This window comes from Mauremys mutica, chromosome 10, assembly GCF_020497125.1.
Source record: "Mauremys mutica isolate MM-2020 ecotype Southern chromosome 10, ASM2049712v1, whole genome shotgun sequence".
Classification (NCBI taxonomy): domain Eukaryota; kingdom Metazoa; phylum Chordata; order Testudines; family Geoemydidae; genus Mauremys; species Mauremys mutica.
The window spans coordinates 87,763,501-87,903,615 of NC_059081.1; the positions used below are offsets into that span (position 1 = coordinate 87,763,501).

General features: G+C 53.5%; 3 protein-coding genes, 2 long non-coding RNA genes and 1 pseudogene across 9 annotated transcripts in view; 3 read left to right on the top strand and 3 right to left on the bottom strand.

The window, feature by feature from the left end:
* The first annotated feature begins 20,695 nt into the window (after positions 1 to 20,695).
* Positions 20,696 to 23,940, top strand: LOC123378425. The gene is made up of 3 exons (XR_006582608.1): positions 20,696 to 20,745; positions 22,492 to 22,670; positions 22,756 to 23,940. It is a non-coding gene; the product is annotated as an uncharacterized LOC123378425 (long non-coding RNA).
* Positions 23,941 to 25,031: 1,091 nt separating this feature from the next.
* On the bottom strand, positions 25,032 to 74,108 carry LOC123378418 (maestro heat-like repeat-containing protein family member 7). 2 transcript variants are annotated; one of them, XM_045032150.1, is made up of 13 exons: positions 73,492 to 74,108; positions 38,675 to 39,183; positions 38,111 to 38,208; positions 37,631 to 37,753; positions 37,070 to 37,149; positions 36,513 to 36,618; positions 35,939 to 36,034; positions 31,354 to 31,458; positions 30,028 to 30,163; positions 29,714 to 29,808; positions 28,105 to 28,257; positions 27,095 to 27,235; positions 25,032 to 25,401 (listed from the first exon to the last, which is right to left on the bottom strand). In XM_045032150.1, exons 1-12 carry the CDS (start codon positions 73,593 to 73,595, stop codon positions 27,140 to 27,142), a joined length of 1,701 nt encoding a protein of 566 aa, XP_044888085.1. In that variant the 5' UTR covers positions 73,596 to 74,108; the 3' UTR covers positions 25,032 to 25,401; positions 27,095 to 27,139. The 2 variants fall into 2 exon arrangements, with proteins under 2 accessions (XP_044888085.1, XP_044888086.1); XM_045032151.1 differs by lacking the exon at positions 73,492 to 74,108 and adding an exon at positions 40,961 to 41,178.
* LOC123378693 lies at positions 50,232 to 71,052 on the top strand (annotated as a pseudogene).
* A 1,808-nt stretch (positions 74,109 to 75,916) lies between the features above and the next one.
* On the bottom strand, positions 75,917 to 90,176 carry LOC123378423 (prolactin-releasing peptide-like). Of its 3 annotated transcripts, none has more exons than XM_045032158.1 (3): positions 90,141 to 90,176; positions 78,603 to 78,763; positions 75,917 to 76,512 (listed from the first exon to the last, which is right to left on the bottom strand). In XM_045032158.1, exons 1-3 carry the CDS (start codon positions 90,146 to 90,148, stop codon positions 76,349 to 76,351), a joined length of 333 nt encoding a protein of 110 aa, XP_044888093.1. In that variant the 5' UTR covers positions 90,149 to 90,176; the 3' UTR covers positions 75,917 to 76,348. The 3 variants fall into 3 exon arrangements, with proteins under 3 accessions (XP_044888093.1, XP_044888092.1, XP_044888091.1); XM_045032157.1 differs by lacking the exon at positions 90,141 to 90,176 and adding an exon at positions 80,683 to 81,699; XM_045032156.1 differs by lacking the exon at positions 90,141 to 90,176 and adding an exon at positions 85,604 to 86,198 and having other exon boundaries at positions 75,920 to 76,512.
* Positions 90,177 to 107,676: 17,500 nt separating this feature from the next.
* Positions 107,677 to 140,115, bottom strand: part of LOC123378421 (maestro heat-like repeat-containing protein family member 7) — a 41,596-nt gene continuing 9,157 nt past the window's right edge. Inside the window, exons 2-13 of the mRNA XM_045032153.1 lie at positions 117,651 to 118,159; positions 117,087 to 117,184; positions 116,605 to 116,727; positions 116,043 to 116,122; positions 115,481 to 115,586; positions 114,916 to 115,011; positions 114,081 to 114,185; positions 112,748 to 112,883; positions 112,431 to 112,525; positions 110,820 to 110,972; positions 109,814 to 109,954; positions 107,677 to 108,038 (exon numbers count right to left, since the gene is read on the bottom strand). Coding sequence (XP_044888088.1) covers positions 109,859 to 109,954; positions 110,820 to 110,972; positions 112,431 to 112,525; positions 112,748 to 112,883; positions 114,081 to 114,185; positions 114,916 to 115,011; positions 115,481 to 115,586; positions 116,043 to 116,122; positions 116,605 to 116,727; positions 117,087 to 117,184; positions 117,651 to 118,158 — 1,596 coding nt within the window. The 5' untranslated portion in view covers position 118,159 and the 3' untranslated portion in view covers positions 107,677 to 108,038; positions 109,814 to 109,858. The remainder of the gene's footprint in view (positions 108,039 to 109,813; positions 109,955 to 110,819; positions 110,973 to 112,430; positions 112,526 to 112,747; positions 112,884 to 114,080; positions 114,186 to 114,915; positions 115,012 to 115,480; positions 115,587 to 116,042; positions 116,123 to 116,604; positions 116,728 to 117,086; positions 117,185 to 117,650; positions 118,160 to 140,115) is intronic.
* The window catches only part of LOC123378426, a 7,838-nt gene continuing 6,487 nt past the window's right edge, over positions 138,765 to 140,115 (top strand). For both annotated transcript variants that reach the window (XR_006582610.1, XR_006582609.1), the window contains exon 1: positions 138,765 to 138,901. This is a non-coding gene — a long non-coding RNA (uncharacterized LOC123378426). The remainder of the gene's footprint in view (positions 138,902 to 140,115) is intronic.

The window sequence follows — 140,115 nt, forward strand, 5'->3', positions numbered from 1 at the left end:
TGCAGCATGTGCGCTGCTGGGTCCCTGCAGCAGGTCCGGGCTCAGGGGGTTCATGGGCGCCAGAGCCGCAGCCGCCAAGCTTGGCCAGCGGCCGTTTCCTTCCCCCGTGGCAGTGGGTTCTGCAGCAGTGGCTGCTCCTGAGTCCTGCTGCCCAGGTGGGGAGAACAGCTGCTGCCTGGCCCCGCAGGCCACCCCGTACTCTCCCTCCAGATACCGCGCCCGAGTCCTGCCAGCTCGGGGCCAGGCCGGACTCTCACTCACCCTGACCCCACGCTCCCCTGAGTCTCCTGGGCATGGGGTGCTTGGCAAGAGGGGGGGATTTGGGGAGGGAGCCAATGGGGCAGTGAGGGGGCAGGGATGGGGGCGGGGATTTGGGGAGGGATCCCATGGGGGAAGGAGGGGGCGGAGTTGGGGCGGAGGAGGGCGCGAGCCCTTCTGGGCTCCGGAGCCTTTGCTTGTTTGTCCCGTGTCCCGACCTAACATTGGTCTGGACGCGGGACAAACAAGCAAATATCGGGACAGTGCCGATAAAATCAGGACGTCTGGTCACCCTATAAGGAGCTGAGAGTGAGAGGATGTGCTGCTGGAAGACTGAGGAGTACAAGCATTATCAGACAGCAGGAGGAAGGTCCGGTGGTGAGGATAAAGAAGGTGTTTGGAGGCAGGGCCGCCCAGAGGATTCCGGGGGCCCGGGGTCTTCGGCGGCCGGGGGCCCTTTCGTTCCGGGACCCGCCACCAAAGTGCCCTGAAGACCCACGGCGGGGCCCCCCCCCGCCGCCGAATTACCGCCGAAGCCGGACCCGCTGCCGAAGTGCAGCCGGGTCTTCGGCGGTAATTCGGCGGAGGGGGGCCCCCGCCGCGGGTCTTCGGGGCACTTCGGCGGCGGGTCCCGGAAGGGAAGGGCCCCTCGCCGCCGAATTACCGCCGAAGACCAAGCTGAACTTCGGCGGCAGGTCCCGCTCCGTCTTCGGCGGTAATTCGCCAGCGGGGGGTCCTTCCGCCCCGGAGCAGAAGGACCCCCCGGCGGCGAAGACCGGGAGCAGAAGAAGCTCCTGCGCCCGTCCCCACAAGAGTTTTCCGGGCCCCCCGGAGCAAGTGAGGGACCCCGCTCCAGGGGCCCTGAAAAACTCTGGTGGGGGCCCCTGTGGGGCTCAGGGCCTGGGGCAAATTGCCCCTCTTGCCCCCCCCTCTGGGCGGCCCTGTTTGGAGGAGGTCATGGGGAAGTGGCCCAGGGAGTTGTAGCTGTTGCACAACTGAACCAGGAGACACTCTAGACAGCTGCAGTCCACAGGGTCCTGGGCTGGAACCCGGAGGTGAGGATGGACCCGGGTTCCCCCCAAACCTCCCAACTCCTGATCAGACACAGGAGGGGTTGACCCAGACTGTGGGGAAGATCACTGAGGTGAGCAAATCTGCCAATAAGCACAGGACCCACCAAGGTAGAGGAGGATCTTTGTCACAGTAGCTAAAAAGTTAAAAATCACATGAATTAATGCTGACAGGTATAGTGCAGGAGGTGGGTGTATGTGCCCTGCCTTGCAGAGAGAACCAGTCAAGACAATAAAGAGAAGGGGAAGCAAGAGAGAGAGCAGCTGCACATATGTGTAGTTGTGATGTTTATGACACATGTACAGTGTAACTGAACAACCCAGTCTGACAATTTAATAGTTTATTTTGTTAAGATAAATATTTTGGATTTCTTGAAATTCCACAGCATTCCAATAACATTATTTAGAGAAGTTAAACTTCAATATAGATTTGAGAGAAGAATAAAAAAAACATATAAATAATTCCATTTCTAAAAATATGTTTAGATGCTTGTATTTGAAATACTGTTGAAATGTAAATTAAAATATTCTTGTAGTGACACCTTGTTACAATAATATTTTCTAAATTAGAATCTTTTTTCTTTCATATTTTACATTGAGATTTCAGAGGGGTAGAAAATTCTGACAGGAGTGAATGACCCCATCCACCCCCATCTGCTACTGGCCCAGAGAGTCTTTGAGGTTTCTTCTTTCTTCAGAGGACAGACACATCCAGCCCCCTCCCAAGAACCAGCTATGCCCAGAGACAATCCCGAGTGGTCAGTCCTCCCTTCACACGAATGCCGACTACTGCCAAGCCACCAACGACACTGGGTTCATGGGAGGTTAACCAGAACCAGCAGTTTGTAGACTCTTCTGGCAAGACGTTTCTTCCCCACATGCAGGCCTGGAACCCTGGGGCTCTGTCCCACCCATCCCACTTCGCCTCCTGGGCCTCTGATACGTAGCTTACCCCACAGACGTTAGCCAGCTGACCCTGTATTGCCATATGGGGATTCAAACGTGGGGTATGCCTCCCCCTTGACCCTGCACTAGTGCACAAATGGCAAACCGCTGCCATTACCTTGGCAGTCCGTGAGATGGCACTAGAGTCTTCTCATGTTTGTTCCTATTAATGAAACCGTTAGGAGAAAGCTCTAGCACAGGGGTCGGCAACCTTTCAGAAGTGCTGTGCCAAGTCTTCATTTATTCACTCAGATTTAAGGTTTCGCGAGCCCATAATACATTTTAACGTTTTTAGAAAGTCTCGTTCTATAAGTCTATAATATAGACCTAAACTATTGTTGTATGTAAAGTAAATAAGGTTTTAAAATGTTTAAGAAGTTTTATTTAAAATTAAATTACAATGCAGAGCCCCCCGGACCGGTGGCCAGGACCCGGGCAGTGTGGGTGCCACTGCAAATCAGCTCGCGTGCCACCTTCGGCATGTGTGCCAGAGGTTGCCTACCTCTGGTTTAAAATTTGCTTTAAAAATATTTCATTAGTGAGTTGGTGATGATTATAAAATCACATCTCTAAAAAATCTTTGCATAGGTTTTTAGATGCACAATCATCTTTAGCCTTTAATGCTTGGATCTTCAGACACATGTTTTTTTAAATAAATTCTTCAAAAGACCACCCTTACCTAAAATACAGTTTTTAATTACTATAGTAAAAAAAATTACTTCCAAAATCCTCCTGTCCTTTCTGTCGATCCATTTCTCCCTTCACTGCCCCCCCCCCCCACTCCCAAAGAGAGCCCTTAGTTAGCTGGACAAAGAGTTTCCCTTTCTTTACCTCTATCTAATAAACTAGTTTTAAGCAAAATCAGTACCTTAGTAAGATATAAAATCATTTGTTAGGCCTAAAATCTTTGGAAACATATTTTTTAAAGTTGGTAGAATTTCATAAACGTGTATTGTTATGGGGATCACACACAGTAAATTAGTGTACCCTTTTTCTAAAAGCAATGAACATTGTTATGAACACACTAAACCTCTGTGACTGATTAATTTAAAATAATGTCTGTTTCAGTGAGTTAAACATGTAGTAATCTGGAATGATTGCTTTATGAAGGCTTAAGAGTACATTTAAAATATAAAATCAGCTTAGAATTACTGATTAAGAAAATGTAAAATAGAGAAGAGCTGCATCATGTAATATTTAATGTTGTACTCAGCAAGAGAGCTGACTCACCCTTACTACAAAGTTTTTGCAAATAAATGTCGGACAAACTTCAGGGCATATCAAAAAACCCGTGACTGACATTTTTTATTCTCAAGTGTAGTGCTTTTAATTAGGTACCTTCTGCACATCCATTCTGCGTGAGGGAGAGGTACAGGGGTCTCTGCGGGGAACTGTGACTCTCTGCCACCGTGAGGTGGGCCGGGCGTCTTATTCTTTCTGCCTTGTCCCTCCACCCCCCAGCCTCCCACCAGGCTGTAAACTCAGGCTGCCGTGGGGCATAGGGGCACTAGTTTAATAATACCGCATAGGGCCCCATAAATCCTAAGGATGGCCCTGGGGGTGCCAAAAAGCAGTGCCCTGGCTTGTCAGGGAGGAGCCGCCTTCCAAAGGCACCGGAGAGCCGGAGCGTCGGCTTGTGGGGGCGGTGAGCTCCAGCCATGGAGGAGCCGGCGCAGAGCAGGGGTGCAGGAGCCCTGCAAAGCCGGCAGCACCCCCGCCCCTCCTGCCCAGGCTGCAGCCTGGCGTCCCCCTGGGGGCTCCTGCAGTCTGCAGCAGATGCACATGGGCGCCGGCCCCCATGTGCCCTCCAGCTCCCCACTTGCTGCACTTGGGCTCTGCGGCTCCCAGGCATGTGAGCCACCACCAGGGTGCGGTGCCCTGAGCCGTGCACACTCCCAGGCGCAGCAGAGCCTGAGTGTGTCGAGGCGGGAGCTGGGGGGGTACACGGGGGCCTCTGCCCGCATGCATCTGCTGCAGGAGCCCCCAGGAGGGAGGGTGCCGGGCCGCAGCCTGGGCAGGAGGGGCTCGATGGGATTTGCCCCTCAATGAACCGATGTTATGAGGAGGGCGGGTGGCAAGGTGGAAGTTTTGCCTAGGGCGCAAAATATCCTTGCACCGGCCCTGCTGCTTGGGCTGCTCCATCCCCAGCGGCAGAGACACAGCAATGAAGGGGCCAGAAGCTTTTGGTGAGGAGGGATCAGAAGAGGCAGGTACCAGCTTTAAACCCCAGAGGGAAGCTCCCTCCCCTAATGCAGCCTCAACGCCCAGGCCAGGAAACAGAGACTTACTGGTACTGTTTGAAGACAGGATCCTGGACTATGTGGACCTTTGATCTGACCACTCGGGCCATTCTGATGTTCTTATAACTAACCGAGGTGTATCTGCCCCCCACTGTAACCCACTAGACCCCAGTCCCCTCCTAGAGCTGGGATCGAACCCAGGACTCCTGGCAGGGTCTCTCCCGACAGAGTTAGTAACAAAGGAAGAATATACAGTCACATTTTAACCAGTGTCCCTACAGTGATTTTCCACAAGATGTCAGACCTCGTTAGTATTAGAGCTCAGTGGGTCTAATATTGATTTAATTTTCTTTCTTTTATAAAGGAATTAGATACAGGGCTCCTGCCAGCTCATTGCTAACTTCCCTGCCAAAACACTGGAGTTTTCAGGTGCCAAAGTAGCCCCTGGAATCATGGTTAAATTACCCTCCCCCCACCACCACCATTTGAAATGAGGCTCCTGTGTGCACAGTCCCCTACCGTGCTCCCCCAGAAGAGCTGCATTAACAGGCAACTCTGCAAGTGACCCCCAGGCTTCTCTACTTCCTTGGCCACATGGATCCTGTCCCTATTCTGGCGGCTACTCCGGAAAAAGAGCTCGCCCCTGCTCCCACCTGAGGGACGTGTTGGGTTGAGATCAGCTGGTCGAAGCAGGCAGTAGGGACAGAATCTGAGACTTGAAGCTCCTAGAGTGACCTCTTACCTTTATAGACCTGCCCTTCAGCCATCCCCAGCTATTTTCAAGTGTGACGTGATCGTAACTAGACCCATTTGAAACCCTTCACCACACAAGACAAAGCCCGTAGGATTCCTCATTAACTATTTATTTCTCCTCCCCTGGCTCCCTACAGCCACCAGCCACCTTCGAGCTTTCCCTCATCTCTCCCAGGCTCTGCTCACTTGATTGCAGCAGCTCAGCGGATGGTCCAGCTTTGCTCTTTCACTTCCATTCTTCACTTCTTTGGGTGGCTGCATTTGCAACTGAGCAGCCTGATGGAAATCCCTGAGTCCTCTGTCTGGGCAGGCAGGCCGAGCAGCCGGGGGAGGTTAGCCTGGACTGTCAGGAGTGAAGGCTTGGCCCATAGGGTAGGGTTACCATATTGGAACTGTCAAAAAAGAGGACACTCCGTGGGCGGGGGAGTGGTTTAAATGCTCCAGACAGGCGCCTTGCAGGTAGGGTTGGGGGCGTGTAAGAGTCCGGGGTCGGGGCTCGGCCCTCTCGGGTGTGGCCGGGAGCCAGGCCGCGTCACTACACAGCCTAAATCAGCAGTTCAGTCTCCGAAGGTCCAAGGGCTCAGACCCTCAGGCAGGGCTGAGCAGAAATAAACAGTCAACGAAGCCCAAGCCCTCAGTCAGGGTGGGGCAGCAAACAGCAGTTCTAGGCTCAGACCCTCAGGCAGGGGCTGAGTACCCAGAGTCAGTAAAGCCCTAGCCCTAGTCAGGGCGGGGCCATAAGCAGTAGTTCAAGGGGCTCAGGTCCTTAAGCAGGAGCTGAGCAAACAACAATAGTTCAGGGCTCAGGTCCTCGAAGCAGGAGCTGAGCAGCAACAATAGTTCAGGGCTCAGGTCCTCGAAGCAGGAGCTGAGCAGCAACAATAGGTGAGTCCAGACTTCTGGGTCTGAGCTCTGATGTGAGGGGGAGACTGCCACCCGTGAGGCGGTGGCAGGGGGGGACACAGGCCCACCCACTCCACTGTGTCCCAGCCCGGGGCCCTAACAGCAGCAGTTAGTCTGCTGCTGTGTCGGTGGGGTCCTGACCGCAACACACCGACATCGGCTCGAAATCTGCAGTAGCCAGACTGGGGTCAGCTACCCCCGGGCTACTTCCCATCTCCCCCTCCATAGGTACCTGCTCATCGCGGTTGTCCGCAGCGGGGTCCCATACCATGGGCTCCTCGTCGTGCTGAGGGCTGGCTAGGTCGGGCTGCTCCTCAGGACACGGGTCGGGGGGACGCTCGGGCAGCTCCTCGGGGTAACGGGCTCGGGGCAGGCTCAGCCAGTTCTCCTCAGGGTACCGGGCTCGGGGCAGGCTCGGTCAGTCCTCCTCAGGGTACCGGGCTCGGGGAAGGCTCGGCCAGTCTTCTTCAGGGTACCGGGCTTGGGGCAGGCTCGGTCCAGCAGGAGCTCGGTCAGGAGCGTCTGTCCTCTCCAGCCGCCGGGCTGCAACTGAGCGCTGGGCCGGGGCTTTTATACTTCCTGTCCCGCCCCTTGACTTCTGGGGGGCGGGGACAGGTGGCAGTGGTTCCACCCACTGTGGCAGCTGTTCCGGCTCCTCCGTCTCGGGTGCGGCCGGGAGCCAGGCCGCCTCACTACACGGCCCCCACCTCAAGGCTGGCTCCCGTGCAGCGGGGCCAGCCCCTTCCATACCCCCCAGCCGGGAGAGGAAGTCCGCGTTAGCAAGGTCCTTCCCGGCCCGATGACGCACAGTGAAGGCATAGGGCTGCAGGGCCAAGTACCACCGCTGCAGCCGCATATTATGGTCCTTCATGCGAGCCAACCACTGGAGGGCGGAATGGTCGGTGACCAAGGTGAAGGGGGCTCCCAGGATGTAATACCTCAGGGCTTCACAGGCCCACTTCACAGCGAGGGCTTCCTTTTCGACCACCACGTAGTTTTTCTCTCGGGGGAACAGCTTCCGGCTGATGTAAAGAACCGGATGCTCTTCCCCCTCTACTTCTTGGGAAAGGACGGCACCAAGTCCCACTTCCGAGGCGTCTGTCTGTAAAACAAATGTCTGGTGGAAATCAGGACTATACAAGACCAGATCACTGCAGAGGCTCGTCTTGAGTGTCTGAAAGGCCTCGTCGCACTCGCGGTTCCATTTCACCTGCCGCGGGCTGTCCTTCGTCAGGAGCCCCGGTAAGGGGGCGGCAATTGCCGCGAACTGAGGAATAAACCGTCTGTAATACCCGGCCAGCCCCAGAAACTGGCGCACCTGGCGCTTTGTGGCTGGCGGGGGGCAGGTTGCGATGGCCTGGACCTTGCCGACAAGAGGTTTTACCTGTCCATGCCCGATAGTATACCCCAGGTACATGGTCTCTTGCCAGCCAATGCGACATTTCTTAGGGTTGGCTGTTAACCCGGCCTTCCGCAGGGACCTCAGGACGGCTGCGACCCTTTCTAGGTGGTTCTCCCACCGAGGACTGTAAATGACCACGTCATCTAGATAGGCGGCCGCGTAGTCCTGATGTGGCTGGAGGAGGCGGTCCATTAGGCGCTGAAAGGTGGCCGGAGCCCCATGGAGGCCGAAGGGCATCCGGGTAAACTGGTATAGGCCTGTGGGTGTGGTGAACGCAGTCTTCTCCCTGGAGGCTGGTTCCAAGGGGATCTGCCAGTACCCTTTGCTTAGATCAAGGGTGGTGATATAGCGGGCCTCCCCTAAGCGGGCCAACAGCTCATCTATCCGAGGCATGGGATAGGCATCGAACTTGGAGATAGCATTAACGCGCCTAAAGTCGATACAGAATCTCTGTGAGCCGTCGGGCTTCGGTACCAGCACTACAGGGCTGCGCCACTCACTTTGCGATGGTTCAATCACCCCTAGATCCAGCATAGCTCGTACCTCCTCCTCAACCACCTGCCTCCTGTGATACGGCAAGGGCCTGGTCGCGCCCCGGATCACCACCCCAGGCTCCGTCTGGATCCTATGGTATACCAGGGTGGTGTATTCCGGTTGGCCCGTAAAGGTGCGGGAAAAGGCTTGCAGGAGGCACCGGGTCTGCTTGAGTTGGTCGACTGTTAGGGTCTCCACGAGCTGGGGTTCCCTGGGGTCCTCGGTATGGGCTACCTGGGGTCCTAGCTCAGGTTCTGGCGGGTAGGGGTTGATCAGGAGACCTTCGCGTTTCCGCCAGGGCTTGAGGAGGTTGACATGGTACCGTTGGGTCTTCTTTTTCCGGTCCGGCTGATTGATTTCATAATTAACCGGGCCCACCTTCCGAACCGCCTCATATGGCCCTTGCCACCGGGCCAGGATCTTCGATTCACTGGAGGGAAGGAGGAGTAATACCCGGTCTCCGGGTTGAAAGTCCCGAGTCTGGGCGTCCCGGTTATAAGTCTGGGCCTGCGTGTCCTGGGCGGCTTTCAAGTTCTCCTGCGCCAGGGCCCCCGCCTGCTTAAGGCACTCCTGAAGCTGGAGTACGTATTTTAAGAGGCCCTGGGCCGGCGATGGGGCTTGCTCCCAGGTTTCCCTCATGAGATCCAGCAGGCCCCGAGGTCGCCGACCGTACAGCAACTCAAAGGGTGAGAACTTGGTTGAAGACTGGGGGACTTCCCGCACCGCCAGGAGCAGGGGTGGAAGGAGCTGGTCCCATCGGCGAAGGTCCTCCTGGGGGAACCTACGCAACATCTCTTTCAGCGTCCGATTGAATCTTTCAACCAGCCCATCTGTCTGGGGATGGTAAACGGACGTCCGGAGTTGCTTTATCCCCAAGAGTTCGCACACCTGCTGGAGCAGCCGTGACGTAAAGTTGGTCCCCTGATCCGTGAGGATCTCCCGGGGCAGGCCGACACGGGCGAAGACCTTCATCAGCTCAGCTGCGATGGTGCGGGCTGTGATGGTCCGGAGAGGGATTGCTTCGGGGAACCTGGTAGCATAGTCCATTATCACCAAAATGTATTGGAACCCTGCGCTGCTCTTAGGGAGAGGCCCCACCAGGTCCATGGCCACACGTTCAAAGGGGTCTCAATCAGAGGCATCGGGACCAGCGGTGCCTTGGGAGTTCGTGCTGGGGCAGCCAACTGGCGTTCCGGGCAAGAGTGGCAATAATTCTTTACCTCCTGGTGTACCCCTGGCCAGAAGAAGCGCCCCAGGATCCGAGCCAGGGTCTTCTCGTGACCGAGGTGCCCGGCTGCAGGGATGTCGTGGGCCAGTTTCATGACCGCCCGGCGGTGACACCGAGGCACGAGGAGTTGTGTCCGGGTATCCCCTGTGCGGGGGTCCCTCTCGACGCGATACAGGCGCTCCTGCCGCAACTCAAAGTGCGGCCACTGCGCCGCTCGATGGGGGTCGAGGACCGTCCCATCCACGGAGGCCAGCTGGTCGTATGTCCGCGTGAGTGTAGGGTCGGCCCGTTGATCCCGGCAAAAGTCCGTGGGCGCCGAGGGATCCTCCCCCACTCCGGGGGGAGGATCTTCACGTCCTTCCGTCAGGTTGGTGTGGTCGGGGGCTTCCACCTCGTCTTTCTCAGTCTCTGGGGCCTCCCCTTCCAAGGCTGGCGTGACCTGCAGGCTGCTCTCGGCGTGGCAGCGTAGTACGGCGGGGAACTCGGGCCAGTCCCAACCCAGGATCACCGGGTACGCCAGCCGTGGAGCGAGTCCCACTGTCATCAGCCGGGTGACCCCATCAATAATCAGTTGGGCCTTGGTACTTGGGTAGGGCCGTATATCCTCGTGGATACACTGCAGCTGAATCTTCCCCAGGCGGTTGTCAGCCTGCGGGCCCATGGTTTGGCAGACCAGTGTCTGGCCGCAGCCTGAATCGAGGAGGGCCACAGTCGGGCGCCCCTCAACGACCATGGGCACGGTGATCTTGGCCGCTTGCCAACGCCGGGCACGGCCTTCCCCTGAGTAAACCTGGCCAAAGGTACACTCCAGTCCTGGGCAGTCCCGCTGTAAATGGCCATACTCTCCACAGGAGAAACAGGGCCCCAGGTCTGCTCGTCCCGTCCGTGACCGGGTCCCGGGGTTACCTCCAGGCGGGTTCCGGTAGTCCCCTCTCGCCGCGGGAGTACATGGGCGAACTGCTCCAATACTACCTGCTCCATCAGCTCCTCTGATGTCCGGCGTTCGGGCTGTAGCCACTTTTTGCAGGTCTCTCGAAGCTCCTGGGCCACTATCCGAGGTCGGGCCCCTGGAGGATATGCCAGGCTTCTAAACCGCTGTCGGTAGGTCTCTGGACTCACATCCAGGGCGTCTAGGATAGCGGCTTTCACCTGGCTGTAGTCCTGGGCTGCCTCCACAGACAAGCCTCGATAGACCGTCTGAGCAGTCCCCGTTAAGTATGGGGCCAGGATGGTGGCCCATTGGTCCTGGGCCCAGCCCGCGACGACAGCCACCCGCTCGAATGTGACGAGAAAGGCTTCAGGGTCGTCGCCGGGCCCCATCTTCGTCAGCCGAATTGGGGGGCTGGGCCGCGGGGCCCCTGCAGCATCTCCTGGCTGGGGTTCCCCCGGTCGAGTCAGCACCGCTGCGAGCTGCTGGACACATTGCCGCTGGAAATCCTGGTGCTGGGTAACCAGGTCTTGAATGAGCTGCCGTTGTTGCGAACTTAGCTGCTCGACGAGCTGCTGCTGCTGTTGTGACTGGGCCGCCTGTTGTCGCTCCTGGCTCTCCGTCATGAGGGCAGGAGCTGGGACAGATCCATCTCTCTGGCGGGAGGCCTCTCTCCCGCGGCCCCCTTTTCACCGTCGTCAAGAGCTCGCGCCCACATCCTGGGCGAGAGGTCCTCAGAGAAGGCACCACGTGTAAGAGTCCGGTGTGGGGGCTCGGCCCTCTCGGGTGTGGCCGGGAGCCAGGCCGCATCACTACACGGCCTAAATCAGCAGTTCAGTCTCCGAAGGTCCAAGGGCTCAGACCCTCAGGCAGGGCTGAGCAGAAATAAACAGTCAACGAAGCCCAAGCCCTCAGTCAGGGTGGGGCAGCAAACAGCAGTTCTAGGCTCAGACCCTCAGGCAGGGGCTGAGCACCCAGAGTCAGTAAAGCCCTAGCCCTAGTCAGGGCGGGGCAATAAGCAGTAGTTCAAGGGGCTCAGGTCCTTAAGCAGGAGCTGAGCAAACAACAATAGTTCAGGGCTCAGGTCCTTAAGCAGGAGCTGAGCAGCAATAATAGTTCAGGGCTCAGGTCCTTAAGCAGGAGCTGAGCAAACAACAATAGTTCAGGGCTCAGGTCCTTAAGCAGGAGCTGAGCAGCAACAATAGTTCAGGGCTCAGGTCCTTAAGCAGGAGCTGAGCAAACAACAATAGTTCAGGGCTCAGGTCCTTAAAGCAGGAGCTGAGCAAACAACAATAGTTCAGGGCTCAGGTCCTTAAGCAGGAGCTGAGCAGCAACAATAGTCCAGGGCTCAGGTCCTCGAAGCAGGAGCTGAGCAGCAACAATAGTCCAGGGCTCAGGTCCTCGAAGCAGGAACTGAGCAGCAACAATAGGTGAGTCCAGACTTCTGGGTCTGAGCTCTGGTGTGAGGGGGAGACTGCCACCCGTGAGGCGGTGGCAGGGGGGGACACAGGCCCACCCACTCCACTGTGTCCCAGCCCGGGGCCCTAACAATAGCAGTTAGTCTGCTGCTGTGTCGGTGGGGTCCTGACCGCAACACACCGACATCGGCTCGAAATCTGCAGTAGCCAGACTGGGGTCAGCTACCCCCGGGCTATTTCCCATCTCCCCCTCCATGGGTACCTGCTCATCGCGGTTGTCCGCAGCGGGGTCCCATACCATGGGCTCCTCGTCGTGCTGAGGGCTGGCTAGGTCGGGCTGCTCCTCAGGACACGGGTCGGGGGGACGCTCGGGCAGCTCCTCGGGGTAACAGGCTCGGGGCAGGCTCGGCCAGTTCTCCTCTGGATACCGGGCTCGGGGAAGGCTCGGCCAGTCTTCTTCAGGGTACAGGGCTTGGGGCAGGCTCGGTTCAGCAGGAACTCGGTCAGGAGCGTCTGTCCTCTCCGGCCGCCGGGCTGCAACTGAGCGCTGGGCCGGGGCTTTTATACTTCCTGTCCCGCCCCTTGACTTCCGGGGGGCGGGGACAGGTGGCAGTGGCTCCGCCCACTGTGGCAGCTGTTCTGGCTCCTCCCTCTCGGGTGCGGCCGGGAGCCAGGCTGCCTCACTACAGGGCCGTACTGTCGCAAGAGATGGGGGGAGAAGAACACCCCATTTTGGACCTGAGCCACAAGCTGTTCCCCAGAGAGACCCGGTATTCCAGCACAGAGCGGGAGGCCCTGGGAGTGAAATGGGCATTCGAGGCGCTGAGGTACTGTGATGTTCGTCCATCGTTGTCGATGAAGACCTCAACAACTCATTCGTTCGATGACCGGACTCTGTGCGTCCGAAGATGACTGATCAGTCCGATTCGGGCGTGGAACGTCCTGTCACACGTCAGACAGACATGTGATGGCACTGTCGATGATGTGCGGGCAGCTCTGGACTTGCGCAGCTCACGCTTTCTTTCAGCCTCAGCGGCACGCCTCGCTTCAGAGGTATTACTGCCTGTGTGAATGAGGCTGCGCCATGCTGGATGGTTCAGTGCGAGGGTTTCCCATGTGGCGGTGTTGATCTCGAGGGACTTCAGAGAGGTCTTCAGCGTGTCCTTGAACCGCTTCTTTTGTCCTCCATGGGAGCGCTTTCCCTGGTGAGTTCTCCGTAGAAGAGCTGTTTAGGAATGCGCTCGTCTGACATTCTCACGACATGTCCAGCCCATCTGGTCTGGGCTCTCATCAGCAGTGTATGAACTGACGGCAGACTGGCTCTGATAAGGACTTCAGTATCGGGCACATTGTCCTGCCATCTGATTTTCAGAAGCTTTCGCAGACAGGAAATGTGGAAGTGATTGAGCCTTCGTGCATGACTCTGATAGACAGTCCACGTCTCGCAGGCCTACAGCAGAGTTGGAAGCACCACTGCTCGGTAGACCATCAGCTTAGTTGGTAGGCTGATCCCTCGATGTTCCCAGACGTTGGAGCACAATCGGCCAAATGCAGAGCTGGCTTTAGCAATTCTGCAGTTTACTTCATCATCGACTGACACTGCTTGGGAAAGGGTACTGCCCAGGTATGTGAAAGGGTACTGCCCAGGCCTACTCCTTCAGTGCAGTGTTGAAAGGCATCAATCAGAGTGGCAGAGAATATCATGCTGAACAAAGTGGGTGCTAAAACACACTCTTGCTTGACGCCGTTGGTGACTGGGAAGGCCTCAGATGTTTCACCGTCATCCTGGACACGAGCCATCATACCGTGATGGAATTGACGTACCATTGGTATGAATCGGTCTAGACAGCCGAATTTCGACATGATCCTCTACAGGCCCTGGCGACTGACAGAGTCAAACGCTTTCGTGAGGTCCACAAAAGTTGTGTAGAGTTCACGATTCTGTTCTTGACATTTCTCCTGTAGCTGACGCACAGCGAAGATCATGTCAATAGTCCCACATCCCTTGCGGAAGCCGCACTGTGATTCTGGAAGTAAGCCCTGCTCCAGGTGAGTGATCAATCGTTCAACAGAACCCATGCAAGAATTTTCCCCACTGTAGAGAGCAGCGAGATTCCACGGTGATTGTCGCATACCTGGCGATTGCCCTTCCTCTTATAGAGGTGCACGATGGACACATCTCTAAATTCCTGTGGAATGGATCCCTGCTTCCAGAAGGACTGAAACAGCTCAGTGAGTTTCCGTAGCAGCACGGGTCCACCGACTTTGTACACCTCTGCTGGGATGGCATCTGACCCTGGGGCTTTGCCACTTGACAGCTGGTTGATGGCTTTCTTCACTTCGTCCTCTTCTGGTGAAGCATCCATGGAGTCATGGACTGCAACCTGGGGCATCTTGTCAATGGCCTCATCATTGATGACTGAGGGGCAGTTGAGAATAGCTTCAAAATGTTCAGCGCATCTCTGGAGAATCTGCGTCTTCTCTGTAAGGAGCACAGTGCCATCAGAGTTCAGGAGGGGAAAGCTCCCAGAAGACTGTGGACCATAGACTCTCCCTCACTTTAATCCAATTCACGCGCAAGTCTTGACATCATATCATATCAAGTCCTGTGGCGATGGGCAAGCGATGAAGTAGCAGGTGTGGATACACTGGGAGCTGTAGCCGCGGACCTGCACACAGGTAGCTCAGGTATAATGGTCATTCCTCACTGACCGAAGCAGCAGTGGAGCTCGGCGTCTTCTTGAGCGACTGAGCAGCCCTATTCAGGATTGCACTGCTCACCTCCGTAGCATGAGGAGAGGGCTAGAAAAGGTGCCCTAAACATTGCCTGCTTCACCTTAGCCTGGCCAGCATACTGCGGCTGGCGGGGATCCCATAAAAGCGGTCAAACAAAAACAAAACTTAGAGTGACACCGATCACCATTGGCACATGGAATGTGCGCACGCTACTGGACAACATCACGGCAGACAGACCGGAGAGAAGAACAGCACTTGTCACCAGAGAGTTCGCACACTACAACATTGACATTGCAGCCCTTAGGGAAACTCGCCTTGCTAATGAAGGACAGCTGTCCGAGTCAGGCGGAGGCTATACATTCTTCTGGAGTGGACGCAGCAGTGATGAGCATCGTGCATCTCGAGTTGGCTTCGCCATCAAGAATCATCTTGTTCGGAAACTTGCCAGTTCCCCCAAGGGTGTGAATGACCAACTCATGACAATGCAGCTTCCACTTCAAAAAGGAAAACAAGCTACTTTGATCAGCGCATACGCTCCCACAATGACCAACCCAGAGGATGCGAGGGATAAATAATACGAAGAACTAGATGCTCTGTTATCATCAGTGCACCGCACGGACAAGCTGATCCTGCTTGGCGATTTTAACGCAAGAGTCGGATGCGATGCCGCAGCCTGGGAAGGAGTCATCGGGAAAAATGGAGTGGGAAAGTGTAACAGCAATGGCTTGTTACTGCTGAAAACTTGTGCAGCCCATGACCTTCTGATCACCAATACGGTCTTCCGCCTCCCTATCCGTAACAGGATTTCATGGATGCATCCCCGTTCCAAGCACTGGCATCTGATCGACTATGTCATCATCAGGAGAAGGGACAGACAAGATGTCAGGGTTACAAAAGCTATGTGCGGCGCTGACTGTTGGACGGATCACAGGCTCATAATATCCAAAATGAAGGTCCATATCATGCCGAAGAGACGACCACAAGGCTGTAAGGCTCTCAAAAGGATCAACGTGTTGAAGCTGAAGAATAGCCGCATCACTGAAAATCTAGCGGAAGACCAAGAGAATGAGCTTGCTGATCTTCGTATTGAGGATGACGCTCAGAAAGACTGGGAGCGATTCCGCAGCACTGTCCATACAGCTGCATCGAAGGTATTGGGGCCCTCCACACGCAGGTGTTACACCGGCCGGGAAAGGCTCATGCGGATGCAGATTTCTTTTCCCGAGATGCGGGGGGGGTCGGGGGGATAGGGGGAAGGGGAGGAGACGACCAAGGGTCAGGCTGCCCAGGGGACTGTCTTAAGGGGGAGAGTGTGTGATGGGGCAGAGCGGCCCCGCACTGGCATAGCAGGGGTTAACCCTTCCTCCCTGGCAGAGGAAGCCCCGCCCCGGAAGCTCTGCTGGGCATGCTCCAACTGGAGCTCAGATATAAAAGCCTGCACATCAGCTCAGTCTGGGCTGACCGCCGGAGGGGAAGAACGCACGCTGCTAGCTCCTGCAGAGAGAGGGACTGTGAGCCAGGATCCAGGCATCAGCCCTGCCGAGGCACCACCGGAGACCCTGACAGAGGACGACCCAGGGGAGGAACAGACCAGAGGACCCCTCGCTGCAGAAGCACTGCCATTCCCAAGGGAAAGTAGAGATAAATGGCATTAAAGCTGTATTACCACTCGGCGTGTTGCGGGCGGATCCCCGCCGAGCGAGCAGCAAGTAGAGCTTGCCGCTACCAGGGCCTTGACTTGGGGCTCAGTGGAGAGGGTGGGCCCGAGTCCCCCTGCCCCCCCACCCTGAACCGTGAAGGATTATGTGGACTCTGGCCGCGCTACCCCGCCTGCAATGGGGGATTCTTCTTCGAGTGATTGCTCCTATGCATTCCAGTTAGGTGTGCGCGCCGCACATGCACGGCTCTTCGGAAGATTTTTACCCTAGCAACTCCAGCGGGCCGGCTGGGCGCCCCCTGGAGTGGCGCCGCTAGAGCGCTAGATATATACCCCAGCCGGCCCGTCCGCTTCTCAGTTCCTTCTTACCGCCCGTGACGGCCGTTGGAACAGTGGAGTGCTCCGTTCACCTCCACAACCCTAGTGTTTCTCCTTGTATAAGTGTATATAGTTAGTTAAGTTAGTTAATTAGTTTAGTTAGTTAGCGTAGTAAGGGGAATTAGGGGGGCTAGCCCCTCTTTTTCCACAACCGGTGCAGGCCCATGCCCAAGGCACCGGGGTTTAAGCCCTGTTCGGCTTGCCAGCAGCACATGCCGATCGGTGACCCCCACGACTCCTGCCTGCGCTGCCTCGGTGAGTCCCATCGGCCAGATAAGTGCCCAATTTGCATGGCATTCAAGCCAAGGACAAGGAAGGAGAGAGACTCTCGCTTGAAGCAGCTCCTCATGGAGTCGGCACTTAGCCCTGCCGGGCCGACCCAAGCGGCTCCGAAGTCCTCCTCGGCACGCAGCGCACCAGCGGTCCCGAGCCGGTCCAGTACCGAGACTGTTAAAACTCTTCAGCCGGCACCGGCGTCCCGGCACCGTTCTCTCTCTCCGGCGAGGAAACGGAAGACGGCGCAGAAAGCCTCCCGGTCCTCCCTCCAGGCTGCTCTGGACTCGGCGGACTCCGGAGCCAGATCTCTGGCCTCAGGGGTGACCATGAGATGCATCTCCTGGTTGCAGTCCTCCACCTTGCCGCCCGAGGTGCAGTACACCCTGCAAGACCTCCCCTTTGACACTAAGGGTCTCTTTTCTGAGAAAACGGACTCAAGAATTCAGACCCTCAAAGATGGTCGAATCGTCATCCGCACCCTGGGTATGCACACACTGGCTACCCAACGAAGGTCCTTCCGGCAGCAGCCGTACCGGCCATTTAATCAGGCCAGACTACGGCCTGGTAGTGGGCGCGGAGGCAGGGTGAACCGCTGTAGACCGTTGGGCAACCGGCGTAACCAGTCCCAGGCGCCCTCCAAAGCCCCTCAAGGGCCTAAGCAGGTGTTTTGATGGGATCCTTCCCCGTTATTTTGCAATCGTCTTTCCCACTTCCTCCCAGTGTGGTCCCAAATAACAATGGACAACTGGGTACTTCGTACGGTCCAGTATGGTTACCGCCTTCAGTTTGTTTCGCCCCCTCCCCGTCCCTCTTCAGGGACCCGTCTCACGAGCAATTCCTCTCACAAGAGGTCGATACTCTGCTGAGTTTGGGTGCCATAGAGGAGGTGCCGAGCGACATGCGTGGCCGGGGATTCTATTCCCGATATTTCCTAATCCCCAAGGCGAAGGGAGGTCTACGACCGATACTAGACCTCCGAGAGCTCAACAGATATCTACTCAAGCTCAAGTTTCGCATGGTAACCCTGGGGACCATTATTCCTTCCCTGGATCCGGGAGACTGGTTTGCCGCTCTCAACATGAAGGACGCGTATTTCCATATTGCGATCTACCCTCCTCATCGACGCTACCTGCGTTTCGTCATCAACAACATGCACTACCAGTTTGCGGTGCTACCCTTCGGCCTCTCCACTGCGCCGAGAGTCTTCACCAAGTGCATGGCTGTCGTGGCCGCAGCCCTCCGCCATCGTCGTATACATGTGTACCCGTATCTCGACGACTGGCTGGTCCGCGGACCATCCCGCCAACTGGTAGCCCCGAGAGCTCTCCTTACATATCAATGTCAGGGAGCTGCGGGCGATCTGCCTTGCGTGTCAAGCTTTCCACGCCCATCTCCAAGGGCGCTGTGTGGCGGTGTTTACGGACAACACGACGGCGATGTTTTATGTCAACAAGCAGGGCGGGGCCCGCTCCTCCCTGCTTTGCACGGAAGCGATGCTCCTGTGGGACTTCTGCATAACCCACTCGATTCACCTGGTAGAGTCCTTTCTTCCAGGAGTGCAGAACACGCTGGCCGACCGTCTCAGCAGGTCGTTCCTCTCCCACGAGTGGTCCCTTCGTCCAGATGTGGTGCACACAATTTTCCGATGGTGGGGGTTTCCCCAGATAGACCTGTGTGCCTCCAAAGAGAACAGGAAGTGCCACCAGTTCTGTTCTTACCAGGGTCGCTCCCGAGGCTCCCTGTCGGACGCATTCCTCTGCTCCTGGACGGATCACCTCCTATATGCCTTCCCTCCGTTCGCACTCGTACATCGGGTGCTACTCAAGCTTCAGAGGGACAGGGCCCGCCTTATACACGTCGCTCCGGCCTGGCCGAGACAGCACTGGTACACTCTGCTGCTCGAGCTCTCCGTACGGGATCCCATTCCCCTCCCGTTATGGCCGGACCTGATAAAGCAGGACTTTGGCAGGCTCCGCCACCCGGACCTACAGTCCCTCCATCTTACAGCTTGGTACCTGCGTAGTTGACCCACGCGGAGCATGACTGTTCGGCGGCGGTGCAGCAAGTCCTGATGGAAAGCAGGAAGCCTTCCACTCACTCAACCTACCTCGCGAAATGGAAGCGTTTCGCACTCTGGTGCGATCAGAGAGGCCTTAATCCTTTCCTGGTCCCTGTCCCGACGATCCTGGACTACCTCTGGTCCCTTAAGGAGCAAGGTCTCGCCGTCTCCTCTTTGAAGGTACACCTCGTGACCATTTCCGCCTTTCGGCCAGCCGTAGGAGAACGGTCCATCTCTTCCAACCAGATGGTTTCCCGCTTCCTTAAGGGTCTAGATCGCTTGTTCCCGCCAGTACGACGCCCGGCACCGTCCTGGGATTTGAACATAGTTCTAGCCAGGCTCATGGGAGCCCCCTTCGAGCCCTTGGCCACGTGCTCCCTGCTCTACCTGTCATGGAAGACGGCTTTCCTCGTCGCTATAACTTCAGCGAGACGAGTTTCCGAGCTTCGTGCCCTAACGGCTGGTCCGCCGTATACCATCTTCCATGGAGACAAGGTGCAGCTTCGGCCACACCCGGCCTTCCTCCCTAAGGTGGTGTCGGCCTTCCATTTGAACCAGGACATTTTCCTCCTGGTCTTTTTCCCGAAGCCGCACGCCTCAAGTCGTGAGCAACAGCTTCACACCCTGGACGTCCGCAGGGCCCTCGCATTTTACATAGAGCGGACGAAGCCCTTCCGGCGTTCGCCCCAGCTATTCGTAGCGGTTGCTGATCGCATGAAAGGCGAGCCGGTCTCCTCTCAGAGGATTTCCTCCTGGGTAACATCTTGTAACCGGACATGTTACGAGCTTGCTCGAGTGCCAGCTAGCCGCCTCACCGCTCACTCTACAAGAGCGCAAGCCTCGTCTGCCGCCTTCCTGGCCCATGTCCCTATCCAGGACATCTGTAGAGCGGCCACCTGGTCTTCCGTCCACACCTTTGCTTCCCACTATGCGTTGGTGCAACAATCCAGAGACGATGCAGCCTTCGGCTCAGCAGTCTTACACTCTGCCATGTCTCACTCCGACCCCACCGCCTAGGTAAGGCTTGGGAATCACCTGACTGGAATGCATAGGAGCAATCACTAGAAGAAGAAAAGACGGTTACTCACCGTTGTAACTGTTGTTCTTCGAAATGTGTTGCTCCTATCCATTCCAGACCCGCCCTCCTTCCCCACTGTTGGAGTAGCCGGCAAGAAGGAACTGAGGAGCAGACGGGCCGGCTGGGGTATATATCTAGCGCTATAGCGGCGCCACTCCAGGGGGCGCCCAGCCGGCCCGCCGGAGTTGCTAGGGTAAAAATCTTCCGAAGAGCCGTGCACGCGCGGCGCGCACACCTAACTGGAATGGATAGGAGCAACACATCTCGAAGAACAACAGTTACAACGGTGAGTAACCGTCTTTTATATGAACATTGGCCGCTAGGCCGTGCTACCCTGCTGCAAAATGGGGATTATATGGACTTTGGCCGCTAGACCGTGGTACCCCACCCTTAAGAGGGGTTATATAGACGCCGCCCACGAGGTCGCACTACTGCACCTACTGGGGAGGAGAAGAACGTAAGACCGAGTGACAGTAACAGACGGCCCGTAGAGAGGCAAACACCGAGACTAGAGAGACGCGAGGCCCCAGCACCGTTCCGGCACCTGCCACAAAGGGGCGCTGCGGTGCCAGGTCCACTACAGACTCCTAGACTTTAAGGTCAGAGGGGACCATTTATGATCATCTAGTCTGACGTCCTGCACAATACAGGCCACAGAAACTCACCCACCCACTCTTGTAATAAACCCCTGACCTATGTCTGAACTACTCAAGTCCTCAAATAATGGTTTCAAGACTTTAAGGTGCAGAGACTCCTCCAGCAAGTGAACCGGGCCCTATACTGCAGAGGAAGGTGAAAAGCCCAACTATGGCGATCAGCTAAACCCTGAGCATGTGGGCAAGACTCACCTCGACCCAAGAAGAGCAGGCCTGGGCAGAGCAGGTCTGTACCAGGGAAAGGAGAGTGCTTTCCCCTGGGCGGCAGAGCCTGGGGCTTAGCCAAACTGATTACAGAATGAGTCCTACCTCCGAGGAACCATGTATTGGCCCCGAAAGAACCAGACTGCAGCGGCGATAAAGCCTAGCTGGGCTATGCACTGGAATGAGAACTAGGTAGGAAGTTGAAAGCAGCAAGGAAAGCCTAGAAGGGAACTTGAGAAGAGAGGTAGGAACCATGTATTGGCCCCGAAAGAACCAGACTGCAGCGGCGATAAAGCCTAGCTGGGCTATGCACTGGAATGAGAACTAGGTAGGAAGTTGAAAGCAGCAAGGAAAGCCTAGAAGGGAACTTGAGAAGAGAGGTAGGATGTGCCCAGGGAAACCTGCAGCAAAGAGAAAAGAGCAGACCTAGCTGTTGAGCACAGAGCCCTGGGCTGCTACCAGGTTCACGATGGGACCGGGTTCCTCTACTGACCCCAAAGAAGGGGGCATAAATGCACCCAGAGAGGTTACCAAGACCAGCAAGGGGGCTGCAGGCTGAGCCAGAGCCCCAGTGAGAGGAGAAGAACTTTTCTCTCTGGGAAGACCTTTTTGGACTTTTAGTGTGTGACAAACTGAGCCCCAGAAGCGGTGACTAAAAGTAGTGAGCCGGCCAGAGGGCCGAATTACCAGGCAGAGAGACTGCCATGGTGCTGGAGTGACAGTCGATGAAGGACCAGAGGGCACCTAACAATGAGTAGATTCATTGATTATTGGCATCGTCAGCAGAAGTGAATTCCTCCCGTCATCGGCGATGGCTCATGGAAGTCTTGGATACTGAAGGAAGGTCCGTCCCCCCAAGTGGGATTTCCCATTTGAGTTCCAGGGACTGGTTAAGCAGGCAAAGCGGGGCTCGGGGTTTCTCCAGCAGCTCCTAGAAACTCCCCAGAAGCAGAAGGAAGTGCAGCCAGAGCTGCAGATGCAGCTGGTAATCTTGAGGGAGCAGCAGCAAGACCTGTCAGAGATCCTGCAAAGGGAAATCAACCTGCTACGCCCATGGACAAACAGAGCAGCCTCGGATCTAGGGGCCAGTGAACTCTGGTACAAAGCTGCTTCCATTATGGAAACAGCCTGGTACTGGCGAGTGGGTGGGGAGACCAGGGAGATGGGAGGGGTTACTGAGGCTGGGGTGGGGGAGAAGCTGTGGGGCTGGGAGGGGAAGGACATGGCCCAGCTTGTGGGAGGGATCCTGCTGGCTGTGTCTGGAGCACTGTGCAGCCTCTTCTGTGGGAAGTTCCCATGGGTCAGTGGGGCCTGAATTTCTCCTGCTCCTTTGTTCTCTTTGGGCTTCACAGGAGATGTCTGGTGAACGGCTTGTGGACTCTGTGCCCCGCACCGCTCCGAAATTATTCGCTCCCTTCAAAGAAACAGGGCACAGCTCAGCCTGGTAGGTAGGCTGGAGCCTCACACTTCACTCACACACACACCACTGAGGGGCTTTGGGAAGCACAGTAACAAAGAAGAGATTTAAGTGACACTAAGCAAGAGAAAGAGACAAATTTCAAACAGACAAACAAAACAAAACACACTTTGTAGTGACTCAAACTGAATCTGAAGAGTCACAATCATGGCCTTAGCAGTTTCCAGACTAACGTCTCCGCTTTCCTAACAGACCTTATTTGATGTCCCTGTATGGTACAAAACTTCTCTGTCGAATCTGCTGATTTGATTGCTTAGCCTTTCGGTTTCAGACCCTCTGTTCTCCTTCTAGGGTGCCTGGACCCTGATTGTAACATCTCTCTTCCAGTCTCTGGCCCAGCCTCTTCCACAGACGTATGCTGCAGCCAGCCCAGCTCAGAGAGCAGTGGGGACACATGATCTCATCCTGTCAAGCCAAGCAACATGGCTCCCATTGAGGCTTAGATGGAAGATCCCAGGTATCTCGTGGAGGTAAAAACCATTCACTCTTGTGGCCACTTTGGGCTTCCTGTTCCATAGCCTAGTTGTCATCATGACTTTGTTTTTTTATTCTCAGAGGACGTGTCTGGGATCCTGGAGACTGTTTCCTGCTGGAGGTTTGAGCGGGGAGAGATCACTCAGAAGATCACTCGGGTCTGCAGGGTTCATGGGAGCAGCCACACTCCAGCAGGCCATCTGGAAGCCTACTAAAAACTGCTTACCTACGACTTACAAAGTCCAGACCCAGTTTGAGGCTCCATCCCTGAGGCCTATTGGCAGAGTCCCAGAGCAGCTAATCGGCCCCCGGGACCTCCTTAAACCAACAGCAGGAACAAGAAGCTGTCTGCTCACCGGGGCTCCCCTGTCTTCTGGACCATGTGACTCGCTGTGGCTCATCTGATTTGAGGGTCTGAACACAATTTGGTCTTTTGCTTCTGCTCTTCCAGTATCCTGACCCAGCTGACTCTCGACTCCTGTCTTCTGAGTGTAGACTCTGCCTCTGAGCACTAGGTCTAGCTGCTCATGACCCGGCCATGACACTGACTTTTCTACAATTCCTCCAATGCCCTTTTCTGCTCTCCAGCTCTGCTCTCCCAGCAAGACACACCAATCCCCTGGCTCCCAAAGTCCTAGTTGCTGCTATTCAAGGGCTCAGGGGTAGTGCGTGTATTGCCCCCTCCCGCACCACAGCTGCTTTTCCTATGAGAATCTCCCTGTGCAGAGGAGAAATCCGCTCTTCTCTTACAATCAGTCCTGGCAGCAATTCAGGAAGTCATAGAAGGGACGGTCTGCTAAGCTCCCTCTGCAATGCCACTGTCAGAGACCAATCCTGGTGGGTGCCAAGTGAGTGTGCAGGCAGCTCCTTGAGAGACTCCTAGGGGCAGGGTAGTCGTGTTTCACGGTGACCTCTGAAAGCCATGCAAAGAGTGCAGCATTGAAGAGACTCTCCTGCTGTAACAAAGGGTTTCTGTTCTCCTACATAATCAGCCAGTGAGGCCAGTTTGCAGCATGGGGAAGAGCTGTTTGGTGCCTTGTTGGAGGATTCACCATATAGCTGGCAGCAGCTTCAGATCCTGGAGTCCCTATGATATGGTTACCATGCATCCGGATTTTCCCAGACATGTCCAGCTTTTTGGTTTTTAAATAGCCGTCGGGAAGGAATTTGTAAAAATCTAAAGGTCCATGATTTCCCTCCCAATGCCCGGGCCACCCGGGGGGGGAAAGTGGGGCAATTTGCCCCAGGCCCTGGGCCCCGCAGGGGCCCTCACGAGAGTTTTTGGGGGTCTCTGGAGAAGGGTCCATCACTCGCGCCGGGGGCCCCAGAAAACTCTCGCGGGGCCCGGGCCCCCGGAGCTTCTCCTGCTCTGGCTCTTCAGCGGCAATTCAGCGGTGGGGGGGTCCTTCCGCTCCGGGTCCCGCCGCCAAAGACCCCGGGACCCCTGAATCCTCTGGGCGGCCCCACCCAATGCAGAGTGTGACTCAGCTGAAACGGCGGCCAGGCCCGATTGAGCCACTCACATCCGGGCCTCCAGTAGCCAGAGCCCCTCCCCTGGTCTCCCCCTCCCCTGGCCTCCCTCTCCCCCCTGCAGCCAAAGTCCATTTAATCCTCCTTTGCAGGTGGGGTAGCACGGCCTAGCGAGCAGAGTCTATAAAATCCCCCCTTGCAGGCGGGTGAGCATGGCCTAGTGGCCAGACTCCATGTAATCCCCCTGTACACATGGGGTAGCACGGCCTAACGGCCAGAGTCCACATAATCCTTCATGGTTCAGGGTGAGGGTGTAGGGGGACTCGGGCCCACCCTCTCCTCCGAGCCCCAGGCCACGGCCCTGGTAGCGGTAAGCTCTACTTGCCGCTCGCTCGGCGGGGATCCGCCTGCAACACGCCCAGTGGTAATACAGCTTTAACTCCATTTATCTCTACCTTCCCCTGGGAATGGTAGTGCTTCTGCGGCGAGGGGTCCTCCGCTCTGTTCCTCCCCTGGGTCATCCTCCATCAGGGTCACTGGTGGTACCTCGACAGGGATGACGCCCGGATCCTGGCTCGCAGGCCCTCTCTCTGCAGGAGCTAGAAGCGTGCGTCGTTCCCCTCCGGCGGTCAGCCCAGACTGAGCTGATCTGCAGGCTTTTATATCTGAGCTCCAGTTGGAGCATGCCCAGCAGAGCTTCCGGGGCGGGGCTTCCTCTGCCAGGGAGGAAGGGTTAACCCCTGCTATGCCAGTGCGGGGCCGCTCTGCCCCATCACACACTCTCCCCCTTAAGACAGTCAGCTGGGCCGCCTGACCCTTGGTCGTCTCCTCCCCTTCCCCCTACCCCCCCGACCCCCCCCATCTCGGGAAAAGAAATCTGCATCCGCATGAGCCTTTCCCGGCCGGTGTAACACTCGGAAGGAATAGGGTTGGAGGGACATGTACCACCGCATGATCCATGTGTGTGAGTCCTTCATGCTGTTAATCCACCTGAGGGGTGCGTGGTCTGTTACCAAGGAGAAGGGGTTCCCTATTAGATAGAACAGCTTGTGGCTCAGATACCAAAGGCCGTATTTTCCCTCGGCCCACCTTATAGCCCGGGTAGATCAGTTCTTTCTGGCCCAGGTGACATTTGGCTCGGTTTGCGGTGAGTCCTGCTCTGCCCAGCGCCCGCAGCTGGAGGTGTTCCTTCCAGTTGGCACTGTAGACGATGATGTCCGTCAGTGTCTCCCGCAGCAAGCCGACCCGTGCGAAGATCTGCAAGAGTTCATTGGCGATAACTGGAGCCCTGGCGGACCGTAGTGGTACCACCTCTGGATACCGTGTGGCATAGTCAACCACAACCTGATATACTTATGGCCAGAGCGACTCTTCTCCAAAGGCCCCACTAAGTCCAAGCCCATCCGTTCAAAGGGTGTCCCTCCTGCTCACCCCACAAGGGGGCCGTGCCCCCCCGGGGGTCATGCCCCATCCAGCCCCCCATGTTCCTTGACGCCCTCCCCCAGGACCCCTGACCCATCCACCCCCCTTCCCTGTCCCCTGACTGCCCCCCACCGCCTCATCCAACCCCTGCTCCTTGCTGACAGCCCCTCTGGGACCCTTGCCCCCATTCAATCCCCCTGTTCCCTGCCCCCTGACCACCCCAACCCCTATCCACCCCCCAACAACCCACCGAACTCCCCTGCCCTCTTCCAACCCCCCCTCCCTGCTGCCTGCCCCTTACTGCACTGCCTGGGGCCGGGGCCAGGTCTGCTTGGCCGGGACTACGACTGGCGCTGCGGGGCCCGACTCCACAGGCTGGGCCATGCCGGGCCGGAGCCGGTCGGCCAGGACCGGGACTGGTGCCGGCGCTGCAGGGCCCAACTCCCTGGGCCGGGCCGGGCCGGAGCCACTCGTCTGGGACCAGCACCGGCACCACGAGGTCCGAGCTGGGCCGGAGCCACTGGGGCCAGAGCCGGGGGTGCTTAGCCGGGACTGGGCTGGGGCGCTCGGCTGGGGCCAGGCCAGGGCCAGGGCCAGGGCCAGGGGGAGCCGCTCAGCTGGAGCCAGACAGGGCCGCGCTGTGCCTCCCTGGAGCCGTTCTCGCACCCCCCAGCTCCAGCTTACCTGCCTGCTGCTTGTTTCAGGCTTCCAGCGAACATCTGATTTGTGGGAAGCAGGGGAGGGGGAGGAGAAGGAGGGCGGAGCGTTCAGGGAGGAGGGGGACGTGAGCTGGGGCGGAGGCGGGGTGGACAGCTGCCCGAGCTTTTGTTAAATGGAAAAGCTTTTTTAGAACCGGTTGTCCTGGAACAGCTGGTTCTAAAAGGGTTTCTAAATTGAACAACCGGTTCCTGCGAACCGGCTCCAGCTCACCACTGCCATCTGCCCAAAGCAGTCAATGGCTCTTCCCTCCACGAGGGAGCGGGGTCTCCCTCTCAGCCTCTCTGAGAACTAGCACTGCTTGGTTTCCTAGGACACGGGGACCTGTCCCCACTGTTCCCTGCGGTGGCCCAGCTGGGAGGCTGTCACCCCCCCCAGGGCCTAGCAGACAGGTGGGGAGGAGGCTCCTGTTCATGTCACCCTCTGAGAGCCCACAGAAGGGCCAAAGGAAGAATCAAGGGCAAGAGGTGAAGCAGGCCCTGAGCCTCTGGCCCATCCTCACCTCCTCAAATGTGGAGCTTCCTGAGCTTCAGTTGGGCAGACAGGAAATGTAGCTCTGGCACAAAGGTGCTTCTGCGCCAGCTGGGGCAGGGAGAGCTCTGCCCGGGAGCCCGGGGAATGGGAGGGGTGAGAGCAAGGAAAGAGGGGAGGCGTAGGGGAGTGCGGGGAAGAGCTCATGCCCCAGATGAAGGACGTTTGGGGTCAGAGGGAAGGACCCTGCTCCACAGAGAGGGGAGAGAGTTCTGTCAGGGACAGGGGCCTCCATTTCCCCTTCCACTAGCCCCCCATTTCCAGGGAGACAGAGCAGTACCTGCAGCAGGGAGCGGGAGTTGCTGAGGGGGGACCTTTAAGGGCATCAGGGGAGGCCCAGCCCTTGCAGCACCTCAGGCACCTGGTGCAGCTGCCGGATGCTGCGGAGCTGACCCATCAGCTTGGCGGTGATGTCCTCCAGCTGCAGGGGAAGGAGAACATGTCAGAGACTGAGACACTGACCAGGAATCAGGGAGGATTAAGGGCACCTGGAACCAGCACCATTTCCACCCAGCAGCTGCTCATGTCTGAGTGGTGGATTCACCCTCCTGATCCTCAGGATGGAGGCTTCTTGTCCTCTCTGGTGACCTCCAGTGCCAGCCCCCCTCCTTGTAGGGTTAGCTCCTGCCGCCTCCCCTCAGTGCCCCTGACAGCTGTTCCACCTCCAACCCACCTGGGGACACCGCTCAAGTTGGTAGAACCCTCTCCTCCACCCCTGCCTCCATCCCCACCCAGGTAGGGCAGGAGGGATTCTGACAGCAGTGAAGTGGCCTGCGGGGAGGTTGAAACCTTTCCCCAAGTCACCCCATTGACAAATGCTGAAGCCAGAGGATGGCAGCCCTGGGGAACGGGGCAGGTCAGCAGCCCCTGCTGGCTGAATCCTCCCATTCTCTCTAGAGCGGGTCCAGCCCTGCCAGCAGCAGGACAAGCTTCCCCCACCCATGTGCCTCAGAACTGCCTGGCCGGTCGCCATCACCCATCAGTCCTTGACCTCCCAGGCTGCCAGCGATGGGAGCAACTCTGGGTGGTGGCTGGGGTGACATGGACACTAGGCCATGGGGAAATGGGTGCAGCTCTGTGGGGCAGGAAAGGTTCACACAGGGCACTTAGGGGACTCTCCTGCCCTTCCCAGGAGTGAGAGCCGAGCAGAGCATCACATCCTAAGAACACAAGTCCATGAAGTCCACAAGTCCCCACTAGACTCCTTGCTCCCAGGCCAGCAAATGGTGATAGGATGGGAATGAGGCCTGGGCCCCGCTCCAATCTCCTGAGTCGAATGCAGCTGCTTACCGTGTACCCCAGCAGTTGCTCGGCTTCCCCCAGGATGGCGTACGTGAGGAGAAGCCCAGCCTGGCTAATGCCCAGCAGGGGGGCGTAGATCGCTGGCACGGCTGTCTTGAGGAAGCATTTCCTCTGCCCCGCAGAGAAGAATTTTCCAAAGACCTAAAACCAACAGGACAGGAGGCTGTAGCAGATTGCCCAGAGCCAGCCTCCAAGCCCTGGAGATAGAATGGCCTCAGCGTCTGGTGCCCCAAAGGAAGAGTAAGAGAGCTGCTGTAGCCAAGGCCGTTCATTCCCCAGGAGGCTTTCAGGGTCCCATGGCTCAGGGAAGCCCCTTTATGAAAAGCTGGCCGATGCTTAGGGACCAAAGCCTCCAGTGGCTCTTTCTGGAGGGCAATTGATCGCAGGGGCCATGATGGGCTGGAAATAGATCTCTAATGCGGGTGAGCAGGGCCCACTCTGCTGTGCAGCGCACCGAGATGATAGGGGACCCTGTATTGCTTCCAGCAGAGAGATCTCCTGCACCTCAGTGGCTAGAGGAGTGTGCGGGGGGGTGGGGGGGAAGGGGGTTGGAGCTGACAGGCCAAAGGTCTATTCCCCCCAAATTAGTGATTTCTCTAGTAGCTGGGTATGGCCTCGGCAGCTCCTTGGTTTCTGCCAAAGGGAATCCAATCTGCAACCTGACCAGGATAAGGAGACTCATGTCCCAGTCCCCATCACAGACACTCCTAGGAAACTTTTCTTCTGCTGCAGCAATTCAGCTTGTGGGAGGCAGGACAAGCTCACAGAGTCTCTCTCACGTGGCGTCTATAGGGCAGCATTCTGTAGATGCACTTGGAGATCCAGGAGCCATTCCAAGGCCTCCTCTGTGATGTTGTTGAAATCACCCATTTCACCTTTGACTCCAATCTGGGGGCACTGGGTTATGGTGTGTTCCAAGGTTTGGATGTTCTCACCACAGTTGTGAGACAGGGGGCCGGGGGGTCTTTGATTTTCTTCTTGTGCAGCAAGTAGTCGCAACTTGGGTCAGTGACAATGTGCTTCTTTGGCACAGTGGCTGAGGTCCAGATACTCTGCCATTCCCTGGCCGGGTCTGGACACATGAGGAGGGCGCATGTGGTGAATATTGGCTCTGGAGCTCACTGTGTCCCCTCCCCAGTTCCCGGGTTGGGGCATTCTGCTTCCTGACTGGCAATGGACTTGGGCAAACCCCACCTCCTTTCTCTGCGTCTACAGGGTGCAGGGAAGTAAACAAGGGTCTGCTCAAGCACTAGTGACTGACGGACCCAGTGCTCTTCTCTCAGACACTTGGGGATCAGCCAGGGGGACAAGGAGCAGAGAGACACCCAGAGCCATAATCCTCTATTAACTCACCCACCCGGGGATTCGCCTTATGCCACGTAGCAACGGCTCCATGGAAGACACTCAAATCACGGCAACTAGTGAGGTTCCAATGTGGGACCTTTAGCACCAGCCTGTCCCACTGGGTGCTGGGTGAGGAACTCTGAGCTGGAAATAAGGAGTGGGCTCTTGTCCTGTCTCCAGGAGGCATCCACTGCAGGGACCCCAGCCAGCCCCACTCCCTGAGCTGTGTCCTACCCTGCCACAGTGTCCTTACCTCCCCCACCCTGGCTGTGTTTTTATAGCCCAGGAGCCTGCTGTCTGAGTACCAGTCGTGGCACCACAGATCCTCCACCTCGTGTATGCTCAGCCCTGGAAGAGAGAGAGAGAGAGACTTGATCATTCTGGTTGCAGTTTCTGTGCCCTTCCAATCCCATTGGTGGCTGCCTAGTGGAGTGGAGAAGAACAGAGGCAGAGAGAGACTTGTTCTCCAGCTGGGGTCAGGCTGAGAGAAATTGTCTGGGGTCCCATGATCCACCTGTGGTCCCTCTCAGTCCCCTCTGGGGTTCCGTGTCCCAGTGGGTTCCTTACCCCTCTGTTCGAGCAGCAGCTGGTACAGACGGTAAGACCCCTCCATGGCCTGCTGGCTGATGTCCTCGTCTGGGTAACTCACAAACAGAGCCAGCTGGGCCACGTGCTGACCCAGCCTAGGGAACTCTGCTGAGATCTAATGGAAGGGAGAGGAGAGGAGACTCCATCAGCATTTTCCTGTCAGCTCCCTGTCCCCCCTGGGCCAGAAGGCTCCTTCTGCAGGAGATGCTGGGGGAGAGGAGCCTGAGACAGACCCTTCAGTTGCTCTGCTGCCAAGGGAGCCAGGAGCTGCTTTGGGATGCCAAGCAGGGGCTGGAACATGGCCCCTGTCAAGGTTCCTTCCCACTCTGAACTCTAGGGTACAGATGTGGGGACCTGCATGAGAACCTCTAAGCTTAATTACCAGCTTAGATCTGGTTTTTCTGCCACCTCCCAAAGCATTTAAGAGTTATTTGGGAAACTCTGTCGACCTTCCCCCTAGAATATCTCCCTCACAAATACTAGAACCCTTCCCTGGGTAGCCTTGAGAGACTCCTCCACCAATTTCCTGGTGAACACTGATCCAAACCCTTGGATCTTCAAACAAGGAAAAATCAATCAGGTTCTTAAAAAGAAGGCTTTTCATTAAAGAAAGAAAGCTAAAAATCATCTCTGTAAAATCAGGATGGAAAATAACTTTACAGGGTCATCAGATTCAAGGAGCCCAGAGGAACCCCCTCTAGCCTTAGGTTCAAAGTTGCAGCAAACAGAGGTAAATCCTCTTAGCAAAAAGGAACATTTACAAGTTGAGAAAACAAAGGGAAACCTAACACCTGGCTGTTACTTACAAGTTTGAAATAGGAGAGCCTGGTTCAGAAAGGTTTGGAGAGCCTGGATTGATGGCTGGTCCCTCTTAGTCCCAAGAGTGAACAACCCCCAACACAAAGAGCGCACAAACAAAAGCCTCCCCCTCCCACCAAGATTTGAAAGTATCCTGTCCCCTTATTGGTCCTTTGGGTCAGGTGTCAGCCAGGTTACCTGAGCTTCTTCACCCTTTACAGGGAAAAGGATTTTGGTGTCTCTGGCCAGGAGGGATTGGATAGTATTGTACACAGGAGGGCTGTTCCCTTCCCTTTATAGTTATGACAATCCCCTTCAAGGCCCAGGGACGACACTTGACCAGGACAAGAAGAACTTGACTCAAGCCTATCTCGTTCCCTGCTCTGACTCTGCCTCCCCAAGACGAACACTGCGAACCCACAGCCCCTGCAGCAGCAGATCCTACAGCCCGGTGGAGCCAGCCCGCCTGCGCCTGGAGTCAGGAAGCTGGGGTCAGAGATCACTTACGTCAAACTCGGGGAGGGTGACTGCAAATCTCAGCAGGGCCGTGCTGCTCTTAATGGCCCTGGCTCTCTCCTGGGGCACCCTAGACACGATCCAGCGGTTGACATGCTGTGGGGAAAGGAGGCAGGTCAGGATCAATGGGCAGGTGGTGCTTTGCAAATGAGCCCCACCCCCCGCCCCAGCCCCAGGTCCCCGAGACATTCTGCGCAGAGAGAATAGCTGAGTCATTGATCACAGAGCTTTAGAAGGGGATTCTTTCCCCCAGGACGCAGCTTGTATCCTGCAGGTCACAACTTGTCAGGGTCTCTCTAGATTGGTCCCATCCTCCCAGAGCTCCTGATTCCTGAAGAGTTCACCAGAAAGGAGACTGAATCCTCGCCCTTCCCTGCCACTAAAATCCTTGGTGGGATGTAAGGAGTCACTGAGAGCACAATCCCCCCAGGAATTTCAGAGCATATCAGAGAGAAGGGCTGATTCCCTGGGGTCCTCCTGTTTCTCTAGGAAGGAGCGTTTGCCTCTTCTCTGAGAACCATCTCCGGAAACTCGTGGGGTGTGTGTGTTGGGAGGGGGGGAAGGGGGGGTTTCAGACTCTCACTCCCCAAGACAGCCAGGGGCCAGGGTTAGTGCTCAACAGAACCAGGCAGAGCTCTGGTTTGATGTCCCAGCTCCTTCCTCTGTCCCTCAAGAAAGCAGGACCTGACACTGCATTGCACTGACCTCCCCAGCCAAGGACGCCCCAATGGGGACCCAGCTAGGAGGACAGAATAGAAACTGGATCTGCCAGTCTCTCCTTACCAGCCCTGTGAAGGAGTAGGAAGCACAGACTGTCTGTGCGGGGGAGGGGAGAGCCAGAGGTTTAGGTGAAGATGCAGGAATTCAACTGTGAGCTGAGCTTGGCCTGGGGGAGGGGAGATGACACCTCTGGCCAGGGGAGACAAAGGAAAGGAGCTGAGGAAAGAGGAGGGGCCGGAGGGAATGGGCAGACGAGTGCTGGCTGGAGAACAGAGGGGAGGCAGGGAGACCGAGCTCTGATCCCCAAGGGGGGGCTGTGGGGCCCCCCAAGATGGACCTATCCGGGGGATCCGGTTATCTGTGCCTGCAAGACCTGTGTTGGACTGTGTTCCTGTCGTCTAAATAAACCTTCTGCTTTACTGGCTGGCTGAGAGTCCTGATGAATCTGCAGGGAGTCCGGGGGTGCAGGACCTGACTCCCCCACACTCCGTGACAACTGGTGGTAGCGGTGGGATCGGCGGCACCCCGTGGACGGCGCTTCCTGCAGTAAGTGACTGGGGAGCAGTAAAACGAAGGGGCGAGTCACCCCTGGGCGAGTGTGGCCAGAGAGCAGGACTTTGCAGTAACAGGGTCCCCCGGGGGATCACAGCGAGCGATCCCAGGGGCGGAGGAGTCTGCAGCTCGACCCTGGCAGAGAGGTGGTGAGCTCAAGGACTGGCACACTAGGGGTCCCCCTGGAACCCGTGGGGAGCGGCGAGCACCCCAGCCTGCGAGTGGCCAGCAGGAAGATGTATTCCCAGAAGCGTAAGTGTGAGCTGGTGGAGCTGTGCAAGCAGAGGGGGCTGCACTGTGGGAAGCTCACCAAGGCCCAGCTGATTGCCCGGCTGGAGGAGAGAGATCGCAGGAATGAACCGGTCCCTGTCTCTGAGGGAAGCAGCCGGGCAGATGCAGCGCAGGCACCAGTGTCTGTCCCCGCTGGGAGTGGTCAGCCGGCCGCTGAGGGCGTCCCGAGACCCCCCACCCCTAGGCCTAGGGGGAGGGGGAGGAGGAGCCCAGCTACGGAGGGCACCGTGACCCCCCCGGCCAGCAGGGGATCGTCCCGGCGACGCTCGGCCTCCGTGGAGCGCAGGCGGCTGGACTTGGAGAGAGAGATCAAACTGAAGGAGATGGAGATGGAGGACCGGCAGAAGCAACGGGAATACGATGAGAGGGAGAAGGAGAAGCAACGGGAATACGATGACAGGGAGAAGCAGCGCAGTCATGAGCTGGCCATGGCCCAGCTGAACAACAGGGAGGCCCCGGCTGCGGTGAGTGAGGGGGGGCCCAAGCCTACAAAGAGCTTCGGTAAGAGCTTCCTGGCCCCGCGTAAGGAGGGGGAGGACATAGACACCTTCCTGACGGCCTTTGAGAATGCCTGCGAGCTGCACCAGGTGGACCCTGCAGACAGGATCCGGTGCCTCACCCCCTTACTGGACTCCACCGCCGTGGAGGTGTACAGCCGAATGAGAGGGGAGGAGGCGCGGGACTACAACCTGTTCAAAGAGGCCCTGCTCCGCGAGTTTGGGCTGACCCCGGAGATGTACCGGAAGAGGTTCCGGGGTCAACGTAAGACCCGGGAGGGCACATACCTGCAACTGGTCAACCGGGCGCAGGGGTACGCCCGCAAGTGGACGGCTGGGGCCCAAACTAGAGAGGACCTGCTTGACCTAGTTGTACTGGAGCACCTGTATGAGCAGTGCCCATCTGACCTGAAGCAGTGGCTGATGGACCGGAAGCCGGAGAACCCGCAGCATGCAGGCCGGCTGGCCGACCAATACATGGACAGTCGGGCGGGGGATGGCAGGGAGGCGTCTCGAAGGAGCAGGTCTGCCTCAACGCAGAGAGAGAGTCACCATGGGACCTCCCAGAAGGAGCCGAGGGAGGGCCCCCACCAAAGGGAAGCATCTGGCGTCAGGTCCAGCCGTCCCACTCGAGGGGACCCACGAGACATGGGCTGCTATCAATGTGGCCAACCGGGCCACGTACGGGGCCAGTGCCCCAAGCTCCGGGACAAACTGAGCAGACCAACCCCACACCGGGTCAACTTGGTAGAGACCCAGCCGGATGAGGGGCAGCGTTCGCACGAAAGGGGGGTGGGCCGCGTACCCCCTGCGAAGGAGGGAGGGGGGCCCCGGGTGGACCCCTCCGAGGGGCTGGATGCTCCCAGCCCTGAGTTTGGGGTTTACAGGGTGGGCACGGGACTACCCCTCCGGAGCGAGTGCCTTGTTCCCCTGGAGGTAGACGGGAAGGAGGTCACTGGGTACTGGGATACGGGCGCAGAGGTGACGCTGGCCCGGCCGCAGGTGGTGGGCCCAGATCGGATGGTGCCCAACACCTACCTGAACCTGAGGGGTGTGATCGGGACCCCATTCAAGGTGCCTGTAGCGAGGGTGCACCTAAAGTGGGGGGACAAGGAGGGCCTCAAGGACGTGGGGGTGCACCCACATTTGCCCACGGAGGTGTTAATGGGGGGGGACCTCGAGGACTGGCCAAGTAACACCCAGGGTACCCTGTCCGTGAACCGTAGTCAGGGTCGACGCAGGGCTCTGCACCCTGACCCCGGGGAAAGTACTTTGGCCGAGACACCGGACCCTGACCCGGTAGGGAGGGAACGCCCAGGGACGGGGCTCAGAGAGGCTGTGGCCCCATACCCAGCCGGTGAGAGAGAGCAGATCCCCGCCCCTGCCCCAGCGGCTGAGTACCAGGCCGCGGTGCGGGAAGACCCCTCCTTGCGGAGGATAAGGGACCTGGCCAACCTCGGGGGGGGACAGACCATGGGACGAGGTGGCCGGAAAAGGTTCCTGTGGGAGAAGGGGCTCCTGTACCGAGAATGGGCTCCCCCAGGGAAGATGGAGTCAGGAGGGATCAGGAGGCAGCTGGTGGCACCCCAGGAGTATCGCCGCCAGCTGCTGTGCCAGGCCCATGACATGTCCCCCTCAGGGCACCAGGGAGCCTGGCGTACCCAGCAGAGGCTGCTGCAGAACTATTACTGGCCTGGGGTCTTTGCCCATGTCCGGCAGCACTGCCGCTCCTGTGACGTCTGCCAGAGGGGGAGGAAGGCCCGGGACAGGGGGGAGATGGCTGTAAGGCCCGGGCCCCACCCCGAGGAGCCTGTCCGGAGGGGGGCCAGGGTCAGGAGGGGGGCTCTGAACCGAGAGAGCCTGAATCACAGCCCCCCAGACTGGAACGTGGGGGGAAGGCCCCAGCCCCGTGTGCACCCCAGGGGTACTGGGGTGGGGAGAGGGCGCGGGCGGCATAAGGTTGTAGGTGGGTCTGAACTTCCCCGGGTCACTGGCTGGAGTGACCCCGCTCAGTTCAGTCTCGGAGGGGGGAGAGGTGTGAAGGAGTAGGAAGCACAGACTGTCTGTGCGGGGGAGGGGAGAGCCAGAGGTTTAGGTGAAGATGCAGGAATTCAACTGTGAGCTGAGCTTGGCCTGGGGGAGGGGAGATGACACCTCTGGCCAGGGGAGACAAAGGAAAGGAGCTGAGGAAAGAGGAGGGGCCGGAGGGAATGGGCAGACGAGTGCTGGCTGGAGAACAGAGGGGAGGCAGGGAGACCGAGCTCTGATCCCCAAGGGGGGGCTGTGGGGCCCCCCAAGATGGACCTATCCGGGGGATCCGGTTATCTGTGCCTGCAAGACCTGTGTTGGACTGTGTTCCTGTCGTCTAAATAAACCTTCTGCTTTACTGGCTGGCTGAGAGTCCTGATGAATCTGCAGGGAGTCCGGGGGTGCAGGACCTGACTCCCCCACACTCCGTGACAAGCCCCCAAAGAGTTAAGGTAAAATTGGTTCCCACCCCTCCTTATGGGACTCACCTCCAAGATGAAGTGCAGCCTGTCTGCGTCTGGGGACTCTGCCAGCAGGTTCCCCAGCACAGCATCCAGGAGCTCTGGCATGACTTTGTGCGGAGCCTGCAAAGCATGGGTCAGAGTTAGGGAAACTGGGCCGACCCCTGCCACAGGATGGGAAGAGGGGTCTCTGGGAAGCACTGGGGAGACTCCCAAACACATCTCCTGGCCTCGCGCATTCACGTCCCACTGCAGGCAATTAGCAAGAACTGATGACACCTGGATCTTTGATCCATGAGCTTAGCAGGTCTCTGCAGAGGGCCTTGTAGGTGGAAGAGTAGGAAACAGCCAAGTTGCTATGGATGGAAGCTGGGCTGCTGGGCAAAACACGGCATATGGAAGAGAAAGAAAGAAAGAAAGAAAGAAAGAAAGAAAGAAAGAAAGAAAGAAAGAAAGAAAGAAAGAAGGGGGTAATCCTCTGGAGGGAAGGATCCAACCCTACAGCTTGTTCCATCTCTGCCTACCCCACCCCTAAATCTGGAGCTCCAGCGAATCAAGGGAGCAGGGACAAGGACCACTCTGGAAGAGGCGGAGGATGTACCTGGATGTCGGTGTCGTCCGTCTCCGTGCCCAGGGTGAAGACCGAGCCAAGGGCAGCTCGCAAGAGGCGGGACTCTAGCTCAGGCTCAAGGGCTGGTTTCATGGTGCTGGCAAGAGAGAGGAGCTGGTATTAGACTGCGCAGTGCGGGGGTGGGACTGTCGCCAACACGGACACGAAACCACAGGGCTACAGGCACAGGCTGGCGAGAATGGAAACTGAGGCACTGAGCTAGGAATGACAAGGCCGAGGCGTCACAGACAGACAGTGGCAGGGCAGGAATAGCGCCTGGTCCCTGGAGCCTGCTGCCCCTCCTGTATCTGAGCCGGGGAGTGAGCCCCTCCCCAAGGCCCCTGCAACGTTAGTGGGGTGAAAAGAAGAGCCCAGCCAGGAGAGACTGACCCTTCCCGCCCCTCCAGCTCTGCCAGAGGAGCCACTCCTGGGAGGTGAGCGACCTGGGAGTGGGAGGGACAGTGACTCCCAGCCTGGGGCCTGAGCAGCACTGGGGTGAGGGGAGCCAGCGGGGGGCGGGGGGGGGGAGAGGGGGGCTGTCTCGGTACCTGAGGTTGCCCACAGCAGCCAGGCAGCTGGCGAGGATGGCGCTGGGTGGAGAGTCTTTAGGAAGCTCCTCAATGAGCTCCTGTGAGACGCGAAGGAGACAAAGGAGCATGAGGGATTCGGGCCCTGCTGACACCTCCCAGTGAGGAGATGACACAGCCAGTGCCCCACATGGCCAGCAGGATCCCCCACTACCTCCCGCTCCTCCCATTTCTTCCTGCCCAGCAAACTGGTCCCCTTCCAGGATTCCTGCCCAGCTCAGTCCCAATCCCCTTCTTCCCTCCTCCCTGTCAAACCTGCCCCCAGTCAGCACCATCCCCACGACCGAGCTGGGACCATGTGATTCCTTGTCCCCAGTCACAGCTGCCCTCCAGCCCCACAATTCCCCCACTGCCCAATCTCACAATTCTCCCTTCTCTTCTCCCCGCCTTCAGCCCCAGCAATCCCTGCCCTCTGCTGCCCCCGCCCACACCCCCCAGCCCCCACCCATTAGCCCGGCCACACCCCGGCCAATCCCACGTCTCTCTCCCCCCTCCAGCTGCCGGATGACGGGTCTCACTCACCACAATCCTCTCCACCACAGCCGCCTTGCAGCAGTGCGGCTCCAGCGTGTCCTGCCCTCTGTCCTGTGCAGCAAGACACGCGGGGTAGATGGCCCGCAGGAACCTGAGCTGCTGCCCCTCATCCTGTACCCACCGGGAGTGGGGGATAGCGAGAGAGAACCTGTTAGCTAGGGACCTTCCTCCCCACCCACACCAGCTCCAGGGCTCAGGCCTCAGTGGGGGATTGTGGGGAGCCGCCTAGTGTCCAAATCCCCCACGACTCCTACACAAGCAGGACTGGGAACTGGGACAGTGCCTGTGGGGGGAGGAGACCTCGGCTGTTGTGGGACAAACACCCCATCTTGGGGGTCCCACATCAGGGATGTACAAGGCCCCATTAGGGGTGGTGGATCATCAGGGACAAGACCCTCGGCAGGGGGTGGGGATGCTGGGAAGGGACAGGACAATCTTGGTTCCAGCCCAGGTGGGGAACATTTGTACCTTGTCTCTGCCCTGGAGCTGCTCTCTGATGACCTTGAGAGCAGCTTCCTCTGTGGTCATCTCCAGCCATTCCTCCGCCGCTGACTCCGTGGGGGTCCCTGCACCCGGGAGAGAAGGGAACAGGGGGATGTCTGCTGCCCCTTGGGGGGAGGACAGGGGCGTGGTGGGGAGCGCAGGATTAAGGACCCTCCTTCCCACCTCAGGCCCCCAGGGCAGATCGGGCCCCACACCTCCCTCTCAGGGCTGCCTTCAGCCCCCAACAGCTTCAGAAGCCCATAGCAGAGCCCCCCCCCACTGTCCAGGACTCCGCGGGAGGTGCCGACTCCCCCAGCCCCGGAGCATCAAGGGACAAAATGGCAGCAGCTCTTGATACCCCACCCCCAGCTCCCCTTGCTGCAGGGGCAGCTGTGTGACTGCTGCTGGTGTCAGTGGGGTTCACGTGGCTCAGGCCAGACACCTGGGCTGGGGAACCCCCCCCCCCGCCATATCCCTGGGAGAGTGGCTGGGCCCAGGGTGTTCACATCCCCGTCCTCACCCCTCCCTCAGCCCAGCCTGGCTCCTCACCTGGAACAACGCAGCAGCGTCCAGAGGCGTCGCTGCTGCTGGAGCCCCAGGCACTGCTGCTGTCCCGTGCTGAGCCGATGGTGCTGGTGCTGGGATCTTCCACCTCCTGGTCTGAGGGGGCTGAAAGATCCTCAGAGCCCGGGCAGGGCGATGCCCCCTGCTGGGAATGAGGGCTGGGCTCCTGGGGCCGCTCCTGCCCACATAACAGGCCCCAGAGCCTCCCTGCCCGGCACCCCTCCTGGGCTGGGTCCTGTCCGCAAAACCTCATCCTGAGCCAGCTGCACCTGGGCTTGGTCGGGGCCTCTCCCAGCTCGGCGCCTGCGCCGGTAGCTGGCCTTGTTCTCCAGAAGGCTGGGAACTTCTGCCTTCTGGCCTGCATGGGAGCTGCTTCCCCGCCAGCGGGGACGGAGAGGTGGCTCTGCCCCTTGGGAAGATGGCCGCTCCTTCCCGAAGGCTCTGGGGCCACCTGCAGAGCCTTCCTCCTGAACCTGCGCAGGAGCCTGGCCATCCTGGAATGGAACGGGGAGCAGGTGTGAGTGTGGGGTCCCTCCTGGGCCTTTTCGGTCCCTCCTCAGCCCTGCTCCAACCAGAGCAGCCCCTTCTCCCCCCATAGGAGTGCAGGGAGTGCAAGCTACACACACTGGCAGGAGTTCATAGCATGATCTGCTCCCCCTCAACGTTCCCCCTCGTCATCCCTGCTGCTGCTGCAAGATCCAGGAAGTCTCATCCTTTTAGAGCAATGGGGTCAGTCCCAAAGACCATCAGTTACTCTGGACAAGCAGCTCCCTCCAGGATCCTGACAGGCCTCAGCTACTGGCTCAGGGTCACACCGAGTGTCAGAGCCATGGATGGACCCCTTCCCTAACCACTGCTGCACACTCCCTCCCACAGCTGGCAATTGCAACCAGGCCCTAGTGTCCGCTCCCCTTGCCTTTGAGAGGGAGCGTCACTCCGGGCTCCATTGCTGCCTATTGATCTGTGGGACTGGGCTCTCTCGGCCTCACATCCCCGAATGGGCTTTAAAGAAGACAACGGTTAAAGTTTGGCCCCAACTCTTTCTTGTTTCTCTACACTTGCCATTTTAGCAAAGTTTAGAATTCTTGATGTTCAACACCTGGAAACATCCCTTTCTCCTTTGCAGACAGCTTGAGCATCCCTCCTCACCCAGGCTCACTGCTGCCAGGAGTTAGAGAATCCACCCTATTCCCCTTGGACCTACCCAAGGAGTCCCACAGCAAAGCGGGGACAGAGCCAGAAAGAGAAGCCAACAGTCCTGACTCCTGTTCTAACTAACAGACAACAACCCCCACAGAGGCAGGGAGAGAGCCCAGGAAATAATCACTCAGTTATGAATCTTTTCTGCACCCTCTCTAATTTTTTTAACATAATATTCAAAATGTGGACACAAGAACTGTATTCAACATTCCAGTATCAGGCTCACCAATGCTGGATCACTTCCCTTTCCATACTCACTACTCTATCCAGCCAAGAATGGCTTTAACCTTTTTTACCACATTTTCACTTTGACAGATTATGGTGAGCAGCTCATCCACTATGGCCCCCAAATCCTTTTCAGAGTCACAGCTTTCCAGCGGACTGTCCCCCATTCTGTAGGGTGCTGCCGGACTCCTCTGTTACTGGCAGTCTGGGTTTGCATGTGGCTTTATTAAAACCTAATGATTCAGTAAGTAGTTTAGAAGAACTAGCCCATTAGAGAGAGGATCATGAATTGCTCAAAGACAACGAATGGAGAAAAGCAAGAGCAAACAAACACGTTTGGTTCTGGCTTATTTCCTTGGTCTTAAAAGAGAGTAACAAGGACCTGAGTCTCCTCCCTCACAATAGTCCCATGCTCGGCCCAATCAGCATTGAGACTCTGAGACTCAGAAAGTGGAGAGTTCTCACCAGCTGTCGCAGGTCACCACCGGAGGGAGTCACTCTTAGAGCACTATTCCAGCCACATCTTTGGGAGGGCCTCCCGCAAGGAGAGTTGGAGCGCAACCCCCCCACCCCTGCCCCCCACTCCACATGCGCACACAGGTCCTGGTGGTGAAAGGAGAGCAGGGGGGAAGGACAAAGATGCAAGAGAAGAAGAGAAAGGAGGGAGAGACAGGAAAAGGGAAAACAAAAAGGAGAAACCCCAATGTCCCCAGTGATTCTAAGGGACAAAGTCCTAGGTCGGAAATAAAATGCTGCCCCCACAATCTAGTGTTTTCCTTTCCTAAAAATCAGCCGGCACCGGATGGATCAGACTGAACAGGTTCCAAATCTTTCAGAGGCTCTTACCTTCTATATAGGGACGTCTGTTTTCTGGCAAAATCAATAATTCAAGAAGAGAAAACTCTGAAGAGGGTGCTCGTTATGCTCACGTAGGTAAATGTGAATTCTCTCGGTACTCAAGGAGAGACCTCGAGATGGAGATGCGCTGAAGCAAAGCCACAGGGATCTCCAAGGTTGCTCCTGTCCTGCACCCCTGTCCTGCCTGGATGATGTCAAGATCTCTCTGTGAGATCATCGCCTCCCCACCACCTTTGTCCAATAGCCTGAGGTCCTGCCAAAGGCCCTTGTGATGTCACTGCCACACCCACCCCTCCCCTGCAGTGCTGATGTCCTGCCCCTGTCCAGCCACATTGGATGTTTGTGCTGCTTCCCCTGGATCACCCCACTCAATGACTCTTCATTGTGGGGATGACACCGACTATACAGTAGAACACGAGACGCTCTTCCCCATGCTACGCTCAGTTGTTCATAAATTAGTAGACTTTATGGACAGAAGAGACAATTAGACCATGGAATCTGACACCCTGCATATCACTTGCTTTCTGTATAGCATAGTAGCTAGTTTTTGACTAAACACGTTCCAGAAAGGCATCTAGTCTTCATTAGAAGACCTCAAGAAATGGGGAATTCCCACCACTTCCCTTTCTAGTTTATTCCTTTGGTGATTCATCCTCACTGTTGAATATTTGTGCCCTATTTCTAATATGAATTGGTCTCTTTTGAGTTTCCAGCCACTGGGACTTGTTATGTTTTTCTCTGCTAGATTAATGAGCCCTTTAATATCAGATATTTCCTCTCCATGAAGTCACTTCAACACTGCAATGACATCACCTCCTGATCTTTTTGATAATCTAAACATGCTGAGCTCTTTCACTAGTTCACTAGCAGGCATTTTTCTCCAGCCCTCAAAACGTTTCATTGCTTTTTGCTGCCCCATCTCCAATATTTCAAAATCTTTTTCAAAGGCGGACGCCAAAACTGGATGCAGTATTCCAGGGTCAGTCTTACCGATGGTGCGTCACCTCCCTGTGCTCCTCACTGCTCTTTTCATCCAGCCAATGATGGCGTTAGCCCTGGGCACCACAGCATCACACTGGCTGCTCATGTTGAATGGCTTGCCCAGCATGGCCTCTCAATCCTCTTCACAGTTAGTGCTTTCCTGGATACACTTCCCCAGGCTGCAGGTGTGGCCTGCAGGCTTTGCTGCTAGGTGTAGGACCTTTCCTTTGGTTCTTTTCAAACTTGTTTTCTTTGAATGGGTCCAGCTTATCACAGGATCCGATTGCTCTGCGTCACTGCCCTGTCCTCAGCATTAATTACCTCTCTGCTAGTATTTTATCACCCACCCACGTTAGTGGCAGTGATTTTATATTGCGTTGCAGTTCACTGATATTTATTTTCAAGAATTAATCCTTGAGAGATGTTAGGGGGCTTATTCCTTCCCCCTCTCACTTCCCTGGTCCTTCTCGCATGAACAGAGAGCAACAATACCCCAAGTCTGAAGGGGCAAACAATTTGATGTTTATTGGGGTGAACTTCCAGCAAGCAGGATTCCAGTTTCCTTCCTTAGTGTTGTCGGGGACTCGAACCCCAACAGCGAAGTTCGTTGTCTGACCGCAGAGAGACAGGCAACACCAGCAAGGTCCGATCAAAAGTTCTTTATTGACATGTGCACGTGTCAGTAAAAGAACAGCTCGTATCCGAAGAGAACCAGCCAGCTCTTTACAGCTTAGTATTAGCTTATATAGACAGTTTTATTACGTCATAGATCATTCACTAGAACAATCCACCCCGTTTGTCTAACAACTAGAAATTAGACACCTTTTAATATATACGCATGCCTAGTCTCTACAATATTGAATTGTTAATATCTCAACAAGCGCCAAAGGTTAGGAATGCGAGGGAGTTAAAACACACCGAACACTAAACCAAGGAGTAAGTCAGAACTGTGAGATGCTTGTATGTCTTATCAGCTCCTCAGACAGTTTGTTTCTCAATATAACACAGCTGGTCCCAGCTCCTTCACTGATCTCACTGTTTTCCCAGGGCTTTGTGAGAAAATGCTGTTTCTCAGTATTTTCCACTCTGAGATTACCCAGAAACCTCTATATGCTTGACTTCAGTCAGATTGGCACAACTGGTTTTGTGCTACATCTTTATTCAGGCCTAACAGTGTCTCCCTTCCCAGCTCTGACACCACAGAGCCTTGCCTGTGTCCCTGTTCCTATTCCCTGTTCTCATTCCCCCCTTAGCAAAACATGATCCCAATTCCCCCACCCCCAGTCCCTGTTCCCATCCCCCCCTTACTTCCTGACTGACTGCAGACTACATAGAAAAACTTGAGTTCTGCTTAGCTATACCTTAGCCAGTCACTGTACTGACATTTAACTAACCAATCCGAACATACTGTAACATGGTTATTTAACCAATTCTATCCCACCAGCCTCTCTATGGCTCCCTCTACACCAGTGGTTTTCAACGTATTTACCATTGTGAGCTGCACATGCAGCTCTCTGTGTTATGTGGGCCGCATCCACACAGCATATATACCACCTGAATGGCTCTGAGGATGTCACATGGGCCGCAGCTGAGTGCTGATTGGGCCGTGGGTTAAGAAGCACTGCTCTACCCTGAGAGATCTGGCTTGTTTCCAGGCCCCATTGCAAAACCCCCGTGTAAACAAGGTAATGCTGCTAATTGTCACCAGTGTAGCTTAGCCTGGTTTCATGCAGAGATAAGCTACGCCAGTTCAACACACCATTTACCTTGTCTACAACGGGACTGTATTAGACCAGCTACACTGAAGACTGGAATCAGGGCAAAACCTCAGGATATGCTTTGCTCAGCTGGAAAAGCTGGATTCTAAAGGTCTTGGCTACAGTGGCAATAGACACAGCTACTGCTAAACTAGTCATAGCGGGTGGGATATTCCCGCCAACGGAGCCTTGACGAGGAAATGTTACTTTATGGAAGCGCTTGTCCTGTTCCAGAATTGAAAGCGCACTGCAGCGTTGAGAGGCGAGGATGTTTCTCATGGAAATTACTGTGTAACTGTAGTTAAGCTGCATAAATCAGCCATTGTGTTCCGCAATTTGTAAGCCAGTCATTAAAGAAAAAATGAACCACAGCCCTTCTGGTTTGTGCATCCAGGAATCCTTTCATGGTTTTCAACTTTACAGCTTGCCATTTTGAACAGCTCACCAGCTCAGCTGATGGGATTCACGATAAAACCTGCCTGCTTGCAAACTGCATGAGCCCTAATTAGATCACAGCATCGGAATGTGATTTGTTTGGTCTTTGCAGAGGTGTGGCCATTCAAATAAGCAAAGAACTTAATGCGCCAATAAATCAAACCTTTTTTGTTGGGGTGGGGGCAGGGTTGTTCTAAAGAATTTCTCCTGTTCTTACTTCCTTTTATGTATCTATCCCATTTGTTAATCCGCGGATGTTCTGGTAGCTCCTTTGCTTAAAACACAACGGCACAGGCCCCAGATAACAAAATGCAGCCAATAGGGCATGTATGGTATGGGGCATTGTTTGATAAGTCTCCTCTGTAACTCCTGAATGAGTGTGAAAACACAGGCATGTGATCCATGCCAGGTTAATGAATGTATTTCTCTCCTCCCCGCCCCCAAATCCTCTGTTTCAATGCCACAGATTCATTTCCTGTACATTAACAATTGTATTTTGCAAATATGATGCAGTTGCACTGCCTGGTTAAGTGAGGAAAGTCAGCGGAGAGGCAAACAATTCTGCCGAGATCAAGAGGGAGGAACGCAGACGCAAAATGGGGTGCTAGGATCTCCTAACACAAAATCGGCTTTATTGTAAGACTTAACATATGTACAGATATATAGGGACAGAGGCGGATGAAAGCAGATAAATAAAAATAGCCTGAAAGCTAGAGTCTTATTTTACATTGCCAAGGTTTGTCATGAGATTCTGATAAACTGGTACTGAACTAAAGGTGGAACTGTGGGTGACAGTGGACCCCATAAGGCTTCATGGGAATATGCTTATGAATGTATATATGATATAACTGGAATATGTTTTATGCTACACATGCCATGTAACAGATCTATGTAAAGGTTATGATCTACTGAATACACTCCTCCTATTTGTATGCATGTAGCATTTTTTGTACTTGAAGTTAGCAATATTGGCTGTATACTTGCTTGATTTCTAAGTAGCCTCTGTAAAGCATTTGAGCAGCTTCTTGAGAAAGGAATGTGCAAGTTAAGTGCCCAATAAAGAAACACTTAAGAGACAATGGATCTTGGGAGGCTCCAATTCACATAAGAAGTCTACACGAGGATGTTCAAGGTTGCAGGTAAGCCATGGTTGCTGTCTGTAAAAACCGAGTCATGCAGGGACATGTGACTTGCCTATGTGACTCCAAAGCTCTATCTTGGAGCTGGACTTTGCATAGGAGAGAGGAGGAGGTCTCCACCCACAAGAGACAGTCTACTTAAACCCCTGGGAGACCCCTCAATTTTGTCTTCAGCTGGCTAAAGAGAGAGCCTCTCCAAACCCAAGGATACCCGAAAGAAACTGGAACAAAGGACAGTAACTATGGGGGGCGGGGGTGAGTTATTGCTGGACCCAGACCAGAAGGAGACTAGCCTGTAAAAGGAAGCTTACTGGAACTGGTGAGGTTATAGCTGTATTCAGTTTCTTAGACATAGACTTGCGTGTTCTATTTTATTTTCCTTGGTAATTCACTTTCTTCTGTCTGTTACTACTTGGAACCATTTAAATCCTACTTTCTGTATTTAATAAAATCACTTTTTACTTATTGATTAACCCAGAGTATGTATTAATACCAGGGGGAGGGGGCAAACAGCTGTGCATATTTCTCTATCAGTGTCATAGAGGGCAAACAATTTATAAGTTTACCTTGTGCAAGCTTTATCCAGGATAAAATGGATTTATTTGGGTTTAGACCCCATTGGGAGTTGGGCATCTGAGTGTTAAAGACAGGAACACTTCTGTGAGCTGCTTTCAGTCAAGTCTGCAGCTTTGGGGCAAGTAATTCAGACCCTGGGTCTGTGTTGGAGCACACGGGCGTGTCTGGCTCAGCAAGACAAGGTGCTGGAGTCCCAGGCTGGCAGGGAAAGCAGGGGCAGTAGTAGTCTTGGCACATCAGGTGGCAGCTCCCAAGAGGTTTTCTGTAATCCAACCCATCACACTGCGCATAGCAGAAGATGTGTTTATAGTCAAGGTGGGACTGTACTGTGGCTTTAAAAATACACCAGGCCAGGTCCTCAGCTGGTATAAATCTGCATCATTGTATTGACTTCAACTGAGTTGCCTTACACCAGCTGAGGATCTGGGTCACTGGGTTATGCTTGATGTCAGCTCAGTGGTGAGATATATACACAACTGGTCATTTAATTTACTTGCAGGGTGCTGTGATAACATGGTTGTGGCTAGAAGTTGGTTTCTAACAGAGAGATAATTATACTGATTTCTTGGAACAGCCTAGCCATATGCCAACTTAAAGAGAACTCAAGATCTCAGCTTGGACTATACTAGTGAGAATGGAAATGACTTCTAAAGGGTCATGAAGGGAATCTGAACGTTTAAGTAGCTTCTCCATGAATTATACTAAAAATGAGGCAGCAGCTGCGGAGAAGTCGCATTGGTACATTTCAGCTATCATGTCCAAGAGAATAAGAACAGTAGGCTGACGATACAAATACCATTAGTTGGTCACAACTACAGCTAGTTGGAAAATTTTCATCAAAATTTTTTTTTTACCCCCAAAATGCAAATTTTATCAAATCAGAATGTTCTGAAACACATGTTGATTTTGATGAATTTTCTCCACATCCCAAGAAGCATTTTAATAACGTTGAAACATCCAATTTTGACATATTGGGACTAGAACATTTTCATTTTTCAGTTTAAGATGACTGTTTCAAAAAAACCAAACTTTTTGATCTAAAAACATGTGAAAGTTTTGAGATCGAAATGGGAATTAAAGGTTTAAGTTTTATAGAAATGAAACGTTTTGATTGACCCCCAACCTTTTTTTTGAATTTGGTTCAGCTGGAGATCAAATATTTTGTTTTCGTTCCATTTCAGAACGGTAAAAATGTCCAAAAGCACAGAATTTCCTGTGTCGTGGTAACTCTGGGTCCAGCTCACTGCTATTGCAATTAAGAGACTGCAGGATGTATCTGCAGAGGTTCGGTGCTTCCGCTCGTGACCAAAGCCTAATGCAATGACATGTTACTCACACGAGGATTCACATGGATCATTCTTAAACTAAATGTTTCCATTTTAAAATACTGAGGTGGCCTCCAACCCTCTTTTAGGAAGCTTCTGTCGCTTCTGCCCATGGGGGCGAGAGGGGCGAATGGAAAGAACTTGGAGAACTGCAGAGTGACCTTTGCAAACGTCTAGCCGCACAGTTTCAAAGTGTTGGGCTGGGTTTTAGCCACGTGACGCCCATTCGAGGCAGTGGGGAGTGGGCACTTTAAATCCACTGCAAACTCTTGAACACTGCTGGGTCCAATCACTGACTTCTCTGCACCAACCCAAGAGGAAAGCAACTCACTCCACTGAAGCCACCAGAATTACACCCAGCATGTATCTGGCCCACTGAGTTAACCCTCCCAGCTCCCAGCCTTGACAACGCTGCTTTCAAATGCAGACAGACGCTCTGGTTTCACAACAATGGAGACTTGTGGAAGAGACAGAGTGGGTGTGTGCTGTAACAAAGAGCTGGGGCTGCTTTGCCAGACACTGTGGGCTGGAAATCCTGTCAGGATTGGGACTTGTTTGCTTGGGTAGCGAGGTGGAGCCGGAGCTCTGTAAGCACAACTCGGCAGGATTTCCCTGTCCCACGGGACTGCCTCCTCCTCTCTGTCCAGCCCTTCGGAGAATGTGTTGAGGGAAATAAAGGTGAAGCTCTGAGCTGAGGCCAGGCCTTGTTAGTAAAATTGCAGTGTCTTGAGGCTCCATCTTCTTCAGGGTCGATGGGTCATCACAGGCTTCTGCAAGGCACCAAGACACTGAATTGAAAACCTCAGGGCTACAGGATCGAACACATGAATCTCATTCGCCCCGGGACTCGCGCTGTTTGCTTTCCATTTCCCTTCTCCCAAGCTACGTGCCTCTCCTCCTGCAATCTCCACTCGCCATGGGCTGCCCTCGCTGCCCTTCCAGAGCAGGAGATGAAGCCACCAGCATGGCTCCCGGGGGAGACGTACCCCTGGAAGATCCAACTGCCTCCTTTCATCATGCCCATGTCATGGTCTCGTGCGTGCTGCTGCCCTAGTCACATGCCTTGAGATCGGCTCTGCACTCAACAGCTCCATGTCTTGCCTAGCAGGCTCCAGTGACTGCACACTGGCCAAGGGCGGGCAGGCTGAAGCACACCACAGAGGAGTGGTTGCTGCTCTCTGGGCACCATTGGTGTCTCATAGGTTTCAGCAGTGGAGCCCCATGGAGGCACCATGCAGGGGGGAGCTGGAGCCGGTTCCCACAGGTTCCCAAGAACCGGTTGCTAAAATTAGACCTCCGTGGAGAGCCGGTTGTTAAAGGGCCAGGGGTGGGCAAAGAACTGTTGCTCCCAGGAGTCCCAGCTGGGGAGGCTGAGGCTCCCCCGGCCCTTCCCCCGCTTCCCCCCAGCTGCAGCATGGCCAGGCGCCGGCACCAGCTGGGCAGCTGAGCTCGGCAGTCGTCCTGCTGCCACTTTTTGAGCGGCCCTGTCAGGTGTGTGTGGGGGGTCCTGCTGCAAGCTCCAGGGCTGGCCAGCGGGGAGGGGGCAAGTGGGTCCATTGGCCCAGGCCCTGCAGGGCCCCTGGCCCCACGAGGATGTCTCCCCTGGGCCCTCCCCTGCTTCCCCCACCCCGCAGAGCTGCAGCACGGCCAGTAGCTGGGCAGCTCAGCTGAGCTCTGGGCTGCTGGCAAGGTAAAGGGGGCTGCAAGCTCCAGGGCTGTGTGTGTGTGTGTGGGGGGGGGAGTAAGTGGACAATTTGCCCCAGGCCTCTGGCCCCATGAGGATGTCTCCTTCCAGACCCCCAGTTCCCCCGCCCCCCTGCAGAGCTGCAGCATGGCCAGCAGCTGGGCAGCTCAGCTGAGATCCTGAGTCGTCCTGCTGCTTTGAGCTGCCAGCAAGGTAAGCGGGGAAGGGGCTGCAAGCTCTAGGGTTGCCAGGGGGGCAAGTGGGGCAATTTGCCCCAGGCCCTGCAGGGGCCCCTGGCCCCACGGGTATGTCTCCCCCTGCCCTGGCCCCTCCCCCGTTCCCCCCTCTTAAATCAGAACTTTTTATAGGGAACCGGTTGTTAAGATTTTGGCAGGTCATCACTGGCACCATGTGTATCTTGACCAACATTAGAGGGGTGAAATACAGTTTGCTAAGACTTCTGTGCTAATTTAGTGATGTAGCGAAATGCCCAGACCCTATATGGCCAATCAGCAAGAACTCTAAGCAACCCTCCGCTCCTAAAGTGCAGGACAGGACCCCCAGCTGCAGGAATGACCTCTTTGCACACCCCTCCCCCCACACTCAATTGGTGCTCTGAGCTGAGCCAGACCAGAGACTGAATATAGCCTTGAAAATGTGGCCCAACTTCATAACACCAAGCACTAGAAACTGACTTCAAGAGAAGCTATTTGCTAGGGTTGAAAGTTGAGCCACTGATGGTTCCCCACACCCCACCCTCAGGCCTCCCACCATAGCCAGCCTCATCTGGCCTTTGAGACTCCTGAGAACCACAGGTATAGGGCCAGTGAGGTTTCTTGGTAAGGAAAAAGTCCGACTGATTCATGGCTGTGCATCCGGACTGCCCCTTGTGAGCCTAGCTCTGGAAGCTTTGGGACCACCTGTATCAAGTTGGTTCCAAGAGCCCAAGCCAGTGTATTGACGGAAGAGCTCTCTCAGGAGGTCAGGTATTGGGGGGGAAACAGGTTGGAGCGCAGTGACCAGTATTTAGGACAGGGAGTCTGGAGTTCACAGTGCTGCTACGAGAGGCCACCTGACATTGTGACTGTGGCCACAGCAGCTCAGGCTGTTGATGAGTCTATGGATTAGACTTGGTCTACACCCAAGTTAGATCAGCACGTTGCCCTGTGGTTGGCCACACTCCTGCGTGACATTGCCATGGCAACCTAACCCGCACGGTGGCTGCAGCTGTGTTGACAGAAGAAGGCTTCCATCGCCTTTCTGTCGGGGAAGTGGTGGCCTACACTAAAGGAAACCCCATTTCTGTTGGTGTGGGCTGTGTCTATACCACGGCGTTATACTGGCCAATACAGTGACAGAGCTATGTCGGTACAGCCCCCCTCTACTGTACATGTACCCGTAGGGTTAGACTCCCATTAGGATTCTTTTAAGGATGTTGAGCTTGAATGATTGGAACGGGGGTGCAGGAAGGTTCATAGAATATCAGGGTTGGCCGGGATCTCAGGAGCTCAGCTAGTCCAACCCCCGGCTCAAAGCAGGGCCAATTCCCAACTAAATCATACAGCATCATAGAATAGCAGATGGAATCATAGAATATCAGGGTTAAACTGGAGCCACGTCTCCTGCTACGCTGAGTGGGAAATCGAGGCCTGGGGCCTAACTCTTTAGAGTGTACGCAGCTAATCATCCGAGGGCCCTGGAGCGCACTGTCAATGCCTTTTGAACAGGGTTCTCTCTTCTTTGCAGAATATGGTCCCGAGAAGAACGCAGCAGGAGGGGGCGGGGCCGTCCACGGAGCAAGCCTACATCTCCGTGGTGGTTCTGCTGGGGAGCGCGGCCGTGGGAAAGTCAAGCACAGCCTTCCGCCGTGTGAAAAACGACGTCAGGGAATCTGTGCCCACTATGGGATGTGAGTGAGTGGCAGCAATGAACCAATCCTTTGGTGCAACACAAAGGGCCTGATCTGCGTCTCCCTTGTAGCAGGAGTGTCTCTGCTGAAGTCAGTGGAGCGACGCTAGCGTGAAGTTTGGTTTTGCTTACGCTCTCAGGCCCAGCAGAGAAGCAGCAGGACGTCACTCAGCAGGCAGGGTTAGGGGCTCCAGCTGGCAGCTCTGGCGGCTAACGGAACGTGACCCAACAGACCCCCAACTTTACAGCCCGTGAGCCCGGGGTTAGTTTGGTTTCTCAGCTCAGGCACAGGACTGACAACGGCGAGATTCGGAAAAGTCTGGTTAAGGTGGCGCAAGCTGTGCAGGCGGATGTGCCCATTTTAAAAGCTGGGCCTTGTCTGACGCTGCTCTTCAGAGCTGGATCTTTAGGCACCAACCTAAGAAGCACGTCTGAAAAAAGTCAGGCCTCAGCATCTCCTACTCCACCGACACCAGTGGCAAAGTGCCTTTGGAGTTCACTGGCAGGGAGGCTCAGGCCACAGGCAGGACACATTTCTCTGCTGGGGTAGATTGGAGACAGGAAATCATGAACAGCGGACCAGCAACACAGCTGTGTTCATTGTGGAGTCAGAGTGACAGCTAGCGGTTCATTGCAGGTAGTGCAGCATTTAAATAGGTCATCTCAGTGGAGAGTTTTGGTCTACACCTGCCAGTTCTGAGTAACCCAAGAGAGTGTTCACCATTTACTATTAAATGTTATAGATTTTCCCCTCTGCGTTCTCTCTGTGCTCTCCCCCTAGTCCTGGCTCTCCCAGCTGCCCCCACAGAAATACTAGCAATCGCACTGCATTATCTCTGTGTGGGTGCCAGTCCCAGTCCCGGCGCTCACTGCGACATTGCACCATGTTCTTACTCTCGCTGCAGAAACTGACACAGGCGCATCCTGGAATCCCAGGAACTGCGCTTCAGAGTCCGATCTAGTGGGTTTGGGTTGGAACCACCCCTTGTAGAATTCCTGGGTGTCAGAAAAACAGACGTAACACTCTGTTCTCCCCTGTTTGTGTCAGAGGACGTATGACAACGGAGCCTCCAACGGATGACATTTAAAAGGCTATCTTCCCAGACTCCCAGCAGCTCTGCCCATGATATCGCTCCAGTCACTCTAGTCAAAGCAGCCCATCTAGCCTCTCCAATGTGATCAGCAAACCTGCCTTTGACATTTTCCTGGTGTTTCAACAGAAACCCACTCACACTAGAACTAGGTGAAATTTCAGCTGAACATTTTTTCTGAAAAAGCTGCAGATCCAGGGACACCACCACATTTTAGGAGTTCATGGTAACAGTGTTCATGTAGCCAGGTTGGTCCCAGAATATTGAAGAGACAAGGTAGGTGTTTTATTGGACCAATTTCTGTTGGTCGAGAGGACTAGGGTGACCAGATGTCCCCATTTTATAGGGACAGTCCCAATATTTGGGGCTTTATCTTATCTAGGTGCCTGTTACCCTCCACCCCCATTCCGATTTTTCACACTTGCTGTCTGGTCACCCTAGAGGGGACAAGCTTTTGAGCTTTACAGAGCGCTTCAGGGTCTGGGTAGGAAGCGGAGTATTTAGCTGTAACACTCCGGTTCCTTCCTCAGACCTGAAGAAGAGCTCTGTGTAGCATGAAAGTGTGTCCCTTCCCAACAGAGGTTGGTCCGAGATAAGATCTTATCTCACCCACCTTGTGAGTTCATGGTAGTTTCACTGAATTGTTTTTAAAAAAAATCACAATGTTTCATTTTTTTGGTTTGAAATGACTTTCAAAAATTCCTTTAGTCTTATTTTAAAAAAAATTATTTAGAATGGTCAAAGTTAAAATAAATGTTTCATTTGACCCAGAATAAAATTTCTCTCGACGTAGAGTCAAAATCTTTGAAACATTTCATGTGGTGTTGGACTTGCAATCAATTTTGTTTTGACTTTTCAAATTGCCAACAACAAAACCAAACCACCATTATTCACCCAGTTCTGCTACGCGCTCCCATCATCAGAAGCAAAAACATTCATGTCAGTAGGCAACATTGGTGGAAAACATGGCTTTAGTTTTTATTGGAGATGTCAACACAAGGTCGGTTAAGTCTCTTTAGGAAGTTTTGCAAGCTTACAGACCCTGGTATGAGCTAGGGAGGCCATTGATGTTCATGGGACTGATCCCCACTGTTATGTCCTAGGGGCAGCCGGTGTAGGAAGCAATCACTTGAGGCCAGAGAGCAGACAGCTAACCAAAACCTCCATTTTATTTACAGAAAGAGAGAGCTCACTCAGCCGGTTGAAACCGGCTGAGCTATCCCTTAATAGTCTAACTTAGTTGCCATAGTAACAAAACCCATGACAACCAAATACACAACATATTCCTCCCCCCCTAATAAGAACATCCCCTAAATAAAACACACACTAAACTAGAGAAGGAGGGTAGACTGCCTCCATTCCTGGGTAAACCCTGGGGATTATTTTGCCCCATAACCGTGGGTTCGCCCTAACTAAAGATCCAGCCGATGAGGAGGCCTTCTGTCTCTAGGTGGATTACGGCGAACTTCTGGTGTTGTTGCACCTGAAAGTACTAGGGGCTCAGGGTCCGCAGCACGAATAGGTGAGGAGGTGGTATCAGCTCGTGCTGGGCAAAGGGGTATCTCAGCTGCCGGCAGTAATGGAGGAGAACAGTCAGGAACAGGTGACTCATGATTCGGTGTCTCACCAGGAGGGGTGAAGTCAGACCCCTCAACTGCAGATGGGTCCTGAAGACTGGCATGACCTGGCAACAGCTGATCTACATGTCGCCGCCAGGTAAGATTCTCTGCAGTCCGGACTGTATAGGAAACAGGTCCTGTTTGAGTGATGACTGTGGCCGGGACCCATTTAGCTCTGGAAGTATAATTCCGAGCCAAAACTGGCTGCCCTGGGCTAAAGGTTCGGTCTTTTGCTCTGGGTGCCCGTCTGATTACTTGATATTGCTGCTGATGTTGCACAGTTTGTCTGGGTTCAGAAGGTTTCAGCAGATCAAAGCAAGTGCGCAGCTGTCGTCCCATCATTAGAAAGGCTGGGGAAGCCTGGGTCGTAGCATGAGGTGTGTTTCTATAGGAAAGTAAGAAGGTATCCAGACGCTTTTGAATGGAGTGTTGTCCCTTTGCTGATTTCAAAGCGTTTTTCATTGTCTGCACAAATCTTTCAGCTAATCCGTTGGTGGACGGATGATATGGTGCTGACGTGAAGTGGTGTATCCCATTTGCCTTCATAAAATTTTGAAACTCCTGAGAGACGAACTGCGGTCCGTTGTCGCTCACAAGTTGTTCTGGCAGACCAAAACGACTAAAGAGTCCTCGAAGTTTTTGGATAGTACTCTCTGCAGTAGTGGACTGCATTATAGAAACTTCTGGCCATTTAGAATGGGCATCTACTGCCACCAAGAACATGCTTCCTTCAAGGGGGCCAGCAAAGTCAACGTGAATACGTTGCCACGGGTTTTCAGGCCAGTCCCAGGGGTGTAGGGGTGCCCACTGGGGTGCATTTCTTACACTCTGACATGACATACAAGCTTTTGCCTTCTCTTCAATAGCACTGTCCAATCTAGGCCACCAAAAATAGCTTCGTGCAATTTCCTTCATGCGCACTATTCCACAGTGACCGGAATGTAGCTGTTCTAACATCTGTGATCTCAGGGGTGGTGGAATAATGACACGCCTCCCCCACAACAAACAACCAGATTGGACCGATAACTCCGTCCGCCTGGACATGTAGGGAACAAGGTCGGGTGAGACCGGAGAGGTTTGTCGAGATTTTCCATGCATCACCAGGTCCATAACTTGGGATAATACTGGGTCAACGCGGGTTGCCTTCTTTATCTGAGTAGCAGTGATGGGTGTATTCTCTACCTGTTCAAAGTAGAAGATTTCCTTTTGGGCACTATCTTGATGTTTGACCGGTAAAGGCAACCTTGAGAGGCCATCTGCATTGCCGTGCAGAGTGGATTTCCGATATTTGATTTCATATGTGTGTGCAGAAAGTATCAATGCCCAACGTTGCATACGACTAGCAGCTAATGGGGGAATGCCTGTGTAGGGTCCAAAAATTGATGTCAGAGGTCGATGGTCTGTAAGAATAGTAAACTTTCGCCCAAACAGGTACTGATGAAACTTCCTAATTCCAAAAACAATTCCTAATGCCTCACGTTCGATTTGGGCGTAGTTAGTTTCTGCTTTGCTTAGAGTGCATGAAGCAAAAGCAATAGGTCTTTCTTCTCCCGAAGGCATAATGTATGACACGACGGCTCCCACTCCATAAGGGGAAGCATCGCAGGCCAATTGCAGGGGTAAGGATGGATCAAAGTGCGTTAGAACTTCAGAATTTAACAATGCATCCTTAGCTTTGTTAAATGCAACATCACAGGCTTCAGTTCACTTCCAGGCCTTGTTCTGCCCAAGGAGCTCATGAAGTGGTTTTAGCAGTGTGGCTAACTGTGAGATGAACTTTCCATAATAGTTCAGTAGTCCTAGAAATGAGCGTAGCTGGCTTACATTTCGAGGTGGGGGAGCCTCCACAATAGCTTTAACTTTTGCAGGGGCCTTATGAAGACCTGCAGAATCGATGATGTGTCCCAAATATTCAACAGAGGGCTTGAAGAATTCACACTTGTCTTTGCGAACTCGTAGGCCATACTCTTCCAGTCTTTGTAGGGTAGCCTCTAAATTCTTTAAGTGATCCTCTTCATTTCTTCCAGTGACCAGGATATCATCCAGATAGCACTGAACTCCTGACAAGCCACACAAGATCTGGTCCATAGCCCTCTGGAACAGGGCGGGAGCCGATGTGATTCCGAAGGGTAGGCGACAGTATCGATAAAGCCCCTTATGAGTCACAATAGTCAACAGCTCTTGGGACTTCTCATCGACGTGCATCTGTAAATATGCTTGACTCAGATCAATCTTACTGAACTTTTGTCCCCCAGCCAGGCCTGCGAAGAGGTCATCGATGCGGGGAAGCGGGTATTGCTCTGCACACAACACTGGGTTGACAGTGACTTTAAAATCATCGCAAATCCGGAGAGAGCCATCTTTCTTCACTATTGGAACGATAGGAGTGGCCCATGAGCTATGGGTAACTGGTATTAGGACTCCATTGGTGACCATGCGCTCCAGGTCTGCTTCAACTTTTGGCCTGATGGCATATGGCACAGTTCGGGCTTTCAGATATTTTGGTGGACTGCCAGGTTTAATGTTCAATGTCACAGTGATTCCCTTCATACTTCCCAAATCATCTCCAAAAACAGCAGCATGTTTCCTTAGTATAGGGGTTAGACTGGTTTCTTCTTAAGAACATAAGAAAGGCCGTACCGGGTCAGACCAGAGGTCCATCTAGCCCAGTATCTCTACCGACAGTGGCCAATGCCAGGTGCCCCTGAGGGAGTGAACCTAACAGGCAATGATCAAGTGATCTCTCTCCTGCCATCCATCTCCATTATCTGACGAACAGAGGCTAGGGACACCATTCTTACCCATCCTGGCTAAGAGCAATTTATGGACTTAGCCACCATGAATTTATCCAGTCCCCTTTTAAACATTGTTATAGTCCTAGCCTTCACAACCTCCTCAGGTAAGGAGTTCCACAAGTTGACTGTGCGCTGCGTGAAGAAGAACTTCCTTTTATTTGTTTTAAACCTGCTGCCTATTAATTTCATTTGGTGACCCCTAGTTCTTGTATTATGGGAATAAGTAAATAACTTTTCCTTATCCACTTTCTCAACATCACTCCTGATTTTATATACCTCTATCATGTCCCCCCTTAGTCTTCTCTTTTCCAAACTGAAGAGTCCTAGCCTCTTTAATCTTTCCTCATATGGGACCCTCTCTAAACCCCTAATCATTTTAGTTGCTCTTTTCTGAACCTTTTCTAGTGCTAGAATATCTTTTTTGAGGTGAGGAGACCACATCTGTACACAGTATTCGAGATGTGGGCGTACCATGGATTTATATAAGGGCAATAATATATTCTCAGTCTTATTCTCTATCCCCTTTTTAATGATTCCTAACATCCTGTTTGCTTTTTTGACCGCCTCTGCACACTGCGTGGACATCTTCAGAGAACTATCCACGATAACTCCAAGATCTTTCTCCTGACTCGTTGTAGCTAAATTAGCCCCCATCATGTTGTATGTATAGTTGGGGTTATTTTTTCCAATGTGCATTACTTTACATTTATCCACATTAAATTTCATTTGCCATTTTGTTGCCCAATCACTTAGTTTTGTGAGATCTTTTTGAAGTTCTTCACAATCTGCTTTGGTCTTAACTATCTTGAGAAGTTTAGTATCATCTGCAAACTTTGCCACCTCACTGTTTACCCCTTTCTCCAGATCATTTATGAATAAATTGAATAGGATTGGTCCTAGGACTGACCCTTGGGGAACACCACTAGTTACCCCTCTCCATTCTGAGAATTTACCATTAATTCCTACCCTTTGTTCCCTGTCCTTTAACCAGTTCTCAATCCATGAAAGGACCTTTCCTTTTATCCCATGACAGCTTAATTTACGTAAGAGCCTTTGGTGAGGGACCTTGTCAAAGGCTTTCTGGAAATCTAAGTACACTATGTCCACCGGATCCCCCTTGTCCACATGTTTGTTGACCCCTTCAAAGAACTCTAATAGATTAGTAAGACACGATTTCCCTTTACAGAAACCATGTTGACTATTGCTCAAGAGTTTATGTTTTTCTATGTGTCTGACAATTTTATTCTTTACTATTGTTTCAACTAATTTGCCCGGTACCGACGTTAGACTTACCGGTCTGTAATTGCCGGGATCACCCCTAGAGCCCTTTTTAAATATTGGCATTACATTAGCTAACTTCCAGTCATTGGGTACCGAAGCCGATTTAAAGGACAGGTTACAAACCTTAGTTAATAGTTCAGCAACTTCACATTTGAGTTCTTTCAGAACTCTTGGGTGAATGCCATCTGGTCCCGGTGACTTGTTAATGTTGAGTTTATCAATTAATTCCAAAACCTCCTCTAGTGACACTTCAATCTGTGACAGTTCCTCAGATTTGTCACCTACAAAAGCCAGCTCAGGTTTGGGAATCTCCCTAACATCCTCAGCCGTGAAGACTGAAGCAAAGAATCCATTTAGTTTCTCCGCAATGACTTTATCATCTTTAAGCGCTCCTTTTGAATTTTGATCGTCAAGGGGCCCCACTGGTTGTTTAGCAGGCTTCCTGCTTCTGATGTACTTAAAAAACATTTTGTTATTACCTTTGGAGTTTTTGGCTAGCCGTTCTTCAAACTCCTCTTTGGCTTTTCTTATTACACTCTTGCACTTAAGTTGGCAGTGTTTGTGCTCCTTTCTATTTGCCTCACTAGGATATGACTTCCACTTTTTAAAGGAAGTCATCCGGTGCACTTCTGCCCAGTTCAGCTGAATCTTCCCAAGCCAAGACCTACCCATTAAGGCTGGGTAGTCACCTCTCACCACAAACAGTGGCAATTTAGCCGCCTGTCCATTGAGCTCCACCTTAACATCAATAGTGCCCAACATGGGCACAGCTTCACCTGTGTACGTCTTCAGAACAGTTTTTGTTGCCTTAAGCGGAAGATGCTGTAGCTTTTCCTTATACACAGTCTCAGGAACCAGCGAGACAGCTGCACCGGTGTCTAGTTCCATGCGTATAGGTTTACCCTCCAATAAGGGGGTTACCCAGTATTCATGTGAGCCCGCTGCCAAAGACAAAACATGCAGTGGCACTTCCTCTTGTGAGGAGGTGTCACCTTGATCATCCTGGGTCTGCTCTAGGGTATGCAAGGTTCCTCTTTTTGTCGGCCAGACCACAGGCCGATTTTTCTTTTGTTTACAGGCATACTCAATGTGTCCCTTTTTGCCACAGTGTCGACACACCGGGTCCTTACACCAGCATTCTGATGCCTGGTGACCCAGCTTACCACAGCGGTAACATTCTTGACTCTGCACCGTTTTGTGGGTCAGTTCTTGTGACACTTTTTGCACCCTAGGGGATGCACCGATGTATTGTGCCTCCCTTGTAGCCAGTTCCATGGAGACAGCAATATCAACAGCCTTCTGTAATGTAAGCTGAGCCTCTGTCAGTAGGCGCTTCCGTGTAGCTTCACTGCAGAGGCCACACACTAACCTGTCACGCAGGGCATCATTTAACATCTCTTTAAATTCACAGTGTTCTGCTAGCTTTTTTAAAATGGCTACAAATTGTACAACTGTTTCATCTTCCTTTTGGTCTCTTTTGTGGAACCTATATCTTTCAACAATTACCAGTGGTTTTGGGGAGAAATGAGATCCCAGGATTTCCACAATGTCACTGTAAGATTTAGTCTCAGGCTTAACAGGGTGCAGTAAGCTGCGTAGCAGAGAGTAGGTTTTAGCCCCTACAACAGTTAAGAATAGTGGCACCTTCTTCGCTTCTGTAATGTCATTTGCAATACCAAAAAGCTCAAAACGCTCAGTATACACATGCCACTGCTCTGTATTCTCATCAAAAGGCTCCAGGGGCCTGGTCAGAGTAGCCATGATTTTTAGTTTCACTTTCACAGTCAGTGCAAACAAGCAGCTTTTTTTCTTTGTTTGGTCTTTACCTTGACTTCTACTTCCTTCTGTTACTGGAGCAGCACCGGAATCTCACCCTCGTCGCCAGTGTTATGTCCTAGGGGCAGCCGGTGTAGGAAGCAATCACTTGAGGCCAGAGAGCAGACAGCTAACCAAAACCTCCATTTTATTTACAGAAACAGAGAGCTCACTCAGCCAGTTGAAACCGGCTGAGCTATCCCTTAATAGTCCAACTCAGTTGCCATAGTAACAAAACCCATGACAACCAAATACACAACACCCACCTGTTAGATGTTGACTTCAATGGAGGCAAGGCCAATTTACATAAGCAAGGATCTGGCTCTATGTCTTTACGTCAGAAATAGGCAGAAAGACCCTTTTCTTCCTGTTTTAAAGAAGGGCCCTGACCTTTGCCAGGAGAGTGGGGATGGAGGGCCCAAGGGGTCTCCCATGCTGCCACACAAACCAGGCAGTCACAGTGCCTACACCAAGGAGTGTGGTGTCATTCGCCTACGTTACTTGGCACTCAGAGAAAGCTTCTCTCCCTCCCAGGGCTCTCTGGAGAGCTTTGGCTCTGTACTGCCCCCTCTACCTCAAGCCCATGTATTTGTCAGAGAATCTGGCCCTTAACAGATGGCTTCTGCCTGTCTACTGTGCACAGCCGCACATTTGAGCTGCTATAGCACTTTCAGACCAAGGATCTTTAAACATTTTGCAGACATTTGCGGGCTTTCGCAGCACTCCAGGAAGGTGGATTTTAATTAGACCCATTATCCATCTGGGCAAGCTGAGACAGGAAGGTTAGGGGCTAGGCTGGTACTTGGCCCTCACATTTGCCTGGGGGAGTATAGGAGAACAAAGGCCTCTGCCCCCCTTTACGCCTCTGGGCCAGGTGTGCAGGAGCAAACGTGCACCTCTCACTTCCCTAGAGCAGGGAGAGAGGGGAGCAGGCATGGCCTTGGTGTCACCCCCGCCCACTGGCCAGCAGAGCCCTGCCAGTTTGGGGGTGGGGCAGGTTTGCTGGCATGGGCTAAGAGCAAGAACAAGCAGTTGTAGCTCAGAAGCATCTGAGCACCTCCCCGGGGCTACTCCTGGGACAGCGCTGCTTATGTATAATCAGGGCTGTGGTTAGGGGCCCACGCGAGCCTTAAGTGACTTGCCCAAGGTCATACAAATCACTGTCGGGGAGACTGCAGTATTTCTGTTACAGCAGCACCCAACAGGGGCCAGGCACTGTACAGCTGGATTAGAACTCAAGACTCCTAATTCCCACCCTGCCATCACATTTCCTCCAGCTAGACAGCTGCAAAACCAAAGCTTGCTAATGCCACTAATATTGATGGATTGAGCAAGAACCCTTGTTCTCATTCCTCTTCCCCTCCCCATCTCCCAGCTACACCCTGCTGACATGCATTGGTGTAGTACCGGGCTATTATTGGGTAAGACCAGTTCACCAGCCTGTTTGTTGCATTGCTTTTGGTGGAGGAGGGGATGTTTTAATTCTCTCTCTCTCATCCTCCCTCCCCCTGCAGCCCTTTCCAACCGAATCTCGACACCCATCTTTCACACAGATCACCGAGATGAAGGTTAACATTAATTAAGGAGCATGCTATGGCTTTCTCAAGGAGCTGTCCCATCTCTGTCACTTGCAGGTTCTTTCTTCACCCAGCTGGTATGTTTAGAGACTGCCACGGTCAAGCTTGTGATCTGGGACACTGCAGGACAGGAGAAGTACCATGGTGTTTGCCATCTTTATTAGAGGGGGGGGGAATGCTGCCATTCTTGTATATGACATAGCCAAAGAGGTAAGAGCAGCGATGGCTTGTTCTCCTGCCTCTGACCTCCAGAAGGGTTTGCCTTTATCTTTCTAAAATATCCCAACTGAATCTTGATCATGCAGCCACGCCGCTGGTAGGCTGCAATAGTTCTAGTGTAGGGTCGCTTCCCAATACGTCTCCAGACATTTCAACCAAGACTGCTTTTTCCTGCGCACATCACGTAAGGGCTACACATCATGGGCAGGTTTATCCTTCTCTTCTGGTAAAGATGGGTGAAGACATGCAAGGAACTGGTACAGACATTTCACTGACAGTGGGCAATAAATGCTCACGCTTTCCCCCTCAAAGCCAAGATTTCTCTGTCTACCCCTGCCTCCCAGCCCAGTCCAGCTCACCAGCCAAGTAGGTAATGAGGGAGCATCACTAAGTGCTCTTTGTTCCCCTACCCTCATGTAACCCCACACCTGGGTGTGGCGTCCTGTCCCATCTAGTGGCACCGACACCACTTAGAGCAGGGGTAGGCAACCTATGGCACGGGTGCCGAAAGCGGCACGCAAGCTCATTTTCAGTGGCACTCACACTGCCCGGGTCCTGGCCACTGGTCCGGGGGCCCTGCATTTTAATTTAATTTTAAATGAAGCTTCTTAAACATTTTAAAAACCTTATTTACTTTACAGACAACAATAGTTTAGTTTATATATTATAGACTTATAGAAAGAGACCTTCTAAAAACATTAAAAGGTATGACTGGCACGCGAAACCTTAACTTAGAGTGAATAAATGAAGGCTCGGCACAGCACTTCTGAAAGGTTGCCAAGCCCTGACTTAGAGAGAGATAAAATGAGTTACACTAATGTCTGTTTCTGATGGACTGTTCCAGGGGGACATGTCGCATGATCTCCCACTCCGTTATGCATGTCTTTTCCCTTTTACTGGTAATACGCAACACACAGGAACCGCAACACCGAGGGCCATATGCCGGTATTACTGCCATGGTAGTTACAGAAGGAGGAGACCATCGGCTGCTGATGAGTAACATCTCACAGTAACAGAGCTTTATTGAAGAGGTAGACCAAGCTTCTAAGAATCCTGCCCCATCACAAGAGAGCCCAATCGCCTCAGCCCATCACCTGCAGGCTGGTCTACGACCCACTGGAGATCCATGGTGGTTGGGTCATGTCTGATGGAGGAGAAGTCATCCTTGGCTTTGGGGAAGCAAGTATATTTAGAGCTGGTTCCATGCTGAGTAGTGCTCCTAGCATCACTATCTGTCAAGCCCATAACCCATTTGTTTCTACCATTTTTACCCCTCACCTGCCAATCTCCTTTGGGCCATGTGACAGCTGCTGAGTATCTGTTGGTTTAATGTCGGTGTGTGTCTCTCTCTCTCTCTCACCTTTCCAGGCAACTTTTGCGAGAGCAAAGCCATGGTTGAGGGAATTAGAGAAGGAATTTCTTCCCGATGAGCTTGTGATTGTTTTAGTCGGCAATAAGATAGATCTTGCTGCTCAGCGGGAATTCACCTTTGAGGTAAGTGCACTGCAGTAAAATCTCAGCATTTGGCATATTCTCTCTTTCAAAAACACCACGGCAGCGTGTTCCCCAAGTGCTGCACTTCAGGCTTTCACACTGAACAGTTTATAAGTAAATGTTTACGTGAACGCCATTCTCCTAGCAGTGAGCAATATAGCAAGGCCCCACTGGCTGCCAGCGATGTTAGAGGTCATAAATCCCATTTTGCCATCTGTTTCAGCTGCTAACTTTCTTGGATCTTAGAGACTTTTCTGAGCTTTGGTGGGTTTGTTCAGAGGGTTCACAGTGTGCATCGGTAGGTTTCCATGTCAGACAGAATATTCCCAGATGTTGCTTCAAAACTTGCCATCGACGAGTCGATGCAGAGAAAAATACATAGCTGCTTTGAATTATATTAAAAAAATTCAGCAGCCTCACTAGAAGCTGATGCTGCATCACTGACCACCAAGACAATGAATGAGAACTGCATGGGACAAAAGAAGCTTGAGGGTTTAACTCTCAGATCCGTGTCTGCACTCCTCTGTTCTTTCCTCTCACGTTGGTACCATGATCGTAGCCCTGACCTCTCATGTCAGCTATCGCAATTCCTGTATCTTCCAGCTTTTTAAGCAGCACATTTGTCATACCAGCTCCTGGAGTATCATCAATGTCAATACATTCTAGAAAATGCTTTCTGACAGTCACCATTGCAGGGACATTTTCACTAGGTTCTTCTCTTGTTACAAAATGCACCATTAAAGTCATTTATTCCATATGGCTGATGTTAGGTGTGCAGCCCAGAAGTCAACTGCTGCAAATGGACCATTTTGAGTACCACTACATATTCTTTTTCCCCTCTCCTGCCGGTAAAGGCTCACCTTAACTGATCACTCTCATTAGAGTGTGTATGGTAACACCCATTGTTTCAGGTTCTCTGTGTATATATAGCTTCCTCTTGTATTTTCCACTGCATGCATCCGATGAAGTGGGCTATAGCCCACGAAAGCTTATGCTCAAATCAATTTGTTAGTCTCCAAGGTGCCACAAGTCCTCCTGTTCTTTTTAGTAATATCTTGCTGACTTCAAATCTGCCACAATCTTCTGTTTGATTTTTGTTACCAGTAACTATATGATCTCATTTTGAATGGTTTTTCCAAGGTAGTGATGTATGTACATTTCTTAGACTCTTCTTAGATGCTCCTGGAGTACAGCATCAAACAGTTTTAAGGAAGTTTCCATTGTTTGGCCCAGACAGCTGATCTGAAGTGCTAGGTTTTGGGTAGAAAGCATTTTCAGAACATTTTGCCAGTACAGAGACTCTGAGGCAATATTCTCTTGATGCTGATCATCTAGGGTGGCCTTTAACCTGAGTCTCATCTCAAGCTCTTTCCACCTATGCAATGCTCTCTGGTGATTTGCTGCCTTCTCATGGCATGCCAGATTTCTTGCCAGATTTTTCCAGTCCTTTGTTTCTGTAGAACCCAATGTGGCTGGAACATTAGACTGGAAGAGTTTGCAACAAAAACAGTATGCAGCATTCTGGGTTTCTGAGTACATAAGCCGTGGCCTCTCCACTTTGTCACCATTGGGGATTTCATGCCAGTAATGTGTTGGATGGAAACTTCTATTTTCATTGTCTTTGGGGAACATGAAGTTTCACTTGCTGTGGCCCACGCAGAACAAGGAAGTCCCTCAGGCTACTGCTCAAGTGGGTCCACAGTCCTGGATCATCTAGACTTAAGGAACTAAACTCAGCAGCAGCTGTTTCTTGTGCCTCCACCACACTCTTCTCTGATCTACGCTTTTCTTCAGGAATGTGCTTGGTTACATCCATTTGAGATGGGAGATATGGATGCTGCAGTAGCTGCCAGGTCACCTGCACTCTGACTAACTGGAAGATCAGGCATCTCCTCACCACTCACATCATCACTGGGGCCGGAAGGCTCACGGTGAACATTTGTGTCTATGTATCTCAGGAGAGCTCCTTCCTGCTTAGATAGAAAAGCTTCCTTTGCTTTCTTTCTTTTTCTGAATGCTGCCCCAGAGGGGCGTTTTCTTCTTTTACTCATGACTGCTGTTCTGTGCCAGCTAGAGTGGCTCTCAACACTCAATGAAAGGGGACAAATAAGCAGGCTGGTAGCAGGGCCTGAGTGAGGGAAGATATCAGCATCTTAAGGGCCTAACTGGCTCCTACTACTTCAGTTGACAGTCTGTTCTCTTCAAGTGGGTTCAAGGAAGCAGCAGGAAACAGGAAGCTCCCTGAGAAGCTGGTGGGAATCAGTCCAGGCTCCTGGGGGTGCTAGAGAGGTACATAAGAGTCTCCTCCTCCTCCTCTCTCTCCCTGCAACTCCTGCTGCTTTCTGTTATTCCCTCTCACCTTTTCTCCTGCCTGCCTGTTATGTCTCTTGTGCCCTCCTTCCTCCAGCACAGCCCTCCACCAGCTCTGTGCACCTAGAGCAGGGAGAATACATATGCACCAGCACCAGACACATTTTCTACACTCTGGGTCCTAGTGGTGCCCGCCCACAGTCTGGCACCTGAGGCTGCCACCTCAGTTTGCCTCATGGTAAGGCCAGCCCTGGGAATGAATATCTGTGATTTCAGCTACAGAGTTGTTCCAAACATTTCACAGTGACGGTGCAATGTGGTGTTAAATTTCAAATGACATATTCCACATCACCTTTTAAATAAGTATCACTCACCACACTGGTGAGTGTGTCTTGCCCGACAAGAGTCGCTGACACAGAGTAACAAACCACTAGTGGGCCTCTGTGTCAAACATGGGTAGGTCTTCAGTGCCGTTAACCCCCCACCCATCCACACACAAACCCACCCACTTTGCAGTGAGGGTGCAAAATAAACGATTCCAGTGCTGATAGGCCTCCAGTGTCTTCCCACAATTCCCCTGGTGCGCCCAGAAGGAGAGTGCGTGGAGTTCTCCCACAATCCCCTGGGAAGGAATTAGAGTGGTGCAGCGTACTGCAGCAGACAGAACCACGGGCTGTGCCTCCAGAAGCCATAGCAACACGAACGGGAGTGCGCAGCACCAGTGGGGACACAATTTGGGAGGGAGTTGCCATGTGGCTGCTGCCAGCCAGGCTAGGTCAACTTGGGTGCCAGTCACCTGAGCTAGCGCTTTGAAGACATACAAGGGTGAAATACAGCTATAGCCGCAGGCTGTGTGTCAGCTGGACACGTGATCAATAGCACGTGCCCTTGCCTAGCACCATTTGATCATGCAGACAAAGGTTGTTGTGATGCCTCTTCTCCAGGGCTCTGGTGGGGGTTAGGACTGGCTGGAAAACAAGACTTCCATTGTGTGAGAAATAGAGGCACCAGGCAGAGCAGAGATTCAAACCTGGGCTTCCCACACCCCCAGTGATTGCGCTACACACAGAGCTGTGGCTAGTCTGGGCTGGGGGGAGGGGGAGAAATGGGTTCTCACCCCAACGCCAGCCTGGACTTGAAGAACGTTCTTGAGGAAAGTTGTGGAAACGTGCGTGTTTGGCTTAACAACACGTTTCTGCTTTGCCACACCAGCATTTTCCAATAGAAACACGTTGGCAAAGAGTCCCTGACCAGCTCTAGCGGAGAGAGGAGTAGGGTGAGCAGGGAGCAGGGAGGCTGCGCGCAGTAGCCTTATCTGCCAACTTCCTGACTTGTGGGCTTTAAATCTCAGCCCAGGAGAGCCTGTTAGTGCATCTATGGTTGCAGTTGTGCCCCTGCTTTGACCCGGTGGTATTAATGTGTTAACTCCTTTCTCCACACCCCCCCACACACTTTGGACAAGATCTCGCTCTGAATATCCAAACCAAGCCGTCTGCAAGGCTAGTGCATCCAAACCCGGTGAGCCAGGGAGTTTGAACAGGGTCCAGTCAGAGAGCGGCTGCAATGCCTTGAGCTGTGCAAGAGAGAAAACAAGCGTTGCCTAAACAGTTCGGCTGCAACCGTGTGCCTGGAACAGAAGGAGCGTGAGCTGGGGAAATAGGAAGCTTTAGGCTTCGCAGCAGAATCCAACGGTGGCTCTATCACCGGACACGCTGCTCTTCAGAAAGGTGGGGAACTAAAGTCAGTGTAAACTAAGAGCTTGTCTGCATGAGTGGGGGGTGCAAGGTCTAGGGTGCACTTGTGTGTTGTGCACTAACTGGCCCATAAGGACCTGCTGGCACGCACAGAGAGTTCCCTAGTGTGCGTCACTGCAGCACGCACAGGCCTGTTAGTGCACAACACACTGGAATGTGTCCCACTCCAGTGCAGACTAATGCACCATGCAGATGAGTTCTGAGCCTTAAGGCTCCTTGTACATCATTAGTCTGACAGTGCGAGTGCTGGAGCTAACGACGGGGGTACGAGGCCCTAAGGCAGTTTGCAGCATCCGGCTTGGAGATTTGTTCCAGAGCCACCATGCAAATAGCTGGAGATTTCTGCATGTTCCTCTTCCTACTTCTCAGCCACTAGTCAGGAGAACTGCAACTTGCCCTGCTACACTAGTGTTTGTGTCCATTCCGAGCTCGCTTCTCCAGGTTGGCACCATGCAGCCCTGTCCACACTGGGCAGGGCCCTGTCACACCTGCGGTGTCTAATCACACAGGGAGGAGCTGTGCCTCCCTGCCAGGCCTAAGGACAAGAGCCAATACCTTGTAAATGGAGCCCTTATTTCCACCACTTTACAGGACATTTCCCAAGCTGGATGTGATTACCTTGCAGAACACACCTACGTCTGTTGCGTTCTCATGCGGGACGGATAAAGCACAACAACCAATATGATTGCAAGCAGAATCATTTATTATTTACAATGCATCATATTATATAGGCTTCTCCATATTAGCAAACGTCAGACACACCAACATCACATTGCTGCTGATTGGTTCTTAATCCGATACACATGCTTTTCACATGCATGGCCCTTTGCTTACTGATTTCCCATTTCCCATGCAATTCATCTGATTTATGGACTTGTTTATCACCTTGAAACCGATCCCAGCTAGGCCACCTGGCGTCTGCCTCCCTCTGGCAGTTCCCTACTTTCTCACAACAACTTTATCTCACCCCACTGTCCTTGATGTCCGCTGCCGTAACTTTCCACCAAGGCAGCATAGGGATAATGCAATCCCACATACGTCTACTTTGAAATAACCCTGTTTTTGTACCTTCCCCACCCAACTAGGAGGCGGAGGAGTTTGCAAAGAGTGAAAGCTTAATCTACGTGGAAACGTCGGCAAAATCCAACCACCAAGTGACCGAGGTGTTTGTGGCCATAGGTCAGTTCCAAGTGAGAAGCCGCTGGACAGGTAACAGCACTGGAGAGGTCTGTGCCAGCTCTCTGCCTTGTGAGCGATAGCACTGCACCGCTTGTCTCCTCCCAGTTGCTCAGGGGCAATTAGGGTTGAGTCACTTGACCTGAAGAGGTCCAGGAACTGGAAAGTCTTTACTGTGACTGCAGCAGTGCCTTGCCTCTAGGCCTAGACAAGAGGTGACGGGTACACTCTGGCCTGTCAAGCCTCACAGCTGCCAAGAGCGAGCGAGACAGATCCAGAGCAGTGGCTTCCCCATTGCAAACACAGACAGGCTGCCCCCCTGCTGCCCCCCCCAACTTCTGAGACAAGCAAACTTCTGGAGTGGTTCTGCCTTTGCCGCCGGGGTGAGGGTGGAACCTGCTGAGCGCTGAATGGGGAGGAGGTTCACCCCCCTTTGGAACACCAGTCACTGGCCCTAGCAATGGGGAAGTGGGAATTTCTCCCCACTCCCCAGATTCCTCACTGTCACTCCCAGAGGATCTCTTCTCTCCGAGACCCATTCCCCTTGGCCCCAGTTATGATCCCCAGACAAACCAAGCCATGGTGCCTTCATCCCCCAGGCCAGAGATCAGAGGCCTCACCCAAGCTGGAAAACAAGATCCCTGCATCCTTCTTCCTTAGGGGGTAGAATAAAGCCCTCGAACCGGCTAGGACAGTGGCTCTCAACCTTTCCAGATTACTGTCCCCCTTTCAGGAGCCTGATTTGTCTTGCGTACCCCAAGTTTCACCTCGCTTAAAAACTACTTGCTTGCAAAATCAAATATACAGCTGTGTCGCAGCACACGACTACTAAAAACTGCTTACTTTCTCTTTTACCATCATTAATTAGAATATAAATATTGTACTTACATTTCAGTGTATAGTGCACAGAGCAGCATAAACAAGTCATTGTCTGTATAAAATTTGAGTTTGTACTGACTTAGCTACTGCTTTTTAATGTGGCCTGTTGGAAACCTAGGCAAATATCTAGATGAGCTGATGTACCCCCTGGAAGAGCTCTGCATATCCCTGGTTGAGAACTACGGGGCTAGGCAACAGAGCCAGAGGCTCAGCTAGACTGACTCAGCCTCGCTCCACTGGACTGGCCCAGAGAGTCTTTGAGGTTTCTTCTTTCTTCAGAGGACAGACACATCCAGCCCCCTCCCAAGAACCAGTTATGCCCAGAGACAATCCCGAGTGGTCAGTCCTCCCTTCACACGAACGCCGACTACTGCCAAGCCCCCAACGACGCTGGTTTCATGGGAGGCTAACCGGAACCAGCAGTTTGTAGACACTTCTGGCGAGCCGTTTCTTCCCCACATGCAGGCCTGGAACCCTGGGGCTCTGTCCCACCCATCCCACTTCGCCTCCTGGGCCTCCGATACGTAGCTTACCCCACAGATGTTAGCCAGCTGACCCTGTATTGCCATATGGGGATTCAAACGTGGGGTATGCCTCCCCCTTGACCCTGCACTAGTGCACAAATGGCAAACCGCTGCCATTACCTTGGCAGTCCGTGAGATGGCACTAGAGTCTTCTCATGTTTGTTCCTATTAATGAAACCGCTTGGAGAAAGCTCTAGAATAATAGGACACAACTGCAGCAACAGATTCCACCTACAGCATATCATGAACCAATAATAAGCATTTACTACCCCATAGATATTCTTGGTCCTTAAGAATGCTAGCAGTTTGAGAGTGACAATTCAGGAGACACCTAGCACCCATCTTATGCCAGTTTCAAGTTAGGGTCTCCTACTTCTACTTCCTTTTTAAAAGAATTTCACCAAAGCTTATAGAGATGTGATTTGCACATCATCACCACCATTCTATCTGATAATGGGATTTCCTACAGACAACTTGGTGCAATACAACATTTGCTGTCCTGAGATGTTTTTAGGGGGATGTCCATGATGCAGGTGCGGTGGAATCTGTAGATGTTCTAGGGTGGGGAATGAAGAGGTGTATGGGAGAGTCCTGAGGGAGGGACCATTTTCCAGAAAGAACAAAGGAGCATGAGGAAAATTGTGGATGGAAGTTTGTTAAATAGTAAGTGCAGGAGTCCTAGGCCAAGAAACATATGGGTCTCAAGGTAAAAAAATAGGAAGTTAATAAAGTTAAAATGTAAACTTAACTTAAATCAACATTATAAATAAGAACATACCGGGTCAGACCAAAGGTCCATCTAGTCCAGTATCCAGTCTTCTGACAGTGGCCACTGCCAGGTGTCCCAGAGGGAATGAACAGAACAGGTAATCATCAAGTGATCCATCCCCTGTTGCTCATATTTAGATATTTTAAATCTTAATAAATTTAGAGGGGCAGATCCCCAGGCCTAGCCAAATAGCACATGAGGGATGGAGAAAGTGGCTCCTAAGGTTCCTTTTCCTCTCTCTCTTGCTTGTTGTGGGTCAGTCCTTGGCATAAATTGAAAGAGCCCTGGGGCTGCTGTAAGTTTCACCCCCAGGAACCATTCTGCTGGTTGGGGATCGGGCCACACCCCAGCCCACTGCTGATGGGAGGGGGACACAGCAGGGGAACCCCTAGCTGCTCCATTAGCGGATGGAAAGTTGCCCTAACAAAGTCAGAGCAGGGTCCGAGTATGTAACACAAAATGTTACAATAGCTCAGCAGAGAAGGACCGAGAATTTCTTATTCTGAGTTTCTTCACAGCTCCCGAGTTATTGAAATAGGAACAACAGAAGGAACCAGCCCCTCAGCCTCAGCCCTGGAAGAAGTCACGCGTGGACCTGCGAGAGCCAAGCAATCAGACTAAGAAGTGTTGCATGAACTAAAGGAAATGGCAGACTGACCTAAGGTTACCATCATTTGTTTTTATTTTGCGGGGGGGGGGGGGGTGGGTGGGAGGGAGGCTGGCCCTATGTATTGTGTGCAGGCTGCATGGTTCTAGGGGGCAGCTGGTGAGTCAGACTGTGATTATTGCTTTTATTTTTCATTATTGTCAGTGTTCGATTGAAGAACTGTACGAGAGGAGATATTGCCGAATGCAAGGAACCTGACAAGCACTGCAAGTCTCCTCTCGCTTGTGTTTGCTCAGTGTTATCATTATACAAGAATACAGTGCAAAGTAGCTTCACAAATAAAAACAGCAAAAAGGAGGAGGAGTCTCTCCCCCCCCCCTTCACCTTTGCAAATTCTATAAAACTTTTACAGAGGCTGTTAACATTAAGGTCACCCAATCATTAAATGCAAGTCATGGAATAGCCAGAACATGCAGTTCAAGTTTAATATTGCCTTAGGAACTCATGATTTTGTCATGAGTCTTGTGATTTTTGGGGCGTTTCTTAAAGCTTCAGCTGCTGGAGTCAAATGATCACTTGGGAATCTTTAAACAAACAACAAATCCAAAACTAACATTTTCTGGCCCTCCTGGTTGGTTGTGGAAAAAACCGAGAACATGAAACAAGCACACCCTGAAGGTCCAGAAACCAGATTGTAAATAAGGAGACTCTGAACATTATTTAAAAGTCTCATGAATTTCTGGGAGGAGATGGGGGCTGATTTCTCATTTGAGTACCTGGGATTGGCAACACTTCAATAGTATAGATTTAAAGAAATAAACCAGGGCCTGATTCTCCTCAAACTTACACACTTGCAACACTAAAGCGAATGGCGTTAACTTACATTGGTGTAAATAAGAGAATCAGACCTTCTCACTTAGGCCACGTCCACACTAGAAACTCCAGCTGGCACAGTGGTGCTGCATCTACACAAAAAGGGTTTGCCAGGATGTTACCCAAGCCCAGCAAACTTTTTCTGTTGCAGACTACGCAAAAAAATCAAATTTTGTCTTGCGCTTGTCAGGTAACCAGTTTACTAACATATCTAACCTTGTTAATTTCAGCACACTTAGTTGTGAACTGATCACCGATGCCTCAATGCTAAGGGCATGTCAAGATTCAAAGATCATCTACTTGTGAATTCAGCAAAGAGTCCTGTGGCACCTTATAGACTAACCGACATATTGGAGCATGAGCTCTCATGGGTGAATACCCACTTCGTCGGATGCATGTGTATTCACCCACAAAGCTCATGCTCCAATACGTCTCTTAGTCTATAAGGTGCCATAGGACTCTTTGCCGCTTTTACAGATCCAGACTAACACAGCTCCCCCTCTGATACTTGGGAATTGTCCCTCTGAAGAGAGGCAGTAGTTTTAGTGTGGCAGTGGAAGGTGGTGGTGGGGGAGGTGTATACACTTACATCCGAGGAGCACAAAACAGCTGAAGGGACTTTGCTCAGGTTTACTGAATTTTTTACCTAAGTTCCAGCGGAGACCAAGCATGGAAAGCTTGATCTGAAAAGGCACAGGATCATGAGCTTGTGAAAACGGACTAACTGAAGCCATTTTACCACCTGAGCTACAGTATTTACACTGCAGCCAACGTTGCAAGATAAAGCCAGGGTGAGATGTACTGTCAATAGGAGCACTGCACATGCAGCAAGAAAACACCCCTGGAAGGGGTCACAGCTGAGGGTCTACAGGGCATTTGCTATAACCAGTGCTCAAGACTCAGTGAATTTGGGAAGTGCAGGGGCTCATTTCACTGCAGCTGTAGCAGCCACCAGCCAGTCTCTGCTATTTCAGGAGGGTGAAGTCATCCTCCTGTACACATGTGCTTACAGCACGTCACATGATCTCACCGCTAAACTCCTGCTGTTGCTTATACACATCATCCCACCCCAGACAGACCCAGCCCGGGGGAACCGTTACAGAGTTCCATGGCTGAAGTATGCCACATTGACTCAGCTGGGGCTGAACCTAGTAACTTCGCTTGCATGGTGGTGGGTGCACCGCAATTAGTTACTGACAAACGGCCACACTCCCACACCGAGGTGCTGCATCTTGCAGCTGGTTTTGAGCTTCATTGCTTTGCAAAGGTGTCAATTGTATACGAGCTTCTCCTCTAGACAGACAGTACGGAAAACTTCCCAGCTTGCTTCCCTATGGCAGGGTATAGGGAATTCAGAGGCCATCACTGGCTTCTGTTGAGATACAGCAAGGGGGGCCACCTTGCTATTAGCATCAGACATCAACTCAAGTATTACAGACAAGTGCACTTAGCACCACATGGAGAAAGAGGAACCTCCCATCACCTGTGTTGAGGCCAGGACAGCTCCTAGCAGTGTGCAGGCTTGGTCCTGGATGTGTCACACAGGCATGTCAGGCGCCCCCATCCCCGTATTGTATTTTCCCAAGGAGCCAGGGTGGATCTGTTTTGATGAAGCAGCAAAGAATCCTGTGGCACCTTATAGACTAACAGACGTTTTGCAGCATGAGCTTTCGTGGGTGAATACCCACTTCTTCAGATGCAAGATACTGTTTTGATGGTGGGCTAAGCATGCTTCTCTCTTCCCCTCCGGCTTGGGTGGCATATTAGCCCCCCTTGCAGTGGGTTTTGTTGTAAAGACACATTTAGAGGCATGGGGCAGTTCACACCTCTCAGGGTGGTTGTTTCTGGCCATCTGCTGGCTCAAGCCAGGTCTACACTACAGCCTTCTGCCAGCATGGCTGGATCGGGGGGGTGACCCCTGTGTAACACACCTGTGCCTGCACCAAGCCTGGAGTGCCGATACACAGCAGAACTGCACTTCTACTGGGACAGCTTGTTTCCCCTGCGGCGGTGGGGAGAGTCTGGAATAATCCATGGGGGCAAAGCCTTTCAAGGGCGGGCCAGACCCCAGGCAGACATCGCCACGTTGGTTAGTCTCAGTTCACATTTTCCATCCACTGCCCTGCAGCCAGGAGGGTCAGAAGTGGGACCCCAGGAGCTGAAGCCTTAGGCCTGGGTCTATAGTTTGTCTATGCACTGATCTGGCTCTGGGAAGTGAATCAGCCCTGCCTCCAGCATAGACCTGTCAGGCAGAATCCATCACCCACATCCCAGGCAGCTCAAAACCAAAAGGGAAGGGAGAGGCTTATCTGAAAGGGTCCTCAGGAGACAGGCCACCCTCCAGCAGGAGCAGATCACTGGCTGGGCTCTGGGTCACTCAGAGAATCCAGGGGTTTGTCTAAGAGGAGGAACTCCTAGGCTGCTGCCTCTTCCTGCTTAAATACCTGCCCTGCTACGCCCAGCTGGAAGCTGGCTGCCTCTAATTGGCAGGCTGAGCGGGGCCTCTGGGGCCTGGCTCCCTTTGCAGAACATTAACCCTTTTCCTCTCTGATTGAGCGTGGGACACATTCACCCCAGCGCTGACACACTCCAGAAGCCTTCTCAGCCCCTGGGCGGTCGTTCCATTTGCTTCCTGACCAGCAGCCTCACTGTGCGCAAGGCTTGTGTCACTTTTGGAGGCGGAGAATTTCCCCCTCCCCCGTCAGTGCAGTGACTCCTGAGTTACCCTGGGGGGAGAAAGGGGAATCGGGGCCCCTAATTATGGGGTAGTTGCTGCTTTCCCCGGCAGCGGCTGTTCATGCTGCAGGAGCTCAGGGCTGGGCTTTCTCCCTGGGCTTCTGTTTCCCCGCAGGCTGCACGGTGGGGCTCTCCATGGTCAGGAGAAGCAGAGGCCTGTGGGCAGCTCTCAGCACCCAAGTTGCTCCCCCAGAGGCCAGAGCAGCCTCCTGCCTCCTCCTGTGCTGCGGGCCCAGCAGCCCCCTTCCTCGCCCGCTCCAGCCCTCTCTGCCCCGGAGCCGCCTGAGAGCGCAGCCAGGGGAAGCGCCGGCCGGCTGGGGGGGCAGCTCGTGTTCCTTCCCGCCCGGGGAACGTTCTGTGCCTGCTGAGAGCCCCTTCCCCCACTCGCCAGGGGTCCCGCACGCTGTCTCCTGCCACAGCCCCGCAAGCCAGGCTCTGCAAAGGGGCTGCCTGCCGCCCAAGCTGGTGCCTGCTGCCGCGGGAGCCGCCACTTCAGGGCTGGGTAACAGGCTGCCACTACCCCCCCGCCCGCAGTAACCAGGCTGTTAGTGTCCGGTCACTACGTCTGACCGAACACGCCAGGTTCCCTTTTCAGCTGGACTTTCCGGTCAGAAACCGGACACCCGGCAACCCTCATTTCTGATTCTGTGCTAGCGGCTGCGTATTGCTCCCACTGCCAAACGTGGTGCGAGACTCGTATCCCCCTTTTCCAGAGGCGCTTGTAGCCCCACTCAAGCCAATGGCGCTAGGCCGAGTTTCACCCGCAGCGGATCTGGCTACTCCGCAGTGTTTCTCAAGTACCGTAGCGCAGCCTGGCACTCCGGGCTGGCTGCCGGTGGGCCGCGGACGGCAGGATAGCAGCGGGGAGCTCAGCCCAGCCAGCTCAGTGCGGGGCAGCAGGTGCAGTGTTTAAAAGGAGAGCAGGGACATTGGACATGGCAGTTTGGAGGAAGGGGGAAGTCAGGCCTACGTGGATTCAGAACAGGGTGACCAGATGTCCCGATTTTATAGGGACAGTCCCGATATTTGGGGCTTTTTCTTATATAGGCTCCTATTACCCCCATCCCCATCCCGACTGTTCACACTTGCAGTCTGGTCACCCTAAGTCAGCATCTTCTAGACTTTTAAGCCAGAAGGGACCATTAGATCATCTGGTAGGATCTGACTAATAGGCAAATCTCATGCAGAGCGGCATGGGTGGCCCGCAGTGAGTGACAAACAGAGCTGGGAATTAGAGACGCCAGCTCAGGCCTCAGCAGAGCAGTAAGAGTTTCTTGTCCTAGGAGGTGGGTGGAACTGCACAGATGCGCAATGGCAAGATGGCTGCCATCTGCACTGTGCAGAGCCAGCTGTGTGGGGCCTGCTGAAATGGTCATCTTGATTCGCCAGCGTATTACTCCTGCTGGCATGACACATTGGTCAGGGGAGTAGGGCCACTTATATTCCACCTGCTTTCAGATGGATTCAGAATCCAGACTAAAACGCTGGCTCCTCTGCCCGGTGATCACGTCAAAAGACTTTATTGTGTGGAAGAGAAATTGTTCAGGAAGAGAGAGACGCAATCTCAGGGGAAAGTGACGCCACTCGGTTCTAAAGATCCTACGGCCCAGGAGAGTGGAGATAAGTCTGATTCGTTTCAAGTCACAGCAGACATGTGCCGGACTCGGTTTCTCAATTTTTTTAATTATTTTTTTGGTTTGTATAAAAGAGCCCATGTTCTAGGAAGATAATTAACATGGGAATTTGTATTTCTTTCCCCCAGCAATTTTCTGGCACAAATCATGTTAGATTTAAGAGCAAAAGCCAGAGATGGGGACAAATGGGGAACAGGGGAGAGAAAAAGAAAAAACAGACGAGAGGGAAATTGTCTGCAAAAATACTGGAGTTATCAACTGCTCTTTGGTTTCTATCATTTATAGCCACAAAGATACTGTACATTGAAATGAGACCAAACATTTTCATGTGCCTAGAAGAGAGGCTGGGATGTGGAAGGGAGAGAGGAGAAGGGTCTTTTCTTATCATCATTCAAATTCATTCTTTGTCTTGGCCATTTCATTCATCTTGAAGGGATTCACTGCTTTCTTCTAGAGGGAAGCAAGCTTGCCTGTGTCCATAGCCCGACTTCCGGGAGCTCTCCACGACAGCTCTCCTCCGGCCAAACCGTCCCACGGGTCTGATCCCACGCCCTGTGTACCAGGAAGGGTCGATATCAGGGTCTAGAAGGCAAAGGCCAGGAAGTCTTTAGAACGTGAGGCTGAGGACTAATTCTCCTGAGCATGTGTCACAGCCACCTGCTTGGGATGGAGAAGGAGGGACTTCCCGAGCTAAAACCATGGACTGGTCCAGCTGGAGTTAAAGCTCCCAAGCTATAGGCTGTGATCGCTCATATCCTCTGTGGCTCAGGCCCCGACCTGTAACATACACTTGCCAGTGGTTGCATCTGCCTTGTCATTGCCGGTGGTGAGCAGGTGGCGTGGCCTTCGCTTATTTTAAAATGACAATGTCTTTTGCACAGTAATGAAGGAGGGAAGGGAGTAGCCATACAGAGGAGGGACTGGGTGACTCAGGGCACTGGGAATGGGGTGCAACCCTCTTCCCCTGTCTGGTTCCCATTGTGCCGGCCCTATGGAGAAGCACAGGACTTGATTCTCCAGGGACTGCCATCCAGCCCCTTTCACAACCACCGCTAAAAACCAACAGCAGCACCCTGAGCCACGCAGCGCAAACAGGGCCCTGCTGGGGTGACGGGAACCAAGGGCCACATTCTCGGCTTGGAGCAGATCCTTTGAAATCAGTGGGGCTCCGCTGATTCACAGCCGCTGAGGATCTGGCCCATGTGCTTAGTTCTCTGGCTCTGCAGTGACTCACTTGCTGACATGCGACCTGTGCGTCCTCACGGCAATTAGAACATGGGCTTTATGCTATGAGCACGTGGGGACCAGTCATCCTGAGACTGCCGACAGCCCGGTGTGTGTATAGGCTGCCCCACCACCAGAGCACCAGGTAACTCCATTGCCCAAGCTAATTCAGGTGGGCTGGGGAGTCAGGAGAGCTGGGTTCTAACCCTGCCTGTCACCTCGAGAAAGTCACCGCCCCTGTGTCTGGTGTGTTTATATTGCAAACTCCTTCAGGAAGGGCTGTTACTGCCGGGGTGTGCCTGGCGCTTAGCACAGAGCGGCCTGATCGCGTCGGGTGCCACCGGGTGCTGCCGTGACACACGTTGTAGGAAGAGATTTGCTGGACAGGCTGATTAAAAACTGCAAGTTTTTGAGTTCTGCTGTCTGGACAGTTCCTCTAGACTTTTCCTGGCTCATGGAACCTGCAACGCGGCTGGGCCAGGAAACTCCGTATGTAGGCCCTTTGTAGGCCTTGCTGGGGAGAACGGCCTTCGGGGTGGGCGGGAGGAAGGAGGTGAAAAGATGTAAGGAATTGTTTTGGAGTGTCTGAAGTCCCTCGAAAGGACCGCTTTGAAGTCCAGCTCCTGGACTGAGCCAGAGCAGAGTGGCTGGGTGTGTGTGAGGGTGGATTGGGTTGCAGAAGATGAGAGGGAAAATGCAGAGGCAGGAGGGGGAAGCTATGTGGAGCAAGAGGGGGATTCTGGAGGGAGAAGAACAAAGCCTAGATAATGAAAGGACAGAAAGCTCAGCCATCTCACGCTGCAGCCGACTAGCCTGGCAGTAACCCGCAATGTTGCACGTTCACCGGCAGAGGGCGCTGCTACACAGGCCCGAGCACACAGGGGCTAGCAATGACAGCCTTAACCCAGAGGCCTTTTCAAAAACTTTTGCTGCATTTGAACAACTCCAGGTGTTTGGGGTCAGGTTGGGACAAGTCCTTACACAGGTGTGTGCGTGTGTGCAAGGAGACCCTGCTCCTGCCATGCCAGGCCCACGCCCGGCTGCGGTCAGTGTGCACGGGGAGGTACAGGGAGGAGGCAGAGCGGCTTGAGGTGCTCTGAGTGCGGGCAGGCTTCATACGCACACAGCGCTGCTCCTGCACCTCGGCACTACACCCTGTTCAACGCCTGGGCGCTCTGGAGACTCTCCACCCTGTGACTAAACCAGGCTCTGAACATAGGCTACCATGGGAGAGAGACAGGAGAAGCCTCTCTATTAAACACTGACCCTGCCATGCCACCCACTGATACCGTCACCGACCTCCTAGGCTCTTCTGTGCTGGATCCAATTATCTGGGGGAGGGCAGAGATAACGGGGGTGGGGGGGGCAGCAGAGCCATTTGGGGTGGCTCTGCGCCAGTCTGCACCAGCTGAGGAGCTGGCCTGGCTGCTGCAGTTACAGGGACTTACTCCTGATTTCCATGGATCGCTCGTGGAGTCGGCATTCGGCTTTGGGCAGGGCCAGACAGGTGAGCAGCAGGTACATGAAGCAGGCAGCCAGCAGTTTCATTCCCTTCAGCTCCCCCAAGGCTTGTGGCTGGTGCCGGAATTTAGCAAGGTGTGAGTCCAGCCTGCAGAAACAGAGACCAGGAAAGTTAATGAGACGTCATCTTGGTTGGGGGTGGGGTGAGCAAATCAATCCACTCTCTGGAGAGACACCCGCTGAATAACAGGAATTACAGCTGTTCCCGGGAAACTGGAGCAAACATGGAAGTGCCAACGTTTTGAAACGGGTTTTTGTTCCAAATTGGACTGAAAAGCTGAAATTTCCCACAAAATAAAAAATTCCAAACATTTTTAAAATTTGGAACCATTAAAATGTTTTGTTTAGTTAATGTCAAAACAATACACACTATTAAACCATCAATCTTAAATACATTACAATTAATGGTTTAATATAAAAGTCAAAACGAAACGAATCAAAATGAGGAGATTCAAAATGCTGTGTTTTGACTCTATCAAAATGAACCACTTCAACATTATCGAAACGAAACCAGAAAGTCAAAACGGTTCATTTTGGTTCTTTATGCATCCAAAATGTTGTCAGAATTGACACATTCCCGCAAAACAGCTAGACTTTGGCAAAACTGCATTTTCCAATGGAAAAAAGGTTCCCCTGAAAGTGTTTTGTCCAGCACCAGTGGGAACGGATGCATGATCAGCATTGTCAACCACATCTTAGTCATTCTAAAGTCATGAGTCACGTCCCCCCAATCATGAGATGCTTATATATATATATATATATATATACACACGTTTCTTTTTATTTGCCAGTCTGGTTTCTGAGCTGCTACAGTGCACTTGGGTTATATTTTCAAGCTTTTCTCCTCAGCCAGTAGAGCGAAAAACCATTTTTGATGAAAGCCAAGAATCTCGTGCGATCTCTGGATTCCGAAATCTGGATAAAACATCTCCAGAGTTGGCATCACTCTCAGCAGTGAGTGAGTAGCTGCCTTTTTGGAGCTGCAACTAAACCTGAAACCTAAACTTACCTGTGAAACCACACACAGGTGCAAACGTGAGCTCTCCTCTGTGGGCATGTAACAGGGCGGCTTGCCTGGGTTCTGGAGTCTGGGCTAAGCCAGGCCGGAGTACAAGAGGAGCCTCACCTGAGCGGATGCAGGTGATTTAATATAAGAGGCAGCAGGATGCGGCAGGTGTGTGGCTGGTTGAGAGGGAGGAAGGAGCAGGAGGGCAAGCAAAGGAGCCACAGGGCTGAGACCCGGCGGCTTTGGGTACAAGACTCTCTGGGGTGCTTAAGGGGCCCATAAGGGGCTGCTAGAGGCAAGACACTGCAGAGGCATCCCTGGCCACAAGGGGGCGCTTGCGCAGCAACACTCTAGGGCAGAAAAGGGCAGTGAAAGGGCTGCAAGCCGGACCACCAGAGTGACACAGGCACCGATGCCTTGAGCTGGTAACTGCATCTGTGACATGGGTCCAAGGAGCTGGCTGGGGTAGAGGCAGGCAGTGGGCGGGGGGGACAAAGGGGGCAGTGGGCAGGCCAGCATTGTCCCATCCATTTGCATTGCTCATGGCAGAGATGTAACACAGCCAGGGCTAATACGTTTCTGCTGCCCATCCATCCGTAAAGCCGCGGAGTAGCTGCTGGCTTTGGAAGTGCTGGCAGTGGGGCCACTGGGGAGATCCGTGACCTTTGCTCCCTCCATCAGGGGTGTTGGTGCGAGTGAATGCCCTGGGCCCAGAGTTTTGAGAGTACTCTGCCCTGGAGATGACTGAGCCCTGCACCAAAAGCTACATATTTTGAAGGCACCAAGGACCATAAAAACTCTCTGAGCCCTCGTCATCTCTGGTCTCGATCCTGCAACCTCCTTTCCAGGCCTCCCCGACAGCCAGATCAAGCCCCTCCCTCCTGTCTCACGGCTGGGATTGTCTTCTGACCTTCTAGCTATGACCATGTCACCCTGCTTCCCTGCAGTCAGTTAAACGTCTTGTTCTCACTGTTAATGTCTTTCATGGCTCGGCTCCTTACCTGCGCTTCTTTTTGTCTGAGCCTACTGCCTCCACTCTGCCGACGATGCCGACCTTGTCGGCCTGTCTGTCCACTTCTCCCATGCTTCCCAGGTGCAGAGAGTTCCTGTCCCAACTAGCCCTCACAACTGCCACCCCAGGCCTCCTTCTCCTCAAGGCCTAATTGTGTGTCACGAAGCCACTGGTGGTGACAACTGCTAATGGCTCATTAATGGACAGTGGGGATCGCACAAAGTATTTTGTGCATTTGTTTGCATCTCATAATTTAGTTGATCTTGTAAGAAGACTCAGACCCATCTACAGTGCACATTCATCGGCTATGCACCCTTCGGTCACCTTATCTGTTGTTCCATCACCTCATTCCCTCACATTGTTTGCTACGCTTGCTCGATTGCTTTTGACTTTCTCTGGGTGTGTCTTGTGGTAAGTTGGGCCCTTACCCTGCAAGCGGCTGTGTGTGACCAGAACCCTGCATTGCGTGGCCAGGGTCAGGACCTCAGACCGAGTTCATCGGGGCCTGGTCTGTCTTTTACTGTGTGTTTGCCACAAAGGGGCTGTGATCTGATTGAGGGCCGTGGGCACATAAAGAATCCAACACACCTCCTCTGAGCACAGTTAGAGGCGTGTCAAGATCTTAACGATCATAGCACAACTCTCCCCCTCCGTCCATCTCCTGATGTGCTACCTGGAAAAGCTTGAAGTCAGGGAAAAACCGCAGCCACTATACTGTCCTAAGCTGACTGTCAATTCCCAGTGTGTGTAGACTCATAGACTTTAAGGCCAAAAGGATCATCTAGTCTGACCTCCTGCACATTGCAGGCCCCGCAACCTCACCCACCCAACTCCTGTAATACTTATGAAGCACCAACAAAGTGCTTTGCCTATAAATAAAATACTCCTGTCATCCTCCCTACCCCCTCCGCTGTTTATTTTTCTGCCTTCCTCTCTAGGAGCAAGGGGTGAACTCCTGCCCCTCTGGCCATGGTTACTGGAAGTGGGAACAAAATGTTTTCCCCATTCCATAAAAGTATTTCAATATTTAAAATTTTTTCCCCATCCAGACTCGGGATGAGAAGTCAAAATCTCAAAAATGACCTGAACTGAAAATCTGAAAAAAAAAAAAATCAGTTTGGATCAATCAAAATGTTTCATTTTGATCATTTCAAAGTGTTTTATTTCAGTTTTGACCCTTAATTTCTTTAAATATCGCTAGCTGAAATTATGAAATGAAAGTTGTTTAGGAATCAGAACTTTTCATTTCAAAAAATGCCAAGTCAAGAAATTAATCAAAACTGACCCTTTTGCATGATAAATTTTGTTTTTTGAGAAATCAGCATGTTCTGATGATAAACACTGAGTAAAAACCATTCCCGACTAGCTCTGATTGCTCTTCCTTTTCGTATAGTCCTTGGTGAATGACCATAAGACATTGTAAGAAAAGAATTGCTTTGAAAAGCTTCTTGGTCTATTACTTCTGTTCATTGTTATTTTCTATCCACGTTACTGACCTGCTTAAAACACTGAAGTGGTTCAGAAATAGACAGATGTCTTCAGCCTAGGAAATAAATGACCAAGTCATCTGGCTGCGTGAGGCGTCAACACAAGTGTAAGTGTTCATTGTAACCTACAGTCTCAGTGGCAAGTCCTACTACCTTGTTAATTCTTTCCCTAGCACATCAGAGAGGGCGTTTTGGAAGCCATTTCTTATTGATGTGAATAAAAAGGAAACTCGTGCTGGGGGCGGGGGGAAGGCCGGCTGTCATTTAATGAAGCAATGGTTAGAAAAATATAGGGGAAGCTGTAGGGGATCCAAGCTCTGGCCCAGTGAGCCCACGTGCATGACTAAGGCCAGCAGAACCTCAAGCTGGGTGGGCTAGTGGTGAGACCATTGGGCTGGGGCCCAGAACTGGTAGATTTCTGGTTCTGGTTCTATCGCTGACCCTTGCCAGGCCCTTACTCTCTTTAGTCCTCACTTTCCTGTCTGTCAAACAGGCATCACAATACTTCCTGACAGCAGGTTCTGAGGCCTAATGAACGTTTGTTAAGCAGGCTGAGATCCTTGGGGGGTGGGCGGGGCTGTACACCCGCAAACTATTGGTCTGAATCATGCTAGGAAATCCATGTAATTGGATGATGCCATGAAGGTGTTCGGTGGGGACGGCTACCTACTGAAAGCTGTGCCTGGGGAAGGAGCCACGCAGTTCCCAGTGACACTGAAGGCAACTGTCAGACTGACTCCTCCTGCACCCCTACGTCTGACACTGCAGACACTGGAGCTCTCGGGCCCAGCCCAAAGCCCACTGGGAGTCTTTCCATGGATGTCAGCAGGCCCTTAGCGGGCATCCTAAGAAGGGTTTCAGGTGCCTTAGTGAAGGGCTGGAAGTCAGGTGCTTTAGGACTTGTCTGCACTTGAAATGCTACAGCAGCACAGTTGTTGCACCGCTGTAGCGCTTTGGTGTAGACGCTCCCGATGCTGACAGGAGAGATTCTCCCATCGGTGTAGTTAATCCACCTCCCTGAGAGGTAGTAGCTAGGTTGATGGTTCCAGCAACCTAGCACTGGCTACACGGGAACTTAGGTCAGCTTAACTACCCGCGGAAGGGTGTGCATTTTTCATACCCTTGTGCAACGTAAATTTTCTAGTTTAGACTAGCCCTTAGTTGCCACCTCCTTATTTCTCTGAATCGCAAACCATTAATTCCTATGAGCTGCAGGAGCACCCCTTTGGGAGAGCAGGATCAGTTCCATGACAGAGCCGCACAAGCCCTGACTCTCATACCTGTAACTGGACGAACCATTAGTGAATGGCGGCCCTAGGCTGGATTTGCGTTTACTCCGATGCCTCCCACCACCGAGCTGGTGTGTGGTTTCAATTTGTCAGTGTGATTTACTCTGACAAAGTCACATAGCCCTTCCCCTTGCCGGGAATCACCCTGGGACTCCAGGTAGAAACGAAGTGACTCTGTTTGGCAATCTCTTACCAGAAAGGCCAGCTGATTGCAGTTATAGCGCTGCCAGCAGGCTGCTGAGTTTGAACCTTATAGCAGCAAATATCCAACGGAAGGAAATGTGCTAATCATTATAGAACCTTCTGTCCATCCACACCTGTTCTTTTCCCCTGGGCTGTAGCACGATTTATCGCCTCCTTTTTAGCCCTCACGGTTTCTCTCCTGCATGCGGCGATAATTGTACATGAAGTTATGCACCCGCCGCTGTGTGCACTCCATTTTAAAATGTGACATTCTGTGCTACAGATAACAGATGCATTCTGGCACCTTGGGAGAGACGGACTCTGAGCACTGAGGCTTCTTCACACCCCTTATGGCACAATTTCCACCGTGCTTCTTATGTTCTCGTTTAAATTGATGGCAACCATGCAGCCGAACATACCGGACATGGGAGTCAAAACTCCTCACCAGTGCTTCCCCGGGCAACTGGCACACTCTCACTGCATCGCCCTCACCATTCAAGTGGAGTATGGACATTTAAAAGACGGCCACTGGAGCCGATGCACTAGGAATGAGAGTGGAATCTGGCTGCATGTTCTGCTGCATTTGTCTATTGCCCCATTCAGTACAAAGACAGACTTTTGGGCAGTCCACACCCCACTGCTGCAGGACATGGCCCGGGGACACCAGTCAACGTGCAGATGTTTAGGTGGTAACTCTGAGTATCAGTGGAAGAACAGCATTCCCACCCAGCCCATTTCTAGTTCCTACGGCTCCTGGGAGGATCAAGTGTCATATAGTTGACCTCTCAATGACAGTGATGCCACCTGTGGCTGTTCTAGCTTGAGCAGAGTGCTCAGTTCAATCAAAAGGCCGTTTCCCCCTGCAAAGTGTGAGACCTGAACATCCAAGCCAGGCTCTGAAAATCAAAGGGCTTTTTACATCAGCAATAAAGATTCTGTCCTCAGGACGTCCAGAATTTGGCAATTCTGCTGCTGATACAACAGACAGAAGAGATTCCACCTTGCTTTTCCAGAGCTGGCTCAATCTGCAGTGGGAACTTCATGCAAAAACTGGGTCAGCGAAGGAAGCAGGTGTGACCTAAGACACACAGGGCACAGTTTTTAACACCGAGTGCTCCTAGCTGCGGGTGCCTATCTTCATGCACAATCAACACCCTTGCGGGTGATAATAGGATCCAAACTGAACACATCATTTTACTCTTTTCTGGCTTCCCCACTTTTTTTTCCAGTTGGGTTTTACTAGAGGTTTCATGGGTCTTAAACAATGAGGTTAATATCTGAGTATAAATGCACAGGCTAGATGCCTAACATGTCCAGTGTTGTTTTCTTCCACCCCCTGGAATTCAGGAGCTAACCGAGCATGTACCACCTACAAGGGATGAGAGGGATTGTTTCAGAAGTTCTTAGCATCGGCTGCAGACTCAGACAAAGTCAGTTTTACTTTGCAGGCCTTTTGAAAATTCTAAGGCTCTGAACTCAATTGGCAGAAAATAGCTGTTTTGCCATGCAAACAACATTGTAGTAGCGGTTATAGTTCAGTCATGGGAAAACAGAATTAGAAGCCATTTGGATATAAGCTCAAAGGCTCGCACTGTGTATGGACACTTGCCTTTCGTTGCAGGCTTCATGTACTTTCAGCAAAGAGCACTTTATGGGAAATACTGTTTGCTGAACGTGTAACACTGCTCACATGGATGGATAGCACACAGACATTCATGTGCAGAAAAACTCACACCAAAAACTTCAAACATGCAAACAAGCACATTGCCACAGCACACAAGGGTCACTGCATGAAAACACCTGGCTGCGTTCCCAAGATAACACATCACACAAGCAAACAAAGAGTGGAGGGAAAAAACGGTGGATTCAAATAAGCTGCAGTTCCAACCCCTTCCAGTTTACCTCTGGCTGCGAGCGTGTGGCTGGCACACAGACATGCTAAAGTACTTACTGTGTGTCAAGCAGGAGTTCTGGAGTGCGATGCTGCTTCCTTCCTCCGATGATTGGACTCTGTGAGCCAAAGAGCCCCTGTTTGCCTGTTTTATGCCCTGCCTTAGTGCTGATGTCACAGACAAAGCCAGCCCTGGACAAAGCCAGGGCATTTTCACGGCAGCTCCCCTCCCCATAACCCATTATGTTAATTTGTATCAAGTCAAGAAAGGGATTTTCATGACTCATGAGGGCGCCTATTTTATCTTGGGATTCTAATATTTTCTTCATTTGGACAAATCAGATAGCTTGGAAAGACGCTAATCTTCCCCCCACATGGGCCATTATTTCCCACGTAAGGAGCTGGACCTCATCAGGGAATGTATGTTGTGCAGACGCATTCCAGAAGGCGCACACTGGTACGTATCTGCATGTGGTTGCTGAATTAAGCTACAATGGTGTAAATCCCACTTGGTGCTTCTCTGTTAGGAGTTTGTATCAGTGTCAATTTCTTTACTGCCGACCAGCCTGTACAGTTCCTCCATCCCAAACCTAGGCCCAGGCCCGTCCACTCCATTGGGGGTCAGCCCAGCTCCCTGAGGGGCTCTCAAAGTGTCCAGTTCAGGTACTGACCAGCCCCAAATTTTGTCACCTCCTACCCATCTGGAGCTCCTCAGTCTGGGGCACGGTCGCTGGCTTAGCAGATTTCCCTCTGTCTCTGTGTCCAGTTCAGTCAGTCCATCTCTCTCAGGCTTTCATCTCCCAAAGGGGTGGGGGTGGGGAGGAGTCCACGTCCCTGCTGCTGGAGAAACCCTCACAAAGCTGTTGCCGCTCCTGGCAAAGCTCTCAGCACCAGCCTTGTAGCCTGGTGCCACACGCAGTTCATTCCCCCTTCCCCTCGGCTACCGGTGTCCTTTTAAATTCTTCCTCCGCTGGGAGCAGGCCCTGCACCTGTTGAGGGGCCGGGCACCCCTAGTCCAATACTGGATCAGTGAGGGGCCCGTACACCCCATCACCGTGAACAGCGTATCCCCCCTTCCTCCTCCGCAAATCAGCCTGGGCTGACAAAAGCCAAGAGAGTAACATGCAGTAAGAACAGCTGGTCCAGGGGAGGAAGCTCATTCAGCCCTGAGACAGAGCCTGCTGGGACTTTTAAGAATCTCTTCTGATAGCATTGAACAGCTTAATCTTTAGCAGAATGCTGCGTGTCTAAGGAATGGCAGAGTAGTGATGCTCAGTGCTACAGAGTAACCACCTTTGTGAGGCCAATAAAAGATAAAGTAGCCACAAAGCTAGAAGCAACTGATTTGAACTAACCCCAAACCTGGGAGGGGAGTTAACATGGAAATAGGGTGACCAGATGTCCTGATATTATAGGGACAGTCCCGATATTTGGGGCTTTGTCGTATATAGGTGCCTATTACCCCTTAGCCCCGTCCCAATTTTTCACACTTGCTGTCAGGTCACCCTACCTGGTAATGAGAAATGTCTAAGAAAAGCCGTTATCAGGATCTGTTAGACCTACTGGCTGAGTAAGTGAATGTCTCTATCCAACAAGCGGAAAACATGCTGGAGAAGGAGGCCTGTTCGTGTCTGTAGCGGAGGGACAAAATGACATGGCTGGGATATTGACTGCCTTTGGAAATCTGTCTTCAGCAAGAGAGACAATGAGAAGATGTTTGGGCAATTAATAAGAAATGGCGACATGTTGGAAACATAAACAGCAGGTCCTACTTAGCATCAAAGTGGGTCCAAAGAGTTAAAATTGCTCCTGCCAGCGAGGCCAGTCCTGCCGTCTGCAATAATGATTTTTCTGTTTGGTTTGCTGATTTTTGTGTGTGTGTGCAAAACTGCCAGTGAAGCAAAAAGTCAGTTATTTGCCCAATACTAAGTGCAACTAAATAGGCTCCAGTGGTGAGAGTATCAATTTCCAAGGAGCAATTCCTTTCCTTTCATAACAACCATGGCTATTCTGGTCCGGTAACAGTCAGTATGGACGTGACTGACATCCATGCCTAAGAGCTGTTAAAGTCGCTGGGCATCTGGATCCTGAATCCCCACTGCAGCTTGAGATCCCTTCCGCGCTTGCTGCCTGCCCCAGAGCATTTCCCCTCACAGCACCATTTGGCTTTCACTCTTCAGTTGAGTTTCCCGCCACTTTCTCCAGGCTTCTGCCCTCACACTGGTTTTACTTTATTTTTTCTCTTTTATTCTTTCATTTCTTTCCCCCGGTTTGGATAAACCTACCCTGTACTTGACCCTCCACACCCTCTAACCGCTTCCCACTAGAGCCTCCCTTCTCTCGTGACTTGTAGGTCACACTCTGCAGTTTCTGGGTCTCCCTCTCCCAGGCTCCCTGCTCCTGGGGAGCCTCCAGCTTCTCCCCCAAACCCCAAATCCTAATTCATTCTGTGTCCCTGCCACCCCCACATCTGCCTGTCCCCAGCCCGGCTTTAATTCTCCTCCTCAACCCTCCCATCACTTCTGCCCCCAGCCCCTCCCTCAGTTCTGCCCCTGCAGCCCCACGTCTGCCCTCAGGGCGCCTCTGCTCCTGTTGGGGGGGAGGGGGCTGCAAGGTGGAAGTTTTGCCTAGGGCGCAAAATATCCTTGCACCGGCCCTGCTGCTTGGGCTGCTCCATCCCCAGCGGCAGAGACACAGCAATGAAGGGGCCAGAAGCTTTTGGTGAGGAGGGATCAGAAGAGGCAGGTACCAGCTTTAAACCCCAGAGGGAAGCTCCCTCCCCTAATGCAGCCTCAACGCCCAGGCCAGGAAACAGAGACTTACTGGTACTGTTTGAAGACAGGATACTGGACTATGTGGACCTTTGATCTGACCACTCGGGCCATTCTGATGTTCTTATAACTAACCGAGGTGTATCTGCCCCCCACTGTAACCCACTAGACCCCAGTCCCCTCCTAGAGCTGGGATCGAACCCAGGACTCCTGGCAGGGTCTCTCCCGACAGAGTTAGTAACAAAGGAAGAATATACAGTCACATTTTAACCAGTGTCCCTACAGTGATTCTCCACAAGATGTCAGACCTCGTTAGTATTAGAGCTCAGTGGGTCTAATATCGATTTAATTTTCTTTCTTTTATAAAGGAATTAGATACAGGGCTCCTGCCAGCTCATTGCTAACTTCCCTGCCAAAACACTGGAGTTTTCAGGTGCCAAAGTAGCCCCTGGAATCATGGTTAAATTACCCTCCCCCCCCACCATTTGAAATGGGGCTCCTGTGTGCACAGTCCCCTACCGTGCTCCCCCAGAAGAGCTGCATTAACAGGCAACTCTGCAAGTGACCCCCAGGCCTCTCTACTTCCTTGGCCACATGGATCCTGTCCCTATTCTGGCGGCTACTCCGGAAAAAGAGCTCGCCCCTGCTCCCACCTGAGGGACGTGTTGGGTTGAGATCAGCTGGTCGAAGCAGGCAGTAGGGACAGAATCTGAGACTTGAAGCTCCTAGAGTGACCTCTTACCTTTATAGACCTGCCCTTCAGCCATCCCCAGCTATTTTCAAGTGTAACGTGATCGTAACTAGACCCATTTGAAACCCTTCACCACACAAGACAAAGCCCGTAGGATTCCTCATTAACTATTTATTTCTCCTCCCCTGGCTCCCTACAGACACCAGCCACCTTCGAGCTTTCCCTCTTCTCTCCCAGGCTCTGCTCACTTGATTGCAGCAGCTCAGCGGATGGTCCAGCTTTGCTCTTTCACTTCCATTCTTCACTTCTTTGGGTGGATGCATTTGCAACCGAGCAGCCTGATGGAAATCCCTGAGTCCTCTGTCTCGGCAGGCAGGCCGAGCAGCCGGGGGAGGTTAGCCTGAACTGTCAGGAGTGGAGGCTTGGCCCATAGGGTAGGGTTACCATATTGGAACTGTCAAAAAAGAGGTCACTCCATGGGCGGGGGAGTGGTTTAAATGCTCCAGACAGGCGCCTCGCAGGTAGGGTTGGGGGCGTGTAAGAGTCCGGTGTGGGGGCTCGGCCCTCTCGGGTGTGGCCGGGAGCCAGGCCGCGTCACTACACGGCCTAAATCAGCAGTTCAGTCTCCGAAGGTCCAAGGGCTCAGACCCTCAGGCAGGGCTGAGCAGAAATAAACAGTCAACGAAGCCCAAGCCCTCAGTCAGGGTGGGGCAGCAAACAGCAGTTCTAGGCTCAGACCCTCAGGCAGGGGCTGAGCACCCAGAGTCAGTAAAGCCCTAGCCCTAGTCAGGGCGGGGCCATAAGCAGTAGTTCAAGGGGCTCAGGTCCTTAAGCAGGAGCTGAGCAAACAACAATAGTTCAGGGCTCAGGTCCTTAAGCAGGAGCTGAGCAGCAACAATAGGTGAGTCCAGACTTCTGGGTCTGAGCTCTGATGTGAGGGGGAGACTGCCACCCGTGAGGCGGTGGCAGGGGGGGACACAGGCCCACCCACTCCACTGTGTCCCAGACCCAGTTAGTCTGCTGCTGTGTCGGTGGGGTCCTGACCGCAACACACCGACATCGGCTCGAAATCTACAGTAGCAAGACTGGGGTCAGCTACCCCCGGGCTACTTCCCATCTCCCCCTCCACGGGTACCTGCTCATCGCGGGTGTCCGCAGCGGGGTCCCATACCATGGGCTCCTCGTCGTGCTGAGGGCTGGCTAGGTCGGGCTGCTCCTCAGGACACGGGTCGGGGGGACGCTCGGGCAGCTCCTCGGGGTAACGGGCTCGGGGCAGGCTCGGCCAGTTCTCCTCTGGATACCGGGCTCGGGGAAGGATCGGTCAGTCCTCCTCAGGGTACCGGGCTCGGGGAAGGCTCGGCCAGTCTTCTTCAGGGTACTGGGCTTGGGGCAGGTTCGGTCCAGCAGGAGGTCGGTCAGGAGCGTCTGTCCTCTCCTGCCGCCGGGCTGCAACTGAGCGCTGGGCCGGGGCTTTTATACTTCCTGTCCCGCCCCTTGACTTCTGGGGGGCGGGGACAGGTGGCAGTGGTTCCGCCCACTGTGGCAGCTGTTCTGGCTCCTCCCTCTCGGGTGCGGCCGGGAGCCAGGCCGCCTCACTACACGGCCCCCGCCTCAAGGCTGGCTCCCGTGCAGCGGGGCCAGCCCCTTCCATACCCCCCAGCCGGGAGAGGAAGTTCGCGTTAGCATGGTCCTTCCCGGCCCGATGACGCACAGTGAAGGCATAGGGCTGCAGGGCCAAGTACCACCGCTGCAGCCGCATATTATGGTCCTTCATGCGAGCCAACCACTGGAGGGCGGAATGGTCGGTGACCAAGATGAAGGGGGCTCCCAGGATGTAATACCTCAGGGCTTCACAGGCCCACTTCACAGCAAGGGCTTCCTTTTCGACCACCGCGTAGTTTTTCTCTCGGGGGAACAGCTTCCGGCTGATGTAAAGAACCGGATGCTCTTCCCCCTCTACTTCTTGGGAAAGGATGGCCCCAAGTCCCACTTCCGAGGCGTCTGTCTGTAAAACAAATGTCCGGTGGAAATCAGGACTATACAAGACCGGCTCGCTGCAGAGGCTCGTCTTGAGTGTCTGAAAGGCCTCGTCGCACTCGCGGGTCCATTTCACCTGCCGCGGGCTGTCCTTCGTCAGGAGCCCCGGTAAGGGGGCGGCAATTGCCACGAATTGGGGAATAAACCACCTGTAATACCCTGCCAGCCCCAGAAACTGGCGCACCTGGCGCTTCGTGGCTGGCGGGGGGCAGGTTGCGATGGCCTGGACCTTGCCGACAAGAGGTTTTACCTGTCCATGCCTGATAGTATACCCCAGGTACGTGGTCTCTTGCCAGCCGATGCGACATTTATTAGGGTTGGCTGTTAACCCGGCCTTCCGCAGGGACCTCAGGACGGCTGCGACCCTTTCTAGGTGGTTCTCCCACCGAGGACTGTAAATGACCACGTCATCTAGATAGGCGGCCGTGTAGTCCTGATGTGGCTGGAGGAGGCGGTCCATTAGGCGCTGAAAGGTGGCCGGAGCCCCATGGAGGCCGAAGGGCATCCGGGTAAACTGGTATAGGCCCGTGGGTGTGGCGAACGCAGTCTTCTCCCTGGAGGCTGGTTTCAGGGGGATCTGCCAGTACCCTTTGCTTAGATCAAGGGTGGTGATATAGCGGGCCTCCCCTAAGCGGGCCAACAGCTCATCTATCCGAGGCATGGGATAGGCATCGAACTTGGAGATAGCATTAACGCGCCTAAAGTCGATACAGAATCTCTGTGAGCCGTCGGGCTTCGGTACCAGCACTACAGGGCTGCGCCACTCACTTTGCGATGGTTCAATCACCCCTAGATCCAGCATAGCTCGTACCTCCTCCTCAACAACCTGCCTCCTGTGATACGGCAAGGGCCTGGTCGCGCCCCGGATCACCACCCCAGGCTCCGTCTGGATCCTATGGTATACCAGGGTGGTGTATCCCGGCTGGCCCGTAAAGGTGCAGGAAAATGCTTGCAGGAGGCACCGGGTCTGCTTGAGTTGGTCGTCTGTTGGGGTCTCCACGAGCTGGGGTTCCCTGGGGTCCTCGGTATGGGCTACCTGGGGTCCAAATAGTTAAAATTGCTCTTGCCAGCGAGGCCAGTCCTGCCGTCTGCAATAATGATTTTTCTGTTTGGTTTGCTGATTTTTTTGTGTGTGTGCAAAACTGCCAGTGAAGCAAAAAGTCAGCTATCTGCCCAATACTAAGTGCAACACGGGCGAAGACCTTCACCAGCTCAGCTGCAATGGTGCGGGCTGTGATGGTCCGGAGAGGGATTGCTTCGGGAACCTGGTAGCATAGTCCATTATCACCAAAATGTATTGGAACCCTGCGCTGCTCTTAGGGAGAGGCCCCACCAGGTCCATGGCCACACGTTCAAAGGGGGTCTCAATCAGAGGCATCGGGACCAGCAGTGCCTTGGGAGTTCGTGCTGGGGCAGCCAACTGGCATTCCGGGCAAGAGTTGCAATAATTCTTTACCTCCTGGTGTACCCCTGGCCAGAAGAAGCGCCCCAGGATCCGAGCCAGGGTCTTCTCGTGACCGAGGTGCCCGGCCGCAGGGATGTCGTGGGCCAGTTTCATGACCGCCCGGCGGTGACACCGAGGCACGAGGAGTTGTGTCCGGGTATCCCCCGTGCGGGGGTCCCTCTCGACGCGATACAGGCGCTCCTGCCGCAACTCAAAGTGCGGCCACTGCGCCGCTCGATGGGGGTCGAGGACCGTCCCATCCACGGAGGCCAGCTGGTCGTATGTCCGCGTGAGTGTAGGGTCGGCCCGTTGATCCCGGCAAAAGTCCGTGGGCGCCGAGGGATCCTCCCCCACTCCGGGGGGAGGATCTTCACGTCCTTCCGTCGGGTTGGTGTGGTCGGGGGCTTCCACCTCGTCTTCCTCAGTCTCTGGGGCCTCCCCTTCCAAGGCTGGCGTGACCTGCAGGCTGCCCTCGGCATGGCGGCGTAGTACGGCGGGGAACTCGGGCCAGTCCCAACCCAGGATCACTGGGTACGCCAGCCGTGGAGCGAGTCCCACTGTCATCAGCCGGGTGACCCCATCAATAATCAGTTGGGCCTTGGTACTTGGGTAGGGCCGTATATCCTCGTGGATACACTGCAGCTGAATCTTCCCCAGGCGGTTGTCAGCCTGCGGGCCCATGGTTTGGCAGACCAGTGTCTGGCCGCAGCCTGAATCGAGGAGGGCCACAGTCGGGCGCCCCTCAACGACCATGGGCACGGTGATCTTGGCCGCTTGCCAACGCCGGGCACGGCCTTCCCCTGAGTAAACCTGGCCAAAGGTACACTCCAGTCCTGGGCAGTCCCGCTGTAAATGGCCATACTCTCCACAGGAGAAACAGGGCCCCAGGTCTGCTCGTCCCGTCCGTGACCGGGTCCCGGGGTTACCTCCAGGCGGGTTCCGGTAGTCCCCTCTCGCCGCGGGAACCGGGGTCCGAGCGGGTCTCCCGGAGGACGTGGCGGTACGGGTCCGGGCCTCCGCTCCACGGGAGGAAACTCGTACGTCTGTGAGGGTGGGCGCCCCCTTCTTTTCTGGGTTGGGGCGCTCCGTCCGGGGCGGGGCGGTCCGGCCAGCCGAGCCCAGCGGGGTTTCAGCCGCGATGAAGTCCTCCATTAACGTAACGGCCGCGGCCACTGTCGCCGGCCTATTGCGGAGGACCCAGGCTCCTCCTCACGGCGGGAGTACATGGGCGAACTGCTCCAATACTACCTGCTCCATCAGCTCCTCTGATGTCCGGCGTTCGGGCTGTAGCCACTTTTTGCAGGTCTCTCGAAGCTCCTGGGCCACTATCCGAGGTCGGGCCCCTGGAGGATACGCCAGGCTTCTAAACCGCTGTCGGTAGGTCTCTGGACTCACATCCAGGGCGTCTAGGATAGCGGCTTTCACCTGGCTGTAGTCCTGGGCTGCCTCCACAGACAAGCCTCGATAGACCGTCTGAGCAGTCCCCGTTAAGTATGGGGCCAGGATGGTGGCCCATTGGTCCTGGGCCCAGCCCACGACGACGGCCACCCGCTCGAATGTGACGAGAAAGGCTTCAGGGTCGTCGCCGGGCCCCATCTTCGTCAGCCGAATTGGGGGGGCTGGGCCGCGGGGCCCCTGCAGAATCTCCTGGCTGGGGTTCCCCCGGTCGAGTCAGCACCGCTGCGAGCTGCTGGACACATTGCCGCTGGAAATCCTGGTGCTGGGTAACCAGGTCTTGAATGAGCTGCCGTTGTTGCGAACCTAGCTGCTCGACGAGCTGCTGCGGCTGTTGCGACTGGGCTGCCTGTTGTCGCTCCTGGCTCTCCGTCATGAGGGCAGGAGCTGGGACAGATCCATCTCTCTGGCGGGAGGCCTCTCTCCCGCGGCCCCCTTTTCACCGTCGTCAAGAGCTCGCGCCCACATCCTGGGCGAGAGGTCCTCAGAGAAGGCACCACGTGTAAGAGTCCGGTGTGGGGGCTCGGCCCTCTCGGGTGTGGCCGGGAGCCAGGCCGCGTCACTACACGGCCTAAATCAGCAGTTCAGTCTCCGAAGGTCCAAGGGCTCAGACCCTCAGGCAGGGCTGAGCAGAAATAAACAGTCAACGAAGCCCAAGCCCTCAGTCAGGGTGGGGCAGCAAACAGCAGTTCTAGGCTCAGACCCTCAGGCAGGGGCTGAGCACCCAGAGTCAGTAAAGCCCTAGCCCTAGTCAGGGCGGGGCCATAAGCAGTAGTTCAAGGGCTCAGGTCCTTAAGCAGGAGCTGAGCAAACAACAATAGTTCAGGGCTCAGGTCCTTAAGCAGGAGCTGAGCAAACAACAATAGTTCAGGGCTCAGGTCCTCGAAGCAGGAGCTGAGCAGCAACAATAGTCCAGGGCTCAGGTCCTTAAAGCAGGAGCTGAGCAGCAACAACAATAGTTCAGGGCTCAGGTCCTTAAGCAGGAGCTGAGCAAACAACAATAGTTCAGGGCTCAGGTCCTTAAGCAGGAGCTGAGCAGCAACAATAGTCCAGGGCTCAGGTCCTTAAAGCAGGAGCTGAGCAGCAACAACAATAGTTCAGGGCTCAGGTCCTTAAGCAGGAGCTGAGCAGCAATAATAGTTCAGGGCTCAGGTCCTTAAAGCAGGAGCTGAGCAAACAACAATAGTTCAGGGCTCAGGTCCTTAAGCAGGAGCTGAGCAGCAATAATAGTTCAGGGCTCAGGTCCTTAAAGCAGGAGCTGAGCAGCAACAACAGTTCAGGGCTCAGGTCCTTAAAGCAGGAGCTGAGCAGCAATAATAGTTCAGGGCTCAGGTCCTTAAAGCAGGAGCTGAGCAGCAATAATAGTTCAGGGCTCAGGTCCTCGAAGCAGGAGCTGAGCAGCAACAATAGGTGAGTCCAGACTTCTGGGTCTGAGCTCTGATGTGAGGGGGAGACTGCCACCCGTGAGGCGGTGGCAGGGGGGGACACAGGCCCACCCACTCCACTGTGTCCCAGCCCGGGGCCCTAACAGCAGCAGTTAGTCTGCTGCTGTGTCGGTGGGGTCCTGACCGCAACACACCGACATCGGCTCGAAATCTGCAGTAGCCAGACTGGGGTCAGCTACCCCCGGGCTACTTCCCATCTCCCCCTCCATGGGTACCTGCTCATCGCGGGTGTCCACAGCGGGGTCCCATACCATGGGCTCCTCGTCGTGCTGAGGGCTGGCTAGGTAGGGCTGCTCCTCAGGACACGGGTCGGGGGGACGCTCGGGCAGCTCCTCGGGGTAACGGGCTCGGGGCAGGCTCGGCCAGTTCTCCTCTGGATACCGGGCTCGGGGAAGGCTCGGCCAGTCTTCTTCAGGGTACAGGGCTTGGGGCAGGCTCGGTCCAGCAGGAGCTCGGTCAGGAGCGTCTGTCCTCTCCGGCCGCCGGGCTGCAACTGAGCGCTGGGCCAGGGCTTTTATACTTCCTGTCCCGCCCCTTGACTTCCGGGGGGGCGGGGACAGGCGGCAGTGGCTCCGCCCACTGTGGCAGCTGTTCTGGCTCCTCCCTCTCGGGTGCGGCCGGGAGCCAGGCTGCCTCACTACAGGGCCGTACTGTCGCAAGAGATGGGGGGAGAAGAACACCCCATTTTGGACCTGAGCCACAAGCTGTTCCCCAGAGAGACCCGGTATTCCACCACAGAGCGGGAGGCCCTGGGAGTGAAATGGGCATTCGAGGCGCTGAGGTACTGTGATGTTCGTCCATCGTTGTCGATGAAGACCTCAACAACTCATTCGTTCGATGACCGGACTCTCTGCATCTGAAGATGACTGATCAGTCCGATTCGGGCGTGGAACGTCCTGTCACACGTCAGACAGACATGTGATGGCACTGTCGATGATGTGCGGGCAGCTCTGGGCTCACGCTTTCTTTCAGCCTCAGCAGTACGCCTCGCCTCAGAGGTATTACTGCCTGTGTGAATGAGGCTGCGCCATGCTGGACGGTTCAGTGCGAGGGTTTCCCATGTGGCGGTGTTGATCTCGAGGGACTTCAGAGAGGTCTTCAGCGTGTCCTTGAACCGCTTCTTTTGTCCTCCATGGGAGCGCTTTCCCTGGTGAGTTCTCCGTAGAAGAGCTGTTTAGGAATGCGCTCGTCTCACATTCTCACGACATGTCCAGCCCATCTGGTCTGGGCTCTCATCACCAGTGTATGAACTGACGGCAGACTGGCTCTGATAAGGACTTCAGTATCGGGCACATTGTCCTGCCATCTGATTTTCAGAAGCTTTCGCAGACAGGAAATGTGGAAGTGATTGAGCCTTCGTGCATGACTCTGATAGACAGTCCACGTCTCGCAGGCCTACAGCAGAGTTGGAAGCACCACTGCTCGGTAGACCATCAGCTTCGTTGGTAGGCTGATCCCTCGACGTTCCCAGACGTTGGAGCGCAATCGGCCAAATGCAGAGCTGGCTTTAGCAATTCTGCCGTTTACTTCATCATCGACTGACACTGCTTGGGAAAGGGTACTGCCCAGGTATGTGAAGTGCTCCACTGCCTGGAGTCTCTGTCCATTTACAGTGATGGACGGTTCTGAGTACGGAGCGTGGGGAGCTGGCTGGTGCATGACCTCAGTCTTCTTGATGTTAACGGTGAGACCGAAGTTGTTACATGCAGATGAAAACTTGTCCATATTGGCTTTCATTTGTGGCTCTGTACTAGCATTCAGAGCACAATCATCGGCAAAGAGAAAGTCTCGAAGTACAGTTTCCTTCACCTTGGTAATGGCACGCAGTCGCCTCGGATTGAATAGTTTCCTGTCAGTTCTGTATTTCAGGCCTACTCCTTCAGTGCAGTATTGAAAGGCATCAGTCAGAGTGGCAGAGAATATCATGCTGAACAAAGTGGGTGCTAAAACACACTCTTGCTTGATGCCGTTGGTGACTGAGAAGGCCTCAGATGTTTCACTGTCATCCAGGACACGAGCCATCATACCGTGATGAAATTGACGTACCATTGGTATGAATCGGTCTGGACAGCTGAATTTCGACATGATCCTCCACAGGCCCTGGCGACTGACAGAGTCGAACGCTTTCGTGAGGTCCACAAAAGTTGTGTAGAGTTCACAATTCTGTTCTTGACATTTCTCCTGTAGCTGACACGCAGCGAAGATCATGTCAATAGTCCCACGTCCCTTGCGGAAGCCGCACTGTGATTCTGGCAGTAAGCCCTGCTCCAGGTGAGTGATCAATCGGTTCAACAGAACCCGTGCAAGAATTTTCCCCGCTGTAGAGAGAAGCGAGATTCCATGGTGATTGTTGCATACCTGGCGATTGCCCTTCCTCTTATAGAGGTGCACGATGGACACATCTCTAAATTCCTGTGGAATGGATCCCTGCTTCCAGAAGGACTGAAACAGCTCAGTGACTTTCCGTAGCAGCACGGGTCCACTGACTTTGTACACCTCTGCTGGGATGGCATCTGACCCTGGGGCTTTGCCACTTGACAGCTGGTTGATGGCTTCCTTCACTTCATCCTCTTTTGGTGAAGCATCCATGGAGTCATGGACTGCAACCTGGGGCATCTTGTCAATGGCCTCATCATTGATGACTGAGGGGCAGTTGAGAACTGCTTCAAAATGTTCAGCGCATCTCTGGAGAATCTGCGTCTTCTCTGTAAGGAGCACAGTGCCATCAGAGTTCAGGAGGGGAAAGCTCCCAGAAGACTGTGGACCATAGACTCTCCCTCACTTTAATCCAATTCACGCGCAAGTCTCGACATCATATCATATCAAGTCCTGTGGTGATGGGCAAGCGACGAAGCAGCAGGTGTGGATACACTGGGAGCTGTTGCCGCGGACCTGCACACAGGCGGCTCAGGTATAATGGTCGTTCCTCACTGACCAAAGCAGCAGTGGAGCGCGGCGTCTTCTTGAGCGACTGAGCAGCCCTATTCAGGATTGCACTGCTCACCTCCGTAGCATGAGGAGAGGGCTAGAAAAGGTGCCCTAAACATTGCCTGCTTCACCTTACCCTGGCCAGCATACCGCGGCTGGTGGGGATCCCATCAAAGCGGTTGAACAAAAACAAAACTTAGAGTGACACCGATCCCCATTGGCACATGGACTGTGCGCACGCTACTGGACAACATCACGGCAGACAGACCGGAGAGAAGAACAGCACTTGTCGCCAGAGAGCTCGCACGCTACAACATGGACATTGCAGCCCTTAGCGAAACTCGCCTTGCTAATGAAGGACAGCTGTCCGAGTCAGGCAGAGGCTATACATTCTTCTGGAGTGGCTGCAGCAGTGATGAGCGTCGCGAATCTGGAGTTGGCTTCGCCATCAAGAATCATCTTGTTCGGAAACTTGCCAGTTCCCCCAAGGCTGTGAATGACCGACTCATGACAATGCAGCTTCCGCTTCAAAAAGGAAAACAAGCTACTTTGATCAGCGCATACACTCCCACAATGACCAACCCAGAGGATGTGAAGGATAAATTCTATGAAGAACTAGATGCTTTGTTATCATCAGTGCACCGCACAGACAAGCTGATCCTGCTTGGCGATTTTAACGCAAGAGTCGGATGCGATGCCGCAGCCTGGGAAGGAGTCATCGGGAAACATGGAGTGGGAAAGTGTAACAGCAATGGCCTGTTACTGCTGAAAACTTGTGCAGCACATGACCTTCTGATCACCAATACGGTCTTCCGCCTCCGTACCCGCAACAGGACTTGGTGGATGCATCCCTGTTCCAAGCACTGGCATCTCATCGACTATGTCATCATCAGGAGAAGGGACAGACAAGATGTCAGGGTTACAAAAGCTATGTGCGGTGACTGTTGGACGGATCACAGGCTCATAGCATCCAAAATGAAGCTCCGTATCATGCCGAAGAGACATGCCACAAGGCTGTAAGGCTCTCAAAAGGATCAACGTCTCGAAGCTGAAGAATAGCCGCATCGCTGAAAATCTAGCGGAAGATCTAGAGAATGAGCTTGCTGATCTTCGTATTGAGGATGACGCTGAGAAAGACTGGGAGCGATTCCGCAGCACTGTCCATACAGCTGCATCGAAGGTATTGGGGCCCTCCACACGCAGGCGGCAAGGCTGGTTTGACGAAAATGATGCAGAAATCCAGGCCCTACTTGCTGAGAAGCATCGCCTGCATCGTGCACATCAGAACGACCCATCCTCAGCGGCAAAGAAGACGGCCTTTATCAACGCTCGCAGAACAGTACAGCACCGACTGCACAAAATGCAGGACTTGTGGCTGAGCGCCAAAGCAGATGAAATACAGGCATATGCGGACAGGAATGACTATAAGCAGTTCTATGAAGCCCTCCTTCTCCTTGGTAATAGAACACGCACCCCTCAGGTGGATTAACAGCATGAAGGACTCAAACACATGGATCATGTGGTGGTACATGTCCCTCCAACCCTATTCCTTCCGAGTGTTACACCGGCCAGGAAAGGCTCATGCGAATGCAGATTTCTTTTCCCAAGTTGTGGGGGGGTAGGGGGGTAGGGGGAAGGGGAGGAGACGACTAAGGGTCAGCCGGCCCAGGCAACTGTCTTAAGGGGGAGGGTGTGTGACGGGGCAGAGTGGACCCACACTGGTATAGCAGGGGTTAACCCTTCCTCCCTGGCAGAGGAAGCCCCGCCCCGGAAGCTCTGCTGGGCATGCTCCAACTGGAGTTCAGATATAAAAGCCTGCACATCAGCTCAGTCTGGGCTGACCGCCGGAGGGGAAGGACGCACGCTGTTAGCTCCTGCAGAGAGAGGGCCTGCGAGCCAGGATCCGGGCGTCAGCCCTGCCGAGGCACCACCGGAGACCCTGACGGAGGACGACCCAGGGGCGGAACAGACCGGAGGACCCCTCGCTGCAGAAGCACTGCCATTCCCAGGGGAAAGTAGAGATAAACGGTGTTAAAGCTGTATTAGCACTCGGCGTGTTGCGGGCAGATCCCTGCCGAGCGAGCGGCAAGTAGAGCTTGCAGCTATCAGGGCCCTGGCTTGGGGCTCAGAGGAGAGGGTGGGCCCGAGTCCAACCGTGAAGGATTATGTGGACTCTGGCCGCGCTACCCCGCCTGAAAGGGGGGATTATATCAGGCCCGCACAACTCGTAAAGCGGAGAGGGCCACATTCCTCAAAAGAAAACAGCCGAGGGCCGAAACCTCCCGGCCCCGCAGAAACACCCCGCCCCAGGGCCGCCCAGCCCTGCGGAAACAAACCCTCCTTCCCCAGCGCCGCCCCACCAAAACTGCTGTGGGCCAAAAAGGAAGGTTGGGGGTGGGGAGGTGATACTTTATTTTAAATCAACCGGGGCTCCCAGCTGAAGAGGTGGCTGGGAGCCCTCAGGGTCAAATTAAAGGGCCCAGGGCTCCGGCGGCTAGGGGAACCCGGCAGGGTCGGCTCTAGGTGTTTTGCTGCCCCAAGCAAAAAAAAAACTTGGCTGCCCCCCGTCCCAGCCCTGGGCTCCCCCCTGTACCCTCCTGCTGCCCCAATCCTGGGCTCTCCCCCCACTGACCCACACCCCCTGCCGCCCCAGCGCTGGGCTTCCCCCTTTCCTCCCCACCAGTGCCCTCCCTCCACCCTGCTGCTGCCCCAGCCCTGGGCTCCCCCCACCAGTGCCTCCCCCCCACACACACCTCCTGCCTCCCAAGCCCTGGGTCACAGGTAACGCTCCCAGGGCAGGTCATTCAGCAGGAATTTTGGATGTGCACAAAACACAGACAGGATTGGTTCCCATATGGTTACAGAGCTGCAGTAAAGTGGAACAATTTTCAGCTTGTGTGATTGGAGGATATCTGGATGCATATTATAAGACTGTCCTCCATAAATGAGGAAAAGTTGAGGTGCCTTTATTATTCTTTTGTTCCACTCTTTCTTTCTATGGGGAATTTGCCTATGCAATATCACTGTCTTCCTTAAACAAACAAAAAGGCAATGGCTGCTGAAAATAGCAATTCCAGTCCTAATAAGCATTTCTTGCTCAATTTTATCCTGCTTTTTCTACAGCAAGTTACAGTGGATCAGTATATTTGATTTGGGAGAAATGAAGTAACAGCTGCCCAAACTGAGCTTGAGCACTCCTGAATCCTGAGGTGTTCAAATCTGGAAGGCAGGTGCTGGGGGGTGGGGGCTGTGGGCTCCATGGGGGAGTATGGCAGCAATGTGTCTGGAGCTGCATGGAGCCAGACACGCTGGTCTGAGTGGCACAGTAAGTGGGCTGGAGGTTGGAGAAGGGGTAGGGAGTTCCAGGGGTCAGTCAAGGGACAGGGAGCTGTGGGGGTTGGATGGGGCAGAGGTTCAGGGGGGCAGTCAGGGGACAGGCAGCAGTAGGATAGGCATGGGAGTCCCAGGGGTTTATCAGGGGACAGGTAGGGGGTGGGGTCCTGGGGGAAAGTTGGGGGGGTCTCAGGAGGGGGCAGTTGGGGACAAGGAGAAGGGAGGCTTAGATAGGGGCTGGGGTCCCAAGGGGCAGTTGGAGCAGGGGTCTTGGGAGGGAGCAATCGGGGGACAAGGAGCAGCGGCATTTAGATAGGGGGTGGGGCCCAGAGGGGGCAGTTAGGGGCAGGAGTCCCAGGAGAGGGGTATCAGGGGACAAGGACCAGCGGTGTTAGATAGGGGGTGGGAGTCCTGGGGGGCAGTTGGGGAGGGTGCAAACAGCGGTCGCGTGCCGCGATTCAAACCACTCTGGGCTGCTGGCAGCTGCGGGGAGCCCTGAGCCCTTTAAATCCCAGCCGCAGCCGGGAATCTATGTGGGCAACCCAGAGCCCTCTGACTCCCGACTCTGGCTGAGATTTAAAGGGCTCTGCGCTCCCTGCGGCTGCCGGCAGCCCAGAGCCCTCTGACTCCCGGCCGCGGCTGGGATTTAAAGGGCTCTGGGCTCCCTGCTGCTGCCGGCAGCCCAGAGCCCTCTGACTCCCAGCCGCGGCTGGGATTTAAAGGGCTCTGGGCTCCCCGCCGCTGCGGGCAGCCCAGAGCTCCGACTCCCAGCGGCTGGGATTTAAAGGGCTCTGGGCTCCCCGCCGCTACCGGCAGCCCAGAGCTCTGACTCCCGCCACGGCTGGGATTTAAAGGGCTCTGGGCTCCCCGCGGCTGCGGGCAGCCCAGAGCCCCCTGACTCCCGGCCGCGGCTGGGATTTAAAGGGCTCTGGGCTCCTCGCGGCTGCGGGCAACCCAGAGCCTTTTGATTCCCCGCCGCGGCTGGGATTTAAAGGGCTCTGGGCTCCCCGCCGCTGTGGGCAACCCAGAGCCTTTTGATTCCCGGCCGCGGCTGGGATTTAAAGGGCTCTGGACTCTCCGCAGCTGCCGGCAGCCTAGAGCCCTCTGACTCCCAGCCGCGGCTGAGATTCAAAGGGCTCCCCGCGGTTGCCGGCAGCCCAGAGCTCTCTGCTTCCTGGCCGCAGCCGGGATTCAAAGGGCTCTGGGCTGCCCGCAGAGCTCCGTGTGCGGGGGATTTAGAATCCCCTCGCGTGCCGCACAGTGAGGCTCCGCGGGCCGTATGTTGTGCAGGCCTGGATTATATGAACGTTGGCCGCTAGGCTGTTCTACCCTGCTGCAAAGAGGGATTATATGGACTTTGTCCACTAGGCCGTGCTACACCACCCTTAAGAGGGGTTATATAGATGCCGCCCACGAGGTCGTGCTACTGCAAATATTGGGGGAGGGAAGAGCGTAAGACCAAGTGACAGTAAGAGACGGCCCGTAGAGAGGCAAACACCGAGACTAGAGAGACTCGAGGCCCCAGCACCGTTCCGGCACCTGCCACAAAGGGGCGCTGCGGTGCCAGGTCCACTACAGACTCCTAGACTTTAAGGTCAGAGGGAACCATTTATGATCATCTAGTCTGACCTCCTGCACAATACAGGCCACAGAAACTCACTCACCCACTCTTGTAATAAACCCCTGACCTATGTCTGAACTACTCAAGTCCTCAAATAATGGTTTCAATACTTTAATGTGCAGAGACTCCTCCAGCAAGTGAACCAGGCCCTGTACTGCAGAGGAAGGTGAAAAGCCCAGCTATGGCGATCAGCTAAACCCTGAGCATGTGGGCAAGACTCACCTCGACCCAAGAAGAGCAGGCCTGGGCAGAGCAGGTCTGTACAAGGGAAAGGAGAGTGCTTTCCCCTGGGCAGCACAGCCTGGGGCTTAGCCAAATTGATTACAGAATGAGTCCTACCTCCGAGGGACCATGTATTGGCCCCGAAAGAACCAGACTGCAGCGGCGATAAAGCCTAGCTGGGCTATGCACTGGAATGAGAACTAGGTAGGAAGTTGAAAGCAGCAAGGAAAGCCTAGAAGGGAACTTGAAGAGAGGTAGGATGTGCCCAGGGAAACCTGCAGCAAAGAGAAAAGAGCAGACCTAGCTGTTGAGCACAGAGCCCTGGGCTGCTACCAGGTTCAGGATGGGACCGGGTTCCTCTACTGACCCCAAAGAAGGGGGCATAAATGCACCCAGAGAGGTTACCAAGCCCAGCAAGGGGGCTGCAGGCTGAGCCAGAGCCCCAGTGAGAGGAGAAGAACTTTTCTCTCTGGGAAGACCTTTTTGGACTTTTACTGTGTGACAAACTGAGCCCCAGAAGCGGTGACTAAAAGTAGTGAGCCGGCCAGAGGGCCGAATTACCAGGCAGAGAGACTGCCATGGTGCTGGAGTGACCATCGATGGAGGACCAGAGGGCACCTAACAATGAGTAGATTCATTGATTATTGGCATCGTCAGCAGAAATGAATTCCTCCCGTCATCTGCGATGGCTCATGGAAGTCTTGGATACTGAAGGAAGGTTCGTCCCCACAAGTGGGAATCCCATTTGAGTTCCAGGGACTGGTTAAGCAGGCAAAGCAGGGCTCGGGGTTTCTCCAGCAGCTCCTAGAAACTCCCCAGAAGCAGAAGGAAGTGCAGGCAGAGCTGCAGATGCAGCTGGTAATCTTGAGGGAGCAGCAGCAAGACCTGTCAGAGATCCTGCAAAGGGAAATGAACCTGCTACGCCCATGGACAAACAGAGCAGCCTCGGATCTAGGGGCCAGTGAACTCTGGTACAAAGCTGCTTCCATTATGGAAACAGCCTGGTACTGGCGAGTGGGTGGGGAGACCAGGGAGATGGGAGGGGTTACTGAGGCTGGGGTGGGGAAGAAGCTGTGGGGCTGGGAGGGGAAGGACATGGCCCAGCTTGTGGGAGGGATCCTGCTGGCTGTGTCTGGAGCACTGTGCAGCCTCTTCTGTGGGAAGTTCCCATGGGTCAGTGGGGCCTGAATCTCTCCTGCTCCTTTGTTCTCTTTGGGCTTCACAGGAGATGTCTGGTGAACGGCCTGTGGACTCTGTGCCCCGCACCGCTCCGAAATTATTCGCTCCCTTCAAAGAAACAGGGCACAGCTCAGCCTGGTAGGTAGGCTGGAGCCTCACACTTCACTCACACACACACCACTGAGGGGCTTTGGGAAGCACAGTAACAAAGAAGAGATTTAAGTGACACTAAGCAAGAGAAAGAGACAAATTTCAAACACAAAGAAAACAAAACACACTTTGTAGTGACTCAAACTGAATCTGAAGAGTCACAATCGTGGCCTTAGCAGTTTCCAGACTAACGTCTCCGCTTTCCTAACAGACCTTATTTGATGTCCCTGTACGGTACAAAAATTCTCTGTCGAATCTGCTGATTTGATTGCTTAGCCTTTCGGTTTCAGACCCTCTGTTCTCCTTCTAGGGTGCCTGGACCCTGATTGTAACATCTCTCTTCCAGTCTCTGGCCCAGCCTCTTCCACAGACGTATGCTGCAGCCAGCCCAGCTCAGAGAGCAGTGGGGACAGATGATCTCATCCTGTCAAACCAAGCAACATGGGTCCCATTGAGGCTTAGATGGAAGATCCCAGGTATCTCGTGGAGGTAAAAACCATTCACTCTTCTGGGCACTTTGGGCTTCCTGTTCCATAGCCTAGTTGTCATCATGACTTTGTTTTTTTATTCTCAGAGGACGTGTCTGGGATCCTGGAGACTGTTTCCTGCTGGAGGTTTGAGCGGGGAGAGATCACTCAGAAGATCACTCGGGTCTGCAGGGTTCATGGGAGCAGCCACACTCCAGCAGGCCATCTGGAAGCCTACTAAAAACTGCTTACCTACGACTTACAAAGTCCAGGCCCAGTTTGAGGCTCCATCCCTGAGGCCTATTGGCAGAGTCCCAGAGCAGCTAATCGGCCCCCGGGACCTCCTTAAACCAACAGCAGGAACAAGAAGCTGTCTGCTCACCGGGGCTCCCCTGTCTTCTGGACCATGTGACTCGCTGTGGCTCATCTGATTTGAGGGTCTGAACACAATTTGGTCTTTTGCTTCTGCTCTTCCAGTATCCTGACCCAGCTGACTCTCGACTCCTGTCTTCTGAGTGTAGACTCTGCCTCTGAGCACTAGGTCTGGCTGCCCATGACCCGGCCATGACACTGACTTTTCTACAATTCCTCCAATGCCCTTTTCTGCTCTCCAGCTCTGCTCTCCCAGCAAGACACACCAATCCCCTGGCTCCCAAAGTCCTAGTCGCTGCTATTCAAGGGCTCAGGGGTAGTGCGTGTATTGCCCCCTCCCGCACCACAGCTGCTTTTCCTATGAGAATCTCCCTGCGCAGAGGAGAAATCCGCTCTTCTCTTACAATCAGTCCTGGCAGCAATTCAGGAAGTCATAGAAGGGACGGTCTGCTAAGCTCCCTCTGCAATGCCACTGTCAGAGACCATTACTGGTGGGTGCCAAGTGAGTGCGCAGGCAGCTCCTTGAGAGACTCCTAGGGGCAGGGTAGTCGTGTTTCACGGTGACCTCTGAAAGCCATGCAAAGAGTGCAGCATTGAAGAGACTCTCCTGCGGTAACAAAGGGTTTCTGTTCTCCTACATAGTCAGCCAGTGAGGCCAGTTTGCAGCATGGGGAAGAGCTGTTTGGTGCCTTGTTGGAGGATTCACCATATAGCTGGCAGCAGCTTCAGATCCTGGAGTCCCTATGATATGGTTACCATGCATCCGGATTTTCCCAGACATGTCCAGCTTTTTGGTTTTTAAATAGCCGTCGGGGAGGAATTTGTAAAAATCTAAAGGTCCGTGATTTCCCTCCCAATGCCCGGGCCACCCGGGGGGGGGCAAGTGGGGCAATTTGCCCCAGGCCCTGGGCCCCGCAGGGGCCCTCACGAGAGTTTTTGGGGGTCTCTGGAGAAGGGTCCATCACTCGCGCCGGGGGCCCCAGAAAACTCTCACGGGGCCCGGGCCCCCGGAGCTTCTTCTGCTCTGGCTCTTCAGCGGCAATTCAGCGGTGGGGGGGTCCTTCCGCTCCGGGTCCCGCCGCCAAAGACCCCGGGACCCCTGAATCCTCTGGGCGGCCCCACCCAATGCAGAGTGTGACTCAGCTGAAACGGCGGCCAGGCCCGATTGAGCCACTCACATCCGGGCCTCCAGTAGCCAGAGCCCCTCCCCTGGTCTCCCCCTCCCCTGGCCTCCCTCTCTCCCCTGCAGCCAAAGTCCATTTAATCCTCCTTTGCAGGTGGGGTAGCACGGCCTAGCGAGCAGAGTCTATAAAATCCCCCCTTGCAGGCAGGGGAGCATGGCCTAGTGGCCAGACTCCATATAATCCCCCTGTACACATGGGGTAGCACGGCCTAACGGCCAGAGTCCACATAATCCTTCACGGTTCGGGAGGGGGGTAGGGGGACATGGGCCCACCCTCTCCACCGAGCCCCAGGCCACGGCCCTGGTAGCGGCAAGCTCTACTTGCCGCTCGCTCAGCGGGGATCCGCCTGCAACACGCCGAGTGGTAATACAGCTTTAACACCGTTTAGCTCTACCTTCCCCTGGGAATGGTAGTGCTTCTGCGGCGAGGGGTCCTCCGGTCTGTTCCTCCCCTGGGTCATCCTCCATCAGGGTCACCGGTGGTGCCTCGACAGGGCTGACGCCCGGATCCTGGCTCGCAGCCCCTCTCTCTGCAGGAGCTAGCAGCGTGCGTCCTTCCCCTCCGGCGGTCAGCCCAGACTGAGCTGATGTGCAGGCTTTTATATCTGAGCTCCAGTTGGAGCATGCCCAGCAGAGCTTCCGGGGCGGGGCTTCCTCTGCCAGGGAGGAAGGGTTAACCCCTGCTATGCCAGTGCGGGGCCGCTCTGCCCCATCACACACTCTCCCCCTTAAGACAGTCACCTGGGCCGCCTGACCCTTGGTCGTTTCCTCCCCTTCCCCCTACCCCCCGACCCCCCCCCATCTCGGGAAAAGAAATCTGCATCCGCATGAGCCTTTCCCGGCCGGTGTAACACTCGGAAGGAATAGGGTTGGAGGGACATGTACCACCGCATGATCCATGTGTGTGAGTCCTTCATGCTGTTAATCCACCTGAGGGGTGCGTGGTCTGTTACCAAGGAGAAGGGGTTCCCTATTAGATAGAACAGCTTGTGGCTCAGATACCAAAGGCCGTATTTTCCCTCGGCCCACCTTATAGCCCGGGTAGATCAGTTCTTTCTGGCCCAGGTGACATTTGGCTCGGTTTGCGGTGAGTCCTGCTCTGCCCAGCGCCCGCAGCTGGAGGTGTTCCTTCCAGTTGGCACTGTAGACGATGATGTCCGTCAGTGTCTCCCGCAGCAAGCCGACCCGTGCGAAGATCTGCAAGAGTTCATTGGCGATAACTGGAGCCCTGGCGGACCGTAGTGGTACCACCTCTGGATACCGTGTGGCATAGTCAACCACAACCTGATATACTTATGGCCGGAGCGACTCTTCTCCAAAGGCCCCACTAAGTCCAAGCCCATCCGTTCAAAGGGTGTCCCTCCTGCTCACCCCACAAGGGGGCCGTGCCCCCCCGGGGGTCATGCCCCATCCAGCCCCCCATGTTCCTTGACGCCCTCCCCCAGGACCCCTGACCCATCCACCCCCCTTCCCTGTCCCCTGACTGCCCCCTGCCACCCCATCCAACCCCTCCTCTCATTCCTGATGGCGCCCCGGGACCCCTGCCCCATCCAACCACCCCTTCTCTCTGTCCCTGACTGCCCCCCACCGCCTCATCCAACCCCTGCTCCTTGCTGACAGCCCCTCTGGGACCCTTGCCCCCATTCAATCCCCCTGTTCCCTGCCCCCTGACCACCCCAACCCCTATCCACCCCCCAACAACCCACCGAACTCCCCTGCCCTCTTCCAACCCCCCCTCCCTGCTGCCTGCCCCTTACTGCACTGCCTGGGGCCGGGGCCAGGTCTGCTTGGCCGGGACCGGGACTGGCGCTGCGGGGCCCGACTCCACAGGCTGGGCCATGCCGGGCCGGAGCCGGTCGGCCAGGACCGGGACCGGTGCCGGCGCTGCAGGGCCCAACTCCCTGGGCCGGGCCGGGCCGGAGCCGCTCGTCCGGGACCAGCACCGGCACCACGAGGTCCGAGCCGGGCCGGAGCCACTGGGGCCAGAGCCGGGGGTGCTTGGCCGGGACTGGGCTGGGGCGCTCGGCTGGGGCCAGGCCAGGGCCAGGGGGAGCCGCTCAGCTGGAGCCAGACAGGGCCGCGCTGTGCCTCCCTGGAGCCGTTCTCGCACCCCCCAGCTCCAGCTTACCTGCCTGCTGCTTGTTTCAGGCTTCCAGCGAACATCTGATTCGCGGGAAGCAGGGGAGGGGGAGGAGAAGGAGGGCGGAGCGTTCAGGGAGGAGGGGGACGTGAGCTGGGGCGGGGGCGGGGTGGACAGCTGCCCGAGCTTTTGTTAAATGGAAAAGCTTTTTTAGAACCGGTTGTCCTGGAACAGCTGGTTCTAAAAGGGTTTCTAAATTTAACAACCGGTTCCTGCGAACCGGCTCCAGCTCACCACTGCCATCTGCCCAAAGCAGTCAATGGCTCTTCCCTCCACGAGGGAGCGGGGTCTCCCTCTCAGCCTCTCTGAGAACTAGCACTGCTTGGTTTCCTAGGACACGGGGACCTGTCCCCACTGCTCCCTGCGGTGGCCCAGCTGGGAGGCTGTCACCCCCCCCAGGGCCTGGCAGACAGGCGGGGAGGAGGCTCCTGTTCATGTCACCCTCTGAGAGCCCACAGAAGGGCCAAAGGAAGAATTAAGGGCAAGAGGTGAAGCAGGCCCTGAGCCTCTGTCCCATCCTCACCTCCTCAAATGTGGAGCTTCCTGAGCTTCAGTTGGGCAGACAGGAAATGTAGCTCTGGCACAAATTTGCTTCTGCGCCATACGGGGCAGGGAGAGCTCTGCCCGGGAGCCCGGGGAATGGGAGGGGTGAGAGCAAGGAAAGAGGGGAGGGGTAGGGGAGTGCGGGGAAGAGCTCATGCCCCAGATGAAGGACGTTTGGGGTCAGAGGGAAGGACCCTGCTCCACAGAGAGGGGAGAGAGTTCTGTCAGGGACAGGGGCCTCCATTTCCCCTTCCACTAGCCCCCCATTTACAGGGAGACAGAGCAGTACCTGCAGCAGGGAGCGGGAGTTGCTGAGGGGGGACCTTTAAGGGCATCAGGGGAGGCCCAGCCCTTGCAGCACCTCAGGCACCTGGTGCAGCTGCCGGATGCTGCGGAGCTGACCCATCAGCTTGGCGGTGATGTCCTCCAGCTGCAGGGGAAGGAGAACATGTCAGAGACTGAGACACTGACCAGGAATCAGGGAGGATTAAGGGCACCTGGAACCAGCACCATTTCCACCCAGCAGCTGCTCATGTCTGAGTGGTGGATTCACCCTCCTGATCCCCAGGATGGAGGCTTCTTGTCCTCTCTAGTGACCTCCAGTGCCAGCCCCCCTCCTTGTAGGGTTAGCTCCTGCCGCCTCCCCTCAGTGCCCCTGACAGCTGTTCCACCTCCAACCCACCTGGGGACACCGCTCAAGTTGGTAGAACCCTCTCCTCCACCCCTGCCTCCATCCCCACCCAGGTAGGGCAGGAGGGATTCTGACAGCAGTGAAGTGGCCTGCGGGGAGGTTGAGACCTTTCCCCAAGTCACCCCAGTGACAAATGCTGAAGCCAGAGGATGGCAGCCCTGGTGAACGGGGCAGGTCAGCAGCCCCTGCTGGCTGAATCCTCCCATTCTCTCTAGAGCGGGTCCAGCCCTGCCAGCAGCAGGACAAGCTTCCCCCACCCATGTGCCTCAGAACTGCCTGGCCGGTCGCCATCACCCATCAGTCCTTGGCCTCCCAGGCTGCCAGCGATGGGAGCAACTCTGGGTGGTGGCTGGGGTGACATGGACACTAGGCCATGGGGAAATGGGTGCAGCTCTGTGGGGCAGGAAAGGTTCACACAGGGCACTTAGGGGACTCTCCTGCCCTTCCCAGGAGTGGAGAGCAGAGCATCACATCCTAAGAACACAAGTCCATGAAGTCCACAAGTCCCCACTAGACTCCTTGCTCCCAGGCCAGCAAATGGTGATAGGATGGGAATGAGGCCTGGGCCCCGCTCCAATCTCCTGAGTCGAATGCAGCTGCTTACCGTGTACCCCAGCAGTTGCTCGGCTTCCCCCAGGATGGCGTACGTGAGGAGAAGCCCAGCCTGGCTAATGCCCAGCAGGGGGGCGTAGATCGCTGGCACGGCTGTCTTGAGGAAGCATTTCCTCTGCCCCGCAGAGAAGAATTTTCCAAAGACCTAAAACCAACAGGACAGGAGGCTGTAGCAGATTGCCCAGAGCCAGCCTCCAAGCCCTGGAGATAGAATGGCCTCAGCGTCTGGTGCCCCAAAGGAAGAGTAAGAGAGCTGCTGTAGCCAAGGCCGTTCATTCCCCAGGAGGCTTTCAGGGTCCCATGGCTCAGGGAAGCCCCTTTATGAAAAGGTGGCCGATGCTTAGGGACCAAAGCCTCCAGTGGCTCTTTCTGGAGGGCAATTGATCGCAGGGGCCATGATGGGCTGGAAATAGATCTCTAATGTGGGTGAGCAGGGCCCACTCTGCTGTGCAGCGCACCGAGATGATAGGGGACCCTGTATTGCTTCCAGCAGAGAGATCTCCTGCACCTCAGTGGCTAGAGGAGTGTGCGGGGGGGGGGTGGGGGGAAGGGGGTTGGAGCTGACAGACCAAAGGTCTATTCCCCCCAAATTAGTGATTTCTCTAGTAGCTGGGTATGGCCTCGGCAGCTCCTTGGTTTCTGCCAAAGGGAATCCAATCTGCAACCTGACCAGGATAAGGAGACTCATGTCCCAGTCCCCATCACAGACACTCCTAGGAACCTTTTCTTCTGCTGCAGCAATTCAGCTTGTGGGAGGCAGGACAAGCTCACAGAGTCTCTCTCATGTGGCGTCTATAGGGCAGCATTCTGTAGATGCACTTGGAGATCCAGGAGCCATTCCAAGGCCTCCTCTGTGATGTTGTCGAAATCACCCATTTCACCTTTGACTCCAATCTGGGGGCACTGGGTTATGGTGTGTTCCAAGGTTTGGATGTTCTCAGCACAGTTGTGAGACAGGGGGCCGGGGGGTCTTTGATTTTCTACTTGTGCAGCAAGTAGTCGCAACTTGGGTCAGTGACAATGTGCTTCTTTGGCACAGTGGCTGAGGTCCAGATACTCTGCCATTCCCTGGCCGGGTCTGGAGACATGAGGAGGGCGCATGTGGTGCATATTGGCTCTGGAGCTCACTGTGTCCCCTCCCCAGTTCCCGGGTTGGGGCATTCTGCTTCCTGACTGGCAATGGACTTGGGCAAACCCCACCTCCTTTCTCTGCGTCTACAGGGTGCAGGGAAGTAAACAAGGGTCTGCTCAAGCACTAGTGACTGACGGACCCAGTGCTCTTCTCTCAGACACTTGGGGATCAGCCAGGGGGACAAGGAGCAGAGAGACACCCAGAGCCATAATCCTCTATTAACTCACCCACCCGGGGATTCGCCTTATGCCACGTAGCAACGGCTCCATGGAAGACACTCAAATCACGGCAACTAGCGAGGTTCCAATGTGGGACCTTTAGCACCAGCCTGTCCCACTGGGTGCTGGGTGAGGAACTCTGAGCTGGAAATAAGGAGTGGGCTCTTGTCCTGTCTCCAGGAGGCATCCACTGCAGGGACCCCAGCCAGCCCCACTCCCTGAGCTGTGTCCTACCCTGCCACAGTGTCCTTACCTCCCCCACCCTGGCTGTGTTTTTATAGCCCAGGAGCCTGCTGTCTGAGTACCAGTCGTGGCACCACAGATCCTCCACCTCGTGTATGCTCAGCCCTGGAAGAGAGAGAGAGAGAGACACTTTGATCATTCTGGTTGCAGTTTCTGTGCCCTTCCAATCCCATTGGTGGCTGCCTAGTGGAGTGGAGAAGAACAGAGGCAGAGAGAGACTTGTTCTCCAGCTGGGGTCAGGCTGAGAGAAATTGTCTGGGGTCCCATTATCCACCTGTGGTCCCTCTCAGTCCCCTGTTGGGTTCCGTGTCCCAGTGGGTTCCTTACCCCTCTGTTCGAGCAGCAGCTGGTACAGCCGGTAAGTCCCCTCCATGGCCTGCTGGCTGATGTCCTCGTCTGGGTAACTCACAAACAGAGCCAGCTGGGCCACGTGCTGACCCAGCCTAGGGAACTCTGCTGAGATCTAATGGAAGGGAGAGGAGAGGAGACTCCATCAGCATTTTCCTGTCAGCTCCCTGTCCCCCCTGGGCCAGAAGGCTCCTTCTGCAGGAGATGCTGGGGGAGAGGAGCCTGAGACAGACCCTTCAGTTGCTCTGCTGCCAAGGGAGCCAGGAGCTGCTTTGGGATGCCAAGCAGGGGCTGGAACATGGTCCCTGTCAAGGTTCCTTCCCACTCTGAACTCTAGGGTACAGATGTGGGGACCTGCATGAGAACCTCTAAGCTTAATTACCAGCTTAGATCTGGTTTTTCTGCCACCACCCAAAGCATTTAAGAGTTATTTGGGAAACTCTGTCGACCTTCCCCCTAGAATATCTCCCTCACAAATACTAGAACCCTTCCCTGGGTAGCCTTGAGAGACTCCTCCACCAATTTCCTGGTGAACACTGATCCAAACCCTTGGATCTTCAAACAAGGAAAAATCAATCAGGTTCTTAAAAAGAAGGCTTTTCATTAAAGAAAGAAAGCTAAAAATCATCTCTGTAAAATCAGGATGGAAAATAACTTTACAGGGTCATCAGATTCAAGGAGCCCAGAGGAACCCCCTCTAGCCTTAGGTTCAAAGTTGCAGCAAACAGAGGTAAATCCTCTTAGCAAAAAGGAACATTTACAAGTTGAGAAAACAAAGAGAAACCTAACACGCCTTGCCTGGCTGGTACTTACAAGTTTGAAATAGGAGAGACTGGTTCAGAAAGGTTTGGAGAGCCTGGATTGATGGCTGGTCCCTCTTAGTCCCAAGAGCGAACAACCCCCAACACAAAGAGCGCACAAACAAAAGCCTCCCCCTCCCACCAAGATTTGAAAGTATCCTGTCCCCTTATTGGTCCTTTGGGTCAGGTGTCAGCCAGGTTACCTGAGCTTCTTCACCCTTTACAGGGAAAAGGATTTTGGTGTCTCTGGCCAGGAGGGATTGGATAGTATTGTACACAGGAGGGCTGTTCCCTTCCCTTTATAGTTATGACAATCCCCTTCAAGGCCCAGGGACGACACTTGACCAGGACAAGAAGAACTTGACTCAAGCCTATCTCGTTCCCTGCTCTGACTCTGCCTCCCCAAGAGGAGCACTGCGAACCCACAGCCCCTGCAGCAGCAGATCCTACAGCCCGGTGGAGCCAGCCCGCCTGCGCCTGGAGTCAGGAAGCTGGGCTCAGAGGTCACTTACGTCAAACTCGGGGAGGGTGACTGCAAATCTCAGCAGGGCCGTGCTGCTCTTAATGGCCCTGGCTCTCTCCTGGGGCACCCTGGACACGATCCAGCGGTTGACATGCTGTGGGGAAAGGAGGCAGGTCAGGATCAATGGGCAGGTGGTGCTTTGCAAATGAGCCCCACCCCCCGCCCCAGCCCCAGGGCGCAGAAAGAATAGCTGAGTCATTGATCACAGAGCTTTAGAAGGGGATTCTTTCCCCCAGGACGCAGCTTGTATCCTGCAGGTCACAACTTGTCAGGGTCTCTCTAGATTGGTCCCATCCTCCCAGAGCTCCTGATTCCTGAAGAGTTCACCAGAAAGGAGACTGAATCCTCGCCCTTCCCTGCCACTAAAATCCTTGGTGGGATGTAAGGAGTCACTGAGAGCACAATCCCCCCAGGAATTTCAGAGCATATCAGAGAGAAGGGCTGATTCCCTGGGGTCCTCCTGTTTCTCTAGGAAGGAGCGTGTGCCTCTTCTCTGAGAACCATCTCCAGAAACTCGTGGGGTGTGTGTGTTGGGGGGGGAGGGGGAAGGGGGGGTTTCAGACTCTCACTCCCCAAGACAACCAGGGGCCAGGGTTAGTGCTCAACAGAACCAGGCAGAGCTCTGGTTTGACGTCCCAGCTCCTTCCTCTGTCCCTCAAGAAAGCAGGACCTGACACTGCATTGCACTGACCTCCCCAGCCAAGGACGCCCCAATGGGGACCCAGCTAGGAGGACAGAATAGAAACTGGATCTGCCAGTCTCTCCTTACCAGCCCCCAAAGAGTTAAGGTAAAATTGGTTCCCACCCCTCCTTATGGGACTCACCTCCAAGATGAAGTGGAGCCTGTCTGCGTCTGGGGACTCTGCCAGCAGGTTCCCCAGCACGGCATCCAGGAGCTCTGGCATGACTTTGTGCGGAGCCTGCAAAGCATGGGTCAGAGTTAGGGAAACTGGGCCGACCCCTGCCACAGGATGGGAAGAGGGGTCTCTGGGAAGCACTGGGGAGACTCCCAAACACATATCCTGGCCTCGCGCATTCACGTCCCACTGCAGGCAATTAGCAAGGATTGATGACACCTGGATCTTTGATCCATGAGCTTAGCAGGTCTCTGCAGAGGGCCTTGTAGGCGGAAGAGTAGGAAACAGCCAAGTTGCTATGGATGGAAGCTGGGCTGCTGGGCAAAACACGGCATATGGAAGAGAAAGAAAGAAAGAAAGAAAAGAAAGAAAGAAAGAAAGAAAGAAAAAGAAAGAAGGGGGTAATCCTCTGGAGGGAAGGATCCAACCCTACAGCTTGTTCCATCTCTGCCTACCCCACCCCTAAATCTGGAGCTCCAGCGAATCAAGGGAGCAGGGACAAGGACCACTCTGGAAGAGGCGGAGGATGTACCTGGATGTCGGTGGCGTCCGTCTCCGTGCCCAGGGTGAAGACCGAGCCAAGGGCAGCTCGCAAGAGGCGGGACTCTAGCTCAGGCTCAAGGGCTGGTTTCATGGTGCTGGCAAGAGAGAGGAGCTGGTATTAGACTGCGCAGTGCGGGGGTGGGACTGTCGCCAACACGGACACGAAACCACAGGGCTACAGGCACAGGCTGGCGAGAATGGAAACTGAGGCACTGAGCTAGGGAATGACAAGGCCGAGGCGTCACAGACAGACAGTGGCAGGGCAGGAATAGCGCCTGGTCCCTGGAGCCTGCTGGCCCTCCTGTATCTGAGCCCGGGAGTGAGCCCCTCCCCAAGGCCCCTGCAATGTTAGTGGGGTGAAAAGAAGAGCCCAGCCAGGAGAGAGTGACCCTTCCCGCCCCACCAGCTCTGCCAGAGGAGCCACTCCTGGGAGGTGAGCGACCTGGGAGTGGGAGGGACAGTGACTCCCAGCCTTGGGCCTGAGCAGCACTGGGGTGAGGGGAGCCAGCGGGGGGTAGGTGCGGGGGGGGAAGAGGGGGCTGTCTCGGTACCTGAGGTTGCCCACAGCAGCCAGGCAGCTGGCGAGGATGGCGCTGGGTGGAGAGTCTTTAGGAAGCTCCTCAATGAGCTCCTGTGAGACGCGAAGGAGACAAAGGAGCATGAGGGATTCGGGCCCTGCTGACACCTCCCAGTGAGGAGATGACACAGCCAGTGCCCCACATGGCCAGCAGGATCCCCCACTACCTCCCGCTCCTCCCATTTCTTCCTGCCCAGCAAACTGGTCCCCTTCCAGGATTCCTGCCCAGCTCGGTCCCAATCCCCTTCTTCCCTCCTCCCTGTCAAACCTGCCCCCATTCAGCACCATCCCCACGACCGAGCTGGGACCATGTGATTCCTTGTCCCCCAGTCACAGCTGCCCTCCAGCCCCACAATTCCCCCACTGCCCAATCTCACAATTCTCCCTTCTCTTCTCCCCGCCTTCAGCCCCAGCAATCCCTGCCCTCTGCTGCCCCCGCCCACACCCCCCAGCCCCCACCCATTAGCCCGGCCATACCCCGGCCAATCCCACGTCTCTCTCCCCCCTCCAGCTGCCGGATGACGGGTCTCACTCACCACAATCCTCTCCACCACAGCCGCCTTGCAGCAGTGCGGCTCCAGCGTGTCCTGCCCTCTGTCCTGTGCAGCAAGACACGCGGGGTAGATGGCCCGCAGGAACCTGAGCTGCTGCCCCTCATCCTGTACCCCCCGGGAGTGGGGGATAGCCAGAGAAAACCTGTTAGCTAGGGACCTTCCTCCCCACCCACACCAGCTCCAGGGCTCAGGCCTCAGTGGGGGATTGTGGGGAGCCGCCTAGTGTCCAAATCCCCCACGACTCCTACACAAGCAGGACTGGGAACTGGGACAGTGCCTGTGGGGGGAGGAGACCTCGGCTGTTGTGGGACAAACACCCCCATCTTGGGGGTCCCACATCAGGGATGTAAAAGGGCCCCATTAGGGGTGGTGGATCATCGGGGACAAGACCCTCGGCAGGGGGTGGGGATGCTGGGAAGGGACAGGACAATCTTGGTTCCAGCCCAGGGGGGGAACATTTGTACCTTGTCTCTGCCCTGGAGCTGCTCTCTGATGACCTTGAGAGCAGCTTCCTCTGTGGTCATCTCCAGCCATTCCTCCGCCGCTGACTCCGTGGGGGTCCCTGCACCCGGGAGAGAAGGGAACAGGGGGATGTCTGCTGCCCCTTGGGGGGAGGACAGGGGCGTGGTGGGGAGCGCAGGATTAAGGACCCCCCTTCCCACCTCAGGCACCCAGGGCAGATCGGGCCCCACACCTCCCTCTCAGGGCTGCCTTCAGCCCCCAACAGCTTCAGAAGCCCATAGCAGAGCCCCCCCCCCACTGTCCAGGACTCCGCGGGAGGTGCCGACTCCCCCAGCCCCGGAGCATCAAGGGACAAAGTGGCAGCAGCTCTTGATGCCCCCACCCCCAGCTCCCCTTGCTGCAGGGGCAGCTGTGTGACTGCTGCTGGTGTCAGTGGGGTTCACGTGGCTCAGGCCAGACACCTGGGCTGGGGACCCCCCCCCCGCCATATCCCTGGGAGAGTGGCTGGGCCCAGGGTGTTCACATCCCCGTCCTCACCCCTCCCTCAGCCCAGCCTGGCTCCTCACCTGGAACAACGCAGCAGCGTCCAGAGGCGTCGCTGCTGCTGGAGCCCCAGGCACTGCTGCTGTCCCGTGCTGAGCCGATGGTGCTGGTGCTGGGATCTTCCACCTCCTGGTCTGAGGGGGCTGAAAGATCCTCAGAGCCCGGGCAGGGCGATGCCCCCTGCTGGGAATGAGGGCTGGGCTCCTGGGGCCGCTGCTGCCCACATAACAGGCCCCAGAGCCTCCCTGCCCGGCGCCCCTCCTGGGCTGGGTCCTGTCCGCAAAACCTCATCCTGAGCCAGCTGCACCTGGGCTTGGTCGGGGCCTCTCCCAGCTCGGCGCCTGCGCCGGGAGCTGGCCTTGTTCTCCAGAAGGCTGGGAACTTCCGCCTTCTGGCCTGCATGGGAGCTGCTTCCCCGCCAGCGGGGACGGAGAGGTGGCTCTGCCCCTTGGGAAGATGGCCGCTCCTTCCCGAAGGCTCTGGGGCCACCTGCAGAGCCTTCCTCCTGAACCTGCGCAGGAGCCTGGCCATCCTGGAATGGAGCGGGGAGCAGGTGTGAGTCTGGGGTCACTCGTGGGCCTTTTCGGTCCCTCCTCAGCCCTGCTCCAACCAGAGCAGCCCCTTCTCCCCCCATAGGAGTGCAGGGAGTGCAAGCTACACACACTGGCAGGAGTTCATTGCATGATCTGCTCCCCCTCAACGTTCCCCCTCGTCATCCCTGCTGCTGCTGCAAGATCCAGGAAGTCTCATCCTTTTAGAGCAATGGGGTCAGTCCCAAAGACCATCGGTTACTCTGGACAAGCAGCTCCCTCCAGGATCCTGACATGCCAGCACTTTACACACCTTCCTGCAGCCTCCCAACCCCCATGGCCTGTAGCCATGCGACCCCGACCCTACTGATGGCAAACGGGCCTCAGCTACTGGCTCAGGGTCACACCGAGTGTCGAGCCATGGATGGACCCCTTCCCTAACCACTGCTGCACACTCCCTCCCACAGCTGGCAATTGCAACCAGGCCCTAGTGTCCGCTCCCCCTGCCTTTGAGAGGGAGTGTCACTCCGGGCTCCATTGCTGCCTATTGATCTGTGGGACTGGGCTCTCTGGGCCTCACATCCCCGAATGGGCTTTAAAGAAGACAATAGTTAAAGTTTGGCCCCAACTCTTTCTTGTTTCTCTACACTTGCCATTTTAGCAAAGTTTAGAATTCTCAGCGTTCAACACCTGGAAACATCCCTTTCTCCTTCGCTGACAGCTTGAGCATCCCTCCTCACCCAGGCTCACTGCTGCCAGGAGTTAGAGAATCCACCCTATTCCCCTTGGACCTACCCAAGGAGTCCCACAGCAAAGCGGGGACAGAGCCAGAAAGAGAAGCCAACAGTCCTGACTCCTGTTCTAACTAACAGACAACAACCCCCACAGAGGCAGGGAGAGAGCCCAGGAAATAATCACTCAATTATGAATCTTTTCTGCACCCTCTCTAATTTTTTTAACATAATATTCAAAATGTGGACACAAGAACTGGATTCAACATTCCAGTATCAGGCTCACCAATGCTGGATCACTTCCCTTTCCATACTCACTACTCTATCCAGCCAAGTATGGCTTTAACCTTTTTTACCACAGTTTCACATTGACAGATTATGGTGAGCAGCTCATCCACTATGGCCCCCAAATCCTTTTCAGAGTCACAGCTTTCCAGCGGACTGTCCCCCATTCTGTAGGGTGCTGTCTGACTCCTCTGTTACTGGCAGTCTGGGTTTGCATGTGGCTTTATTAAAACCTAATGATTCAGTAAGTAGTTTAGAAGAACTAGCCCATTAGAGAGAGAATCATGAATTGCTCAAAGACAACGAATGGAGAAAAGCAGCGAGAGCAAACAAACACGTTTGGTTCTGGCTTATTTCCTTGGTCTTAAAAGAGAGTAACAAGGACCTGAGTCTCCTCCCTCACAATAGCCCCATGCTCGGCCCAATCAGCACTGAGACTCTGAGACTCAGAAAGCGGAGAGTTCTCACCAGCTGTCGCAGGTCACCACCGGAGGGAGTCACGCTTAGAGCACTATTCCAGCCACATCTTTGGGAGGGCCTCCTGCAAGGAGAGTTGGAGCGCAACCCTCCCACCCCTGCCCCCCACTCCACATGCACACACAGGTCCTGGTGGTGAAAGGAGAGCAGGGGGGAAGGACAAAGATGCAAGAGAAGAAGAGAAAGGAGGGAGAGACAGGAAAAGGGAAAACAAAAAGGAGAAACCCCAATGTCCCCAGTGATTCTAAGGAACAAAGTTCTAGGTCGGAAATAAAATGCTGCCCCCACAATCTAGTGTTTTCCTTTCTTAAAAATCAGCCGGCACCTGATGGATCAGACTGAACAGGTTCCAAATCTTTCAGAGGCTCTTACCTTCTATACAGGGACGTCTGTTTTCTGGCAAAATCAATAATTGAAGAAGAGAAACCTCTGAAGTGGGTCCTCGTTACGCTCGCGTAGGTAAAAGTGAATTCTCTCGGTACTCAAGGAGAGACCTCGAGATGGAGACGCGCTGAAGCAAAGCCACAGGGATCTCCAAGGTTGCTCCTGTCCTGCACCCCTGTCCTGCCTGGATGATGTCAAGATCTCTGTGTGAGATCATCGCCTCCCACCACCTTTTTCCAATAGGCTGAGGTCCTGCCAAAGGCCCTTGTGATGTCACTGCCACACCCACCGCTCCCCTGCAGTGCTGATGTCCTGCCCCTGTCCAGCCACATTGGATGTTTGTGCTGTTTCCCCTGGATCACCCCACTCAATGACTCTTCATTGTGGGGATGACACCGACTATACAGTAGAACACGAGACGCTCTTCCCCATGCTACGCTCAGTTGTTCATAAATTAGTAGACTTTATGGACAGAAGAGACAATTAGACCATGGAATCTGACACCCTGCATATCACTTGCTTTCTGTATAGCATAGTAGCTAGTTTTTGACAAAACACGTTCCAGAAAGGCATCTAGTCTTCATTAGAAGACCTCAAGAAATGGGGAATTCCCACCACTTCCCTTTCTAGTTTATTCCTTTGGTGATTCATCTTCACTGTTGAATATTTGTGCCCTATTTCTAATATGAATTGGTCTCTTTTGAGTTTCCAGCCACTGGGACTTGTTATGCTTTTCTCTGCTAGATTAATGAGCCCTTTAATATCAGATATTTTCTCTCCATGAAGTCACTTCAACACTGCAATGACATCACCTCCTGATCTTTTTGATAATCTAAACATGCTGAGCTCTTTCACTAGTTCACTAGCAGGCATTTTTCTCCAGCCCTCAAAACGTTTCATTGCTTTTTGCTGCCCCATCTCCAATATTTCAAAATCTTTTTCAAAGGCGGACGCCAAAACTGGATGCAGTATTCCAGGGTCAGTCTTACCGATGGTGCGTCACCTCCCTGTGCTCCTCACTGCTCTTTTCATCCAGCCAATGATGGCGTTAGCCCTGGGCACCACAGCATCACACTGGCTGCTCATGTTGAATGGCTTGCCCAGCATGGCCTCTCAATCCTCTTCACAGTTAGTGCTTTCCTGGATACACTTCCCCAGGCTGTAGGTGTGGCCTGCAGGCTTTGCTGCTAGGTGTAGGACCTTTCCTTTGGTTCTTTTCAAACTTGTTTTCTTTGAATGGGTCCAGCTTATCACGGGATCCGATTGCTCTGCGTCACTGCCCTGTCCTCAGCATTAATTACCTCTCTGCTAGTATTTTATCACCCACCCACGTTAGCGGCAGTGATTTTATATTGCGTTGCAGTTCACGGATATTTATTTTCAAGAATTAATCCTTGAGAGATGTTAGGGGGCTTCTTCCTTCCCCCTCTCACTTCCCTGGTCCTTCTCGCATGAACAGAGAGCAACAATACCCCAAGTCTGAAGGGGCAAACAATTTGATGTTTATTGGGGTGAACTTCCAGCAAGCAGGATTCCAGTTTCCTTCCTTAGTGTCTCGCTTCCCAGCTCTGACACCACAGAGCCTTGCCTGTGTCCCTGTTCCTATTCCCTGTTCTCATTCCCCCCTTAGCAAAACATGATCCCAATTCCCCCACCCCCAGTCCCTGTTCCCATCCCCCCTTACTTCCTGACTGACTGCAGACTACATAGAAAAACTTGAGTTCTGCTTAGCTAGACCTTAACCAGTCACTGTACTGACATTTAACTAACCAATCCGAACATACTGTAACATGGTTATTTAACCAATTCTATCCCACCAGCCTCTCTATGGCTCCCTCTACACCAGTGGTTTTCAACGTATTTACCATTGTGAGCTGCACATGCAGCTCTCTGTGTTATGTGGGCCGCATCCACACAGCATATATACCACCTGAATGGCTCTGAGGATGTCACATGGGCCGCAGCTGAGTGCTGATTGGGCCGTGGGTTAGGAAGCACTGCTCTACTCTGAGAGATCTGGCTTGTTTCCAGGCCCCATTGCAAAACCCCCGTGTAAACAAGGTAATGCTGCTAATTGTCACCAGCGTAGCTTAGCCTGGTTTCATGCAGAGATAAGCTACACCAGTTCAACACACCATTTACCTTGTCTACAACGGGACAGTGTTAGACCAGCTACACTGAAGACTGGAATCAGGGCAAAACCTCAGGATATGCTTTGCTCAGCCGGAAAAGCTGGATTCTAAAGGTCTTGGCTACAGTGGCAATAGACACAGCTACTGCTAAACTAGTCATAGCGGGTGGGATATTCCCGACAACGGAGCCTTGACGAGGAAATGTTACTTTATGGAAGCACTTGTCCTGTTCCAGAATTGAAAGCGCACAAGCCCCAGATAACAAAATGCAGCCAATAGGGCATGTATGGTATGGGGCATTGTTTGATAAGTCTCCTCTGTAGCTCCTGAATGAGTGTGAAAACACAGGCATGTGATCCATGCCAGGTTAATGAAGGTATTTCTCTCCCCCCCCGCCCCCAAATCCTCTGTTTCAACGCCACAGCTTCATTTCCTGTACTTTAACAATTGTATTTTGCAAATATGATGCAGTTGCACTGCCTGGTTAAGTGAGGAAAGTCAGCGGAGAGGCAAACAATTCTGCCGAGATCAAGAGGGAGGAACGCAGATGCAAAATGGGGTGCTAGGATCTCCTAACACAAAATTGACTTTATTAATTAATAGGCAGCAGGTTTAAAACAAATAAAAGGAAGTTCTTCTTCACGCAGCGGAACTCCTTACCTGAGGAAGTTGTGAAGGCTAGGACTATAACAATGTTTAAAAGGGGACTGGATAAATTCATGGTGGCTAAGTCCATAAATGGCTATTAGCCAGGATGGGTAAGAATGGTGTTCCTAGCCTCTGTTCGTCAGAGGATGGAGATGGATGGCAGGAGAGAGATCACTTGATCATTGCCTGTTAGGTTCACTCCCTCTGGGGCACCTGGCATTGGCCACTGTTGGTAGACAGATACTGGGCTAGATGGACCTTTGGTCTGACCCGGTACGGCCGTTCTTATGTTCTTATGTTCTTATTGTAAGACTTAACATATGTACAAATATATAGGGAGAGAGGCGGATGAAAGCAGATAAATCAAAATGGCCTGAAAGCTAGAGTCTTATTTTACATTGCCGAGGTTTGTCATGAGATTCTGATAGACTGGTACTGAACTAAAGGTGGAACTGCGGGTGACGGTGAACCCCATAAGGCTTCATGGGAATATGCTTATGAATGTATATATGATATAACTGGAATATGTTATATGCTACACATGCCATGTAACATATCTACGTAAAGGTTATGATCTACTGAATACACTCCTCCTATTTGTATGCATGTAACATTTTTGTACTTGAAGTTAGCAATATTGGCTGTATACTTGCTTGATTTCTAAGTAGCCTCTGTAAAGCATTTGAGCAGCTTCTTGAGAAAGGAATGTGCAAGTTAAGTGCCCAATCAAGAAGCACTTAAGAGACAATGGATCTTGGGAGGCTCCAATCCACATAAGAAGTCTACACGAGGACGTTCAAGGTAGCAGGTAAGCCATGGCTGCTGCCTGTAAAAATTGAGTCATGCAGGGACATGTGACTTGCCCATGTGACTCCAAAGCTCCATCTTGGAGCTGGATTTTGTATAGGAGAGAGGAGGAGGCCTCCACCCACAAGAGACAGTCTACTTAAACCCCTGGGAGACCCCTCCATTTTGTCTTCAGCTGGCTAAAGAGAGAGCCTCTCCAAACCCAAGGATACCCGAAAGAAACTGGAACAAAGGACAGTAACTACAGGGGGGGTGAGTGATTGCTGGACCCAGACCAGAAGGAGACTAGTCTGTAAAAGGAAGCTTACTGGAACTGGTGAGGTTATAGCTGTATTCAGTTTCTTAGACATAGACTTGCGTGTTCTATTTTATTTTCCTTGGTAATCCACTTTGTTCTGTCTGTTACTACTTGGAACCACTTAAATCCTACTTTCTGTATTTAATAAAATCACTTTTTACTTATTAATTAACCCAGAGTCTGTATTAATACCAGGGGGAGGGGCAAACAGCTGTGCATATTTCTCTATCAGGGTTATAGAGGGCAAACAATTTATGAGTTTACCTTGTATAAGCTTTATCCAGGGTAAAATGGATTTATTGGGGTTTAGACCCAATGGGTTTAGACCCCATTGGGAGTTGGGCATCTGAGTGTCCTCAGCTGGTATAAATCTGCATCATTGTATTGACTTCAACTGAGTTGCCTTACACCAGCTGAGGATCTGGGTCACTGGGTTATGCTTGATGTCAGCTCAGTGGCGAGATATATACACAACTGGTCATTTAATTTACTTGCAGGGTGCTGTGATGACATGGTTGTGGCTAGAAGTTGGTTTCTAACAGAGAGATAATTATACTGATTTCTTGGAACAGCCTAGCCATATGCCAACTTAAAGAGAACTCAAGATCTCAGCTTGGACTATACTAGTGAGAATGGAAATAACTTCTAAAGGGTCATGAAGGGAATCTGAGCATTTAAGTAGCTTCTCCATGAATTATACTAAAAATGAGGCAGCAGCTGCGGAGAAGTCGCATTGGTTCATTTCAGCTATCATGACCAAGAGAATAAGAACAGTAGGCTGACGATACAAATACCATTAGTTGGTCACAACTACAGCTAATTGGAAAATTTTCATCAAAATTTGCTTTTTTTAACCCCCAAAATGCAAATTTTGTGAAATCAGAATGTTTTGAAACACATGTCGATTTTGATGATTTTTCTCCACATCCCAAGAAGCATTTTAACAACATTGAAACATCCAATTTTGACATATTGGGACTAGAACATTTTCATTTTTCAGTTTAAGATGACTTTTTCAAAAAAACAAAGAAACTTTTTTTATCTAAAAACATGTGAAAGTTTTGAGATCGAAATGGGAATTAAAGGTTTCAGTTTTATAGAAATGAAACGTTTTGATTGACCCCCAACCTTTTTTTGGAATTTGATTCCGCTCGAGATAAAATATTTTGTTTTTGTTCCATTTCAGAACGGTAAAAATGCCCCAAAGCACAGAATTTCCTGTGACGTGGTAACTCTGGGTCCAGCTCACGGCTATTGCAATGAAGTGACTGCAGGACGGATCTGCAGAGGTTCGGTGCTTCCGCTCGTGACCAAAGCCTAATGCAATGACATGTTACTCACACGAGGATTCACATGGATCATTCTTAAACTAGATGTTTCCATTTTAACATACTGAGGTGGCCTCCAGCCCTCTTTTAGGAAGCTTCTGTCGCTCCTGCCCATGGCGGGGAGAGGGGCGAATGGAAAGAACTTGGAGAACTGCAGAGTGACCGTTGCAAACGTCTAGCCGCACAGTTTCAGAGTGTTGGGCTGGGTTTTAGCCACGTGACGCCCATTCGAGGCAGTGGGGAGTGGGCACTTTAAATCCACTGCAAACTCTTGAACACTGCTGGGTCCAATCACTGACTTCTCTGCACCAACCCAAGAGGAAAGCAACTCACTCCACTGAAGCCACCAGAATTACACCCAGCATGTATCTGGCCCACTGAGTTAACCCTCCCAGCTCCCAGCCTTGACAACGCTGCTTTCAAATGCAGACAGACGCCCTGGTTTCACAACAATGGAGACTTGTGGAAGAGACAGAGTGGGTGTGTGCTGTAACAAAGAGCTGGGGCTGCTTTGCCAGACACTGTGGGCTGGAAATCCTGTCAGGAACAGGCAGCAAGTTTCTTTTCGGGACTTGATTGCTTGGGTAGCGAGGTGGAGCCGGAGCTCTGTAAGCACAACTCGGCAGGATTTCCCTGTCTCACGGGACTGCCTCCTCCTCTCTGGCCAGCCCTTCGGCGAATGTGTTGAGGGAAATAGAGGTGAAGTGTCTTGAGGCTCCATCTTCTTCAGGGTCGATGGGTCATCACAGGCTTCTGCAAGGCACCAAGACACTGAATTGAAAACCTCAGGGCTACTGGATTGAACACATGAATCTCATTCGCTCCGGGACTCGCGCTGTTTGCTTTCCATTTCCCTTCTCCCAAGCTGCGTGCCTCTCCTCCTGCAATCTCCACTCGCCGTGGGCTGCCCTCGCTGCCCTTCCAGAGCAGGAGATGAAGCCACCAGCATGGCTCCCGGGGGAGACGTACCCCTGGAAGATCCAACTGCCTCCTTTCATCATGCCCATGTCATGGTCTCGTGCGTGCTGCTGACCTAGTCACATGCCTTGAGATCGGCTCTGCACTCAACAGCTCCATTTCTTGCCTAGCAGGCTCCAGTGACTGCACACTGGCCAAGGGCGGGCAGGCTGAAGCACACCACAGAGGAGTGGTTGCTGCTCTCTGGGCACCATTGGTGTCTCATAGGTTTCAGCAGTGGAGCCCCATGGAGGCACCATGCAGGGGGGAGCTGGAGCCGGTTCCCACAGGTTCCCAAGAACCGGTTGCTAAAATTAGACCTCTTTGGAGAGCCGGTTGTTAAAGGGCCAGGGGTGGGCAAAGAACTGTTGCTCCCAGGAGTCCCAGCTGGGGAGGCTGAGGCTCCCCCGGCCCTTCCCCCGCTTCCCCCCAGCTGCAGCATGGCCAGGCGCCGGCACCAGCTGGGCAGCTGAGCTCAGGAGTCGTCCTGCTGCCACTTTTTGAGCGGCCCGGCCAGGTGTGTGTGGGGGGTCCTGCTGCAAGCTCCAGGGCTGGCCAGGGGGGAGGGGGCAAGTGGGTCCATTGGCCCAGGCCATGCAGGGCCCCTGGCCCCACGAGGATGTCTCCCCTGGGCCCTCCCCTGCCTCCCCCACCCCACAGAGCTGCAGCACGGCCAGTAGCTGGTCAGCTCAGCTGAGCTCTGGCCTGCCGGCAAGGTAAGGGGGCTGCAAGCTCCAGGGCTGTGTGTGTAGGGGGGGGTAAGTGGACAATTTGCCCCAGGCCTCTGGCCCCATGAGGATGTCTCCTTCCTGCCCCCCCAGACCCTCCGCCCCCCCCGCAGAGCTGCAGCATGGCCAGCAGCTGGGCAGCTCAGCTGAGATCCTGAGTCGTCCTGCTGCTTTGAGCTGCCAGCAAGGTAAGGGGGGAAGGGGCTGCAAGCTCTAGGGTTGCCGGGGGGCAAGTGGGGCAATTTGCCCCAGGCCCTGCAGGGGCCCCTGGCCGCACGGGTATGTCTCCCCCTGCCCTGGCCCCTCCCCCGTTCCCCCCTCTTAAATCAGAACTTTTTATAGAGAACCGGTTGTTAAGATTTTGGCATGTCATCACTGGCACCATGTGTATCTTGACCAACAATAGAGGGGTGAAATACAGTTTGCTAAGACTTCTGTGCTAATTTAGTGATGTAGCGAAATGCCCAGACCCTATATGGCCAATCAGCAAGAACTCTGAGCAACCCTCCGCTCCTAAAGTGCAGGACAGGACCCCCAGCTGCAGGAATGACCTCTTTGCACACCCCTCCCCCCACATTCAGTTGGTGCACTGAGCTGAGCCAGACCAGAGACTGAATATAGCCTTGAAAATGTGGCCCATCTTCATAACACCAAGCACTACAAACTGACTTCAAGAGAAGCTATTTGCTAGGGTTGAAAGTTCAGCCACTGATGGTTCCCCACCCCCAGGCCTCCCACCATAGCCAGCCTCACCTGGCCTTTGAGACTCCTGAGAACCACAGGCATAGGGCCAGTGAGGTTTCTTGGTAAGGAAAAAGTCTGACTGATTCATGGCTGTGCATCCGGACTGCCCCTTGTGAGCCTAGCGCTGGAAGCTTTGGGACCAACTGTATCAAGTTGGTTCCAAGAGCCCAAGCCAGTGTATTGACGGAAGAGCTTTCTCAGGAGGTCAGGTATTGGGGGGGAAACAGGTTGGAGCGCAGTGACCAGTATTTAGGATCGGGAGTCTGGAGTTCACAGTGCTGCTACGAGAGGCCACCTGACATTGTGACTGTGGCCACAGCAGATCAGGCTGTTGATGAGTCTATGGATTAGACTTGGTCTACACCTAAGTTAGATCAGCACGTTGCCCTGTGGTTGGCCACACTCCTGCGTGACATTGCCATGGCAACCTAACCCGCACGGTGGCTGCAGCTGTGTTGACAGAAGAAGGCTTCCATCGCTGAAGTGCCTGTCTGTCGGGGAAGTGGTGGCCTACACTAAAGGAAACCCCATTTCTGTTGGTGTTGGCTGTGTCTATACCACGGCGTTATATTGGCCAATACAGTGACAGAGCTATGTCGGTACAGCCCCCCTGTACTGTACATGTACCCGTAGGGTTAGACTCCCATTAGGATTCTTTTAAGCATGTTGAGCTTGAATGATTGGAACAGGGGTGCAGGGAGGATCATAGAATATCAGGGTTGGCAGGGATCTCAGGAGCTCAGCTAGTCCAACCCCCTGCTCAAAGCAGGGCCAATTCCCAACTAAATCATACAGCATCATAGAATAGCAGATAGAATCATAGAATATCAGGGTTAAACTGGAGCCACGTCTCCTGCTACGCTGAGTGGGAAATCGAGGCCTGGGGCCTAACTCTTTAGAGTGTGCAGCAAAGAATCCTGTGGCACCTTATAGACTAACAGACGTTTTGCAGCATGAGCTTTCGTGGGTGAATACCCACTTCTTCGGATGCAAGCAGTGGAAATTTCCAGGGGCAGGTGTATATATAAGCAAGCAAGAAGCAAGCTAGAGATAACGAGGTTAGATCAATCAGGGAGGATGAGGCCCTGAGGATGTTTCATGATGTTGAAATCATGAAACAGCTTCCACCCCTCCATCAACCTCAGCCTGGACCTATCTACATGGGAGGTCCACTTCCTAGACACCACGGTGCAAATAAGTGGTGGTCACATTAACACCACCCTATACCGAAAACCTACCGACCGCTATGCCTACCTTCATGCCTCCAGCTTCCATCCTGGGCACACCAGAAGATCCATTGTCTACAGCCAAGCACTGAGGTACAACCGTATCTGCTCTAACCCCGCAGACAGAGACCAACACCTAGAAAATCTCCACCAAGCATTCTCAAGACTACAGTACCCACACGAGGAAATAAGGAAACAGATCAACAGAGCCAGATGTGTACCCAGAAGCCTCCTACTGTAAGACAAACCCAAGAAAGAAACCAACAGGACTCCACTGGCCATCACATTCAGTCCCCAGCTCAAACCCCTCCAACGCATCATCAGGGATCTACAACCCATCCTGGACAATGATCCCACACTTTCACAGGCCTTGGGTGGCAGGCCAGTCCTCGCCCACAGACAACCTGCCAACCTGAAGCATATTCTCACCAGCAACTGCACACCGCACCATAGTAACTCTAGCTCAGGAACCAACCCATGCAACAAACCTCGATGCCAACTCTGCCCACATATCTACACCAGCAACACCATCACAGGACCTAACCAGATCAGCCACACCATCATCGGTTCATTCACCTGCACGTCCACCAATGTAATATATGCCATCATATGCCAGCAATGCCCCTCTGCTATGTACATCGGCCAAACTGGACAGTCTCTAAGGAAAAGGATAAATGGACACAAATCAGACATTAGGAATGGCAATATACAAAAACCTGTAGGAGAACACTTCAACCTCCCTTGCCACACAATAGCAGATCTTAAGGTGGCCATCCTACAGCAAAAAAACTTTAGGACCAGACTTCAAAGAGAAACTGCTGAGCTCCAGTTCATCTGCAAATTTAACACCATCAGCTCAGGACTAAACAAAGACTGTGAATGGCTTGCCAATTACAGAACCAGTTTCTCCTCCCTTGGTTTTCACACCTCAGCTGCTGGAACAGGGCCTCATCCTCCCTGATTGATCTAACCTCGTTATCTCTAGCTTGCTTCTTGCTTGCTTATATATACACCTGCCCCTGGAAATTTCCACTGCTTGCATCCGAAGAAGTGGGTATTCACCCACGAAAGCTCATGCTGCAAAACGTCTGTTAGTCTATAAGGTGCCACAGGATTCTTTGCAGCTTCTACAGAACCAGACTAACACGGCTACCCCTCTGATCTTTAGAGTGTACGCAGCTAATCATCCGAGGGCCCTGGAGCGCACTGTCAATGCCTTTTGAACAGGGTTCTCTCTTCTTTGCAGAATATGGCCCCAAGAAGAACGCAGCAGGTGGGGGCGGGGCCATCCACGGAGCAAGCCTACATCTCCAAGGTGACAGGTTTCAGAGTAGCAGCTGTGTTAGTCTGTAACCGCAAAAAGAACAGGAATACTTGTGGCACCTTAAAGACTAACAAATTTATTTTAGCATGAGCTTTCGTGAACTACAGCTCACTTCTTCGGATGCATAGACTGGAACACACAGACAGGGGATATTTATACATACAGAGAACATGAAAAGGTGGAAGTATGCATAACAACAGGAAAAGTCTAATCAACTGAGATGAGCTATCATCAGCAGGAGGAAAAAAAACTTTTTGAAGTGATAATTAAGATGGCCCATAGAAGGTGTGAGGAGAACTTAACATAGGGAAATAGATTCAGTTAGTGTAATGACCCAACCATTCCCAGTCTCTGTTTAGGCCAGTGTTAATTGTATCTAATTTGCATATTAATTCGAGTTCAGCAGTTTCTCTTTGGAGTCTGTGACGGGGCAGGGCAGCCCCGCACTGGTACAGCAGGGGTTAACCCTTCTTTACTAGCAGAGGAAGCCACGCCCAGGAAGTTCTGCTGGGCATGCTCCAACTGGCACACCAGTATAAAAGCCTGCAGGTCTGCTCAGTCAGGGGTGGCCACCGGGGGAGAAGGACGCAGACCGTCAGCCTCTGCAGAGGGAGAGCCCAGGAGCTCGGACCGGGGCGCCAGCCGAACCGGGGCCGACCCGGAGCCCCCGGGGAGGGACGCCGGCAGTGACGGACCTACGGGGGAGCCGCTCCCACAACGCAGACGTCCGGCCAGGCAGGGTAGGAAGTGACCCAGGGGCATTGTAGAGACTGACAGCCTTAAAGCTGCAGTACCGCTCGGCGTGTTGCGGGCGGATCCCCGCCGAGCGGGAGGCAAGGAGAACTTGCCACAAACAGGGCCCTGGGTCGGGGCTCGGTGGAGAGGGAGGGCCCGAGTCCCCCTACCCCACCCCGTAATACCCCACCCCGAAGGGGGGGGTATTTATGGACTCCGGCCGCTAGGCCGCGCTACCCCACCCCGAAGGGGGAGGGGGTTTATGGACTCAGGCCGCTAGGCCGTGCTACCCCGCCCCGAAGGGGGGGGGTTTATGGACTCCGGCCGCTAGGCCGCGCTACCCCGCCCCGTAGGGGGCGCTTATGGACTCCGGCCGCTAGGCCGCGCTACCCCACCCCGAAGGGGTGTGTATGGACTCCGGCCGCTAGGCCGTGCTACCTCGCCCCGAAGGGGGCGCTTGCGGACTCCGGCCGCTAGGCCGCGCTACCCCGCCCCGAGAGGGGGGGCGGTTACGGACTCCGGCCGCCAGGCCGTGCTACTCCACCCCGGAGGGGTGTTTACGGACTCCGGCCACCAGGCCGCGCTGCCCCGCCCCGAAGGGGGGGGTTTACGGACTCCGGCCACCAGGCCGCGCTACCCCGCCCCGTAGGGGGCGCTTATGGACTCCGGCCGCTAGGCCGCGCTACCCCACCCCGAAGGGGTGTGTATGGACTCCGGCCGCTAGGCCGTGCTACCTCGCCCCGAAGGGGGCGCTTGCGGACTCCGGCCGCTAGGCCGCGCTACCCCGCCCCGAGAGGGGGGGCGGTTACGGACTCCGGCCGCCAGGCCGTGCTACTCCACCCCGGAGGGGGTGTCCATAGACTCTGGCCGCTAGGCCGTAATACGCCGGCTACCAGGGGCAGACCGAAGGACAAGCGAGTGGTGCAGCGCTAGGCCCCAACCCGCCCCTGCCACGAGGGGGCGCTGGGGCACCTGGCCCATCACAGAGTCTGTTTTTGAAGTTTTTTTGTTGCAAAATTGCCACCTTCAAGTCTGTCACTGAGTGGTTAGAGAGGTTGAAGTGTTCTCCCACTGGTTTTTGAATGTTATGATTCCTGATGTCAGATTTGTGTCCATTTATTCTTTTGCGTAGAGACTGTCCGGTTTGGCCAATGTACATGGCAGAGGGGCATTGCTGGCACATGATGGCATATGTCACGTTGATAGATGTGCAGGTGTACGAGCCCCTGATGGTGTGTCTGATGTGATTAGGTCCTATGATGGTGTCACTTGAATAGATATGTGGACAGAGCTGGCATCGGACTTTGTTGCAAGGATAGGTTCCTGGGTTAGTGTTTATGTTGTATGGTGTGCGGTTGCTGGTGAGTATTTGCTTCAGGCTGGGAGGCTATCTATAAGCGAGGACTGGCCTGTCTCCCAAGATCTGTGAGAGTGAGGGATCATCTTTAAGGATAGGTTGTAGATCTTTGATGATGCGCTGGAGAGGTTTTAGCTGGGGGCTGTAGGTGATGGCTAGTGGCGTTCTGTTATTTTCTTTTTTAGGCCTGTCCTGTAGTAGGTGGCTTCTGGATACTCTTCTGGCTCTGTCAATTTGTTTTTTCACTTCAGCAGGTGGGTATTGTAGTTTTAAGAATGCTTGATAGAGATCTTGTAGGTGTTTATCTCTGTCTGAGGGATTGGAGCAAATACGGTTGTATCTTAGAGCTTGGCTGTAGACAATGGATCGTGTGGTGTGTCCGGGATGGAAGCTGGAGGCATGTAAGTAAGTATAGCGGTCAGTGGGTTTCCAGTATAGGGTGGTATTTATGTGACCATCGCTTATCAGCACAGTAGTGTCTAGGAAATGGACCCGCTTGTGTGGATTGGTCTAGGCTGAGGTTGATGGTGGGATGGAAATTGTTAAAATCACGGTGGAATTCCTCGAGGGCTTCTTTTCCATGAGTCCAGATGATGAAGATGTCATCAATGTAGCGCAAGTAGAGTAGGGGCGTTAGGGAACGAGAGCTAAGGAAGCGTTGTTCTAAGTCAGCCATAAAGATGTTGGCATACTGAGGGGCCATGCGGGTACCCATAGCAGTGCCACTGACTTGAAGATATATATTGTCCCCAAATGTGAAATAGTTGTGGGTAAGGACAAAGTCACAAAGTTCAGCCACCAGGTTTGCCGTGATATTATCGGGGATACTGTTCCTGATGGCTTGTAGTCCATCTTTGTGTGGAATGTTGGTGTAGAGGGCTTCCACGTCCATAGTGGCCAGAACGGTGTTTTCTGGAAGATCACCGATGGATTGTAGTTTCCTCAGGAAGTCAGTGGTGTCTCGAAGATAGCTGGGAGTGCTGGTAGCATAGGGCCTGAGGAGAGAGTCCACATAGCCAGACAATCCTGCTGTTAAGGTGCCAATGCTTGAGATGATGGGGCATCCAGGATTTCCAGGTTTATGGATCTTGGGTAACAAATAGAATACACCTGGTCGGGGTTCTAGGCATGTGTCTGTACAGATCTGTTCCTGTGCTTTCTCAGGGAGTTTTTTTGAGCAGATGGTGTAGTTTCTTTTGGTAATCATCAGTGGGATCAGAGGGTAATGGCTTGTAGAATGTGGAGTTAGAGAGCTGCCTAGCAGCCTCTTGTTCATAGAATCACCTCCAAGGTGGTTCTGCTGGGGAGCGCGGCCGTGGGAAAGTCAAGCACAGCCTTCCGCCGTCTGAAAAACGACATCAGGGAATCCGTGCCCACTGTGGGATGTGAGTGAGTGGCAGCAATGAACTAATCCTTCGGTGCAACACAAAGGGCCTAATCTGCGTCTCCCTTGTAGCAGGAGTCTCTCTGCTGAAGTCAGCGGAGCGACGCTAGCGTGAAGTTTGGTTTTGCTTAAGCTCTCAGGCCCAGCAGAGAAGCAGCAGGACGTCACTCAGCAGGCAGGGTTAGGGGCTCCAGCTGGCAGCTCTGGCGGCTAACGGAACGTGACCCAACAGACCCCCAATGTTACAGCCCGGGAGCGCGGGGTTAGTTTGGTTTCTCAGCTCAGGCACAGGACTGACAACGGCGAGATCCGGAAAAGTCTGGTTAAGGTGGCGCAAGCTGTGCAGGCTGATGTGCCCATTTTAAAAGCTGGGCCTTGTCTGATGCTGCTTTTCAGAGCTGGATCTTTAGGCACCAACCTAAGAAGCACGTCTGAAAAAAGTTAGGCCTCAGCAGCATCTCCTACTCCACCGACACCAGTGGCAAAGTGCCTTTGGAGTTCACTGGCAGGGAGGGTCAGGCCACAGGCAGGACACATTTCTCTGATGGGGTAGATTGGAGACAGGAAATCATGAACAGGGGACCAGCAACACAGCTGTGTTCATTGTGGAGTCAGAGTGACAGCTAGCGGGTCATTGCAGGTAGTGCAGCATTTAAATAGGTCACCTCAGCGGAGAGTTTTGGTCTACACCTGCAGTTCTGAGTAACCCAAGAGAGTGTTCACCATTTACTATTAAATGTTATAGATTTTCCCCTCTGCGTTCTCTCCGTGCTCTCCCCCTAGTCCTGGCTCTCCCAGCTGCCCCCACAGAAATACTACCAATCGCACTGCATTATCTCTGGATGGGTGCCAGTCCCAGTCCCGGCGCTCACTGCGACATTGCACCATGTTCTTACTCTCGCTGCAGAAACTGACACAGGCGCATCCTGGAATCCCAGGAACTGCGCTTCAGAGTCCGATCTAGTGGGTTTGGGTTGGAACCACCCCTTGTATAATTCCTGGGTGTCAGAAAAACAGACGTAACACTCTGTTCTGCCCTGTTTGTGACAGAGGACGTATGACAACGGAGCCTCCAACGGATGACATTTAAAAGGCTATCTTCCCAGACTCCCAGCAGCTCTGCCCATGATATCGCTCCAGTCACTCTAGTCAAAGCAGCCCATCTAGCCTCTCCAATGTGATCAGCAAACCTGCCTTTGACATTTTCCTGGTGTTTCAACAGAAACCCACTCACACTAGAACTAGGTGAAATTTCAGCTGAACATTTTTTCTGAAAAAGCTGCAGATCCAGGGACACAACCACATTTTAGGAGTTCTTGGTAACAGTGTTCATGTAGCCAGGTTGGTCCCAGAATATTGAAGAGACAAGGGAGGTGTTTTATTGGACCAATTTCTGTTGGTCGAGAGGACTAGGGTGACCAGATGTCCCCATTTTATGGGGACAGTCCCAATATTTGGGGCTTTATCTTATCTAGGTGCCTGTTACCCTCCACCCCCATTCCGATTTTTCACACTTGCTGTCTGGTCACCCTAGAGGGGACAAGCTTTTGAGCTTTACAGAGCTCTTCAGGGTCTGGGTAGGAAGCGGAGTATTTAGCTGTAACACTCCGGTTCCTTCCTCAGACCTGAAGAAGAGCTCTGTGTAGCATGAAAGTGTGTCCCTTCCCAACAGAGGTTGGTCCGAGATAAGATCTTATCTCACCCACCTTGTGAGTTCATGGTAGTTTCACAAAATTGTTTAAAAAAAAAACTGAAAAAAAAATCACGTTTCATTTTTTTTGTTTGAAATGACTTTCAAAAATTCCTTTAGTCTTATTTAAAAAAAAATTATTTCGAATGGTCAAAGTTAAAATAAATGTTTCATTTGACCCAGAATAAAATTTCTCTCGATGTAGAGTCAAAATCTTTGAAACATTTCATGTGGTGTTGGACTTGCAATCAATTTGGTTTTGACTTTTCAAATTGCCAACAACAAAACCAAACCACCATTATTCACCCAGTTCTGCTACACGCTCCCATCATCAGAAGCAAAAACATTCATCTCAGTAGGCAACACTGGTGGAAAACATGGCTTTAGTTTTTATTGGAGATGTCAACACAAGGTCAGTTAAGTCTCTTTAGGAAGTTTTGCAAGCTTACAGACCCTGGTATGAGCTAGGGAGGCCATTGATGTTCATGGGACTGATCCCCATCTGTTAGATGTTGACTTCAATGGAGGCAAGGCCAATTTACATAAGCAAGGATCTGGCTCGGTGTCTTTACTTCAGAAATAGGCAGAAAGACCCTTTTCTTCCTGTTTTAAAGAAGGGCCCTGACCTTTGCCAGGAGAGTGGGGATGGAGGGCCCAAGGGGTCTCCCACGCTGCCACACAAACCAGGCAGTCACAGTGCCTACACCAAGGAGTGTGGTGTCATTCGTCTACGTTACTTGGCACTCAGAGAAAGCTTCTCTCCCTCCCAGGGCTCTCTGGAGAGCTTTGGCTCTGTACTGCCCCCTCTACCTCGAGCCCGTGTATTTGTCAGACAATCTGGCCCTTAACAGATGGCTTCTGCCTGTCTACTGTGCACAGCCGCACATTTGAGCTGCTATAGCACTTTCAGACCAAGGATCTTCAAACATTTTGCAGACATTTGCTGGCTTTCACAGCACTCCAGGGAGGTGGATTTTAATTAGACCCATTATCCATCTAGGCAAGCTGAGACAGAAAGGTTAGGGGCTAGGCTGGGACTTGGCCCACACATTTGCCTGGGGGAGTATGGGAGAACAAAGGCCTCTGCCCCGCTTTACGCCTCTGGGCCAGGTGTGCAGGAGCAAACGTGCACCTCTCACTTCCCTAGAGCAGGGAGAGAGGGGAGCAGGCATGGCCTTGGTGTCACCCCCGCCCACTGGCCAGCAGAGCCCTGCCAGTTTGGGGGTGGGGCAGGTTTGCTGGCATGGGCTAAGAGCAAGAACAAGCAGTTGTAGCTCAGAAGCATCTGAGCACCTCCCCGGGGCTACTCCTGGGACAGCGCTGCTTATGTATAATCAGGGCTGTGGTTAGGGGCCCACGCGAGCCTTAAGTGACTTGCCCAAGGTCATACAAATCAGTGTCGGGGAGATTGCAGTATTTCTGTTACAGCAGCACCCAACAGGGGCCAGGCACTGTACATCTGGATTAGAACTCAAGACTCCTAATTCCCGCCCTGCCATCACATTTCCTCCAGCTAGACAGCTGCAAAACCAAAGCTTGCTAATGCCACCAATATTGATGGACTGAGCAAGAACCATTGTTCTCATTCCTCTTCCCCTCCCCATCTCCCAGCTACACCCTGCTGACGTGCATTGGTGTACTACCGGGCTGTTATTGGGTAAGACCAGTTCACCAGTCTGTTTGTTGCATTGCTTTTGGGGGGGGGGTGTTTTAATTCTCTCTCTCTTATCCTCCCTCCCCCCGCAGCCCTTTCCAACCGAATCTCGACACCCATCTTTCACACAGATCACCGAGATGAAGGATAACATTAATTAAGGAGCATGCTATGGCTTTCTCAAGGAGCTGTTCCATCTCTGTCACTTCCAGGTTCTTTCTTCACCCAGCTGGTATGTTTAGAGACTGCCACGATCAAGCCTGTGATCTGGGACACTGCAGGACAGGAGAAGTACCATGGTGTTTGCCATCTTTATTAGAGCGGGGGAATGCTGCCCTTCTTGTATATGATATAGCCAGAAAGGTAAGAGCAGCGATGGCTTGTTCTCCTGCCTCTCTCCTCCAGAAGGGTTTGTCTTTATCTTTCTAAAATATCCCAACTGAATCTTGATCATGCAGCCACGCCGCTGGTAGGCTGCAATAGTTCTAGTGTTGGGTCGCTTCCCAATACGTCTCCAGACATTTCAACCAAGACTGCTTTTTCCTGCACACATCACGTAAGGGCTACACATCATGGGCAGGTTTATCCTTCTCTTCTGGTAAAGATGGGTGAAGACATGCAAGGAACTGGTACAGACATTTCACTGACAGTGGACAATAAATGCTCACGCTTTCCCCCTCAAAGCCAAGATTTCTCTGTCTACCCCTGCCTCCCAGCCCAGTCCAGCTCACCAGCCAAGTAGGTAATGAGGGAGCATCACTAAGTGCTCTTTGTTCCCCTACCCTCATGTAACCCACACACACCTGGGTGTGGCGTCCTGTCCCATCTAGTGGCACCAACACCACTTAGAGCAGGGGTAGGCAACCTATGGCACGGGTGCCGAAAGCGGCACGCAAGCTCATTTTCAGTGGCACTCACACTGCCCGGGTCCTGGCCACCGGTCCGGGGGCCCTGCATTTTAATTTAATTTTAAATGAAGCTTCTTAAACATTTTAAAAACCTTATTTACTTTACAGACAACAATAGTTTAGTTTATATATTATAGACTTATAGAAAGAGACCTTCTAAAAACATTAAAAGGTATGACTGGCACGCGAAACCTTAACTTAGAGTGAATAAATGAAGACTCGGCACAGCACTTCTGAAAGGTTGCCAAGCCCTGACTTAGAGAGAGATAAAATGAGTTACACTAATGTCTGTTTCTCATGGACTGTTCCAGGGGGACATTTCGCATGATCTCCCACTACGTTATGAAGGTTTTTTCCCTTTTACTGGTAATACGCAACACACAGGAACCGCAACACCGAGGGCCATATGTCTGTATTGCTGCCATGGTAGTTACAGAAGGAGGAGACCATAGGCTGCTGACGAGTAACATCTCACAGTAACAGAGCTTTATTGAAGAGGTAGACCAAGCTTCTAAGAATCCTGCCCCATCACAAGAGAGCCCAATCACCTCAGCCCATCACCTGTAGGCTGGGTCTACGACCCACTGGGGATGCATGGTGGTTGGGTCATGTCTGATGGAGGAGAAGTCATCATCCTTGGCTTTGGGGAAGCAAGTATATTTAGAGCTGGTTCCATGCTGCGTATCTGTCAAGCCCATAACCAATTTGTTTCTACCATTTTTACCCCTCACCTGCCAATCTCCTTTGGGCCATGTGACAGCTGCTGAGTATCTGTTGGTTTAATGTCGGTGTGTGTGTGTGTGTCTCTCTCACCTTTCCAGGCAACTTTTGCGAGAGCAAAGCTATGGTTGAGGGAATTAGAGAAGGAATTTCTTCCCGATGAGCTCGTGATTGTTTTAGTCGGCAATAAGATAGATCTTGCTGCTCAGCGGGAATTCACCTTTGAGGTAAGTGCACTGCAGTAAGATCTCAGCACTTGGCAGATTCTCTCTTTCAAAAACACCACGGCAGCGTGTTTCCCAAGTGCTGCACTTCAGGTTTTCACACTGAACAGTTTATAAGTAAATGTTTACGTGAACGCCATTCTCCTAGCAGTGAGCAATATAGCAAGGCCCCACTGGCTGCCAGCGATGTTAGAGGTCATAAATCCCATTTTGCCATCTGTTTCAGCTGCTAACTTTCTTGGATCTTAGAGACTTTTCTGAGCTTTGGTGGGTTTGTTCAGAGGGTTCAGAGTGTGCATCGGTAGGTTTCCATGTCAGACAGAATGTTCCCAGATGTTGCTTCAAAACTTGCCATCAATGAGTCGATGCAAAGAAAAATACATAGCTGCTTTGAATTACATTAAAAAATTCAGCAGCCTCACTAGAAGCTGATGCTGCATCACTGACCACCAAGTTCAATGAATGAGAACTGCATGGGACAAAAGAAGCTCGAGGGTTTAACTCTCGGATCCGTGTCTGCACTCCTCTGTTCTTTCCTCTCACGTTGGCACCATGATCGTAGCCCTGACCTCTCATGTCAGCTATCGCAATTCCTGTATCTTCCAGCTTTTTAAGAAGCACATTTGTCATACCAGCTCCTGGAGTATCATCAATGTCAATAAATTCTAGAAAATGCTCTCTGACAGTCACCATTGCAAGGACATTTTCACTAGGTTCTTCTCTTGTTACAAAATGCACCATTAAAGTCATTTATTCCATATGGCTGATGTTAGGTGTGCAGCCCAGAAGTCAACTGCTGCAAATGGACCATTTTGAGTACCACTACAAATTCTTTTTCCCCTCTCCTGCCGGTAAAGGCTCACCTTAACTGATCACTCTCATTAGAGTGTGTATGGTAACACCCATTGTTTCAGGTTCTCTGTGTATATATCGCTTCCTCTTGTATTTTCCACTGCATGCATCCGACGAAGTGGGCTGTAGCCCACGAAAGCTTATGCTCAAATCAATTTGTTAGTCTCTAAGGTGCCACAAGTCCTCCTGTTCTTTTTAGTAATATCTTGCTGACTTCAAATCTGCCACAATCTTCTGTTTGATTTTTGTTACCAGTAACTATATGATCTCATTTTGAATGGTTTTTCCAAGGTAGTGGTGTATGTACATTTCTTGAGTGGTGACTCTTCTTAGATGCTCCTGGAGTACAGCATCAAACTCAGCCA

Coding starts and splice junctions, on each gene's coding strand:
- LOC123378418 (XM_045032150.1), bottom strand. CDS start 73,595: ATGGATTATTCCAGACTCTCCCCACCGCCGCAGGGGAAACAAGCTGTC. Junction 39,184..73,491: donor CAGGCTTGGTGCAGGCACAG/GTGTGTTACACA, acceptor GTTCCATTCCAG/GATGGCCAGGCTCCTGCGCA. Junction 38,209..38,674: donor ACGCTGCTGCGTTGTTCCAG/GTGAGGAGCCAG, acceptor TCCCGGGTGCAG/GGACCCCCACGGAGTCAGCG.
- LOC123378423 (XM_045032156.1), bottom strand. CDS start 85,872: ATGAAGAAAATATTAGAATCCCAAGATAAAATAGGCGCCCTCATGAGT. Junction 78,764..85,603: donor GAACTCCTGCTTGACACACA/GTAAGTACTTTA, acceptor CTGTTTCTGCAG/GCTGGACTCACACCTTGCTA. Junction 76,513..78,602: donor GCGATCCATGGAAATCAGGA/GTAAGTCCCTGT, acceptor TTTGCCTTCTAG/ACCCTGATATCGACCCTTCC.